Here is a 144,179-nt window from a genome sequence, read left to right as displayed (position 1 = left end):
GACTCGACCCAAGACCCATCGGGTTGGCAGCATGTGTTCCTCCTTTAACAGGACCATTTGACCCACACTCCGATTGTTGCTCGAGTCCTTCTTCCATTTGTGTCGTAACTGCAAAGAATGTAAATATTCCGCCGACCAACGTTTCCAAAATGCTGCTGTGGTCAATTGTATCTGAAGCAGATTGGCATGGACATTAGTGTTATATTTAACCTCCATTGGAAGAGCGAGTAAGGATCTGCCAATTAAGAAATGTCCAGGTGTGAGGGGTAAAAGGTCTAGTGGATCCGAAGACAAGGGACTAAGAGGACGGGAATTCATGCAAGCTTCTATTTGAGTCAATACCGTACAAAATGATTCGAAATTTAAGGTGGTGGCCTTTAACACCTTGTTTAAATGAATCTTCATGGATTTAACCGCTGCTTCCCACAGCCCTCCCATGTGAGGCGCCCTTGGCGGGTTAAACTTCCAACGAATCCCTTCGGAGGCTACATACCGTAGTAGCTTCTCCTCATGAGGACGTTCGTAAATTAATTTTACTAAATTAACGAGTTCACGACTTGCACCGACAAAATTAGTAGCATTGTCGGAATATATCGTATTGGGCCTGCCACGTCTGGCTACGAATCTTCTTAAACAATTTAAGAAATTTGAACTCGTTAAGTCTCCGACAAGTTCCAAGTGAACTGCCTTACTGGAAAAACACACAAAGACACAAACGTAACCCTCAATTATCTTAGAATTCTTATTGCAACCACTCTTCACAGGAAAAGGTCCTGCGAAGTCTATCCCCACATGACTGAAAGGAAAATTCGCAGTGGTACGTTCAAGCGGGAGCAATCCCATTAATCTATTGTGTGACAGTGGTTTATTTCTGAAACAAATGACACATGAACGCACCACTCCTTTGACAGTATTATGTCCGGCCAATGGCCAATAGGTCTGCCGCAATAACGACAGTAAGGCTTGAGTACCCAAGTGAATATATTTCAAGTGCGCATCTCGGACAATCATGTGTGTAAGTTTATGCTTATTTGACAAGATAATGGGTGACGTTGATAGAGTTGTTCCCAGAGGAAGTCTACTTCCAACACAAATTAAATTCTCATGGAATAGAGGGGACAATTTAGCTAATTTACTGCTACTGGGAATTGGATGTCCCTTGCTCAGCAAACGATATTCCAATGGAAATGATTCCATTTGCGATAACCTTATCAAATTATTTAAAGCATCTTTTAATTCGAAAGCGGACGGTTCGTTATTTTCTTTAACGTTTAATTGTTTATTCCTTAGTGGCCGACGAACATATGATAAAACTCGAAGGAGTCTTGGAAGATGAGAATATTTATCTATCTAATTATTTTCCCTCACAAGGGTAGCGTTAGTGACTACCCTTCTCTCTGGAAGATCTATTGTGATCTCAGGAGGTCTTCGAGGCCATCGTGATTCATCTAATTTCAACCAACTAGGGCCGTCCCACCATAACGAATTATGATTTAATTGTACATTTTTATTTTTCTCTGCTATTTGAATCTGTCGGTACATCTGCTTAATATCCGCAGTAATCACGTATTTATGGAGTCGAAAGTTGAGTAGTAAACTTAACAAATCTGATTGGACACTAGGTCCCACCATCAAAATATTATTTAGTGAGATATTGGACGTTGTCTTTGCGGACGCATCAAAAACTACACGATATTTAGTGGTAAGGCTAGACTCCTTAACTACGACGTGATGAGGTGAATAACAATGAACCTCATGTGCCTCCGGAGGTTCACACTCTGACATATGTCCTGAATTTATATACTCTTCTAAAACTTTATTGTATTCCATTTTTAAATTATTATTGGCTAAAAAACGTCTTTCCAAAGTTTTGTGTCTTTTCTCCGCAATGTGCAATGAACTTCCTAATACTACCGGGGAATTTTTATATGGTAAAGCTACACAAAATCTACCGTTTTTATCTCGTGATGTGTGTGCTTGGAAATGTTCCTCACATCTTTTCTCCTCAAGAGATTGATGTTTTACCATAGGAACCTGGTCTATCATCCAAAAGTTTTGAATGTGACTGTCTAATTGACTTAAGCCTATGTGGCTCTTCCCTGGAGCATTATTTACTTCGGGATATGGACCAACTATTGTCCATCCGAATTCGGTATCCTTTAAGATAGGCATACCTTTTCCTAACTGGATGGTTCCTGCTTTCATAGCATGAACGCAAATCTCGGCGCCGAGCAATAAATCGATTGGCGTCGGTTTATTCCAAAGGGGATCTGATAACTTGATTCCCGCTGGTATTGAAATTAACTGTTGATCCAGTTTCACAGTTGGAATTTCGCCAGTAATTTCTGGTAATACCAAACACAACACTTTGGTTGAGTAATTAGTGGTTGAAGACCTTATGGTCACCTTGGTGATGTGACGAATGCTACTTTCTTGATTAGCGATACCTACAATTTTTTGAGAGATTTTCTCTAACTTGAAGTTATTCTTCTTAGCGAAAGATGTGGTAACATAGTTGACTTGTGAGCCGGAATCTAATAATGTGCGACCCTTAACGACCGTTCCATTGGACGTTATAATGTCTACTTGTACCGTGGGTAAAATTATCTCCCTTTGAGAGAAATAAGTAGAATGAGCATTAATTGACTTCCTTCCCGTATTATTTGAACTAAATGTATCGTCCTGATGCAACAAAGTATGATGGTTTTGTTTGCACCTTAAGCAATTATAGTTAGACTTGCAATTTGTTATCTTATGCGATGAATTTAAACATTTAAAACACATGTTATTAGATTTAACGAATTCATTTCTTTCCATACTGGATTTTGCTTTGAATTTATCACATTTGCCTATGAAATGATTATTCCGACAAAATGCACATGCGTTTACCTTACTTGATGGGTTTTTATTCGCGACATGAGTTCTCCTGATTCGTTGACGGTTATGAGGGAATTCTTTCACCGTAATTACCGATGCAGTAGATTGTAATACGTTACATCTATTCTGCAGAAACGTTTCTAACTTCTCGTACGGTGGCATTTCTCTGTCAACCAGAGATGTTTCCCAGTCCTTTAATAAACTAAATGGTAATTTCCTTAGAACTAAACATGTTACCCATGGATCTAAAATTTCTCTCGCGTAACCCAACGATTCAATGTTTTTAATACACACTGTTACCTGATTCAATAGATTTCTCAATTCGATATGTGATTCTCTTGTGATTAATTTTAAGTCACAAAGTGAGTTAATCCTAGTTTTGAGATTAAGTCTTGGTAAATTATATTGCTTGTCTAAAATACTCCAAGCTATTTCGTAATTGTCTGAGCTAATATCTAAACCTGATACAGCTGCCAAAGCGGGACCGCGTAATGATTGATGCAAATATAGTAATTTCGTGACATTCGAATATTCCGTTTTGTTTCCTATTATATTCTTAAAAGCTTGTTGAAACGATTGCCATTCAGATGGATCTCCCTGAAATGTGGGAATGGTTAACGTCGGTAACTTATCTCTAGCAAATTTAATTGTTGCTTGCTCTACCTTCAGTTTACAATCTTGAATGGATTGTCTCTCTAATGCTGCTTTAAGATTTTGAATTGTCATTGTGATTATGTAGAACTCTTCGTCTATTTGATCCGCCTGCTCTATATCTGTGATGTTGTCTAAATACTCATAATGGAGTTTTTGGAGATAGTCGTATGCTTTTTCAATAAATTGATACTGTCCTTCATTTATTTCGGAGATTCTGTCTATTTTCTCCTGTAGTCTTTTAAACGCGCCCGAATACCTTAATTCTATTGACGTCATTGTAACTTCTACTTTATTTTCTTTCGCTAATGTTTTTATCGATTGAGTCTGACTTCGAGTCTGATGTATTCTAGAGCTTGACCTGTCTCTAATAGGTTCTACGTCCCTAGTTGGATTTCGACCTTTATGCGACTGGGAAGTCGAAGCTTCTATTTCCTCGTTTTCAGCACTTGACATTTGTTTCAGAAAGTTGCACTATTTCGTCTCATAAATACAGTTATTCTCTACTATAGCTGTCAATTGAACTATTCGTAGAGATAAGGTAATAATATTCAATGATTCACCGTGAATCTTAATATTCTACTTTAACTATTATCACCAGAATCTATCCAACATATTTTGGAAGAAATAACAACCCTAAATTGGTGGGTGCTTGATTTAAACCACTTTGGGGCTACAAGTCTTGTGATTTATTTTAAATCACCACTGTTTCATCACACATTATGAAACAAAGAGATCTACCGATGTATGAATATGCCGGTATGTACTTGATTTAATCCACTTTGGGGCTACAAGTGTAATTCCACATTTATCGTGGAAGGGGGGGGGGGGGGGAGGGTGTTTCTACACACATTAAGAAACAAAGATCTACCGATATGAATATACCGGTATGTACTTGGTTTAAGCCACTTTGGGGCTACAAGTATAATTCCACATTTATCGTGGAAGGGGGGGGGGGGAGGGTGTTTCTACACACATTAAGAAACAAAGATCTACCGATATGAATATACCGGTATGTACTTGGTTTAAGCCACTTTGGGGCTACAAGTATAATTCCACATTTATTGTGGAGGGGGGAGGGGGGAGAAAGTTTCTACACACATTAAGAAACAAAGAGATCTGCCGGTATATGAATATACCGGTATGTACTTGGTTTAAGCCACTTTGGGGCTACAAGTATAATTCGCCACGTGCTTTGCTAATTTTACACTACATCTGATTTTACACTTTTAATACGAAATTCGATGCGACCGATGAAACATTCCTTCGTAGCGCGATATTATTTTATACAATCGCGTTAATTAATTGTTATACTTTAAAACATATTTTAAAAACTGACCTACCCACATGATTGCCTTTTGAACAGATTGCCTGAGATTGAATACATTCACTTACTTGAATATCCTTTACGATGTTTATGTGATCGTTCCGATAATTTTGGATTACCTCTGTGTCCCATGCGTCTTTGTAGGTTATGTTTTTATTTATATATTTTCTGCGTCAATCACGCGGTCATGTACCTCTGTACATCAATCAATATATTGCTGAAATAGAAGCAAACATGTTATTAGTATTGGAAAGGTATGGATAGTAACAAAGGAACGATACCGATTTCTTAATTGACATCCATTTTTTCTCGACCACGTTTTTTCCTATTGGTTTGTCCGTTTGGTGTTGTGGCCTAGGTTACTGGTGTCCGGTTCGAAGTGACCATCATGGAAAAGACTTCGATAATGGTTTGATGTAGTTTATTGAAATGTAAAATTTGCACGTGGTGGTTCAGCGGAGCGTACGGAACACAAGTTGTCCGAACGCCGTCTGCTCGCTGACTCTGTCGACCGTCGCGTATTTCCGCTTGGGCCGACACTAATGCCAACTCGTCAATAATGCCAATCGACAATCAGTTAATAAGACTGTTTGCCACACGTCATTACAAAAGTCGGAACACTTACCTAACCATCACCGAAAAAAAAGAGTTCGACATTGCCAAAATATCCACAAAACGTGCTAACCTCACAAAACCTTACCCAACCTAACCTAATTATCACCGAAATTAAAGAATTCGACATTGCCAAAATATCCACAAAACGTGCTAACCTCGCCAAACCTAACCCAACCTAACCTTACCATCACCGAAATCAAAGTATTCGACATTGCCAAAATATCCCCAAAACATGCTAACCTCACAAAACCTAACCCAACCTAACCTAACCATCACCGACATCAATAAATTCGACATTGCCAAAATATCCACAAAACGTGCTAACCTCACAAAACCTTACCCAACCTAACCTAACCATCACCGAAATCAAAGAATTCGACATTGCCAAAATATCCACAAAACATGCTAACCTCACAAAACCTAACCCAACCTAACCTAACCATCACCGACATCAATGAATTCGACATTGCAAAAATATACACGAAACGTGCTTACGTCACCAAACCTAACCCAACCTAACCTAACCATCACCGAAATCGAAGAATTCGACATTGCCAATATATCCACAAAACGTGCTTACCTCACAAAACCTAACCAACCTAACCTAACTATCACCGAAATCAACGAATTGGACATTGCAAAAATATACACAAATCGTGCTAGCTACACGAAACCTAACCCAACCTAACCTAACCCAACCTAACCTAACCATCACCGAAAGCAATGAATTCGACATTACAAAAATATACACAAAACGTGCTAACCTCACTAAACCTAACCCACCTAACCTAACCATCACCGAAATCAAAGAATTAGACATTGCAAAAATATACACAAAACGTGTTAACCTCATTGAACCTAACCCAACTTAACCTAACCATCACCGAAATCAAAGAATTCGACATTGCCAAAATATCCATAAAAGTGCGAACCTCATCAAACCTAACCCAACCTAACCTAACCATCACCGAAATGAAAAAATTCGACATTGCCAAAATATCCACAAAACATGCTAACCTCACAAAACCTAACCCAACCTAACCTAACCATCACCGACATCAATGAGTTCGACATTGCAAAAATGAACACGAAACGTGCTTACCTCACCAAACCTAACCCAACCTAACCTAACCATCACCGAAATCAAAGAATTCGACATTGCCAAAATATTTACAAAACGTGCTAACCGCACAAAACCTAACCCAACCTTACCTAACTATCACCGAAATCAACGAATTGGACATTGCAAAAATATTCACAAATCGTGCTAGCTTCACGAAACCTAACTTAACCTAACCGAACCCAACCTAACCTAACCATCACTGAAAGCAATGAATTCGACATTACAAGAATATACACAAAACGTGCTTACCTCACTTAACCTATCACAACTTAACCTAACCATCACCGAAATCAATGAATTCGACATTGCAAAAATATCCACAAAACGTGCTAACCGCACAAAACCTAACCCAACCTAACCTTACCATCACCGAAATTAAAGAATTCGACATTGCCAAAATATCCACAAAACGTGCTAACCTCGCCAAACCTAACCCAACCTAACCTTACCATCACCGAAATCAAAGTATTCGACATTGCCAAAATATCCCCAAAACATGCTAACCTCACAAAACCATACCCAACCTAACCTAACCATCACCGAAATCAAAGAATTCGACATTGCCAAAATATCCACAACACATGCTAACCTCACAAAACCTAACCCAACCTAACCTAACCATCACCGACATCAATGAATTCGACATTGCAAAAATATACACGAAACGTGCTTACGTCACAAAACCTAACCCAACCTAACCTAACCATCACCGACATCAATAAATTCGACATTGCCAAAATATCCACAAAACGTGCTAACCTCACAAAACCTTACCCAACCTAACCTAACCATCACCGAAATCAAAGAATTCGACATTGCCAAAATATCCACAAAACATGCTAACCTCACAAAACCTAACCCAACCTAACCTAACCATCAGCGACATCAATGAATTCGACATTGCAAAAATATACACGAAACGTGCTTACGTCACCAAACCTAACCCAACCTAACCTAACCATCACCGAAATCAAAGAATTCGACATTGCCAATATATCCACAAAACGTGCTTACCTCACAAAACCTAACCCAACCTAACCTAACTATCACCGAAATCAACGAATTGGACATTGCAAAAATATACACAAATCGTGCTAGCTACACGAAACCTAACCCAACCTAACCTAACCCAACCTAACCTAACCATCACCGAAAGCAATGAATTCGACATTACAAAAATATACACAAAACGTGCTAACCTCACTAAACCTAACCCACCTAACCTAACCATCACCGAAATCAAAGAATTAGACATTGCAAAAATATACACAAAACGTGCTAACCTCATTGAACCTAACCCAACTTAACCTAACCATCACCGAAATCAAAGAATTCGACATTGCCAAAATATCCATAAAAGTGCGAACCTCATCAAACCTAACCCAACCTAACCAAACCATCACCGAAATGAAAAAATTCGACATTGCCAAAATATTTACAAAACGTGCTAACCGCACAAAACCTAACCCAACCTTACCTAACTATCACCGAAATCAACGAATTGGACATTGCAAAAATATTCACAAATCGTGCTAGCTTCACGAAACCTAACTAAACCTAACCGAACCCAACCTAACCTAACCATCACTGAAAGCAATGAATTCGACATTACAAGAATATACACAAAACGTGCTTACCTCACTAAACCTATCACAACTTAACCTAACCATCACCGAAATCAATGAATTCGACATTGCAAAAATATCCACAAAACGTGCTAACCGCACAAAACCTAACCCAACCTAACCTAACTATCACCGAAATCAACGAATTGGACATTGCAAAAATATACACAAATCGTGCTAGCTTCACGAAACCTAACCCAACCTAACCTAACCCAACCTAACTAAACCATCACCGAAAGCAATGAATTCGACATTACAAAAATATACACAAAACGTGCTAACCTCACTAAACCTAACCCACCTAACCTAACTATCACCGAAATCAATGAATTCGACATTGCAAAAATATACACAAAACGTGCTTACCTCACCAAACCTAGCCCAACCTAACCTAACCATCACCGAAATCAAAGAATTCGACATTGCCAAAATATCCACAAAAGAGCTAACCTCACCAAACCTAACCCAACCTAACCTTACTATCACCGAAATAAAAGAATTGGACATTGCAAAAATATACACAAAACGTGCTTACCTCACAAAACCTAACCCAACCTAACCTAACATTCACCGAAATCAAAGAATTCGACATTGCCAAAATATCCACAAAACATGCTAACCTCACAAAACCTAACCCAACCTAACCTAACCATCACCGACATCAATGAATTCGACATTGCAAAAATATACACAAAACGTGCTTACCTCACCTAACCTAACCCAACCTAACCTAACCATCACCGAAAGCAATGAATTCGACATTACAAAAATATACACAAAACGTGCTAACCTCACTAAACCTAACCCACCTAACATAACCATCACCGTAATCAAAGAATTAGACATTGCAAAAATATACACAAAACGTGCTAACCTCACTGAACCTAACCCAACTTAACCTAACCATCACCGAAATCAAAGAATTCGACATTGCCAAAATATCCACAAAAGTGCGAACCTCATCAAACCTAACCCAACCTAACCGTACCATCACCGAAATGAAAAAATTCGACATTGCCAAAATATCCACAAAACATGCTAACCTCACAAAACCTAACCCAACCTAACCTAACCATCACCGACATCAATGAGTTCGACATTGCAAAAATGAACACGAAACGTGCTTACCTCACCAAACCTAACCCAACCTTACCTACCCATCACCGAAATCAAAGAATTCGACATTGCCAAAATATCCACAAAACGTGCTAACCTCACAAAACCTAACCCAACCTAACCTAACTATCACCGAAATCAACGAATTGGACATTGCAAAAATATACACAAATCGTGCTATCTTCACGAAACCTAACTTAACCTAACCGAACCCAACCTAACCTAACCATCACCGAAAGCAATGAATTCGAAATTACAAAAATGTACACAAAACGTGCTAACCTCACAAAACCTAACCCACCTAACCTAACCATCACCGAAATCAAAGAATTCGACATTGCCAAAATATCCACAAAACATGCTTACCTCACAAAACCTAACCCAACCTAACCTAACCATCACCGAAACCAACGAATTGGACATTGCAAAAATATACACAAATCGTGCTAGCTTCACGAAACCTAAACCAACCTAACCTAACCATCACCGAAAGCAATGAATTCGACATTCTAAAAATATACACAAAACGTGCTAACCTCACTAAACCTAACCCAACTTAACCTAACCATCACCGAAATCAAAGAATTCGACATTGCCAAAATATCCACAAAAGTGCTAACCACACCAAACCTAACCCAACCTAACCTTACCATCACCGAAATTAAAGAATTCGACATTGCAGAAACATTCAAAAAACGTGCTTAACTCACCAAACCTAACCCATCTAACCTAACTATCACCGAAATCAAAGAATTCGACATTGCCAAAATATCCACAAAACGTGCTAGCTTCACGAAACCTAATCCAACCTAACCTTACCATCACCGAAATCAATGAATTCGACATTGCAAAAATATACAAAAAACGTGCTTACCTCACCAAACCTAACCCAACCTAACCTAACCATCACCAAAATCAAAGAATTCGACATTGCCAAAATATCCCTAAGACAAGCTAACCTCACAAAACCTAACCTAACCTAACCTATTTATCACCGAAATCAACGAATTGGACATTGCAAAAATATACACAAATCGTGCTAGCTTCATGAAACCTAACCCAACCTAACCTAACCATCACCGAAAGCAATGAATTCGACATTACAAAAATATACACAAAACGTGCTTACCTCACTAAACCTATCCCAACTTAACCTAACCATCACCGAAATCAAAGAATTCGACATTGCCAAAATATCCACAAAAGAGCTAACCTCACCACACCTAACCCAACCTAACCTTACCATTACCGAAATCAAACAATTATACATTGCAAAAATATACACAAAACGTGCTTACTTCACGAAACCTAACCTAACCTAACCTAACCATCACCGAAATGAAAGAATTGGTCATTGCAAAAAGATACACAAATCGTGCTAGCTTCAAGAAACCTAACCCAACCTAAACTAACCATCACCGAAATCAATGAATTCGACATTGCAAAAATATACACAAAACGTGCTTACTTAACCAAACCTAACCCAACCTAACCTTACCATCACCGAAATCAAAGAATTCGACATTGCCAAAATATCCACAAAAGTGCTAACCACACCAAACCTAACCCAACCTTACCTTACCATCACCGAAATAAATGAATTCGACATTGCAGAAACATACAAAAATCGTGCTTACCTCACCAAACCTAAACCACCTTACCTAACCATCACCAAAATCAAAGAATTCGACATTGCCAAAATATCCACAAAACGTGCTAGCTTCACGAAATCTACCCCAACCTAACCTTACCATCACCGAAATCAATGAATTCGACATTGCAAAAATATACACAAAACGTTCTTACCTCACCAAACCTAACCCAACCTAACCTAACCATCACCGAAATTAAAGAATTCGACATTGCCAAAATATCCCCAAAACATGCTAACCTCCCAAAACCTAACCCAACCTAACCTAACCGTCACCGAAATCAATGAATTCGACATTGCAAAAATATACACAAAACGTGCTTCCTTCCCCAAACCTAACCCAACCTACCCTAACCATCACCGAAATCAAAGAAATCGACATTGCCAAAATATCCACAAAACGTGCTAACCTCACAAAACCTAACCCAACCTAACCTAACCATCACCGAAATCAATGAATTCGACATTGCAAAAATATACACAAAACGTGCTTACCTCACCAAACCTAACCCAACCTAACCTAACCATATCCGAAATCAAAGAATTCGACATTGCCAAAATATCCCCAAAACATGCTTACCTCACAAAACCTAACCCAACCTAACCTTACCATCACCGACATCAATGAATTCGACATTGCAAAATTATACACAAAACGTGCTTAACTCACCAAACCTAACCCAACCTTACCCAACCATCACCAAAAAAAAAGAGTTCGACATTGCCAAAATATCCACAAAACGTGCTAACCTCACAAAACCTTACCCAACCTAACCTAACCATCACCGAAATTAAAGAATTCGACATTGCCAAAATATCCACAAAGCGTGCTAACGTCGCCAAACCTAACCCAACCTAACCTTACCATCACCAAAATCAAAGTATTCGACATTGCCAAGATATCCCCAAAACATGCTAACCTCAAAAAACCTAACCCAACCTAACCTAACCATCACCAACATCAATAAATTCGACATTGCAAAAATATACACAAAACGTGCTTACTTCACGAAACCTAACCTTACCTAACCTTACCATCACCGAAATGAAAGAATTGGTCATTGCAAAAAGATACACAAATCGTGCTAGCTTCACGAAACCTAACTCAACCTAAACTAACTATCACCGAAATCAATGAATTCGACATTGCAAAAATATACACAAAACGTGCTTACCTCACCAAACCTAACCCAACCTAACCTAACCATCACCGAAATCAAAGAATTCGACATTGCCAAAATATCCCCAACACATGCAAACCTCCCAAAACCTAACCCAACCTAAACTAACCATCACCGAAATCAATGAATTCGACATTGCAAAAATATCCACAAAACGTGCTAACCTCGCCAAACCTAACCCAACCTAACCTTACCATCACCGAAATCAAAGTATTCGACATTGCCAAAATATCCCCAAAACATGCTAACCTCACAAAACCTAACCCAACCTAACCTAACCATCACCGACATCAATAAATTCGACATTGCCAAAATATCCACAAAACGTGCTAACCTCACAAAACCTTACCCAACCTAACCTAACCATCACCGAAATGAAAGAATTGGTCATTGCAAAAAGATACACAAATCGTGCTAGCTTCACGAAACCTAACTCAACCTAAACTAACCATCACCGAAATCAATGAATTCGACATTGCAAAAATATACACAAAACGTGCTTACTTCACGAAACCTAACCTAACCTAACCTTACCATCACCGAAATGAAAGAATTGGTCATTGCAAAAAGATACACAAATCGTGCTAGCTTCACGAAACCTAACTCAACCTAAACTAACCATCACCGAAATCAATGAATTCGACATTGCAAAAATATACACAAAACGTGCTTACCTCACCAAACCTAACCCAACCTAACCTAACTATCACCGAAATCAACGAATTGGACATTGCAAAAATATACACTAACCGTGCTAGCTTCATGAAACCTAACCCAACCTAACCTAACCATCACCGAAAGCAATGAATTCGACATTACAAAAATATACACAAAACGTGCTTACCTCACTAAACCTATCCCAACTTAACCTAACCATCACCGAAATCAAAGAATTCGACATTGCCAAAATATCCACGAAAGAGCTAACCTCACCAAACCAAACCCAACCTAACCTTACCATCACCGAAATCAAAGAATTATACATTGCAAAAATATACACAAAACGTGCTTACTTCACGAAACCTAACCTAACCTAACCTAACCATCACCGAAATGAAAGAATTGGTCATTGCAAAAAGATACACAAATCGTGCTATCTTCACGAAACCTAACCCAACCTAAACTAACCATCACCGAAATCAATGAATTCGACATTGTAAAAATAAACACAAAACGTGCTTACCTAACCAAACCTAACCCAACCTAACCTAACCATCACCGAAATCAAAGAATTCGACATTGCCAAAATATCCACAAAAGTGCTAACCACACCAAACCTAACCCAACCTAACCTAACCATCACCGAAATCAAAGAATTCGACATTGCCAAAATATCCCCAAAACATGATAACCTCCCAAAACCTAACCCAACCTAACCTAACCATCACCGACATCAATGAATTCGACATTGCAGAAATATACACAAAACGTGCTTCCCTCCCCAAACCTAACCCAACCTACCCTAACAACGAATTGGACATTGCAAAAATATACAAAAATCGTGCTTGCTTCACGAAACCTAACCCAACCTAACCTAACCATCACCGAAAGCAAAGAATTCGACAATACAAAAACATACAAAAAACAAGCTTACCTCACCAAACCTAACCCACCTAACCTAACCATCACCGAAATCAAAGAATTCGACATTGCCAAAATATCCAAAAAAGTGCGAACCTCATCAAACCTAACCCAACCTAACCTAACCATCACCGAAATCAAAGAATTCGACATTGCTAAAATATCCACAAAACGTGCTAACCTCACAAAACCTAACCCAACCTAACCTAACTATCACCGAAATCAACGAATTGGACAATGCAAAAATATACACAAATCGTGCTAGCTTCACGAAACCTAACCCAACCTAACCTAACCCAACCTAACTAAACCATCACCGAAAGCAATGAATTTGACATTACAAAAATATACACAAAACGTGCTAACCTCACTAAACCTAACCCACCTAACCTAACCATCACCGAAATCAAAGAATTCGACATTGCCAAAATATCCACAAAACATGCTAACCTCACAAAACCTAACCCAACCTAACCTAACCATCACCGAAATCAACGAATTGGACATTGCAAAAATATACACAAATCGTGCTAGCTTCACGAAACCTAACCCAACCTAACCTTACCATCACCGAAAGCAATGAATTCGACATTACAAAAATATACACAAAACGTGCTAACCTCACTAAACCTTACCCAACTTAACCTAACCATCACCGAAATCAAAGAATTCGACATTGCCAAAATATCCACAAAAGTGCTAACCACACCAAACCTAACCCAACCTTACCTTACCATCACCGAAATAAATGAATTCGACATTGCAGAAACATACAAAAATCGTGCTTACCTCACCAAACCTAACCCACCTTACCTAACCATCACCAAAATCAAAGAATTCGACATTGCCAAAATATCCACAAAACGTGCTAGCTTCACGAAATCTACCCCAACCTAACCTTACCATCACCGAAATCAATGAATTCGACATTGCAAAAATATACACAAAACGTTCTTACCTCACCAAACCTAACCCAACCTAACCTAACCATCACCGAAATCAAAGAATTCGACATTGCCAAAATATCCCCAAAACATGCTAACCTCCCAAAACCTAACCCAACCTAACCTAACCATCACCGACATCAATGAATTCGACATTGCAAAAATATACACAAAACGTGCTTCCCTCCCCAAACCTAACCCAACCTACCCTAACCATCACCGAAATCAAAGAAATCGACATTGCCAAAATATCCTCAAAACGTGCTAACCTCACAAAACCTAACCCAACCTAACCTAACTATCACCGAAATCAACGAATTGGACATTGCAAAAATATACACAAATCGTGCTAGCTTCATGAAACCTAACCCAACCTAACCTAACCATCACCGAAAGCAATGAATTCGACATTACAAAAATATACACAAAACGTGCTTACCTCACCAAACCTAACCCAACCTAACCTTACCATCACCGAAATCAAAGAATTCGACATTGCCAAAATATCCACAAAAGAGCTAACCTCACCAAACCTAATACAACCTAACCTTACCATCACCGAAATCAAAGAATTATACATTGCAAAAATATACACAAAACGTGCTTACTTCACGAAACCTAACCTAACCTAACCTAACCATCACCGAAATGAAAGAATTGGTCATTGCAAAAAGATACACAAATCGTGCTAGCTTCACGAAACCTAACTCAACCTAAACTAACCATCACCGAAATCAATGAATTCGACATTGCAAAAATATACACAAAACGTGCTTACCTCACCAAACCTAACCCAACCTAACCTAACCATCACCGAAATCAAATAATTCGACATTGCCAAAATATCCCCAAAACATGCAAACCTCCCAAAACCTAACCCAACCTAAACTTACCATCACCAAAATCAATGAATTCGACATTGCAAAAATATCCACAAAACGTGCTAACCTCACAAAACCTAACCCAACCTAACCTAACTATCACCGAAATCAACGAATTGGACATTGCAAAAATATACACAAACCGTGCTAGCTTCATGAAACCTAACCCAACCTAACCTAACCATCACCGAAAGCAAAGAATTCGACAATACAAAAACATACAAAAAACGTGCTTACCTCACCAAACCTAACCCACCTAACCTAACCATCACCGAAATCAAAGAATTCGACATTGCCAAAATATCCACAAAAGTGCGAACCTCATCAAACCTAACCCAACCTAACCTTACCATCACCGAAATCAAAGAATTCGACATTGCCAAAATATCCACAAAACGTGCTAACCTCACAAAACCTAACCCAACCTAACCTTACCATCACCGAAAGCAATGAATTCGACATTACAAAAATATACACAAAACGTGCTAACCTCACTAAACCTTACCCAACTTAACCTAACCATCACCGAAATCAAAGAATTCGACATTGCCAAAATATCCACAAAAGTGCTAACCACACCAAACCTAACCCAACCTTACCTTACCATCACCGAAATAAATGAATTCGACATTGCAGAAACATACAAAAATCGTGCTTACCTCACCAAACCTAACCCACCTTACCTAACCATCACCGAAATCAAAGAATTCGACATTGCCAAAATATCCACAAAACGTGCTAGCTTCACGAAATCTACCCCAACCTAACCTTACCATCACCGAAATCAATGAATTCGACATTGCAAAAATATACACAAAACGTTCTTACCTTACCAAACCTAACCCAACCTAACCTAACCATCACCGAAATCAAAGAATTCGACATTGCCAAAATATCCCCAAAACATGCTAACCTCCCAAAACCTAACCCAACCTAACCTTACCATCACCGACATCAATGAATTCGACATTGCAAAAATATACACAAAATGTGCTTCCCTCCCCAAACCTAACCCAACCTACCCTAACCATCACCGAAATCAAAGAAATCGACATTGCCAAAATATCCTCAAAACGTGCTAACCTCACAAAACCTAACCCAACCTTACCTAACTATCACCGAAATCAACGAATTGGACATTGCAAAAATATACACAAATCGTGCTAGCTTAATGAAACCTAACCCAACCTAACCTAACCATCACCGAAAGCAATGAATTCGACATTACAAAAATATACACAAAACGTGCTTACCTCACTAAACCTATCACAACTTAACCTAACCATCACCGAAATTAAAGAATTCGACATTGCCAAAATATCCACAAAACGTGCTAACCTCACAAAACCTAACCCAACCTAACCTTACCATCACCGAAATCAATGAATTCGACATTGCAAAAATATCCACAAAACGTGCTAACCTCACAAAACCTAACCCAACCTAACCTAAATATCACCGAAATCAACGAATTGGACATTGCAAAAATATACACAAACCGTGCTAGCTTCATGAAACCTAACCCAACCTAACCTAACCATCACCGAAAGCAATGAATTCGACATTACAAAAATATACACAAAACGTGCTTACCTCACTAAACCTATCCCAACTTAACCTAACCATCACCGAAATCAAAGAATTCGACATTGCCAAAATATCCACGAAAGAGCTAACCTCACCAAACCAAACCCAACCTAACCTTACCATCACCGAAATCAAAGAATTATACATTGCAAAAATATACACAAAACGTGCTTACTTCACGAAACCTAACCTAACCTAACCTAACCATCACCGAAATGAAAGAATTGGTCATTGCAAAAAGATACACAAATCGTGCTATCTTCACGAAACCTAACCCAACCTAAACTAACCATCACCGAAATCAATGAATTCGACATTGCAAAAATAAACACAAAACGTGCTTACCTAACCAAACCTAACCCAACCTAACCTTACCATCACCGAAATCAAAGAATTCGACATTGCCAAAATATCCACAAAAGTGCTAACCACACCAAACCTAACCCAACCTAACCTAACCATCACCGAAATCAAAGAATTCGACATTGCCAAAATATCCCCAAAACATGCTAACCTCCCAAAACCTAACCCAACCTAACCTAACCATCACCGACATCAATGAATTCGACATTGCAGAAATATACACAAAACGTGCTTCCCTCCCCAAACCTAACCCAACCTACCCTAACAACGAATTGGACATTGCAAAAATATACACAAATCGTGCTAGCTTCACGAAACCTAACCCAACCTAACCTAACCATCACCGAAAGCAAAGAATTCGACAATACAAAAACATACAAAAAACGTGCTTACCTCACCAAACCTAACCCAACTAACCTAACCATCACCGAAATCAAAGAATTCGACATTGCCAAAATATCCACAAAAGTGCGAACCTCATCAAACCTAACCCAACCTAACCTAACCATCACCGAAATCAAAGAATTCGACATTGCCAAAATATCCACAAAACGTGCTAACCTCACAAAACCTAACCCAACCTAACCTAACTATCACCGAAATCAACGAATTGGACATTGCAAAAATATACACAAATCGTGCTAGCTTCACGAAACCTAACCCAACCTAACCTAACCAAACCTAACTAAACCATCACCGAAAGCAATGAATTTGACATTACAAAAATATACACAAAACGTGCTAACCTCACTAAACCTAACCCACCTAACCTAACCAACACCGAAATCAATGAATTCGACATTGCAAAAATATACACAAAACGTGCTTACCTCACCAAACCTAACCCAACCTAACCTAACCATCACCGAAATCAAAGAATTCGACATTGCCAAAATATTCACAAAAGAGCTAACCTCAACAAACCTAACCCAACCTAACCTTACCATCACCGAAATAAAAGAATTGGACATTGCAAAAATATACACAAATCGTGCTAGCTTCACGAAACCTAACCCAACCTAACCTTACCATCACCGAAAGCAATGAATTCGACATTACAAAAATATACACAAAACGTGCTAACCTCACTAAACCTTACCCAACTTAAACTAACCATCACCGAAATCAAAGAATTCGACATTGCCAAAATATCCACAAAAGTGCTAACCACACCAAACCTAACCCAACCTAACCTAACCATCACCGAAATAAATAAATTCGACATTACAAAAACATACAAAAAACGTGCTTACCTCACCAAACCTAACCCACCTAACCTAACCGTCACCGAAATCAAAAAATTCGACATTGCCTAAATATTCACAAAACGTGCTAACCTCGCCAAACCTAACCCGACCTAACCTAGTCATCACCGAAATGAAAGAATTGGACATTGCAAAAATATACACAAAACGTGCTAACCTCACTGAACCTAACCCTACTTAACCTAACCATCACCGAAATCAAAGAATTCAACATTGCCAAAATATCCACAAAACGTGCTCACCTCACCAAACCTAACCTAACCTAACCTTTCCATCACCGAAATGAAAGAATAGGACATTGCAAAAATATAGACAAATCGTGCTAGTTTCACGAAACAAAACCCAACCTAACCTTACCATCAACGAAATGAAAGAATTGGACATTGCAAAAATATACACAAAACGTGCTTACCTCACTGGACCTAACCCAACTTAACCTAACCATCACCGAAATCAAAGAATTCGACAATGCCAAAATATCCACAAAACGTGCTTACCTCACCAAACCTAACCCAACCTAACCTAACTATCACCGAAATCAACGAATTGGACATTGCAAAAATATACACAAATCGTGCTAGCTTCACGAAACCTATCCCAAACTAACCTAACCATCACCGAAATCAATGAATTCAAAATTGCAAAAATATCCACAAAACGTGCTTACCTCACCAAACCTTACCCAACCTAACCTAACCATCACCGACATCAATGAATTTGACATTGCAAAAATATACACAAAACGTGCTTCCCTCCCCAAACCTAACCCAACCTACCTTAACCATCACCGAAATCAAAGAAATCGACATTGCCAAAATATCCACAAAACGTGCTAACCTCACAAAACCTAATCCAACCTAACCTAACTATCACCGAAATCAACGAATTGGACATTGCAAAAACATACACAAATCGTGCTAGCTTCATGAAAGCTAACTCAACCTAACCTAACCATCACCAAAAGCAATGAATTCGACATTACAAAAATATACACAAAACGTGCTTACCTCACTAAACCTATCACAACTTAACCTAACCATCACCGAAATTAAAGAATTCGACATTGCCAAAATATCCACAAAACGTGCTAACCTCACAAAACCTAACCCAACCTAACCTTACCATCACCGAAATCAAAGAATTCGACATTGCCAAAATATCCACAAAAGAGCTAACCTCACCAAACCTAATACAACCTAACCCTACCATCACCGAAATCAAAGAATTAAAAATTGCAAAAATATACACAAAACGTGCTTACTTCACGAAACCTTACCTAACCTAACCTAACCATCACCGAAATGAAAGAATTGGTCATTGCAAAAAGATACACAAATCGTGCTAGCTTCACGAAACCGAACTCAACCTAAACTAACTATCACCGAAATCAATGAATTCGACATTGCAAAAATATACACAAAACGTGCTTACCTCACCAAACCTAACCCAACCTAACCTAACCATCACCGAAATCAAAGAATTCGACATTGCCAAAATATCCCCAAAACATGCAAACCTCCCAAAACCTAACCCAACCTAAACTTACCATCACCGAAATCAATGAATTCGACATTGCAAAAATATCCACAAAACGTGCTAACCTCACAAAACCTAACCCAACCTAACCTAAATATCACCGAAATCAACGAATTGGACATTGCAAAAATTTACACAAACCGTGCTAGCTTCATGAAACCTAACCCAACCTAACCTAACCATCACCGAAAGCAATGAATTCGACATTACAAAAATATACACAAAACGTGCTTACCTCACTAAACCTATCCCAACTTAACCTAACCATCACCGAAATCAAAGAATTCGACATTGCCAAAATATCCACGAAAGAGCTAACCTCACCAAACCAAACCCAACCTAACCTTACCATCACCGAAATCAAAGAATTATACATTGCAAAAATATACACAAAACGTGCTTACTTCACGAAACCTAACCTAACCTAACCTAACCATCACCGAAATGAAAGAATTGGTCATTGCAAAAAGATACACAAATCGTGCTATCTTCACGAAACCTAACCCAACCTAAACTAACCATCACCGAAATCAATGAATTCGACATTGCAAAAATAAACACAAAACGTGCTTACCTAACCAAACCTAACCCAACCTAACCTTACCATCACCGAAATCAAAGAATTCGACATTGCCAAAATATCCACAAAAGTGCTAACCACACCAAACCTAACCCAACCTAACCTAACCATCACCGAAATCAAAGAATTCGACATTGCCAAAATATCCCCAAAACATGCTAACCTCCCAAAACCTAACCCAACCTAACCTAACCATCACCGACATCAATGAATTCGACATTGCAGAAATATACACAAAACGTGCTTCCCTCCCCAAACCTAACCCAACCTACCCTAACAACGAATTGGACATTGCAAAAATATACACAAATCGTGCTAGCTTCACGAAACCTAACCCAACCTAACCTAACCATCACCGAAAGCAAAGAATTCGACAATACAAAAACATACAAAAAACGTGCTTACCTCACCAAACCTAACCCACCTAACCTAACCATCACCGAAATCAAAGAATTCGACATTGCCAAAATATCCACAAAAGTGCAAACCTCATCAAACCTAACCCAACCTAACCTAACCATCACCGAAATCAAAGAATTCGACATTGCCAAAATATCCACAAAACGTGCTAACCTCACAAAACCTAACCCAACCTAACCTAACTATCACCGAAATCTACGAATTGGACATTGCAAAAATATACACAAATCGTGCTAGCTTCACGAAACCTTACCCAACCTAACCTAACCAAACCTAACTAAACCATCACCGAAAGCAATGAATTTGACATTACAAAAATATACACAAAACGTGCTAACCTCACTAAACCTAACCCACCTAACCTAACCAACACCGAAATCAATGAATTCGACATTGCAAAAATATACACAAAACGTGCTTACCTCACCAAACCTAACCCAACCTAACCTAACCATCACCGAAATCAAAGAATTCGACATTGCCAAAATATTCACAAAAGAGCTAACCTCAACAAACTTAACCCAACCTAACCTTACCATCACCGAAATAAAAGAATTGGACATTGCAAAAATATACACAAATCGTGCTAGCTTCACGAAACCTAACCCAAGCTAACCTTACCATCACCGAAAGCAATGAATTCGACATTACAAAAATATACACAAAACGTGCTAACCTCACTAAACCTTACCCAACTTAAACTAACCATCACCGAAATCAAAGAATTCGACATTGCCAAAATATCCACAAAAGTGCTAACCACACCAAACCTAACCCAACCTAACCTTACCATCACCGAAATAAATAAATTCGACATTACAAAAACATACAAAAAACGTGCTTACCTCACCAAACCTAACCCACCTAACCTAACCGTCACCGAAATCAAAAAATTCGACATTGCCTAAATATTCACAAAACGTGCTAACCTCGCCAAACCTAACCCGACCTAACCTAGTCATCACCGAAATGAAAGAATTGGACATTGCAAAAATATACACAAAACGTGCTAACCTCACTGAACCTAACCCTACTTAACCTAACCATCACCGAAATCAAAGAATTCAACATTGCCAAAATATCCACAAAACGTGCTCACCTCACCAAACCTAACCTAACCTAACCTTTCCATCACCGAAATGAAAGAATAGGACATTGCAAAAATATAGACAAATCGTGCTAGTTTCACGAAACAAAACCCAACCTAACCTAACCATCAACGAAATGAAAGAATTGGACATTGCAAAAATATACACAAAACGTGCTTACCTCACTGGACCTAACCCAACTTAACCTAACCATCACCGAAATCAAAGAATTCGACAATGCCAAAATATCCACAAAACGTGCTTACCTCACCAAACCTAACCCAACCTAACCTAACTATCACCGAAATCAACGAATTGGACATTGCAAAAATATACACAAATCGTGCTAGCTTCACGAAACCTATCCCAAACTAACCTAACCATCACCGAAATCAATGAATTCAAAATTGCAAAAATATCCACAAAACGTGCTAACCTCACCAAACCTTACCCAACCTAACCTAACCATCACCGACATCAATGAATTTGACATTGCAAAAATATACACAAAACGTGCTTCCCTCCCCAAACCTAACCCAACCTACCTTAACCATCACCGAAATCAAAGAAATCGACATTGCCAAAATATCCACAAAACGTGCTAACCTCACAAAACCTAATCCAACCTAACCTAACTATCACCGAAATCAACGAATTGGACATTGCAAAAACATACACAAATCGTGCTAGCTTCATGAAAGCTAACTCAACCTAACCTAACCATCACCAAAAGCAATGAATTCGACATTACAAAAATATACACAAAACGTGCTTACCTCCCTTAACCTATCCCAACTTAACCTTACCATCACCGAAATCAAAGAATTCGACATTGCCAAAATATCCACAAAACGTGCTAACCTCACAAAACCTAACCCAACCTAACCTAACCATCACCGAAATCAACGAATTGGACATTGCAAAAATATACACAAATCGTGCTAGCCTCATGAAACCTAACCCAACCTAACCTAACCATCACCGAAAGCAATGAATTCGACATTACAAAAATATACACAAAACGTGCTTACCTCACTAAACCTATCCCAACTTAACCTAACCATCACCGAAATCAAAGAATTCGACATTGCCAAAATATCCACAAAAGAGCTTACCTCACCACACCTAACCCAACCTAACCTTACCATCACCGAAATCAAAGAATTATACATTGCAAAAATATACACAAAACGTGCTTACTTCACGAAACCTAACCTAACCTAACCTAACCATCACCGAAATGAAAGAATTGGTCATTGCAAAAAGATACACAAATCGTGCTAGCTTCAAGAAACCTAACCCAACCTAAACTAACCATCACCGAAATCAATGAATTCGACATTGCAAAAATATACACAAAACGTGCTTACCTCACCAAACCTAACCCAACCTAACCTTACCATCACCGAAATCAAAGAATTCGACATTGCCAAAATATCCACAAAAGTGCTAACCACACCAAACCTAACCCAACCTTACCTTACCATCACCGAAATAAATGAATTCGACATTGCAGAAACATACAAAAATCGTGCTTACCTCACCAAACCTAAACCACCTTACCTAACCATCACCAAAATCAAAGAATTCGACATTGCCAAAATATCCACAAAACGTGCTAGCTTCACGAAATCTACCCCAACCTAACCTTACCATCACCGAAATCAATGAATTCGACATTGCAAAAATATACACAAAACGTTCTTACCTCACCAAACCTAACCCAACCTAACCTAACCATCACCGAAATCAAAGAATTCGACATTGCCAAAATATCCCCAAAACATGCTAACCTCCCAAAACCTAACCCAACCTAACCTAACCGTCACCGACATCAATGAATTCGACATTGCAAAAATATACACAAAACGTGCTTCCTTCCCCAAACCTAACCCAACCTACCCTAACCATCACCGAAATCAAAGAAATCGACATTGCCAAAATATCCACAAAACGTGCTAACCTCACAAAACCTAACCCAACCTAACCTAACCATCACCGAAATCAACGAATTGGACATTGCAAAAATATACACAAATCGTGCTAGCTTCACGAAACCTAACCCAACCTAACCTAACCATCACCGAAAGCAATGAATTCGACATTACAAAAATATACACAAAACGTGCTTACCTCACTAAACCTATCCCAACTTAACCTAACCATCACCGAAATCAAAGAATTCGACATTGCCAAAATATCCACAAAAGAGCTAACCTCACCAAACCTAACCCAACCTAACCTTACCATCACCGAAATCAAAGAATTCGACATTGCCAAAATATCCACAAAAGTGCTTACCACACCAAACCTAACCCAACCTTACCTTACCATCACCGAAATAAATGAATTCGACATTGCAGAAACATACAAAAAACGTGCTTACCACACCAATCCTAACCCACCTAACCTAACCATCACCGAAATCAAAGAATTCGACATTGCCAAAATATCCACAAAACCTGCTACCCTCACCAAACCTAACCCAACGTAAACTAACCATCACCGAAATAAAAAAATTCGACATTGCCAAACTATCCACAAAACGTGCTCACCTCACCAAACCTTACTCAACCTCACCTAACCATCACCGAAATGAAAGAATTGGACATTGCAAAAATATACACAAATCGTGCTAGCTTCACGAAACCTATCCCAACCTAACCTAACCATCACCGAAATCAATGAATTCAAAATTGCAAAAATATCCACAAAACGTGCTAACCTCACCAAACCTTACCCAACCTAACCTAACCATCACCGAAAGCAATGAATTCGACATTACAAAAATATACACAAAACGTGCTTACCGCACTAAACCTTTCCCAACTTAACCTAACCATCACCGAAATCAAAGAATTCGACATTGCCAAAATATCCCCAAAACATGCTAACCTCCCAAAACCTAACCCAACCTAACCTAACCATCACCGACATCAATGAATTCGACATTGCAAAAATATACACAAAACGTGCTTCCCTCCCCAAACCTAACCCAACCTACCCTAACCATCACCGAAATCAAAGAAATCGACATTGCCAAAATATCCACAAAACGTGCTTACCTCACAAAACCTAACCCAACCTAACCTAACTATCACCGAAATCAACGAATTGGACATTTCAAAAATATACACAAATCGTGCTAGCTTCATGAAACCTAACCCAACCTAACCTAACCATCACCGAAAGCAATGAATTCGACATTACAAAAATATACACAAAACGTGCTTACCTCACTAAACCTATCCCAACTTAACCTAACCATCACCGAAATCAAAGAATTCGACATTGCCAAAATATCCACAAAAGTGCTAACCACACCAAACCTAACCCAACCTAACCTAACCATCACCGAAATAAATAAATTCGACATTACAAAAACATACAAAAAACGTGCTTACCTCACCAAACCTAACCCACCTAACCTAACCGTCACCGAAATCAAAAAATTCGACATTGCCTAAATATTCACAAAACGTGCTAACCTCGCCAAACCTAACCCGACCTAACCTAGTCATCACCGAAATGAAAGAATTGGACATTGCAAAAATATACACAAAACGTGCTAACCTCACTGAACCTAACCCTACTTAACCTAACCATCACCGAAATCAAAGAATTCAACATTGCCAAAATATCCACAAAACGTGCTCACCTCACCAAACCTAACCTAACCTAACCTTTCCATCACCGAAATGAAAGAATAGGACATTGCAAAAATATAGACAAATCGTGCTAGTTTCACGAAACAAAACCCAACCTAACCTTACCATCAACGAAATGAAAGAATTGGACATTGCAAAAATATACACAAAACGTGCTTACCTCACTGGACCTAACCCAACTTAACCTAACCATCACCGAAATCAAAGAATTCGACAATGCCAAAATATCCACAAAACGTGCTTACCTCACCAAACCTAACCCAACCTAACCTAACTATCACCGAAATCAACGAATTGGACATTGCAAAAATATACACAAATCGTGCTAGCTTCACGAAACCTATCCCAAACTAACCTAACCATCACCGAAATCAATGAATTCAAAATTGCAAAAATATCCACAAAACGTGCTAACCTCACCAAACCTTACCCAACCTAACCTAACCATCACCGACATCAATGAATTTGACATTGCAAAAATATACACAAAACGTGCTTCCCTCCCCAAACCTAACCCAACCTACCTTAACCATCACCGAAATCAAAGAAATCGACATTGCCAAAATATCCACAAAACGTGCTAACCTCACAAAACCTAATCCAACCTAACCTAACTATCACCGAAATCAACGAATTGGACATTGCAAAAACATACACAAATCGTGCTAGCTTCATGAAAGCTAACTCAACCTAACCTAACCATCACCAAAAGCAATGAATTCGACATTACAAAAATATACACAAAACGTGCTTACCTCACTAAACCTATCACAACTTAACCTAACCATCACCGAAATTAAAGAATTCGACATTGCCAAAATATCCACAAAACGTGCTAACCTCACAAAACCTAACCCAACCTAACCTTACCATCACCGAAATCAAAGAATTCGACATTGCCAAAATATCCACAAAAGAGCTAACCTCACCAAACCTAATACAACCTAACCCTACCATCACCGAAATCAAAGAATTAAAAATTGCAAAAATATACACAAAACGTGCTTACTTCACGAAACCTTACCTAACCTAACCTAACCATCACCGAAATGAAAGAATTGGTCATTGCAAAAAGATACACAAATCGTGCTAGCTTCACGAAACCGAACTCAACCTAAACTAACTATCACCGAAATCAATGAATTCGACATTGCAAAAATATACACAAAACGTGCTTACCTCACCAAACCTAACCCAACCTAACCTAACCATCACCGAAATCAAAGAATTCGACATTGCCAAAATATCCCCAAAACATGCAAACCTCCCAAAACCTAACCCAACCTAAACTTACCATCACCGAAATCAATGAATTCGACATTGCAAAAATATCCACAAAACGTGCTAACCTCACAAAACCTAACCCAACCTAACCTAAATATCACCGAAATCAACGAATTGGACATTGCAAAAATTTACACAAACCGTGCTAGCTTCATGAAACCTAACCCAACCTAACCTAACCATCACCGAAAGCAATGAATTCGACATTACAAAAATATACACAAAACGTGCTTACCTCACTAAACCTATCCCAACTTAACCTAACCATCACCGAAATCAAAGAATTCGACATTGCCAAAATATCCACGAAAGAGCTAACCTCACCAAACCAAACCCAACCTAACCTTACCATCACCGAAATCAAAGAATTATACATTGCAAAAATATACACAAAACGTGCTTACTTCACGAAACCTAACCTAACCTAACCTAACCATCACCGAAATGAAAGAATTGGTCATTGCAAAAAGATACACAAATCGTGCTATCTTCACGAAACCTAACCCAACCTAAACTAACCATCACCGAAATCAATGAATTCGACATTGCAAAAATAAACACAAAACGTGCTTACCTAACCAAACCTAACCCAACCTAACCTTACCATCACCGAAATCAAAGAATTCGACATTGCCAAAATATCCACAAAAGTGCTAACCACACCAAACCTAACCCAACCTAACCTAACCATCACCGAAATCAAAGAATTCGACATTGCCAAAATATCCCCAAAACATGCTAACCTCCCAAAACCTAACCCAACCTAACCTAACCATCACCGACATCAATGAATTCGACATTGCAGAAATATACACAAAACGTGCTTCCCTCCCCAAACCTAACCCAACCTACCCTAACAACGAATTGGACATTGCAAAAATATACACAAATCGTGCTAGCTTCACGAAACCTAACCCAACCTAACCTAACCATCACCGAAAGCAAAGAATTCGACAATACAAAAACATACAAAAAACGTGCTTACCTCACCAAACCTAACCCACCTAACCTAACCATCACCGAAATCAAAGAATTCGACATTGCCAAAATATCCACAAAAGTGCAAACCTCATCAAACCTAACCCAACCTAACCTAACCATCACCGAAATCAAAGAATTCGACATTGCCAAAATATCCACAAAACGTGCTAACCTCACAAAACCTAACCCAACCTAACCTAACTATCACCGAAATCTACGAATTGGACATTGCAAAAATATACACAAATCGTGCTAGCTTCACGAAACCTTACCCAACCTAACCTAACCAAACCTAACTAAACCATCACCGAAAGCAATGAATTTGACATTACAAAAATATACACAAAACGTGCTAACCTCACTAAACCTAACCCACCTAACCTAACCAACACCGAAATCAATGAATTCGACATTGCAAAAATATACACAAAACGTGCTTACCTCACCAAACCTAACCCAACCTAACCTAACCATCACCGAAATCAAAGAATTCGACATTGCCAAAATATTCACAAAAGAGCTAACCTCAACAAACTTAACCCAACCTAACCTTACCATCACCGAAATAAAAGAATTGGACATTGCAAAAATATACACAAATCGTGCTAGCTTCACGAAACCTAACCCAAGCTAACCTTACCATCACCGAAAGCAATGAATTCGACATTACAAAAATATACACAAAACGTGCTAACCTCACTAAACCTTACCCAACTTAAACTAACCATCACCGAAATCAAAGAATTCGACATTGCCAAAATATCCACAAAAGTGCTAACCACACCAAACCTAACCCAACCTAACCTTACCATCACCGAAATAAATAAATTCGACATTACAAAAACATACAAAAAACGTGCTTACCTCACCAAACCTAACCCACCTAACCTAACCGTCACCGAAATCAAAAAATTCGACATTGCCTAAATATTCACAAAACGTGCTAACCTCGCCAAACCTAACCCGACCTAACCTAGTCATCACCGAAATGAAAGAATTGGACATTGCAAAAATATACACAAAACGTGCTAACCTCACTGAACCTAACCCTACTTAACCTAACCATCACCGAAATCAAAGAATTCAACATTGCCAAAATATCCACAAAACGTGCTCACCTCACCAAACCTAACCTAACCTAACCTTTCCATCACCGAAATGAAAGAATAGGACATTGCAAAAATATAGACAAATCGTGCTAGTTTCACGAAACAAAACCCAACCTAACCTAACCATCAACGAAATGAAAGAATTGGACATTGCAAAAATATACACAAAACGTGCTTACCTCACTGGACCTAACCCAACTTAACCTAACCATCACCGAAATCAAAGAATTCGACAATGCCAAAATATCCACAAAACGTGCTTACCTCACCAAACCTAACCCAACCTAACCTAACTATCACCGAAATCAACGAATTGGACATTGCAAAAATATACACAAATCGTGCTAGCTTCACGAAACCTATCCCAAACTAACCTAACCATCACCGAAATCAATGAATTCAAAATTGCAAAAATATCCACAAAACGTGCTAACCTCACCAAACCTTACCCAACCTAACCTAACCATCACCGACATCAATGAATTTGACATTGCAAAAATATACACAAAACGTGCTTCCCTCCCCAAACCTAACCCAACCTACCTTAACCATCACCGAAATCAAAGAAATCGACATTGCCAAAATATCCACAAAACGTGCTAACCTCACAAAACCTAATCCAACCTAACCTAACTATCACCGAAATCAACGAATTGGACATTGCAAAAACATACACAAATCGTGCTAGCTTCATGAAAGCTAACTCAACCTAACCTAACCATCACCAAAAGCAATGAATTCGACATTACAAAAATATACACAAAACGTGCTTACCTCCCTTAACCTATCCCAACTTAACCTTACCATCACCGAAATCAAAGAATTCGACATTGCCAAAATATCCACAAAACGTGCTAACCTCACAAAACCTAACCCAACCTAACCTAACCATCACCGAAATCAACGAATTGGACATTGCAAAAATATACACAAATCGTGCTAGCCTCATGAAACCTAACCCAACCTAACCTAACCATCACCGAAAGCAATGAATTCGACATTACAAAAATATACACAAAACGTGCTTACCTCACTAAACCTATCCCAACTTAACCTAACCATCACCGAAATCAAAGAATTCGACATTGCCAAAATATCCACAAAAGAGCTTACCTCACCACACCTAACCCAACCTAACCTTACCATCACCGAAATCAAAGAATTATACATTGCAAAAATATACACAAAACGTGCTTACTTCACGAAACCTAACCTAACCTAACCTAACCATCACCGAAATGAAAGAATTGGTCATTGCAAAAAGATACACAAATCGTGCTAGCTTCAAGAAACCTAACCCAACCTAAACTAACCATCACCGAAATCAATGAATTCGACATTGCAAAAATATACACAAAACGTGCTTACCTCACCAAACCTAACCCAACCTAACCTTACCATCACCGAAATCAAAGAATTCGACATTGCCAAAATATCCACAAAAGTGCTAACCACACCAAACCTAACCCAACCTTACCTTACCATCACCGAAATAAATGAATTCGACATTGCAGAAACATACAAAAATCGTGCTTACCTCACCAAACCTAAACCACCTTACCTAACCATCACCAAAATCAAAGAATTCGACATTGCCAAAATATCCACAAAACGTGCTAGCTTCACGAAATCTACCCCAACCTAACCTTACCATCACCGAAATCAATGAATTCGACATTGCAAAAATATACACAAAACGTTCTTACCTCACCAAACCTAACCCAACCTAACCTAACCATCACCGAAATCAAAGAATTCGACATTGCCAAAATATCCCCAAAACATGCTAACCTCCCAAAACCTAACCCAACCTAACCTAACCGTCACCGACATCAATGAATTCGACATTGCAAAAATATACACAAAACGTGCTTCCTTCCCCAAACCTAACCCAACCTACCCTAACCATCACCGAAATCAAAGAAATCGACATTGCCAAAATATCCACAAAACGTGCTAACCTCACAAAACCTAACCCAACCTAACCTAACCATCACCGAAATCAACGAATTGGACATTGCAAAAATATACACAAATCGTGCTAGCTTCACGAAACCTAACCCAACCTAACCTAACCATCACCGAAAGCAATGAATTCGACATTACAAAAATATACACAAAACGTGCTTACCTCACTAAACCTATCCCAACTTAACCTAACCATCACCGAAATCAAAGAATTCGACATTGCCAAAATATCCACAAAAGAGCTAACCTCACCAAACCTAACCCAACCTAACCTTACCATCACCGAAATCAAAGAATTCGACATTGCCAAAATATCCACAAAAGTGCTTACCACACCAAACCTAACCCAACCTTACCTTACCATCACCGAAATAAATGAATTCGACATTGCAGAAACATACAAAAAACGTGCTTACCACACCAATCCTAACCCACCTAACCTAACCATCACCGAAATCAAAGAATTCGACATTGCCAAAATATCCACAAAACCTGCTACCCTCACCAAACCTAACCCAACGTAAACTAACCATCACCGAAATAAAAAAATTCGACATTGCCAAACTATCCACAAAACGTGCTCACCTCACCAAACCTTACTCAACCTCACCTAACCATCACCGAAATGAAAGAATTGGACATTGCAAAAATATACACAAATCGTGCTAGCTTCACGAAACCTATCCCAACCTAACCTAACCATCACCGAAATCAATGAATTCAAAATTGCAAAAATATCCACAAAACGTGCTAACCTCACCAAACCTTACCCAACCTAACCTAACCATCACCGAAAGCAATGAATTCGACATTACAAAAATATACACAAAACGTGCTTACCGCACTAAACCTTTCCCAACTTAACCTAACCATCACCGAAATCAAAGAATTCGACATTGCCAAAATATCCCCAAAACATGCTAACCTCCCAAAACCTAACCCAACCTAACCTAACCATCACCGACATCAATGAATTCGACATTGCAAAAATATACACAAAACGTGCTTCCCTCCCCAAACCTAACCCAACCTACCCTAACCATCACCGAAATCAAAGAAATCGACATTGCCAAAATATCCACAAAACGTGCTTACCTCACAAAACCTAACCCAACCTAACCTAACTATCACCGAAATCAACGAATTGGACATTTCAAAAATATACACAAATCGTGCTAGCTTCATGAAACCTAACCCAACCTAACCTAACCATCACCGAAAGCAATGAATTCGACATTACAAAAATATACACAAAACGTGCTTACCTCACTAAACCTATCCCAACTTAACCTAACCATCACCGAAATCAAAGAATTCGACATTGCCAAAATATCCACAAAACGTGCTAACCTCACAAAACCATACCCAACCTAACCTAACTATCACCGAAATCAACGAATTGGACATTGCAAAAATATACACAAATCGTGCTAGCTTCACGAAACCTAACCCAACCTCAACTAACCATCACCGAAATCAATGAATTCGACATTGCAAAAATATACACAAAACGTGCTTTCCTCCCAAACCTAACCCAACCTAACCTAACCATCACCGAAATCAAAGAATTCTACATTGCGAAAATATCCCCAAAACATGCTAACCTCCCAAAACCTAACCCAACCTAACCTAACCATCACCGACATCAATGAATTCGACATTGCAAAAATATACACAAAACGTGCTTCCCTCCCCAAACCTAACCCAACCTACCTTAACCATCACCGAAATCAAAGAAATCGACATTGCCAAAATATCCACAAAACGTGCTTACCTCACAAAACCTAAACCAACCTAACCTAACTATCACCGAAATCAACAAATTGGACATTGCAAAAACATACACAAATCGTGCTAGCTTCATGAAACCTAACTCAACCTAACCTAACCATCACCAAAAGCAATGAATTCGACATTACAAAAATATACACAAAACGTGCTTACCTCACTTTTCCTATCCCAACTTAACCTAACCATCACCGAAATCAAAGAATTCGACATTGCCAAAATATCCACAAAAGAGCTAACCTCACCAAACCTAACCCAACCTAACCTTACCATCACCGAAATCAAAGAATTCAACATTGCCAAAATATCCACAAAAGTGCTTACCACACCAAACCTAACCCAACCTTACCTTACCATCACCGAAATAAATGAATTCGACATTGCAAAAACATACAAAAATCGTGCTTACCTCACCAAACCTAACCCACCTTACCTAACCATCACCAAAATCAAAGAATTCGACATTGCCAAAATATCCACAAAACGTGCTAGCTTCACGAAACCTAACCCAACCTAACCTAACCATCACCGACATCAATGAATTGGACATTGCAAAAATATACACAAATCGTGCTAGCTTCACGAAACCTAACCCAACCAAACCTAACCCAACCTAACTAAACCATCACCGAAAGCAATGAATTCGACATTACAAAAATATACACAAAACGTGCTAACCTCACTAAACCTAACCCAACTTAACCTAACCATCACCGAAATCAAAGAATTCAAACTTGCTAAAATATCCACAAAAGTGCTAACCACACCAAACCTAACCCAAGCTAACCTTACCATCACCAAAATAAATGAATTCGACATTGCAGAAACATACAAAAAACGTGCTTACCACACCAATCCTAACCCACCTAACCTAACTATCACCGAAATCAAAGAATTCGACATTGCCAAAATATCCACAAAACCTGCTACCCTCACCAAACCTAACCCAACGTAAACTAACCATCACCGAAATAAAAAAATTCGACATTGCCAAACTATCCACAAAACGTGCTCACCTCACCAAACCTTACTCAACCTCACCTAACCATCACCGAAATGAAAGAATTGGACATTGCAAAAATATACACAAATCGTGCTAGCTTCAAGAAACCGAACCCAACCTAACCTAACCATCACCGAAAGCAATGAATTCGACATTACAAAAATGTACACAAAACGTGCTTACCTCACTTAACCTAACCCACCTAACCTAACCATCACCGAAATCAAAGAATTTGACATTGCCAAAATATCCACAAAACATGCTAACCTCACAAAACCTAACCCAACCTAACCTAACCATCACCGAAATCAACGAATTGGACATTGCAAAAATATACACAAATCGTGCTAGCTTCACGAAACCTAAACCAACCTAACCTAACCATCACCGAAAGCAATGAATTCGACATTCTAAAAATATACACAAAACGTGCTAACCTCACTAAACCTAACCCAACTTAACCTAACCATCACCGAAATCAAAGAATTCGACATTGCCAAAATATCCACAAAAGTGCTAACCACACCAAACCTAACCCAACCTCACCTTACCATCACCGAAATTAAAGAACTCGACATTGCAGAAACATTCAAAAAACGTGCTTAACTCACCAAACCTAACCTATCTAACCTAACTATCACCGAAATCAAAGAATTCGACATTGCCAAAATATCCACAAAACGTGCTAGCTTCACGAAACCTAATCCAACCTAATCTTACCATCACCGAAATCAATGAATTCGACATTGCAAAAATATACAAAAAACGTGCTTACCTCACCAAACCTAACCCAACCTAACCTAACCATCACCAAAATCAAAGAATTCGACATTGCCAAAATATCCCTAAGACAAGCTAACCTCACAAAACCTAACCTAACCTAACCTATTTATCACCGAAATCAACGAATTGGACATTGCAAAAATATACACAAATCGTGCTAGCTTCATGAAACCTAACCCAACCTAACCTAACCATCACCGAAAGCAATGAATTCGACATTACAAAAATATACACAAAACGTGCTTACCTCACTAAACCTATCCCAACTTAACCTAACCATCACCGAAATCAAAGAATTCGACATTGCCAAAATATCCACAAAACGTGCTAACCTCACAAAACCTAACCCAACCTAACCTAACTATCACCGAAATCAACGAATTGGACATTGCAAAAATATACACAAATCGTGCTAGCTTCACGAAACCTAACCCAACCTAACCTAACCCAACCTAACTAAACCATCACCGAAAGCAATGAATTTGACATTACAAAAATATACACAAAACGAGCTAACCTCACTAAACCTAACCCACCTAACCTAACCATCACCGAAATCAAAGAATTCGACATTGCCAAAATATCCACAAAACATGCTAACCTCACAAAACCTAACCCAACCTAACCTAACCATCACCGAAATCAACGAATTGGACATTGCAAAAATATACACAAATCGTGCTAGCTTCACGAAACCTAACCCAACCTAACCTTACCATCACCGAAATCAAAGAATTCGACATTGCCAAAATATCCACAAAAGTGCTAACCACACCAAACCTAACCCAACCTTACCTTACCATCACCGAAATAAATGAATTCGACATTGCAGAAACATACAAAAATCGTGCTTACCTCACCAAACCTAACCCACCTTACCTAACCATCACCAAAATCAAAGAATTCGACATTGCCAAAATATCCACAAAACGTGCTAGCTTCACGAAATCTACCCCAACCTAACCTTACCATCACCGAAATCAATGAATTCGACATTGCAAAAATATACACAAAACGTTCTTACCTTACCAAACCTAACCCAACCTAACCTAACCATCACCGAAATCAAAGAATTCGACATTGCCAAAATATCCCCAAAACTTGCTAACCTCCCAAAACCTAACCCAACCTAACCTAACCATCACCGACATCAATGAATTCGACATTGCAAAAATATACACAAAACGTGCTTCCCTCCCCAAACCTAACCCAACCTACCCTAACCATCACCGAAATCAAAGAAATCGACATTGCCAAAATATCCTCAAAACGTGCTAACCTCACAAAACCTAACCCAACCTAACCTAACTATCACCGAAATCAACGAATTGGACATTGCAAAAATATACACAAATTGTGCTAGCTTCATGAAACCTAACCCAACCTAACCTAACCATCACCGAAAGCAATGAATTCGACATTACAAAAATATACACAAAACGTGCTTACCTCACTAAACCTATCACAACTTAACCTAACCATCACCGTAATTAAAGAATTCGACATTGCCAAAATATCCACAAAACGTGCTAACCTCACAAAACCTAACCCAACCTAACCTAACCATCACCAAAATCAATGAATTCGACATTGCAAAAATATACACAAAACGTGCTTACCTCACCAAACCTAACCCAACCTAACCTTACCATCACCGAAATCAAAGAATTCGACATTGCCAAAATATCCACAAAAGAGCTAACCTCACAAAACCTAATACAACCTAACCTTACCATCACCGAAATCAAAGAATTATACATTGCAAAAATATACACAAAACGTGCTTACTTCACGAAACCTAACCTAACCTAACCTAACCATCACCGAAATGAAAGAATTGGTCATTGCAAAAAGATACACAAATCGTGCTAGCTTCACGAAACCTAACTCAACCTAAACTAACCATCACCGAAATCAATGAATTCGACATTGCAAAAATATACACAAAACGTGCTTACCTCACCAAACCTAACCCAACCTAACCTAACCATCACCGAAATCAAAGAATTCGACATTGCCAAAATATCCCCAAAACATGCAAACCTCCCAAAACCTAACCCAACCTAAACTAACCATCACCGAAATCAATGAATTCGACATTGCTTAAATATCCACAAAACGTGCTAACCTCACAAAACCTAACCCAACCTAACCTAACTATCACCGAAATCAACGAATTGGACATTGCAAAAATATACACAAACCGTGCTAGCTTCATGAAACCTAACCCAACCTAACCTAACCATCACCGAAAGCAATGAATTCGACATTACAAAAATATTCACAAAACGTGCTTACCTCACTAAACCTATCCCAACTTAACCTAACCATCACCGAAATCAAAGAATTCGACATTGCCAAAATATCCACGAAAGAGCTAACCTCACCAAACCAAACCCAACCTAACCTTACCATCACCGAAATCAAAGAATTATACATTGCAAAAATATACACAAAACGTGCTTACTTCACGAAACCTAACCTAACCTAACCTAACCATCACCGAAATGAAAGAATTGGTCATTGCAAAAAGATACACAAATCGTGCTATCTTCACGAAACCTAACCCAACCTAAACTAACCATCACCGAAATCAATGAATTCGACATTGCAAAAATAAACACAAAACGTGCTTACCTAACCAAACCTAACCCAACCTAACCTTACCATCACCGAAATCAAAGAATTCGACATTGCCAAAATATCCACAAAAGTGCTAACCACACCAAACCTAACCCAACCTAACCTAACCATCACCGAAATCAAAGAATTCGACATTGCCAAAATATCCCCAAAACATGCTAACCTCCCAAAACCTAACCCAACCTAACCTAACCATCACCGACATCAATGAATTCGACATTGCAGAAATATACACAAAACGTGCTTCCCTCCCCAAACCTAACCCAACCTACCCTAACAACGAATTGGACATTGCAAAAATATACACAAATCGTGCTAGCTTCACGAAACCTAACCCAACCTAACCTAACCATCACCGAAAGCAAAGAATTCGACAATACAAAAACATACAAAAAACGTGCTTACCTCACCAAACCTAACCCACCTAACCTAACCATCACCGAAATCAAAGAATTCGACATTGCCAAAATATCCACAAAAGTGCGAACCTCATCAAACCTAACCCAACCTAACCTAACCATCACCGAAATCAAAGAATTCGACATTGCCAAAATATCCACAAAACGTGCTAACCTCACAAAACCTAACCCAACCTAACCTAACTATCACCGAAATCAACGAATTGGACATTGCAAAAATATACACAAATCGTGCTAGCTTCACGAAACCTAACCCAACCTAACCTAACCAAACCTAACTAAACCATCACCGAAAGCAATGAATTCGACATTACAAAAATATACACAAAACGTGCTTACCGCACTAAACCTTTCCCAACTTAACCTAACCATCACCGAAATCAAAGAATTCGACATTGCCAAAATATCCCCAAAACATGCTAACCTCCCAAAACCTAACCCAACCTAACCTAACCATCACCGACATCAATGAATTCGACATTGCAAAAATATACACAAAACGTGCTTCCCTCCCCAAACCTAACCCAACCTACCCTAACCATCACCGAAATCAAAGAAATCGACATTGCCAAAATATCCACAAAACGTGCTTACCTCACAAAACCTAACCCAACCTAACCTAACTATCACCGAAATCAACGAATTGGACATTTCAAAAATATACACAAATCGTGCTAGCTTCATGAAACCTAACCCAACCTAACCTAACCATCACCGAAAGCAATGAATTCGACATTACAAAAATATACACAAAACGTGCTTACCTCACTAAACCTATCCCAACTTAACCTAACCATCACCGAAATCAAAGAATTCGACATTGCCAAAATATCCACAAAACGTGCTAACCTCACAAAACCATACCCAACCTAACCTAACTATCACCGAAATCAACGAATTGGACATTGCAAAAATATACACAAATCGTGCTAGCTTCACGAAACCTAACCCAACCTCAACTAACCATCACCGAAATCAATGAATTCGACATTGCAAAAATATACACAAAACGTGCTTACCTCCCAAACCTAACCCAACCTAACCTAACCATCACCGAAATCAAAGAATTCTACATTGCGAAAATATCCCCAAAACATGCTAACCTCCCAAAACCTAACCCAACCTAACCTAACCATCACCGACATCAATGAATTCGACATTGCAAAAATATACACAAAACGTGCTTCCCTCCCCAAACCTAACCCAACCTACCTTAACCATCACCGAAATCAAAGAAATCGACATTGCCAAAATATCCACAAAACGTGCTTACCTCACAAAACCTAAACAAACCTAACCTTACTATCACCGAAATCAACAAATTGGACATTGCAAAAACATACACAAATCGTGCTAGCTTCATGAAACCTAACTCAACCTAACCTAACCATCACCAAAAGCAATGAATTCGACATTACAAAAATATACACAAAACGTGCTTACCTCACTATTCCTATCCCAACTTAACCTAACCATCACCGAAATCAAAGAATTCGACATTGCCAAAATATCCACAAAACATGCTAACCTCACAAAACCTAACCCACCCTAACCTAACCATCACCGAAATCAACGAATTGGACATTGCAAAAATATACACAAATCGTGCTAGCTTCACGAAACCTAAACCAACCTAACCTAACCATCACCGAAAGCAATGAATTCGACATTCTAAAAATATACACAAAACGTGCTAACCTCACTAAACCTAACCCAACTTAACCTAACCATCACCGAAATCAAAGAATTCGACATTGCCAAAATATCCACAAAAGTGCTAACCACACCAAACCTAACCCAACCTAACCTTACCATCACCGAAATTAAAGAACTCGACATTGCAGAAACATTCAAAAAACGTGCTTAACTCACCAAACCTAACCTATCTAACCTAACTATCACCGAAATCAAAGAATTCGACATTGCCAAAATATCCACAAAACGTGCTAGCTTCACGAAACCTAATCCAACCTAATCTTACCATCACCGAAATCAATGAATTCGACATTGCAAAAATATACAAAAAACGTGCTTACCTCACCAAACCTAACCCAACCTAACCTAACCATCACCAAAATCAAAGAATTCGACATTGCCAAAATATCCCTAAGACAAGCTAACCTCACAAAACCTAACCTAACCTAACCTATTTATCACCGAAATCAACGAATTGGACATTGCAAAAATATACACAAATCGTGCTAGCTTCACGAAACCTATCCCAACCTAACCTTACCATCACCGAAATCAATGAATTCAAAATTGCAAAAATATCCACAAAACGTGCTAACCTCACCAAACCTTACCCAACCTAACCTAACCATCACCGAAATCAATGAATTCGACATTGCAAAAATATACACAAAACGTGCTTACCTCACCAAACCTAACCCAACCTAACCTAACCATCACCGAAATCAAAGAATTCGACATTGCCAAAATATCTCCAAAACATGCTAACCTCCCAAAACCTAACCCAACCTAACCTTACCATCACCGACATCAATGAATTCGACATTGCAAAAATATACACAAAACGTGCTTCCCTCCCCAAACCTAACCCAACCTACCCTAACCATCACCGAAATCAAAGAAATCGACATTGCCAAAATATCCACAAAACGTGCTTACCTCACAAAACCTAACCCAACCAAACCTAACTATCACCGAAATCAACGAATTGGACATTTCAAAAATATACACAAATCGTGCTAGCTTCATGAAACCTAACCCAACCTAACCTAACCATCACCGAAAGCAATGAATTCGACATTACAAAAATATACACAAAACGTGCTTACCTCACTAAACCTATCCCAACTTAACCTAACCATCACCGAAATCAAAGAATTCGACATTGCCAAAATATCCACAAAACGTGCTAACCTCACAAAACCATACCCAACCTAACCTAACTATCACCGAAATCAACGAATTGGACATTTCAAAAATATACACAAATCGTGCTAGCTTCACGAAACCTAACCCAACCTCAACTAACCATCACCGAAATCAATGAATTCGACATTGCAAAAATATACACAAAACGTGCTTACCTCCCCAAACCTAACCAAACCTAACCTAACCATCACCGAAATCAAAGAATTCGACATTGCCAAAATATCCACAAAAGTGCTTACCACACCAAACCTAACCCAACCTTACCTTACCATCACCGAAATAAATGAATTCGACATTGCAAAAATATACACAAAACGTGCTTACCTCACCAAACCTAACCCAACCTAACCTAACCATCACCGAAATCAAAGAATTCTACATTGCCAAAATATCCCCAAAACATGCTAACCTCCCAAAACCTAACCCAACCTAACCTAACCATCACCGACATCAATGAATTGGACATTGCAAAAATATACACAAATCGTGCTAGCTTCACGAAACCTAACCCAACCAAACCTAACCCAACCTAACTAAACCATCACCGAAAGCAATGTATTCGACATTACAAAAATATACACAAAACGTGCTAACCTCACTAAACCTAACCCAACTTAACCTAACCATCACCGAAATCAAAGAATTCGAACTTGCTAAAATATCCACAAAAGTGCTAACCACACCAAACCTAACCCAAGCTAACCTTACCATCACCAAAATAAATGAATTCGACATTGCAGAAACATACAAAAAACGTGCTTACCACACCAATCCTAACCCACCTAACCTAACTATCACCGAAATCAAAGAATTCGACATTGCCAAAATATCCACAAAACCTGCTACCCTCACCAAACCTAACCCAACGTAAACTAACCATCACCGAAATAAAAAAATTCGACATTGCCAAACTATCCACAAAACGTGCTCACCTCACCAAACCTTACTCAACCTCACCTAACCATCACCGAAATGAAAGAATTGGACATTGCAAAAATATACACAAATCGTGCTAGCTTCACGAAACCTATCCCAACCTAACCTAACCATCACCGAAATCAATGAATTCAAAATTGCAAAAATATCCACAAAACGTGCTAACCTCACCAAACCTTACCCAACCTAACCTAACCATCACCGAAATCAATGAATTCGACATTGCAAAAATATACACAAAACGTGCTTACCTCACCAAACCTAACCCAACCTAACCTAACCATCACCGAAATCAAAGAATTCGACATTGCCAAAATATCCACAAAAGTGCTAACCACACCAAACCTAACCCAACCTAACCTTACCATCACCGAAATTAAAGAACTCGACATTGCAGAAACATTCAAAAAACGTGCTTAACTCACCAAACCTAACCTATCTAACCTAACTATCACCGAAATCAAAGAATTCGACATTGCCAAAATATCCACAAAACGTGCTAGCTTCACGAAACCTAATCCAACCTAATCTTACCATCACCGAAATCAATGAATTCGACATTGCAAAAATATACAAAAAACGTGCTTACCTCACCAAACCTAACCCAACCTAACCTAACCATCACCAAAATCAAAGAATTCGACATTGCCAAAATATCCCTAAGACAAGCTAACCTCACAAAACCTAACCTAACCTAACCTATTTATCACCGAAATCAATGAATTGGACATTGCAAAAATATACACAAATCGTGCTAGCTTCATGAAACCTAACCCAACCTAACCTCACCATCACCGAAATAAATAAATTCGACATTGCAAAAACATACAAAAAACGTGCTTACCTCACCAAACCTAACCCACCTAACCTAACCGTCACCGAAATCAAAAAATTCGACATTGCCTAAATATTCACAAAACGTGCTAACCTCGCCAAACCTAACCCGACCTAACCTAGTCATCACCGAAATGAAAGAATTTGACATTGCAAAAATATACACAAAACGTGCTAACCTCACTGAACCTAACCCTACTAAACCTAACCATCACCGAAATCAAAGAATTCAACATTGCCAAAATATCCACAAAACGTGCTCACCTCACCAAACCTAACCTAACCTAACCTTTCCATCACCGAAATGAAAGAATAGGACATTGCAAAAATATAGACAAATCGTGCTAGTTTCACGAAACAAAACCCAACCTAACCTAACCATCAACGAAATGAAAGAATTGGACATTGCAAAAATATACACAAAACGTGCTTACCTCACTGGACCTAACCCAACTTAACCTAACCATCACCGAAATCAAAGAATTCGACAATGCCAAAATATCCACAAAACGTGCTTACCTCACCAAACCTAACCCAACCTAACCTAACTATCACCGAAATCAACGAATTGGACATTGCAAAAATATACACAAATCGTGCTAGCTTCACGAAACCTATCCCAACCTAACCTAACCATCACCGAAATCAATGAATTCAAAATTGCAAAAATATCAACAAAACGTGCTAACCTCACCAAACCTTACCCAACCTAACCTAACCATCACCGACATCAATGAATTTGACATTGCAAAAATATACACAAAACGTGCTTCCCTCCCCAAACCTAACCCAACCTACCTTAACCATCACCGAAATCAAAGAAATCGACATTGCCAAAATATCCACAAAACGTGCTAACCTCACAAAACCTAATCCAACCTAACCTAACTATCACCGAAATCAACGAATTGGACATTGCAAAAACATACACAAATCGTGCTAGCTTCATGAAAGCTAACTCAACCTAACCTAACCATCACCAAAAGCAATGAATTCGACATTACAAAAATATACACAAAACGTGCTTACCTCACTAAACCTATCCCAACTTAACCTTACCATCACCGAAATCAAAGAATTCGACATTGCCAAAATATCCACAAAACGTGCTAACCTCACAAAACCTAACCCAACCTAACCTAACTATCACCGAAATCAACGAATTGGACATTGCAAAAATATACACAAATCGTGCTAGCTTCACGAAACCTAACCCAACCTAACCTAACCATCACCGAAAGCAATGAATTCGACATTACAAAAATATACACAAAACGTGCTTACCTCACTAAACCTATCCCAACTTAACCTAACCATCACCGAAATCAAAGAATTCGACATTGCCAAAATATCCACAAAAGAGCTAACCTCACCAAACCTAACCCAACCTAACCTTTCCATCACCGAAATCAAAGAATTCGACATTGCCAAAATATCCACAAAAGAGCTAACCTCACCAAACCTAACCCAACCTAACCTTACCATCACCGAAATCAAAGAATTCGACATTGCCAAAATATCCACAAAAGTGCTTACCACACCAAACCTAACCCAACCTTACCTTACCATCACCGAAATAAATGAATTCGACATTGCAGAAACATACAAAAAACGTGCTTACCACACCAATCCTAACCCACCTAACCTAACCATCACCGAAATCAAAGAATTCGACATTGCCAAAATATCCACAAAACCTGCTACCCTCACCAAACCTAACCCAACGTAAACTAACCATCACCGAAATAAAAAAATTCGACATTGCCAAACTATCCACAAAACGTGCTCACCTCACCAAACCTTACTCAACCTCACCTAACCATCACCGAAATGAAAGAATTGGACATTGCAAAAATATACACAAATCGTGCTAGCTTCACGAAACCTATCCCAACCTAACCTTACCATCACCGAAATCAATGAATTCAAAATTGCAAAAATATCCACAAAACGTGCTAACCTCACCAAACCTTACCCAACCTAACCTAACCATCACCGAAATCAATGAATTCGACATTGCAAAAATATACACAAAACGTGCTTACCTCACCAAACCTAACCCAACCTAACCTAACCATCACCGAAATCAAAGAATTCGACATTGCCAAAATATCTCCAAAACATGCTAACCTCCCAAAACCTAACCCAACCTAACCTTACCATCACCGACATCAATGAATTCGACATTGCAAAAATATACACAAAACGTGCTTCCCTCCCCAAACCTAACCCAACCTACCCTAACCATCACCGAAATCAAAGAAATCGACATTGCCAAAATATCCACAAAACGTGCTAACCTCACAAAACCTAACCCAACCTAACCTAACTATCACCGAAATCAACGAATTGGACATTTCAAAAATATACACAAATCGTGCTAGCTTCATGAAACCTAACCCAACCTAACCTAACCATCACCGAAAGCAATGAATTCGACATTACAAAAATATACACAAAACGTGCTTACCTCACTAAACCTATCCCAACTTAACCTAACCATCACCGAAATCAAAGAATTCGACATTGCCAAAATATCCACAAAACGTGCTAACCTCACAAAACCATACCTAACCTAACCTAACTATCACCGAAATCAACGAATTGGACATTTCAAAAATATACACAAATCGTGCTAGCTTCACGAAACCTAACCCAACCTCAACTAACCATCACCGAAATCAATGAATTCGACATTGCAAAAATATACACAAAACGTGCTTACCTCCCCAAACCTAACCAAACCTAACCTAACCATCACCGAAATCAAAGAATTCGACATTGCCAAAATATCCACAAAAGTGCTTACCACACCAAACCTAACCCAACCTTACCTTACCATCACCGAAATAAATGAATTCGACATTGCAAAAATATACACAAAACGTGCTTACCTCACCAAACCTAACCCAACCTAACCTAACCATCACCGAAATCAAAGAATTCTACATTGCCAAAATATCCCCAAAACATGCTAACCTCCCAAAACCTAACCCAACCTAACCTAACCATCACCGACATCAATGAATTGGACATTGCAAAAATATACACAAATCGTGCTAGCTTCACGAAACCTAACCCAACCAAACCTAACCCAACCTAACTAAACCATCACCGAAAGCAATGTATTCGACATTACAAAAATATACACAAAACGTGCTAACCTCACTAAACCTAACCCAACTTAACCTAACCATCACCGAAATCAAAGAATTCGAACTTGCTAAAATATCCACAAAAGTGCTAACCACACCAAACCTAACCCAAGCTAACCTTACCATCACCAAAATAAATGAATTCGACATTGCAGAAACATACAAAAAACGTGCTTACCACACCAATCCTAACCCACCTAACCTAACTATCACCGAAATCAAAGAATTCGACATTGCCAAAATATCCACAAAACCTGCTACCCTCACCAAACCTAACCCAACGTAAACTAACCATCACCGAAATAAAAAAATTCGACATTGCCAAACTATCCACAAAACGTGCTCACCTCACCAAACCTTACTCAACCTCACCTAACCATCACCGAAATGAAAGAATTGGACATTGCAAAAATATACACAAATCGTGCTAGCTTCACGAAACCTATCCCAACCTAACCTAACCATCACCGAAATCAATGAATTCAAAATTGCAAAAATATCCACAAAACGTGCTAACCTCACCAAACCTTACCCAACCTAACCTAACCATCACCGAAATCAATGAATTCGACATTGCAAAAATATACACAAAACGTGCTAACCTCACCAAACCTAACCCAACCTAACCTTACCATCACCGAAATTAAAGAACTCGACATTGCAGAAACATTCAAAAAACGTGCTTAACTCACCAAACCTAACCTATCTAACCTAACTATCACCGAAATCAAAGAATTCGACATTGCCAAAATATCCACAAAACGTGCTAGCTTCACGAAACCTAATCCAACCTAATCTTACCATCACCGAAATCAATGAATTCGACATTGCAAAAATATACAAAAAACGTGCTTACCTCACCAAACCTAACCCAACCTAACCTAACCATCACCAAAATCAAAGAATTCGACATTGCCAAAATATCCCTAAGACAAGCTAACCTCACAAAACCTAACCTAACCTAACCTATTTATCACCGAAATCAATGAATTGGACATTGCAAAAATATACACAAATCGTGCTAGCTTCATGAAACCTAACCCAACCTAACCTAACCATCACCGAAAGCAATGAATTCGACATTACAAAAATATACACAAAACGTGCTTACCTCACTAAACCTATCCCAACTTAACCTAACCATCACCGAAATCAAAGAATTCGACATTGCCAAAATATCCACAAAACGTGCTAACCTCACAAAACCTAACCCAACCTAACCTAACTATCACCGAAATCAACGAATTGGACATTGCAAAAATATACACAAATCGTGCTAGCTTCACGAAACCTAACCCAACCTAACCTAACCCAACCTAACTAAACCATCACCGAAAGCAATGAATTTGACATTACAAAAATATACACAAAACGAGCTAACCTCACTAAACCTAACCCACCTAACCTAACCATCACCGAAATCAAAGAATTCGACATTGCCAAAATATCCACAAAACATGCTAACCTCACAAAACCTAACCCAACCTAACCTAACCATCACCGAAATCAACGAATTGGACATTGCAAAAATATACACAAATCGTGCTAGCTTCACGAAACCTAACCCAACCTAACCTTACCATCACCGAAATCAAAGAATTCGACATTGCCAAAATATCCACAAAAGTGCTAACCACACCAAACCTAACCCAACCTTACCTTACCATCACCGAAATAAATGAATTCGACATTGCAGAAACATACAAAAATCGTGCTTACCTCACCAAACCTAACCCACCTTACCTAACCATCACCAAAATCAAAGAATTCGACATTGCCAAAATATCCACAAAACGTGCTAGCTTCACGAAATCTACCCCAACCTAACCTTACCATCACCGAAATCAATGAATTCGACATTGCAAAAATATACACAAAACGTTCTTACCTTACCAAACCTAACCCAACCTAACCTAACCATCACCGAAATCAAAGAATTCGACATTGCCAAAATATCCCCAAAACATGCTAACCTCCCAAAACCTAACCCAACCTAACCTAACCATCACCGACATCAATGAATTCGACATTGCAAAAATATACACAAAACGTGCTTCCCTCCCCAAACCTAACCCAACCTACCCTAACCATCACCGAAATCAAAGAAATCGACATTGCCAAAATATCCTCAAAACGTGCTAACCTCACAAAACCTAACCCAACCTAACCTAACTATCACCGAAATCAACGAATTGGACATTGCAAAAATATACACAAATCGTGCTAGCTTCATGAAACCTAACCCAACCTAACCTAACCATCACCGAAAGCAATGAATTCGACATTACAAAAATATACACAAAACGTGCTTACCTCACTAAACCTATCACAACTTAACCTAACCATCACCGAAATTAAAGAATTCGACATTGCCAAAATATCCACAAAACGTGCTAACCTCACAAAACCTAACCCAACCTAACCTAACCATCACCAAAATCAATGAATTCGACATTGCAAAAATATACACAAAACGTGCTTACCTCACCAAACCTAACCCAACCTAACCTTACCATCACCGAAATCAAAGAATTCGACATTGCCAAAATATCCACAAAAGAGCTAACCTCACAAAACCTAATACAACCTAACCTTACCATCACCGAAATCAAAGAATTATACATTGCAAAAATATACACAAAACGTGCTTACTTCACGAAACCTAACCAAACCTAACCTAACCATCACCGAAATGAAAGAATTGGTCATTGCAAAAAGATACACAAATCGTGCTAGCTTCACGAAACCTAACTCAACCTAAACTAACCATCACCGAAATCAATGAATTCGACATTGCAAAAATATACACAAAACGTGCTTACCTCACCAAACCTAACCCAACCTAACCTAACCATCACCGAAATCAAAGAATTCGACATTGCCAAAATATCCCCAAAACATGCAAACCTCCCAAAACCTAACCCAACCTAAACTAACCATCACCGAAATCAATGAATTCGACATTGCTTCAATATCCACAAAACGTGCTAACCTCACAAAACCTAACCCAACCTAACCTAACTATCACCGAAATCAACGAATTGGACATTGCAAAAATATACACAAACCGTGCTAGCTTCATGAAACCTAACCCAACCTAACCTAACCATCACCGAAAGCAATGAATTCGACATTACAAAAATATTCACAAAACGTGCTTACCTCACTAAACCTATCCCAACTTAACCTAACCATCACCGAAATCAAAGAATTCGACATTGCCAAAATATCCACGAAAGAGCTAACCTCACCAAACCAAACCCAACCTAACCTTACCATCACCGAAATCAAAGAATTATACATTGCAAAAATATACACAAAACGTGCTTACTTCACGAAACCTAACCTAACCTAACCTAACCATCACCGAAATGAAAGAATTGGTCATTGCAAAAAGATACACAAATCGTGCTATCTTCACGAAACCTAACCCAACCTAAACTAACCATCACCGAAATCAATGAATTCGACATTGCAAAAATAAACACAAAACGTGCTTACCTAACCAAACCTAACCCAACCTAACCTTACCATCACCGAAATCAAAGAATTCGACATTGCCAAAATATCCACAAAAGTGCTAACCACACCAAACCTAACCCAACCTAACCTAACCATCACCGAAATCAAAGAATTCGACATTGCCAAAATATCCCCAAAACATGCTAACCTCCCAAAACCTAACCCAACCTAACCTAACCATCACCGACATCAATGAATTCGACATTGCAGAAATATACACAAAACGTGCTTCCCTCCCCAAACCTAACCCAACCTACCCTAACAACGAATTGGACATTGCAAAAATATACACAAATCGTGCTAGCTTCACGAAACCTAACCCAACCTAACCTAACCATCACCGAAAGCAAAGAATTCGACAATACAAAAACATACAAAAAACGTGCTTACCTCACCAAACCTAACCCACCTAACCTAACCATCACCGAAATCAAAGAATTCGACATTGCCAAAATATCCACAAAAGTGCGAACCTCATCAAACCTAACCCAACCTAACCTAACCATCACCGAAATCAAAGAATTCGACATTGCCAAAATATCCACAAAACGTGCTAACCTCACAAAACCTAACCCAACCTAACCTAACTATCACCGAAATCAACGAATTGGACATTGCAAAAATATACACAAATCGTGCTAGCTTCACGAAACCTAACCCAACCTAACCTAACCAAACCTAACTAAACCATCACCGAAAGCAATGAATTTGACATTACAAAAATATACACAAAACGTGCTAACCTCACTAAACCTAACCCACCTAACCTAACCATCTCCGAAATCAAAGAATTCGACATTGCCAAAATATCCACAAAACATGCTAACCTCACAAAACCTAACCCAACCTAACCTAACCATCACCGAAATCAACGAATTGGACATTGCAAATATATACACAAATCGTGCTAGCTTCACGAAACCTAATCCAACCTAACCTAACCAACACCGAAATCAATGAATTCGACATTGCAAAAATATACACAAAACGTGCTTACCTCACCAAACCTAACCCAACCTAACCTAACCATCACCGAAATCAAAGAATTCGACATTGCCAAAATATTCACAATAGAGCTAACCTCAACAAACCTAACCCAACCTAACCTTACCATCACCGAAATAAAAGAATTGGACATTGCAAAAATATACACAAATCGTGCTAGCTTCACGAAACCTAACCCAACCTAACCTTACCATCACCGAAAGCAATGAATTCGACATTACAAAAATATACACAAAACGTGCTAACCTCACTAAACCTTACCCAACTTAACCTAACCATCACCGAAATCAAAGAATTCGACATTGCCAAAATATCCACAAAAGTGCTATGCACACCAAACCTAACCCAACCTAACCTAACCATCACCGAAATAAATAAATTCGACATTGCAAAAACATACAAAAAACGTGCTTACCTCACCAAACCTAACCCACCTAACCTAACCGTCACCGAAATCAAAAAATTCGACATTGCCTAAATATTCACAAAACGTGCTAACCTCGCCAAACCTAACCCGACCTAACCTAGTCATCACCGAAATGAAAGAATTTGACATTGCAAAAATATACACAAAACGTGCTAACCTCACTGAACCTAACCCTACTAAACCTAACCATCACCGAAATCAAAGAATTCAACATTGCCAAAATATCCACAAAACGTGCTCACCTCACCAAACCTAACCTAACCTAACCTTTCCATCACCGAAATGAAAGAATAGGACATTGCAAAAATATAGACAAATCGTGCTAGTTTCACGAAACAAAACCCAACCTAACCTAACCATCAACGAAATGAAAGAATTGGACATTGCAAAAATATACACAAAACGTGCTTACCTCACTGGACCTAACCCAACTTAACCTAACCATCACCGAAATCAAAGAATTCGACAATGCCAAAATATCCACAAAACGTGCTTACCTCACCAAACCTAACCCAACCTAACCTAACTATCACCGAAATCAACGAATTGGACATTGCAAAAATATACACAAATCGTGCTAGCTTCACGAAACCTATCCCAACCTAACCTAACCATCACCGAAATCAATGAATTCAAAATTGCAAAAATATCCACAAAACGTGCTAACCTCACCAAACCTTACCCAACCTAACCTAACCATCACCGACATCTATGAATTTGACATTGCAAAAATATACACAAAACGTGCTTCCCTCCCCAAACCTAACCCAACCTACCTTAACCATCACCGAAATCAAAGAAATCGACATTGCCAAAATATCCACAAAACGTGCTAACCTCACAAAACCTAATCCAACCTAACCTAACTATCACCGAAATCAACGAATTGGACATTGCAAAAACATACACAAATCGTGCTAGCTTCATGAAAGCTAACTCAACCTAACCTAACCATCACCAAAAGCAATGAATTCGACATTACAAAAATATACACAAAACGTGCTTACCTCACTAAACCTATCCCAACTTAACCTTACCATCACCGAAATCAAAGAATTCGACATTGCCAAAATATCCACAAAACGTGCTAACCTCACAAAACCTAACCCAACCTAACCTAACTATCACCGAAATCAACGAATTGGACATTGCAAAAATATACACAAATCGTGCTAGCTTCACGAAACCTAACCCAACCTAACCTAACCATCACCGAAAGCAATGAATTCGACATTACAAAAATATACACAAAACGTGCTTACCTCACTAAACCTATCCCAACTTAACCTAACCATCACCGAAATCAAAGAATTCGACATTGCCAAAATATCCACAAAAGAGCTAACCTCACCAAACCTAACCCAACCTAACCTTTCCATCACCGAAATCAAAGAATTCGACATTGCCAAAATATCCACAAAAGTGCTTACCACACAAAACCTAACCCAACCTTACCTTACCATCACCGAAATAAATGAATTCGACATTGCAGAAACATACAAAAATCGTGCTTACCTCACCAAACCTAACCCACCTTACCTAACCATCACCAAAATCAAAGAATTCGACATTGCCAAAATTTCCACAAAACGTGCTTACCTCACAAAACCTAACCCAACCTAACCTAACTATCACCGAAATCAACGAATTGGACATTGCAAAAATATTCACAAATCGTGCTAGCTTCACGAAACCTAACCCAACCTAACCTAACCATCACCGAAAGCAATGAATTCGACATTACAAAAATATACACAAAACGTGCTTACCTCACTAAACCTATCCCAACTTAACCTAACCATCACCGAAATCAAAGAATTCGACATTGCCAAAATATCCACAAAAGAGCTAACCTCACCAAACCTAACCCAACCTAACCTTACCATCACCGAAATCAAAGAATTCGACATTGCCAAAATATCCAAAAAAGTGCTTACCACACCAAACCTAACCCAACCTTACCTTACCATCACCGAAATAAATGAATTCGACATTGCAGAAACATACAAAAAACGTGCTTACCACACCAATCCTAACCCACCTAACCTAACCATCACCGAAATCAAAGAATTCGACATTGCCAAAATATCCACAAAACCTGCTACCCTCACCAAACCTAACCCAACGTAAACTAACCATCACCGAAATAAAAAAATTCGACATTGCCAAACTATCCACAAAACGTGCTCACCTCACCAAACCTTACTCAACCTCACCTAACCATCACCGAAATGAAAGAATTGGACATTGCAAAAATATACACAAATCGTGCTAGCTTCACGAAACCTATCCCAACCTAACCTTACCATCACCGAAATCAATGAATTCAAAATTGCAAAAATATCCACAAAACGTGCTAACCTCACCAAACCTTACCCAACCTAACCTAACCATCACCGAAATCAATGAATTCGACATTGCAAAAATATACACAAAACGTGCTTACCTCACCAAACCTAACCCAACCTAACCTAACCATCACCGAAATCAAAGAATTCGACATTGCCAAAATATCTCCAAAACATGCTAACCTCCCAAAACCTAACCCAACCTAACCTTACCATCACCGACATCAATGAATTCGACATTGCAAAAATATACACAAAACGTGCTTCCCTCCCCAAACCTAACCCAACCTACCCTAACCATCACCGAAATCAAAGAAATCGACATTGCCAAAATATCCACAAAACGTGCTAACCTCACAAAACCTAACCCAACCTAACCTAACTATCACCGAAATCAACGAATTGGACATTTCAAAAATATACACAAATCGTGCTAGCTTCATGAAACCTAACCCAACCTAACCTAACCATCACCGAAAGCAATGAATTCGACATTACAAAAATATACACAAAACGTGCTTACCTCACTAAACCTATCCCAACTTAACCTAACCATCACCGAAATCAAAGAATTCGACATTGCAAAAATATCCACAAAACGTGCTAACCTCACAAAACCATACCCAACCTAACCTAACTATCACCGAAATCAACGAATTGGACATTTCAAAAATATACACAAATCGTGCTAGCTTCACGAAACCTAACCCAACCTCAACTAACCATCACCGAAATCAATGAATTCGACATTGCAAAAATATACACAAAACGTGCTTACCTCCCCAAACCTAACCAAACCTAACCTAACCATCACCGAAATCAAAGAATTCGACATTGCCAAAATATCCACAAAAGTGCTTACCACACCAAACCTAACCCAACCTTACCTTACCATCACCGAAATAAATGAATTCGACATTGCAAAAATATACACAAAACGTGCTTACCTCACCAAACCTAACCCAACCTAACCTAACCATCACCGAAATCAAAGAATTCTACATTGCCAAAATATCCCCAAAACATGCTAACCTCCCAAAACCTAACCCAACCTAACCTAACCATCACCGACATCAATGAATTGGACATTGCAAAAATATACACAAATCGTGCTAGCTTCACGAAACCTAACCCAACCAAACCTAACCCAACCTAACTAAACCATCACCGAAAGCAATGTATTCGACATTACAAAAATATACACAAAACGTGCTAACCTCACTAAACCTAACCCAACTTAACCTAACCATCACCGAAATCAAAGAATTCGAACTTGCTAAAATATCCACAAAAGTGCTAACCACACCAAACCTAACCCAAGCTAACCTTACCATCACCAAAATAAATGAATTCGACATTGCAGAAACATACAAAAAACGTGCTTACCACACCAATCCTAACCCACCTAACCTAACTATCACCGAAATCAAAGAATTCGACATTGCCAAAATATCCACAAAACCTGCTACCCTCACCAAACCTAACCCAACGTAAACTAACCATCACCGAAATAAAAAAATTCGACATTGCCAAACTATCCACAAAACGTGCTCACCTCACCAAACCTTACTCAACCTCACCTAACCATCACCGAAATGAAAGAATTGGACATTGCAAAAATATACACAAATCGTGCTAGCTTCACGAAACCTATCCCAACCTAACCTAACCATCACCGAAATCAATGAATTCAAAATTGCAAAAATATCCACAAAACGTGCTAACCTCACCAAACCTTACCCAACCTAACCTAACCATCACCGAAATCAATGAATTCGACATTGCAAAAATATACACAAAACGTGCTTACCTCACCAAACCTAACCCAACCTAACCTAACCATCACCGAAATCAAAGAATTCGACATTGCCAAAATATCCCCAAAACATGCTTACCTCCCAAAACCTAACCCAACCTAACCTAACCATCACCGACATCAATGAATTCGACATTGCAAAAATATACACAAAACGTGCTTCCCTCCCCAAACCTAACCCAACCTACCCTTACCATCACCGAAATCAAAGAAATCGACATTGCCAAAATATCCACAAAACGTGCTAACCTCACAAAACCTAACCCAACCTAACCTAACTATCACCGAAATCAACGAATTAGACATTGCAAAAATATACACAAATCGTGCTAGCTTCATGAAACCTAACCCAACCTAACCTAACCATCACCGAAAGCAATGAATTCGACATTACAAAAATATACACAAAACGTGCTTACCTCACTAAACCTATCCCAACTTAACCTAACCATCACCGAAATCAAAGAATTCGACATTGCCAAAATATCCACAAAAGTGCTTACCACACCAAACCTAACCCAACCTTACCTTACCATCACCGAAATAAATGAATTCGACATTGCAAAAATATACACAAAACGTGCTTACCTCACCAAACCTAACCCAACCTAACCTAACCATCACCGAAATCAAAGAATTCTACATTGCCAAAATATCCCCAAAACATGCTAACCTCCCAAAACCTAACCCAACCTAACCTAACCATCACCGACATCAATGAATTCGACATTGCAAAAATATACACAAAACGTGCTTCCCTCCCCAAACCTAACCCAACCTACCTTAACCATTACCAAAATCAAAGAAATCGACATTGCCAAAATATCCACAAAACGTGCTAACCTCACAAAACCTAACCCAACCTAACCTAACTATCACCGAAATCAACGAATTGGACATTGCAAAAACATACACAAATCGTGCTAGCTTCATGAAACCTAACTCAACCTAACCTAACCATCACCAAAAGCAATGAATTCGACTTTACAAAAATATACACAAAACGTGCTTACCTCACTAAACCTATCCCAACTTAACCTTACCATCACCGAAATCAAAGAATTCGACATTGCCAAAATATCCACAAAACGTGCTTACCTCACAAAACCTAACCCAACCTAACCTAACTATCACCGAAATCAACGAATTGGACATTGCAAAAATATACACAAATCGTGCTTACCTCACTAAACCTATCCCAACTTAACCTAACCATCACCGAAATCAAAGAATTCGACATTGCCAAAATATCCACAAAAGTGCTTACCACACCAAACCTAACCCAACCTTACCTTACCATCACCGAAATAAATGAATTCGACATTGCAAAAATATACACAAAACGTGCTTACCTCACCAAACCTAACCCAACCTAACCTAACCATCACCGAAATCAAAGAATTCTACATTGCCAAAATATCCCCAAAACATGCTAACCTCCCAAAACCTAACCCAACCTAACCTAACCATCACCGACATCAATGAATTCGACATTGCAAAAATATACACAAAACGTGCTTCCCTCCCCAAACCTAACCCAACCTACCTTAACCATTACCGAAATCAAAGAAATCGACATTGCCAAAATATCCACAAAACGTGCTTACCTCACAAAACCTAACCCAACCTAACCTAACTATCACCGAAATCAACGAATTGGACATTTCAAAAATATACACAAATCGTGCTAGCTTCATGAAACCTAACCCAACCTAACCTAACCATCACCGAAAGCAATGAATTCGACATTACAAAAATATACACAAAACGTGCTTACCTCACTAAACCTATCCCAACTTAACCTAACCATCACCGAAATCAAAGAATTCGACATTGCCAAAATATCCACAAAACGTGCTAACCTCACAAAACCATACCCAACCTAACCTAACTATCACCGAAATCAACGAATTGGACATTTCAAAAATATACACAAATCGTGCTAGCTTCACGAAACCTAACCCAACCTAACCTAACCATCACCGAAAGCAATGAATTCGACATTACAAAAATATACACAAAACGTGCTTACCTCACTAATCCTATCCCAACTTAACCTAACCATCACCGAAATCAAAGAATTCGACATTGCCAAAATATCCACAAAACCTGCTACCCTCACCAAACCTAACCCAACGTAAACTAACCATCACCGAAATAAAAAAATTCGACATTGCCAAACTATCCACAAAACGTGCTCACCTCACCAAACCTTACTCAACCTCACCTAACCATCACCGAAATGAAAGAATTGGACATTGCAAAAATATACACAAATCGTGCTAGCTTCACGAAACCTATCCCAACCTAACCTAACCATCACCGAAATCAATGAATTCAAAATTGCAAAAATATCCACAAAACGTGCTAACCTCACCAAACCTTACCCAACCTAACCTAACCATCACCGAAATCAATGAATTCGACATTGCAAAAATATACACAAAACGTGCTTACCTCACCAAACCTAACCCAACCTAACCTAACCATCACCGAAATCAAAGAATTCGACATTGCCAAAATATCCCCAAAACATGCTTACCTCCCAAAACCTAACCCAACCTAACCTAACCATCACCGACATCAATGAATTCGACATTGCAAAAATATACACAAAACGTGCTTCCCTCCCCAAACCTAACCCAACCTACCCTTACCATCACCAAAATCAAAGAAATCGACATTGCCAAAATATCCACAAAACGTGCTAACCTCACAAAACCTAAACCAACCTAACCTAACTATCACCGAAATCAACGAATTGGACATTGCAAAAATATACACAAATCGTGCTAGCTTCATGAAACCTAACCCAACCTAACCTAACCATCACCGAAAGCAATGAATTCGACATTTTAAAAATATACACAAAACGTGCTTACCTCACTAAACCTATCCCAACTTAACCTAACCATCACCGAAATCAAAGAATTCGACATTGCCAAAATATCCACAAAAGTGCTTACCACACCAAACCTAACCCAACCTTACCTTACCATCACCGAAATAAATGAATTCGACATTGCAAAAATATACACAAAACGTGCTTACCTCACCAAACCTAACCCAACCTAACCTAACCATCACCGAAATCAAAGAATTCTACATTGCCAAAATATCCCCAAAACATGCTAACCTCCCAAAACCTAACCCAACCTAACCTAACCATCACCGACATCAATGAATTCGACATTGCAAAAATATACACAAAACGTGCTTCCCTCCCCAAACCTAACCCAACCTACCTTAACCATCACCTAAATCAAAGAAATCGACATTGCCAAAATATCCACAAAACGTGCTAACCTCACAAAACCTAACCCAACCTAACCTAACTATCACCGAAATCAACGAATTGGACATTGCAAAAACATACACAAATCGTGCTAGCTTCATGAAACCTAACTCAACCTAACCTAACCATCACCAAAAGCAATGAATTCGACATTACAAAAATATACACAAAACGTGCTTACCTCACTAAACCTATCCCAACTTAACCTTACCATCACCGAAATCAAAGAATTCGACATTGCCAAAATATCCACAAAAGAGCTAACCTCACCAAACCTAACCCAACCTAACCTTACCATCACCGAAATCAAAGAATTATACATTGCAAAAATATACACAAAACGTGCTTACTTCACGAAACCTAACCTAACCTAACCTAACCATCACCGAAATGAAAGAATTGGTCATTGCAAAAAGATACACAAATCGTGCTAGCTTCACGAAACCTAACCCAACCTAAACTAACCATCACCGAAATCAATGAATTCGACATTGCAAAAATATACACAAAACGTGCTTCCCTCCCCAAACCTAACCCAACCTACCCTAACCATCACCGAAATCAAAGAAATCGACATTGCCAAAATATCCACAAAACGTGCTCACCTCACAAAACCTAACCCAACCTAACCTAACTATCACCGAAATCAACGAATTGGACATTGCAAAAACATACACAAATCGTGCTAGCTTCATGAAACCTAACTCAACCTAACCTAACCATCACCAAAAGCAATGAATTCGACATTACAAAAATATACACAAAACATGCTTACCTCCCAAAACCTAACCCAACCTAACCTAACCATCACCGACATCAATGAATTCGACATTGCAAAAATATACACAAAACGTGCTTCCCTCCCCAAACCTAACCCAACCTACCCTAACCATCACCGAAATCAAAGAAATCGACATTGCCAAAATATCCACAAAACGTGCTAACCTCAGAAAACCTAACCCAACCTAACCTAACTATCACCGAAATCAACGAATTGGACATTGCAAAAATATACACAAATCGTGCTAGCTTCATGAAACCTAACCCAACCTAACCTTACCATCACCGAAAGCAATGAATTTGACATTACAAAAATATACACAAAACGTGCTTACCTCACTAAACCTATCCCAACTTAACCTAACCATCACCGAAATCAAAGAATTCGACATTGCCAAAATATCCACAAAAGTGCTTACCACACCAAACCTAACCCAACCTTACCTTACCATCACCGAAATAAATGAATTCGACATTGCAAAAATATACACAAAACGTGCTTACCTCACCAAACCTAACCCAACCTAACCTAACCATCACCGAAATCAAAGAATTCTACATTGCCAAAATATCCCCAAAACATGCTAACCTCCCAAAACCTAACCCAACCTAACCTAACCATCAACGACATCAATGAATTCGACATTGCAAAAATATACACAAAACGTGCTTCCCTCCCCAAACCTAACCCAACCTACCTTAACCATCACCTAAATCAAAGAAATCGACATTGCCAAAATATCCACAAAACGTGCTAACCTCACAAAACCTAACCCAACCTAACCTAACTATCACCGAAATCAACGAATTGGACATTGCAAAAATATACACAAATCGTGCTAGCTTCACGAAACCTAACCCAACCTAACCTAACCATCACCGAAAGCAATGAATTCGACATTACAAAAATATACACAAAACGTGCTTACCTCACTAAACCTATCCCAACTTAACCTAACCATCACCGAAATCAAAGAATTCGACATTGCCAAAATATCCACAAAAGAGCTAACCTCACCAAACCTAACCCAACCTAACCTTACCATCACCGAAATCAAAGAATTATACATTGCAAAAATATACACAAAACGTGCTTACTTCACGAAACCTAACCTAACCTAACCTAACCATCACCGAAATGAAAGAATTGGTCATTGCAAAAAGATACACAAATCGTGCTAGCTTCACGAAACCTAACCCAACCTAAACTAACCATCACCGAAATCAATGAATTCGACATTGCAAAAATATACACAAGACGTGCTTCCCTCCCCAAACCTAACCCAACCTACCCTAACCATCACCGAAATCAAAGAAATCGACATTGCCAAAATATCCACAAAACGTGCTAACCTCACAAAACCTAACCCAACCTAACCTAACTTTCACCGAAATCAACGAATTGGACATTGCAAAAACATACACAAATCGTGCTAGCTTCATGAAACCTAACTCAACCTAACCTAACCATCACCAAAAGCAATGAATTCGACATTACAAAAATATACACAAAACGTGCTTACCTCACTAAACCTATCCCAACTTAACCTTACCATCACCGAAATCAAAGAATTCGACATTGCCAAAATATCCACAAAACGTGCTAACCTCACAAAACCTAACCCAACCTAACCTAACTATCACCGAAATCAACGAATTGGACATTGCAAAAATATACACAAATCGTGCTTACCTCACTAAACCTATCCCAACTTAACCTAACCATCACCGAAATCAAAGAATTCGACATTGCCAAAATATCCACAAAAGTGCTTACCACACCAAACCTAACCCAACCTTACCTTACCATCACCGAAATAAATGAATTCGACATTGCAAAAATATACACAAAACGTGCTTACCTCACCAAACCTAACCCAACCTAACCTAACCATCACCGAAATCAAAGAATTCTACATTGCCAAAATATCCCCAAAACATGCTAACCTCCCAAAACCTAACCCAACCTAACCTAACCATCACCGACATCAATGAATTCGACATTGCAAAAATATACACAAAACGTGCTTCCCTCCCCAAACCTAACCCAACCTACCTTAACCATTACCGAAATCAAAGAAATCGACATTGCCAAAATATCCACAAAACGTGCTAACCTCACAAAACCTAACCCAACCTAACCTAACTATCACCGAAATCAACGAATTGGACATTGCAAAAACATACACAAATCGTGCTAGCTTCATGAAACCTAACTCAACCTAACCTAACCATCACCAAAAGCAATGAATTCGACTTTACAAAAATATACACAAAACGTGCTTACCTCACTAAACCTATCCCAACTTAACCTTACCATCACCGAAATCAAAGAATTCGACATTGCCAAAATATCCACAAAACGTGCTAACCTCACAAAACCTAACCCAACCTAACCTAACTATCACCGAAATCAACGAATTGGACATTGCAAAAATATACACAAATCGTGCTTACCTCACTAAACCTATCCCAACTTAACCTAACCATCACCGAAATCAAAGAATTCGACATTGCCAAAATATCCACAAAAGTGCTTACCACACCAAACCTAACCCAACCTTACCTTACCATCACCGAAATAAATGAATTCGACATTGCAAAAATATACACAAAACGTGCTTACCTCACCAAACCTAACCCAACCTAACCTAACCATCACCGAAATCAAAGAATTCTACATTGCCAAAATATCCCCAAAACATGCTAACCTCCCAAAACCTAACCCAACCTAACCTAACCATCACCGACATCAATGAATTCGACATTGCAAAAATATACACAAAACGTGCTTCCCTCCCCAAACCTAACCCAACCTACCTTAACCATTACCGAAATCAAAGAAATCGACATTGCCAAAATATCCACAAAACGTGCTAACCTCACAAAACCTAACCCAACCTAACCTAACTATCACCGAAATCAACGAATTGGACATTGCAAAAACATACACAAATCGTGCTAGCTTCATGAAACCTAACTCAACCTAACCTAACCATCACCAAAAGCAATGAATTCGACTTTACAAAAATATACACAAAACGTGCTTACCTCACTAAACCTATCCCAACTTAACCTTACCATCACCGAAATCAAAGTATTCGACATTGCCAAAATATCCACAAAACGTGCTAACCTCACAAAACCTAACCCAACCTAACCTAACTATCACCGAAATCAACGAATTGGACATTGCAAAAATATACACAAATCGTGCTAGCTTCACGAAACCTAACCCAACCTAACCTAACCATCACCGAAAGCAATGAATTCGACATTACAAAAATATACACAAAACGTGCTTACCTCACTAATCCTATCCCAACTTAACCTAACCATCATCGAAATCAAAGAATTCGACATTGCCAAAATATCCACAAAAGAGCTAACCTCACCAAACCTAACCCAACCTAACCTTACCATCACCGAAATCAAAGAATTATACATTGCAAAAATATACACAAAACGTGCTTACTTCACGAAACCTAACCTAACCTAACCTAACCATCACCGAAATGAAAGAATTGGTCATTGCAAAAAGATACACAAATCGTGCTTCCCTCCCCAAACCTAACCCAACCTACCCTAACCATCACCGAAATCAAAGAAATCGACATTGCCAAAATATCCACAAAACGTGCTTACCTCACAAAACCTAACCCAACCTAACCTAACTATCACCGAAATCAACGAATTGGACATTGCAAAAACATACACAAATCGTGCTAGCTTCATGAAACCTAACTCAACCTTACCTAACCATCACCAAAAGCAATGAATTCGACATTACAAAAATATACACAAAACGTGCTTACCTCACTAAACCTATCCCAACTTAACCTTACCATCACCGAAATCAAAGAATTCGACATTGCCAAAATATCCACAAAACGTGCTAACCTCACAAAACCTAACCCAACCTAACCTAACTATCACCGAAATCAACGAATTGGACATTGCAAAAATATACACAAATCGTGCTAGCTTCACGAAACCTAACCCAACCTAACCTAACCATCACCGAAAGCAATGAATTCGACATTACAAAAATATACACAAAACGTGCTTACCTCACTAAACCTATCCCAACTTAACCTAACCATCACCGAAATCAAAGAATTCGACATTGCCAAAATATCCACAAAAGAGCTAACCTCACCAAACCTAACCCAACCTAACCTTACCATCACCGAAATCAAAGAATTATACATTGCAAAAATATACACAAAACGTGCTTACTTCACGAAACCTAACCTAACCTAACCTAACCATCACCGAAATGAAAGAATTGGTCATTGCAAAAAGATACACAAATCGTGCTAGCTTCACGAAACCTAACCCAACCTAAACTAACCATCACCGAAATCAATGAATTCGACATTGCAAAAATATACACAAGACGTGCTTCCCTCCCCAAACCTAACCCAACCTACCCTAACCATCACCGAAATCAAAGAAATCGACATTGCCAAAATATCCACAAAACGTGCTAACCTCACAAAACCTAACCCAACCTAACCTAACTTTCACCGAAATCAACGAATTGGACATTGCAAAAACATACACAAATCGTGCTAGCTTCATGAAACCTAACTCAACCTAACCTAACCATCACCAAAAGCAATGAATTCGACATTACAAAAATATACACAAAACGTGCTTACCTCACTAAACCTATCCCAACTTAACCTTACCATCACCGAAATCAAAGAATTCGACATTGCCAAAATATCCACAAAACGTGCTAACCTCACAAAACCTAACCCAACCTAACCTAACTATCACCGAAATCAACGAATTGGACATTGCAAAAATATACACAAATCGTGCTTACCTCACTAAACCTATCCCAACTTAACCTAACCATCACCGAAATCAAAGAATTCGACATTGCCAAAATATCCACAAAAGTGCTTACCACACCAAACCTAACCCAACCTTACCTTACCATCACCGAAATAAATGAATTCGACATTGCAAAAATATACACAAAACGTGCTTACCTCACCAAACCTAACCCAACCTAACCTAACCATCACCGAAATCAAAGATTTCTACATTGCCAAAATATCCCCAAAACATGCTAACCTCCCAAAACCTAACCCAACCTAACCTAACCATCACCGACATCAATGAATTCGACATTGCAAAAATATACACAAAACGTGCTTCCCTCCCCAAACCTAACCCAACCTACCTTAACCATTACCGAAATCAAAGAAATCGACATTGCCAAAATATCCACAAAACGTGCTAACCTCACAAAACCTAACCCAACCTAACCTAACTATCACCGAAATCAACGAATTGGACATTGCAAAAACATACACAAATCGTGCTAGCTTCATGAAACCTAACTCAACCTAACCTAACCATCACCAAAAGCAATGAATTCGACTTTACAAAAATATACACAAAACGTGCTTACCTCACTAAACCTATCCCAACTTAACCTTACCATCACCGAAATCAAAGAATTCGACATTGCCAAAATATCCACAAAACGTGCTAACCTCACAAAACCTAACCCAACCTAACCTAACTATCACCGAAATCAACGAATTGGACATTGCAAAAATATACACAAATCGTGCTTACCTCACTAAACCTATCCCAACTTAACCTAACCATCACCGAAATCAAAGAATTCGACATTGCCAAAATATCCACAAAAGTGCTTACCACACCAAACCTAACCCAACCTTACCTTACCATCACCGAAATAAATGAATTCGACATTGCAAAAATATACACAAAACGTGCTTACCTCACCAAACCTAACCCAACCTAACCTAACCATCACCGAAATCAAAGAATTCTACATTGCCAAAATATCCCCAAAACATGCTAACCTCCCAAAACCTAACCCAACCTAACCTAACCATCACCGACATCAATGAATTCGACATTGCAAAAATATACACAAAACGTGCTTCCCTCCCCAAACCTAACCCAACCTACCTTAACCATTACCGAAATCAAAGAAATCGACATTGCCAAAATATCCACAAAACGTGCTAACCTCACAAAACCTAACCCAACCTAACCTAACTATCACCGAAATCAACGAATTGGACATTGCAAAAACATACACAAATCGTGCTAGCTTCATGAAACCTAACTCAACCTAACCTAACCATCACCAAAAGCAATGAATTCGACTTTACAAAAATATACACAAAACGTGCTTACCTCACTAAACCTATCCCAACTTAACCTTACCATCACCGAAATCAAAGTATTCGACATTGCCAAAATATCCACAAAACGTGCTAACCTCACAAAACCTAACCCAACCTAACCTAACTATCACCGAAATCAACGAATTGGACATTGCAAAAATATACACAAATCGTGCTAGCTTCACGAAACCTAACCCAACCTAACCTAACCATCACCGAAAGCAATGAATTCGACATTACAAAAATATACACAAAACGTGCTTACCTCACTAATCCTATCCCAACTTAACCTAACCATCACCGAAATCAAAGAATTCGACATTGCCAAAATATCCACAAAAGAGCTAACCTCACCAAACCTAACCCAACCTAACCTTACCATCACCGAAATCAAAGAATTATACATTGCAAAAATATACACAAAACGTGCTTACTTCACGAAACCTAACCTAACCTAACCTAACCATCACCGAAATGAAAGAATTGGTCATTGCAAAAAGATACACAAATCGTGCTTCCCTCCCCAAACCTAACCCAACCTACCCTAACCATCACCGAAATCAAAGAAATCGACATTGCCAAAATATCCACAAAACGTGCTTACCTCACAAAACCTAACCCAACCTAACCTAACTATCACCGAAATCAACGAATTGGACATTGCAAAAACATACACAAATCGTGCTAGCTTCATGAAACCTAACTCAACCTTACCTAACCATCACCAAAAGCAATGAATTCGACATTACAAAAATATACACAAAACGTGCTTACCTCACTAAACCTATCCCAACTTAACCTTACCATCACCGAAATCAAAGAATTCGACATTGCCAAAATATCCACAAAACGTGCTAACCTCACAAAACCTAACCCAACCTAACCTAACTATCACCGAAATCAACGAATTGGACATTGCAAAAATATACACAAATCGTGCTTACCTCACTAAACCTATCCCAACTTAACCTAACCATCACCGAAATCAAAGAATTCGACATTGCCAAAATATCCACAAAAGAGCTAACCTCACCAAACCTAACCCAACCTAACCTTACCATCACCGAAATCAAAGAATTATACATTGCAAAAATATACACAAAACTTGCTTACTTCACGAAACCTAACCTAACCTAACCTAACCATCACCGAAATGAAAGAATTGGTCATTGCAAAAAGATACACAAATCGTGCTAGCTTTACGAAACCTAACCCAACCTAAACTAACCATCACCGAAATCAATGAATTCGACATTGCAAAAATATACACAAAACGTGCTTACCTCACCAAACCTAACCCAACCTAACCTAACCATCACTCAAATAAAAGAATTGGACATTGCAAAAATATACACAAAACGTGCTTACCTCACTAAACCTTACCCAACTTAACCTAAACATCACCGAAATCAAAGAATTCGACATTGCCAAAATATCCAAAAAACGTGCTTACCTCACCAAACCTAACCTAACCTAACCTTACTGGAAGAACTTTTGTTACGTCCGACGACCTCCCACAGTTTGAGACACCTTGGAGCGTGCAAACTATGGGAGGAAAGGGTCGGACAATTGTTATAAATAAGCGTGCGCGCCAATTAATAAACACTTCGGTCACGACTTCGGTCACTTCGGTCATTTCGCAAATCAGTCACGGTCAAGGCCGCGACTTTCGCGTCCCCCCCCCCCCTTGTCACCCGCTCCTCGTACTCCTTCCTCCCCTCACCCCCCCCCCTTGGTGTCGCCACCCCTTCGCGTGTTTGTGTCTTCGCCCCAGCCATCTTCGGCTTTACTTGTGCTCGCCCGCCACCATATTTTTGTGTGTTATTCTGTGACAATAAACGACGAGTACAAATTCCGCAACATCTTTTACTTGTCTACCCTTCTACGTCACGAGCTATCGATCTTGGATGATCTTTCACCCGTTATAAGAAAGCGGAAACCAGCAACCTACCTACCATACAGTCCACTTCAACTCATCCACCCCAGCTTCGAACAACCCTACGACCAACCCCTGTACAGTCATCACGAACGGGTATATGATTGTCCATGTTGGCCCTTCGGAAGCCGGATCTTCATCCAGTACATCGACGGCTGTCTACTTGGTGAACATCAACAGCTGGATTTAATCTGGTTCAATACGACGTGGATCTACCTGTGCACGTGGTCCAGTACAATCCAGAGCCAAGGACGACGTAGAAGAAATTTCAAGAATACACGTGGTCGAGCCGAACTGGAAATTGCAGCAGCAGAGACGAGAGGAGCAGGGTGAAAAGGCCAGTCTATTGATTTCCATATATCTTTTCTCCCTTTTCCTTTTCAGATAAGCGTAGATCTATTTTTAAATTAATGTATTTTCAAGCGCAATTAGCGATCTACGCAACTGCGAATTTTGTTGCAATTCGGTCGGAAGAAAAAATCGCGTGCATAAAATTGTTACAATAAACTCATCAGCGAGCGAGTCAGCGGAGGTACATACATACCTACCACACGAAACTTTCGATTCAATAATTAAAAATAAAATAATCACTCATGAATCAATCGTCAGCTCTCTGGGATTGATGCGCTTCACCACGGATTAAAATTCACGACGCGCAAATTTATATAAAACGCGGTCGCATTTTTCCTCTGTTTTTTAATTATTGCATACAATGAATTTCGTGTTCATCCCAAAAGGGACACCCGGCGGTCCCCAATAATGATCGACCTTTGTTAAATTAATTTATGTTACCTAATGTGTAACAATTCGTGCTGATGCACGTGGTCGACATTTGTTTTCTTTTCAAATTTCCGTACTGATCATGCCACTGCAAGTGGTCGGAATGCACCCCCTCTAGTAGAGATTATTAACGTGCCCACTAAAATGGTTAGTGATTGTTACCAAACAAGGTAGCAATAGATTCTCACCGGGCACAAGGAAATAAATTATCTTCTGTTCGTGCTAATGCACGTGGACGACATTTGTTTTCCTCATCGAATTTCCGTACGGTTCATGCCACTACAAGTGGTCGGAATTCACCCCCTCTAGTAATCCACGCTTACGAGCGTGGTAGAGATTATCAACGTGCCCACTAAAATGGTTAGTGATTGTTACCAAACAAGGTAGCAATAGATTCTCACCGGGCACAAGGAATAAATTATCTTCTGTTCGTGCTAATGCACGTGGTCGACATTTGTTTTCCTCATCGAATTTCCGTACTGTTCATGCCACTACAAGTGGTCGGAATTCACCCCCTCTAGTAATCCACGCTTGTGAGCGTGGTAGAGATTATTGTCGTGCCCACTAAAATGGTTAGTGATTGTTACCTAAAAAAGTAGCAATAGGTTTTTCACCGGGCACAAGGAAATAAGTTTTCCCTGTTCTACTGTTTATTAATGTCGAAGTTTTGCTGAAAATTCACGTGGAACAATTGTATTAATTACACGTCATCAGCATTTCCTCTTTCACTTGCTTGCGTCCAGCTTTATGCCGCAACGAAGTGGGAACATACTGTCACATCAATTTCTCTGTTTTTTATCTGCCCCTATAAATTTACCCGTAGTAGGTAACGGCTCATCGACTTTGACGCATTAAAGGTTGCGCAAAGCAGAGCAAAGGGCCTCGAAGTTGGAAGATGTGAAAGAATCATCTATCTATACTCGAAGGACCCTCCACACTCGTGCCGTTGAGTCGAGAAGACGCAAGAAGCGGCTGTCTCGACTGAAAGGGCGAGAAAATGTCACCTCGGAAGTGACACATAACCTGACCTCGGATAATTGTAGGAATAAAAAATACTCATACGCATTCCCACTGGAATCGTTGAAAATCGACCACAGTCGACAGATTAAAAGTGATTAAAAATATTATATTGAGTCCCACTGTTTGGCAATCGTTACACGCCCAATGTAAACAAACAACAGTAGCAACAACGCCATCAGCGGATCGTCACTGATCCCCAATCTTTTAAATAAGATATTTTAATTAATAATAATATCACGTTCGATGTAAACCAACGACGCGGTATACCTTTTGTTCACGGCACTACAAGTAATAAACTCTTTGTGCAACGTGTACCTTAATCAACAATCAATTCGTTCAATTAATTCATTGGATGAATATTTATTACATGCATACATGTACATAAACAACACTCGCACAGTCTATTCGATTTAATCACAAGCCACAACCGGACTGAACATTTCAAACTCAAGATGCCAATCCACGAGCTGCAAGATAAAATGCAGACCCTTTCTATCATAGACAATGCACCACCGATGGTCGGACCTACACCCGCCAAGGATATTAAGCAGTTTCAGAATTTAAAGGCTGTGATTAAAGTCTTTAAGGATTATGACGAGTTATTACAAGCTCCCGGCAGCCGCACTCAAATCGAACTCCGATTCAACGTGGTGAAATCGGCGTTCAATAACTACATTGAAGAAAGCGCGCAAAGGGAACAAGACGCCAACAATGATGACGGCGAACTCAATTCCGTCATCGAAGAACGCTACCAGCTGATCAATCAATATGGCGAATTGAAAGACAGCATGGAGGCCCTCACCATTGAAAAGGCCACTGAACGAGTAAGCTGGAATCGGCAAACGGAGAACAGAAGCGACTTTATCAAACTTCCGCCGATCACCCTGCCAACGTTCGATGGATCCAATGATGAGTGGAAGAGCTTCCAAACAGCATTTTCCCGAGTAGTGGCTGAAAACAACGCCTACAATCACTGGGAAAAGTTTTTGTTGCTGAAAGCACAATTACGTGGAACGGCCAAGAAGTTAATCGATGGACTCGAAGCATCGGCGAACAGTTTCCTGGAAGCATGGACTCTGTTGACGGACCGATACGATCACCCTCGCCTGAACCACAACAACCAGGTCTACACACTCCTGGATCTCGTCCCAATTACAAGGGAAAATCATAAAGACCTGAGAACTCTGCTGGATAAGGTGACTGCGTCAATCCAAGCACTGAAATGGAATTTACAACCGGAAGGCGAATGGAATGGCTTTCTAATCTGCATGTTATTAAGGAAGCTCCCACAACGAATCCAACTGGATTGGGAAATGTCGTTATCCGACAAATCAATTCCCCGCTACGAAACATTCGAGCGGTTCCTTAACAACAGATGCAACGCTCTACGAGCAACTGCAACCTCAGACGCAGTAAATACAAAAAGAATCAAATCTCACGTGGCCATAGCTGAAGAAGTCACGGCAGAAGAAATTCCACCACAACTGACACCACGATGTCACATTTGCTCGGCAGGACACTTTGTAAACAAATGCCCAAAATATACCGAACAAACTATTAAACAGCGATGTGAACTCATAAAGAAGTTCAACCTCTGTTACAATTGCCTGTCATCACGACATGCAAAGGAGCAATGCACGTCAAAGTATCGATGCTCAATTTGTAAGAGAAAACACCATCGAAGCATTCACGAGCCAAGAGCGCAAGGAAAACAAACCATCAGCACGATAGCACAAAACGACGTGCCAACAGAACCTCTCCTAACTACAGCTCAAGTAAGCTTACGATCCAACGCAGGATACATTACCTGCAGAGCCCTGCTCGATTCAGGCTCTCAAGCTAATTATATAACGACGAGACTTGCAAAAAGGTTAAATCTAACGTACGGAAAAGTCGATTGCGTGATCACTGGAATAGCAAATCAGCCAAGTCAGGTGACCAAGACACTGAAAACATCAGTAACCTCGTTATGCTCACCATTCTCCGAAGATATCGAGTGTCTCATTCTAAAGGACATTACCGGGGTACTACCAGGACACACGATAAGAAACAACGAAATTTACATACCTAAGCACATCAAACTGGCGGACCAAGAGTGGAATAAATCCAATCCCGTGGATCTGCTATTAGGAGCGGAAGTTTTTTGGAAAATCCTCAAATCTTCATGCATCATTCTCAACGAAAATATAAAGCTTCATGAAACTCAACTAGGATGGATAGTCACAGGCACCATTCCTACACAAACTGGAAATACACCGGAACACCATTTCTCCGGGGTCAACTTAAACGAACAAGTGCAGTCATTGTGGCAACTCGACGAAGTTCCTGCGCGGCCACATCGTTCACCGGAAGAAACAAAATGTGAGGAACATTTTTTGGAAAATGTAACTAAGCTGGAATCGGGAAAATTTTGCGTATCACTGCCATTCAAAATGAATCCAGCCATCTTGGGCGCATCAGTCTCCATAGCTGAAAAACGATTCCAGTACTTAGAAAGAAAACTCGATAAAAATCCCAAACTGAGGGAAGAATATTCGAGAGTCATAAATGAGTACCACACTCTAGGACATATGGACGAATGCCAACCTCCAAGTCCAAATCAGCTACATTGTTATCTTCCTCATCATGCAGTTATGAAGGAATCTAGCCTCACAACAAAATGCCGAGTGGTCTTCGACGCCTCGGCCAAAACGTCAACCAATAAATCATTAAATGATATATTAATGATCGGTCCGACTGTTCAATCGGACTTATTTATTTATTTATTTATTTATTTGGAAAATTTACAGTTTATTAAGTTACATAGATTGATAGTAAAAAAAATATAATTATGTTAAGTAAACCATTAATAATTTTCACATATAGGTAAAAAAAAGAAAAGCTCAAACATTTAAAATAAGAAACAAAAATGATAATAGAGTAAGATAGTTAAAGAAAACAAAAAAAGAAAAAAAATAGAAATAACAGTATAATAAAAATATCAAAGTAATAAGAATAATAATATGATAAAAATTATGAAATAATAAAAAAAATATAATATATAACAAAAAACAAAAAGACAAAATAAATACATCAAAATAAAAATTCATAATCACAATCGTAAATTTTCATTAAAATTAATCATCGAAAAACAAATTTGCAATAATTACTCTAGCTTGTATAGCATTAATATTAAATAAGTCAAACATAGAAATTGTTAAGATTAGTGTGTTGACGGTGGAGCTTGCACGCCAGATGAATGAGCTTCTTCCATAATTAGAAAAAGTATTAGGTATGTAAAGGAGCTCATTACATCTAGTCATTCTATTTGGTACACGCAATGATAGTCTGCTCAATAATTGAGGACAGTCGATCGAGCCGTTAAGGATGTTCAAAATTGTTGAGATGTCAGCTATCTCCCTTCTTTTGACAAGAGGAAGTATATGCTGACACCTACAAGCATCTTCATAGGAAGTATAGGTTAATCCAAAACGGCTACTGACGTACCTCAAGAATCTCTTCTGAATGCGCTCCAATCTGTCTCTTGCACCAGAGTATTCTGGGTTCCAAACTTGGGATGCAAACTCAACAATACTTCTTACGTATGCACAATATAGTATTTTGTATGATTTTATAGAAGTAAAGCATTTGGAGGACCGGATGACGAACCCGAGGGCCTTCGACGCTCGAGCTACAACATTGTCAATATGTTTACTAAAGGATAGATCAGAGTTTAAAAAGACTCCCAAATCCCTAATTTCCGATACCCTTGTGAGTCTATGTCCGTTGATTGAATGAGGAAAGTCAACTGGACATAGTTTTCTGGTGAAGGTTATGCAGGAGCATTTTGCTACATTAATTTCCAACTTATTTATGCTGCAATAAGCCTCTAGCCTGAACAAATCATCTTGTAGGGCCAAAGTATCATTTCGGTTGTCTATTCTCTTGAAAATCTTCATATCATCAGCAAATAATAGTACATTTGAATTCTGAAAACATTTTTCAATATCGAAGATGAAAATATTGAATAATAGAGGTCCCAAGAGGGAGCCTTGTGGAACACCAGAAGGAATATTCATCCATTTCGATATAAATCCATTTAATGAGACAGCCTGTGATCGACGTGTAATGTATGAGGTGAACCATCTATAGAGATCACCATGAATACCGATCTGTAAAAGTTTTTCAAGGAGAATATCGTGATCAATCCTGTCAAATGCCTTACTATAATCTGTATATATAGTATCAACCTGAGACCGATCGTTCATGGCATTAGTAACGAAATCATTAAATAGTAGTAAATTTGTTGTAACTGAGCGTCCTTTCTGAAAACCATGTTGTTGCATACTAAGAGATTGCGAGATAGCTGGAAAAAGTTGGTCGTACACTAATTTTTCTAATATCTTAGCAAATATACATAGCTTTGATATAGGCCTGTAATTGGAAATTTCGTTTTTTTTTTCCTTTCTTATGTACAGGAGATATGAATGCTGATTTCCAGATACAAGGTACAAGGACCTCACTAATAGATCTTTTATAAATAATGGTTAGTGGTAAAGTTAGGCTTTCAGCACATTTTGAGATAAAAATTGGAGAAATTAAATCTGGGCCTGCTGATTTATGAATATCAGTTGATTTCAAAATATTTAATACTTTTTCACTTCGAATTTCAATTGATCCAATTTCAGAGGAAGATGTGACAGAACAGACGTTGGTTGGTAAGGGATAAGAGGAAGTCGATTGATTAGAGACCGGTTTAAGGAACGTCGAGTAAAAGAAGGAAGAAAACAAATTACAAATGTCCACCCCCGTATCAGCAGTAATGTCACCATGATACAGAATATGAGGTAGGACGTTGTTTTTGTTCCTTGATTTAATGTAGGACCAGAATGCTTTGGGATTCAAGGAAATGTCGTTTTCTACTATAGTCATATAATTTTTGAAACATTCTTTCTCTAAAGTTTTTGCCCGATTGCGTAATAGTACAAAGGTATGATGGTCATCCAGGTTGTTATAATTTTTGAATTTCTTAAAAAATTTGTACTTTTCCTTCAGGACTTTTTTTAGGGGTGCAGTATACCAAGCGGGAAATTTTCTACTTTGAACATGTTTCTGTGGGATATATTTATCCCTTAAATTATATATAAGATTATAAAATGAATTTACAGCATCATCAAGAGAAACAGTATGTAAATAAGACCAAGAAACAGAGTTTAATTCATTTTGAATCTCGTTATAGTTACCAAGATCAAAAAGGAATCTAGTATAAGGTTTAGATCTAAGTGATCGATAAAAAGTTAGATCAGCAGTAATTAACAGAGATTTATGATAAGGATCCTCAGGAACGAGAGGATCTAAACAGGCATCTACTACCAAATGTTCATTTGATAAAACTAGATCAAGAATACGGCCGAATAAGTTAAGTACTCCATTATATTGTTTAAAATTACAAAAATGTAATGCATCAATAAGAGTCATTTCGGTGCTTCTTAACGAATTGATAGGTATAAGTCCTCCTCTGGAGATATCCTGGGACCATTGGATGTTACTTAGATTGAAATCTCCAACGATTAAAAATCTATCATCCGGGTAGTTAGTTGAAATAGTAGACATGTTTTCAAGAAAATTAGTAAGTTGAGTATTAAAAGAATTACCTATGTTCTCAGAACATAAATACAATACACATATATGAAATTTGAGAAGGTTGCGATGATTAGTGGTGCTGCGTAAAGTGAGAGATATCCAGATATCCTCCGCAGAAGAGTGCCACTCTGGACGTGAAACAACTCCAAGTTCACGCTTAGTTGCCACAAGGCAACCACCACCACGTTTTTGGTTTAAGCTAACATAATTACGATCTCTTCGCCACACTATATATCTTTCATCAAAGAGTTCCTGATCACTTATAGTGTCCATCAACCAAGTTTCAGTAAGCAAAATAATATCATAATTGGACATGTTTATATTTCGTAAAAAAATATCAGTTTTTGTACGGAGACCACGTACATTTTGATAATATAAATTAATAGAATCCATTAAGTGGTCTCAGAAAAATAATAAAAAGGTACGCACACATATATATATGTGCATATACAAATGCATATAAACACATACACACATATGTACATACAATTATACACGAAAATACACATGTCAATATGTATGCAAACATAAAAATGAAACGTATTAATAGAGTAGGAAAATAAAGCACATGGAAATAAGGAACATGGAAAGTACACAGAATAAAATATAGCAATGTAATAAAAATAAGATAAATTGTAAAACGTAAATAGAATTGGCAATTGATGAGTACGTAGTGATAGACGTGTAGATATCTAGAAGCATAAATATCAGCAGTTATGTGTATATGAATATAAATATACACATACATACTTGCATCCATAGAAGCGATACGGAATTACCGAGCAAACCATCACTCGTGATACCAATTGAGTTAAAATAAAATTAATAAAGCGAATTATATAGTTTTTTGGCAAGTATTTGTTCATAATATAATAATAAACAATGATTTAGATGACAATTGACGATAGAATTGAAAATAAAGTGCGTTTAGAAATATAAGAAAGAACCAATAATTAATAATGAAAACAAAAACCATAATATATGGGCAGAATTGATAGAGTGCGTAAAGATAGACGTATAAGCCTACATGCGTAGGTAAGCATAGACATATGTATACAAATGAACATGCATCAATAATTATAAACAAAGATATAGAACTATTGTTCAAATAATAATCATTGATGGTAGTAAATGAATCTGAACATATATTAACAAAGTGAAATATGGAATTAACCAGTTTATATTCTTTAACAATAATATTAATATTAAGACAATAATCAATAATAGAAGTGAAACTATAGTTATAAATAGAGCAAAAAGTATGGAAGAAATTACAGTAAAAAATGTAATTGCATGTACAAATATATGTAATTATAAATGAAGATATAGAATCAATTATCAAACAACAATTATTGATGATAGCAATTGAATTGAAATAAGTATTAGTAAAATAAAATATGGAATTAGTTAGTGTATATTCTTTGATAATAATATTTATATTCAAATAATTATTATTAATAAAAGTGAAAATATAGTAAAAAATATGGTGGAAAATACAGTAAAAAATAAAGTAAGAAATGTAGATATAAAATATAGAGAAGAGAATAACAGGATCGGTAAATATAATTATCACATAAAAGAGAAGGTAAGAAAAATATAAATAAAAAATTAGAATTGATTGCTTATTCATTGAAAAAATATTTATATAATCTTTTTTAGGTCGTCCAAAGTCTTTATGTGTAGAATCTTTGAAGTGGAGTTTTTTCTTAAAAGTATGTTTGAATTTCTTACCCAGACGTATTGAAACCCCTTATCTTTAGCATAGGATTTTGTTTTGGTCAAAAGTTGTTTATTGGCAATGGTTAATTGATCATTTATGTAGATTTTGGTATTATCAACACCAACACCTATATCATTAACTGTGAGATTCTTGTGTTTACGGGTAGTCGCAACAAAGTCTTCTTTAATATATCTATTGATGAAGCTCACTACAAGTAGTTTATCCGAAGTGCGGGTGGGAACTCTTGTGATATAATTAATTTCTGATTTTGGATTATTACAATTTACAGTTTTGGAGATCGAGTCAAAAATATTAAAGACGTTTTCATTATTTTTACAAGGGATTCCTTTTATTTCAACATTGTTGAGCCTTAATCTCTGTTCATTGCTTGCGATTTTATTTTGTAATACATCAACAATATTCTTAAGTGACTCGATGTCTTTCACTTTATCCTCTACTGCACTTATCCTACTTTCGGCCTCAATAATCTTTGAACTGTTAAATTCACATGTTGCTTTGAGGTCGCTAATATCAGTTTTTATCGTTTTTATGTCCTCTGCAAGCGACGGCAGGCATGATATGTTACGTTTGATATCAAGGATCTCCTTAAGTAGTGTACCCAATGACGGCGAAGGTGACTCGGTCAAAGACTGAGGACTTTGTGGATTACGGCATCGTGGACACTTCCATGTAGCCCTTTTAGTAGCTCCCAATTTATTGTAGCCGCCTTCAGTAATTTTGGCACAATTAAAATCGTAATTCCTCTTACAATTAGCACATTGAACACCATTAGAAAATTGCGTTTCACAAGATGCACAACACTGCATGATTGCCAAATTGAATTGAACTAAAGGTTGACAATCTATGAAATTCACTCTGCGAACGAGAATGTATGGACTACCCACTTGAAACTTGAATTTATATTTTTTGAAATTATTATGAGTATATTGAGTATATTTTATAAGTACGAATTAAAAATAGCACAACAGGAACAAACTTTGTTGACAGATTTTTTTATTTATTTTTTTTTTTTTTTTAAGACTGTTTAGGAACTTTAATTAAATATTATTTATGGAAGAGCTAATAACGGTGCGAATGCGTCATCGATCGACAACGAACGACGGCGAATTATTTTCAATTCTTCTAAATTTTCGCTCTCATCGATATGTCATGACAGCGGACATAGAAAAAATGTATCGCCAATTCGTCATTTCGCAAAAGGATCGGGATTTCCAACGAATCCTGTGGCGGAATAATGCAAATGAGGCACTAAAACATTTTACTCTGAACACCGTCACCTTCGGAACAGCATCTGCCCCCTTTCTAGCAACAAGATGCCTAATTAAATTGGCCGATGATAATCAAGAAAATCATCCCGAAGCGTGCGACGTGATTCGGAAGAATTTCTACGTGGATGATCTTCTCACAGGAGCGGACTCCATCGAAAAATGCAAGAGCATTAAAGAACAAGTAACTTCAATATTGAAAAGCTCCGGTCTGTCACTGTCGAAGTGGGCATCGAACAACGAAGACATCGCTCCGCAACCTGAACAGGAGCAGATGGCCGACTTTAACTTTTCAGAATCATCACACAAGACATTAGGACTATTCTGGAAACCCAGATCTGATGTTTTCTATTTTCAATTTCAATTGAAGCCAAAATTCAGTCCGTTCACGAAACGGCAATTCTTGTCGGAAATTAGCCAAATTTTCGACCCTTTAGGACTGCTCACCCCACTCTTGATAACACACAATCCTCATGCAAAAAATCTGGAAGCAACCATTAGCATGGGATGACCCTATTCCGGTCAACATACAAACAGAGTGGCATCAGCATATCAACAAATTGAATGACACCGTTCCCTATGAAATTCCGCGTTGCACCGTGATCTACAATTCAGTGGATCATCAACTACACGGATTTTGCGACGCCTCCGAGCAAGCATACGTAGCATGTATCTATCTTAGATCCACAAACAAATTGGGACAAGTGAAGTGTCAACTACTATGTTCACGGTCCAGAGTCGCGCCTCTCAAACACGTGACAATTCCAAGGTTGGAATTGTGCGCGGCACTTTTACTAACCAAGCTAATGAAATATGTAAAGGATAATCTGAACGTGAAAATATCAGAAGTAGTACATTGGACCGATTCTACAATCGCGCTCCACTGGATCAAGGGCGATTCATACCGATGGACCACATTTGTGGCCAATCGAGTATCCGCCATTCAAGATCATTCAGTGCCAGCAAATTGGCACCACGTCGGGACAGCTGAAAATCCCGCCGATTTAACATCTCGGGGAATGGATCCAGACCAATTAGTAACTCATAAATTATGGTGGAACGGGCCGGAATGGTTAAGATCGAAACGATCAACATGGCCCCACCAAACTTACCAGGAGCCAGAGAATGTACCCGAAATCAAGCTGAAACTACTGACTAACTTCACCACGAGTACGATCAATCCGTGGTTCAGAAAATGGTCAAATCTATCTAAGCTGATGCGCATAATAGCATACGTCAAACGACCTTGGCGAAACAAAAACCTGCCGTGTAAAGAAACCGGCATCCCCTCCGCGTCGGAATTAAACGACCCTGAAAACTCTGCTGATTGTAGCCCAACGAGAACATTTCGCAACAGAAGTGGCACAACTCACAAAAAATCGTCCAATCCCCAAATCGAGCAAAATACTTAAACTAAGTCCATACATGGAAGATGGACTAATTCGTGTGGGAGGGCGCATCCAAAACAGCGAGCTGGCAGTCGAGACAATCCACCCTATTATCTTGCCGTCCAATCATCCACTGACGCGTCTAATAATAAAGAATTATCATCTCAGACACCTGCATCTGGGAACCCAGTCGCTGCTCAATATATTAAGATTGAGATATTGGCCGATAGCGGGTAAATCAACGGTCAAAGGAGTCTTGCGCGAATGTATGGTATGTTTTCGCGCAAACCCATTGATTCGACAACGAATGATGGGAAATTTGCCTACTGAGCGAGTCATAGCATCCCCGCCTTTTACAAACACTGGACTAGACTTCGCAGGACCACTGGCAATTAAAAGTGGCACTTCAAGGGGTTCCAAAATAATTAAATGCTATGCAGCCATCTTTATCTGCATGGCCACAAAAGCAATCCACCTTGAAGTAGTCGGTGATCTATCTACCAACAGCTTCCTTAATTGTCTCAAAAGATTCATCGCACGTCGCGGACGGCCGAGTATCATATTTTCTGACAATGCAACAAATTTCGTAGGAGCTGATAGAATCATTCGCCAAAGCATAAGTAGTGTTTTCACCACCTCGCGATCATCCGAAGTCCTGCAGTATGTAGCATCCGAGGGAATCGAGTGGAGTTTTATCCCTCCTCGGACCCCGCATATGGGGGGACTCTGGGAATCGGCGGTGAAACAAATGAAAACACACTTAAGAAAAATCTTACAAGCAGTGCCACTCACTTTCGAAGCACTTGCAACCGTCATAACACAGATCGAAGCTTGCCTGAACTCCCGACCTCTAACACCTCTCTCCAACGACCCTATAGATTTCCTTCCCTTAACTCCAGGTCATTTCCTAATCGGTAGACCCCTGCTCGCCCTGCCCAATGTTAAACATGTTTCATCCTCTAATGATTCTTCACATTTGCTGCAGATACAAAGACTAACGACCTCATTCTGGGCGCGTTGGTCCGCAGACTATCTCCAAACGTTGCAAGAACGAGCAAAATGGAGGGACGACAAGGGAGCAAACCTGGAAGCAGGCCAATTGGTGCTGCTACGAGAGGAGTGCCTACAACCAACACGTTGGGTACTAGGACGAGTGACCCAGACGTTTCCCGGTCCTGATCAACGAGTACGAGTCGTGAACGTTCGGACCAGCCGCGGAGTGGTCCGTAGATCAGCTCACGCGCTGGCCCCTTTACCCTCCAGCACAACTTCATCACCGCAGGAGGAGCAAGGAAGAGTCCCAAATCAAAATCAAGCTTCGTTCCCTTCTTAATAAAAGAGTGTTAGTGAAAACATTTGTGACAGTTCGGTTGTCAACAAACAATGGCGGCCATCAGCCGTCAACAACACCTAACCCCAAAAACGGTCCGTTTATTTGAACTTTGGCTAGCTGTCACTTGTTTGTTTATAAACAATGTCAACAAGGCAGCACACCTGTCAAAATTAAATTCTTAACCTTAAATTAAAATATTTATAGGTAATTTAAACTAAGCCTTTTTGATAGAATATCTAACAATTAGATTTAAGTTTAAAAGGGTTGCATCACCAACTGTTAGGTGATCAACATATTAAATTTGCTTACTCAAATGTTAATTAACATGATTCAATTGAAATCAACTAATAAATGTTAATTTGTATAGCGACACATGACTCTTGGAGTGTCTGCTTTCAAACATGACCAATTCGGTCATTTCAACAAATGCAATGCGTATTCATGTTCGCAATACAGCCACTGTTGGCTCTCAGACGCATTGCCTAATCGCTATAGTCGATTCATTCTATAAATTCATCTCAAAATTAATTATTATCAAACAGTATGATACACGCTAGCTCATTAGAGGCAGGCAACATGCAGTAACAACTTATCGTGTAACAAGCCATGCAACTTGCACTCTCAACAATTGTGAACTAAATTAGCTTGTAATTTTATTCATGGTTGAATCAATGTACTGTGTACATCCAGATTCATTTCAAATCATACTTCCTTTTAGCGATTGCATGTAATTCCATGTTGAACTATGTAATAGCTTATAATAATTAACTTAGCGATAATCCAGGGCGGCAATTTCCTATTCCTTAACCAATGACACAACATCAATGGTAACAAGGTCAAGTTGGTGGATCAATGAAAATCACAGTTGTAAGAACATCAACTTGAACCAGTTAACTATCTAAAGCAAGAATTCAACCATCACTCCTGGAGAATAAAAATCAAATTCTTCCAGCTTAGTACTACAAGTGAAAAATACTTTTCACGCCCGGGAGTATGGAAGAACTTTTGTTACGTTCGACGACCTCCCACAGTTTGAGACACCTTGGAGCGTGAAAACTATGGGAGGAAAGGGTCGGACAATTGTTATAAATAAGCGTGCGCGCCAATTAATAAACACTTCGGTCACGACTTCGGTCACTTCGGTCATTTCGCACATCAGTCACGGTCAAGGCCGCGACGTTCGCGTCCCCCCCCCCCTTGTCACCCGCTCCTCGTACTCCTTCCCCCCCTCACACCCCCCCCCTCTTGGTGTCGCCACCCCTTCGCGTGTTTGTGTCTTCGCCCCAGCCATCTTCGGCTTTACTTGTGCTCGCCCGCCACCATATTTTTGTGTGTTATTGTGACAATAAACGACGAGTACAAATTCCGCAACATCTTTTACTTGTCTACCCTTCTACGTCACGAGCTGTCGATCTTGGATGATCTTTCACCCGTTATAAGAAAGCGGAAACCAGCAACCTATCGAAATCTACAGTCCACATCAACTCATCCACCCCAGCTACGAACAACCCCACGACCAACCCCTGTACAGTCATCACGAACGGGAATATGATTGTCCACTTACCATCACCGAAATGAAAGAATTGGACATTGCAAAAATATACACAAATCGTGCTAGCTTCACGAAACCTAACCCAACCTAACCTAACCATCACCGAAACCAATGAATTCGACATTGCCAAAATATCCAAAAAACGTGCTAACCTCACCAAACCTAACCTAACCTAACCATACCATCACTGAAATGAAAGAATTGGACATTGCAAAAATATACACAAATCTTGCTAGCTTCACGAAACCTAACCCAACCTTACCTAACCATCACCGAAATCAATGAATTCGACATTGCAAAAATATACACAAAACGTGCTTACCTCACCAAACCTTACCCAACCTAACCTAACCATCACCGAAATCAAAGAATTCGACATTGCCAAAATATCCGCAAAAGTGCTAACCACACCAAACCTAACCCAACCTAACCTTACCATCACTGAAATCAAAGAATTCGACATTGCCAAAATATCCAAAAAACGTGCTAACCTCACCAAACCTAACCTAACCTAACCTAACCATCACTGAAATGAAAGAATTGGACATTGCAAAAATATACACAAATCGTACAAGCTTCACGAAACCTAGCCCAACCTTACCTAACCATCACCGAAATCAATGAATTCGACATTGCAAAAATATACACAAAACGTGCTTACCTCACCAAACCTAACCCAACATAACCTAAACATCACCGAAATCAAAGAATTCGACATTGCCAAAATATCCACAAAAGTGCTAACCTCACCAAACCTAACCCAAACTTACCTAACCATCACCGAAATGAAAGAATTCGACATTGCCAAAATATCAACAAAACGTGCTAACCTCACAAAACCTAACCCAACCTAACCTAACTATCACCGAAATTAACGAATTGGACATTGCAAAAATATACACAAATCGTGCTAGCTTCATGAAACCTAACCCAACCTAACCTTACCATCACCGAAAGCAATGAATTCGACATTACAAAAACATAAAAAAACGTGCTTACCTCACCAAACCTAACCCACCTAACTTAAGCATCACCGAAATCAATGAATTCGACATTGCCAAAATATCCACAAAACGAGCTACACTCACCAAACCTAACCCAACATAAACTAACCATCACCGAAATCAAAAAATTCGATATTGCCAAACTATCCACAAAACGTGCTAACCTCACCAAACCTAACCCAACCAAACCTAACCATCACCGAAATGAAAGAATTGGACATTGCAAAAATATACACAAATCGTGCTAGCTTCACAAAACCTAACCCAACCTAACCTAACCATCACCGAAATCAATTAATTCGACATTGCAAAAATATACACATAACGTGCTTACCTCACCAAACCTAACCCAACCTAACCTTACCATCACCGAAATCAAAAAAATCGACATTGCCAAAATATCCACAAAACGTGCTAACCTCACAAAACCTAACCCAACCTAACCTAACCATCACCGAAATCAATGAATTCGACATTGCCAAAATATCCACAAAACGAGCTACCCTCACCAAACCTTACCCAACGTAAACTAACCATCACCGAAATCAAAAAATTCGACATTGCCAAACTATCCACAAAACGTGCTCACCTCACCAAACCTAACCCAACCTAACCTAACCATCACCGAAATGAAAGAATTGGACATTGCAAAAATATACACAAATCGTGCTAGCTTCACGAAACCTAACCCAACCTAACCTAACCATCACCGAAATCAATGAATTCGACATTGCAAAAATATACACAAAACGTAATTACCTCACCAAACCTACCCCAACTTAACCTAACCATCACCGAAATCAATGAATTCGACATTGCAAAAATATACACAAAACGTGCTTACCTCACCAAACCTAACCCAACCAAACCTAACCATCACCGAAATCAAAGAAATCGACATTGCCAAAATATCCACAAAACGTGCTAGCCTCACAAAACCTAACCCAACCTAACCTAACTATCACCGAAATCAAAGAATTCAAAATTGCCAAAATATCCACAAAACGTGCTAACCTAACCCAACCTAACCTAACCATCACCGAAATCAAATAATTAGACATTGCAAAGATATACACAAAACGTGCCAACTAAACGAAACCTACCCAACCCAACCATACCATCACCGAAATGAAAGAATTTGTCATTGCAAAAATATACAAAAATCGTGCTAGCTTCACGAAACCTAACCCAACCTAACCTAACTATCACCGAAATCAATGAATTCGAAAATGCAAAAATATACACAAAACGTGCTTACCTCACCAAACCTAACCCAACCTAACCTAACCATCACCGAAATCAATGAATTCGACATTGCAAAAATATTCACAAAACGTGCTTACCTCACCAAACCTAACCCAACCTAACCTAACCATCACCTTAATCAAAGAATTAGACAATGCAAAAATATACACAAAACTTGCTTACCTCACCAAACCTAACCCAACCTCACCTAACCATCACCGAAATCAAAGAATTCGACATTGCCAAAATATCCACAAAACGTGCTTACCTCACTAAACCTAGCCCAACCTAACCTAACTATCACCGAAATGAAAGAATTGGACATTGCAAAAATATACACAAATCGTGCTAGCTTCACAAAACCTAACCCAACCTAACCTAACCATCACCGAAATCAATTAATTCGACATTGCAAAAATATACACATAACGTGCTTACCTCACCAAACCTAACCCAACCTAACCCAACCTAACCTTACCATCACCGAAATCAAAAAAATCGACATTGCCAAAATATCCACAAAACGTGCTAACCTCACAAAACCTAACCCAACCTAACCTAACCATCACCGAAATCAATGAATTCGACATTGCCAAAATATCCACAAAACGAGCTACCCTCACCAAACCTTACCCAACGTAAACTAACCATCACCGAAATCAAAAAATTCGACATTGCCAAACTATCCACAAAACGTGCTCACCTCACCAAACCTAACCCAACCTAACCTAACCATCACCGAAATGAAAGAATTGGACATTGCAAAAATATACACAAATCGTGCTAGCTTCACGAAACCTAACCCAACCTAACCTAACCATCACCGAAATCAATGAATTCGACATTGCAAAAATATACACAAAACGTAATTACCTCACCAAACCTACCCCAACTTAACCTAACCATCACCGAAATCAATGAATTCGACATTGCAAAAATATACACAAAACGTGCTTACCTCACCAAACCTAACCCAACCAAACCTAACCATCACCGAAATCAAAGAAATCGACATTGCCAAAATATCCACAAAACGTGCTAGCCTCACAAAACCTAACCTTACCTAACCTAACCTAACCTAACCTAACCTAACCTAACCTAACCTAACCTAACCTAACCTTTTTTTTTTTTTTTTTCCGGCGGGGGGAAATCTTCTAGAAGACACCACCGACGTGTTTTATTCCGGTGGTAGTGTGGGATTTTTACCCACTAAAACCCCCCTCCTCTTCAGCTACCACCCGGCTACTAATTAAGTATTGCTCAAGGGTGGCTGCCAGAATAGCCATCTAGGCTCTCGTCATTTTACAAAGTCCGACTTTTTTTCTCTCGATCGCGTTCTGCCTCTTCTTTCTCCCGCATGATGCATACTGCAAACGTAGTGCATGCTGTCCACGCCTCTGCACTCTCAAGCATAGCAGGAATCATGTTAGTCGTCGCTAATGAGTTAACACCGAGTTCATTTTTTAGATTGGTTCTATGTGCGTTCCATGCTGGACAATCGAATGCAGTGTGTTCAGCATCGTCGTTTTCTGCACTGCAGTGATGACATCCTGGTGTTCATCCCGGGAAAATTTTGACGTCATCGTCAGAAGAAATATGGACAATGATATAAGCGAACAAATACCCATCTTTACTGATGAGGAACTAAACATGGCTGCCAGACGACTACAGACTAACAAAGCCCCAGGACCGGACTGCGTCCCAAACGCAATCATCAGACGGGTCGCTGACTCAGATCCTGCACTACTACTTGCAGTCTACAACTCTTGTCTGACAGAAGGGACGTTTCCTTCTTCTTGGAAGAGACAAAGATTGGTACTTATTCCGAAGGGAAACAAGGTCCAGAATAGCCCATCTGCATACAGGCCGCTTTGCATGCTGGACGGACTCGGCAAGCTTTTAGAGAGACTGATTCTCCAGCGGCTACAGAAGTACCTTGAGGATCCTACGAAGGGACTTTCGCCACACCAGTTTGGCTTCCGCCCGGGGCGCTCGACAATTGAGGCAATACAACAGGTCATTGACACTGTTAAGAAAGCATGGGAGGGAAGTGTCAAAGCAAGCGGGCATGTCGTGATGATTGCACTTGATATTAAGAATGCATTCAACTCAGCAAAATGGAACCTGATCCTTGAAGCGCTCCAAAGAATTGAGACACCAGCATACTTGGAGCGGATAATCAAAAGTTATCTTTCGGACAGACAGCTGGAATACAACTGTAATGGCATTCAACGACAGCGAACGATCACGGCAGGCGTTCCACAGGGCTCGGTACTTGGACCTGCACTGTGGAATGTCATGTATGATGGTCTTATACGTGTTCCATTTCGCCCAGAGGCGAAGATAATCGCCTTCGCCGATGATGTAGCATTGCTAGTTGCGGCGAAATCTGTAGAACTCTTGCGAGCTATTTGTGAAGACTCGATCGGAAAGATAAGGAGATGGCTGTCGGACGCTGGATTGGAATTAGCAGTTCAAAAGACTGAGGCCGTGTTCTTCACCAGACGAAGGAAGTTAATACCGCCGCAACTCTTCATCGACGGGCATGAGGTGAAATATAATAGATCGATCCGATACCTGGGAGTATGGATCGATGACAAACTTCGCTTCACTGTACATACAGAAAAGGTGGCAGCAAAAGCAGCAGGAGTTGCCGAAGACTTGGCCAGGTTGATTCCCAACATAGGAGGACCCAAAACAAACAGAAGAAAACTTTATAATGAAGTAGTCCACTCGGTTCTGTTGTACGGCGCTCCGATATGGGCGGATGCAATGATAACGGAAAAGGCGAGACTCAACATAGCAAGAGTTCAGCGAAGAAGTGCGCTAAGAGTTGCTGCTGCATATCGCACGGTATCCGAAGCAGCCATCCTCGCAATAACAGCCATACCACCCATCGATCTGCTCGCAGAAGAGCGGAAAGCGGTCTACAGAGGGGAGCAAAAAAATGACTCAAAAGAAAGAACTATGTCTTTGTGGCAGACTCGATGGGATGCGTCAACTAAGGGTCGGTGGACGCATCGACTCATCAGAGACCTGAGGGTTTGGAGCCGGAGAAAACATGGTGAACTGTGCTTTCACCTAACTCAGATTTTAACAGGACATGGCTGCTTCGGAAGCTATCTGCACAAGATAGGAAAAAGAGCAACCTAACCTAACCTAACCTAACCCAACCTAACCTAACCATCACCGAAATCAAATAATTAGACATTGCAAAGATATACACAAAACGTGCCAACTAAACGAAACCTACCCAACCCAACCATACCATCACCGAAATGAAAGAATTTGTCATTGCAAAAATATACAAAAATCGTGCTAGCTTCACGAAACCTAACCCAACCTAACCTAACTATCACCGAAATCAATGAATTCGAAAATGCAAAAATATACACAAAACGTGCTTACCTCACCAAACCTAACCCAACCTAACCTAACCATCACCAAAATCAAAGAATTCGACATTCCCAAAATATCCACAAAACGTGCTAACCTCACCAAACCTAACCCAACCTAACCTAACCATCACCGAAATCAATGAATTCGACATTGCAAAAATATTCACAAAACGTGCTTACCTCACCAAACCTAACCCAACCTAACCTAACCATCACCGAAATCAAAGAATTAGACAATGCAAAAATATACACAAAACTTGCTTACCTCACCAAACCTAACCCAACCTCACCTAACCATCACCGAAATCAAAGAATTCGACATTGCCAAAATATCCACAAAACGTGCTTACCTCACTAAACCTAACCCAACCTAACCTTACCCAGCAGCAATTATTTTATTAGTTACCCAAAAGTAACATACATAAAAAATAAACGTAGCATTCATAGATCCGTAGTATCTCATTAATCATTAAATTCATAATATTTTCTAAATTCACACTATTCCTTAGTTTAGAGGGGCGAGTGCTTCCCTATGGCCCCCCCAAATTACGTCCCTGAAAAAAATGCATAATATTTTCAATTAATGTTAATCGAAAATCGGTATTTTGGGGAGGGGGCCCCTATCCTATATATCTATTTACATGGATGTGTCTAAATTAGGAATAGATTTTATATTCGGAAACTGTTTAAAATTGTGTATTTAAATCTTACTATATCATCGAAGTATAATCAAATGTTATTTTGAAAGTATGACGTAAATTTAAATCGCTGGTTGATGATGAATCGTCCTATCAAAATTGTTTTAAGCAATTATGTTTATATTTTTCACGAAAATTTGTTTATTCCCATTTTTTTTTCAGTAGTTAGTTGTTACATTGGTATTGGTATATACATAATATTGACGTTGGAAATGGGCCCGGCAAAAGGGCCCACGCAAATGTTGAAACTTACATTTCGAGCCTAATAAAAAAAGTTAACCGATCCTTGGGCTGTTAAAGCAGGTATTAGTTGTTTGTGTATATCGTAATAAATTTGTTTTGATGAAATACCCAAACTTTAGGTCCCAAAGTCGCAATATCCTATAAATAGTTAAAAAGTTATTTAATTTTACTGAGGGCCCATATTTTCTAACAGATAGTGGGGCCCACATGCCATCGGGCATGTTCGCTTGTATGGCCAGTCCGCCACTGATTATATTCAACTGTTCTACATATGTTCCAATTTCTACCGCAGAACTATTTTGTATTTAATGATGGTGTACGCATGTGGAAACTTTTTATTAGCGATAACGGCTATACCACCATTGGGAATTCTTGGCAGGTAAGAAAATTTGTAATATTAATTCAAGATCGATCGACATTTTCTGACTTGTTGTAAAAGTCGGACATTTTAGAGGAATTTACAATTTTGGGGTTGATCTTGGTGTCATTCGGCACAGGTGGGATAAAACCATGCGTGTCTGCCTTTGGTGGAGATCAGTTTAAGCTGCCTGAGCAGAAAAAACAGCTGACAACGTTCTTCAGCATGTTTTATATTATGATGGTCCTCAGTGCTCTGGTTTCCAAAACTGTTTCTCCATTGCTTCGATCTGAAATACACTGCTTCGGAGACAAAGACTGTTATTCGGTGGCATTCGGGGCTTCGGGAATATTGATTTTGTCATCAATAGGTGATATAATCACATTGATTGTATATTGTGTAATATATTTAATACTCAATATTTAGAATTGATTGTTTTAACATTCATATTTTAACGTTTTCAGTGATATTTATCTGTGTCAAAAAAATGTACGTCATAAATATACCAAAGAGTAATATCGTTTTAGATGTTATGAAATGCATTATGGTAAGCCATTTATTTATATTTTTGTGTATGTTAATTTGATTTTACAAAAAGAAGTATGAATTGATTCTTTTAATTTAATAATAATGAGAAAAAAATCGAAACATGACTAAGGTAATACATATATTATAGTATATCAAGTGAAAACTGTGGTGTCTAGACTAAATATGTGGTTGTATATGTGGATATGAGGCCGTATTTTGGATTTGATTTTTTAGGCAGGAAGCTGTTGAACAGTTTCTATGGAAACACGTTTGCGTTTGAAAGAAGTTTATCTATTGGTTCAAAATAAAAGTATGTTTTGACCGTTTCCCGTATACAAGTATTATTTTATGTACTACGAAGAAGCTAGTTGCTCGACTTCGGAGGAGTGGGCTGGCTGAACTCCAGAGGCTCTGTGTCCGTCTGGGGCTGGTGCGCTGGTTTATATACATATTATACTTTAGTTCTGTTTATCGTCCATCTGAAGGTCGCGCGATGGGGTCAGTGTCTAAGGGTGGATTGTTGTGCAGCTGCGTGATGTTATTCTTGTATGATCACTTAACGCGTATCTAGAGATCATTTTCTTTGCAGCTGTGCGATTCGGGTTTTCCTCGAGGTGCAGGGTCGTATGTCTAGCGGTCATACTCTGGAGGTCGTTTTCAGTGCAACTGTGTGATGATATTATTGCTCGGGTATTCTCCAACCCCTTGTCTTCTCGCTCGCTTGTTGGAAGTAAGCTAGAGTATAATTCGATTGTGTGAAATCCGCATGAAGCCAATTACTCTCTTATGATCGAAAAAGTGCAAAAAGCATTTCTTCATTTTCTATATAAGAAAGAGTATGGGTACTACCTATATCCCTACCCTACTCCTTTCCTTTTGGGCATGCTTGGGTATAATTCCCTTGAACTTCTCATTAATTCTTTTCGTTCTCCAGCTACTGCGTGGTAATACGTCATACCTGTTGTTGCTGGAACAGTTGGGACTTTATGTACCTAATAACTATGTGCGTGGTAGACATCATAATTTCTCCTCCATCATAAGTACCTCCTACTCACACTGTTCTTTTTCGAATGGCTCCTATTCCAAGAGCTATTCGATTTCTCAATGAAATCGTTGCTGCTGTGCCTGAATGCGATATTTTCCACCTAAGTTAGCGTAGATTATCGGATATTATTTTAACATATTTATCTGGTAACCTACGCTCATCATTATTCTCTTAATTTGAATGTGATGTATGTGTGGAATCTTAATCTACTCTCTTTCATTTGGGCCTCGCAGGGATGTTTTGTATTTTTAGCTTGTTCTAATTTATCGGAACAGGCTGCAGGTGCAAGACATTCCCTTATTTGTATTTTTACTTATTTTAATTTTAATTATTACTATAAAGTTTTTTATGATTGTGTTAGATGCTGTATTATTTTTTACTTTTCTTTTTTTTGTAATTTGTTGCTTTTGCTTTTTGTTCTATTATTTTTTTTTTTTGTTTTTTGTTTTCTCCCTCTCTTATTTTATTAGGCCATTGTGGCGCATTACCTCGGTTATGGAAAGAGACTAAAAAAAGTTGAATGGCTAAATGGCATTAGCTTAAAATATCTATAATTTTACTTTCAGATGGCTGTGAGAAATAAATTTAATTCAAAGAACAAAGAAAAAAAGAATCATTGGTTGGATTATGCAAAGGACACTTACGACGATTTTCTCATAAATGAAACCAAACAAGTTTTAAGAATATTCATTCTCTTCATGCCACTTACGGTTTATTGGTCCCTTATAGATCAATTGGTAAATTAAACAACTTTTTTAACATACAAGTACTATGTGAGATATGATGGTAATTAATCTGATCTATGTACACTAGTTGACTAATTGGATTTTAAAGTTGAAAAACATCAATAGAAGCCTTATGTACCCCCAAAGATGGTCTTATACACTACTAATATCCAACACTTTACTGCATTTCTCGTCTATAGATTGTAAATGTTCAATTTGAGAATCTTGCGGGAAAGATCTGCCCTTGGGAGTATAACTTTTGATTCGTTTGGATTTCAGGGTTCACGCTGGACGCTTCAAGCGACGAAAATGGACGGTAATATTGGATTGTTTAGGGTTAAACCAGATCAAATGCAAGTCATGTCGCCTTGTTTAGCGATAATGTTTGTGGCGTTGTTCAAAAAGGTGATTTCAATCTCATAATGATTAAATTACATGTGATATATGTAGCAGTGAACTGAAATAAATTTTTACTGCAAACAGAGATTGACTGTTATAATTTTAGGGACTGTATCCATGTCTATCCAAATTTGGTGTTGATTTCAAACCACTCCACAAATTGGTTGTTGGAAGCTTACTTGGTGGCGTTGCTTTCATATGTTCGGGCTTTGTGGAAATACATTTAGAGGTAATGAACACATCCATATCATTAGGTTGAAAGCGAAAGTATAATAGATCTACCAAGGTTGTATGCATCCTGATAGGTTAAAATTATAGGGGATGAACGAATGAGACGACTGGCATGTTGATGCACGTGCTTTTATTATGGAAGCCAGAGACGGAGTGGCGTAGCGACTCTGAACACGGGCAAGTTTGGTCCCAACTCGCAGGAAGGTGACCGAACTCGACCATGTCATATAGCATGTCAAAGTTAATGTAATTGAATTTTCAGAAAACTTATCCCATTCTGCCATCAACGGAATTTGGTCAATTGAGAATATTCAACGGATACGGTTGTGACTTGGAGTACAGTAATCGTTGGACTAACGAGAGCTTCAAAATAGCTCCCCTGGATTTTTATGTGAACAAATTTATCAGTGTAGAAGGAAATCGAAGCTTGATGTACGACAAGACCATACGTTGCCAAAACTCGACGACAAATTCAACAGAACAAATAACTATAGAAGAAAAAAAGCCGTATCGTATCTCCATGGCGACTTTGAAGAAGATCAACCGACAAGATATGAAGACAATGTTGCAAAATCTAGATCGGGAAATCCTCACATAAGGCATGAATGCAATTGAGATTCCGTAAGCTAGAGATATCACGTACATTCTAATTGTTTTCCTTTTCAGGATTTTGGCAAATGTAGACAAATCTGATTTGAATATATCCTTGTATAATATACGGAGACAGCAATTGGAGGTGGTGACTAATTCAACGGTGACAAAATTGTTTGAAGTTTTCTCAGGACGGTACGATCTATATGTCAATTCGCAACACGTACCATTGGAGTCCGATTTAAAGATAGGCGGAGTTTATACTCTGATGATTCGAAAGGCAAATTATAGTTTTGTAAGTCTGTGCTTTTAAATCTATACTTTAAAATATCATTTTGAAATGATTGTTTAATACAGAATACAATGCTTTTGACAGAATGCTAGTTTAATAACAGTAACAGAACCAAATTCAGTGTCTGTGCTTTGGTTGGGACCACAGCTTATGATTATTGCTGCTTCAGAGGTACGTATAGTGTATTTTTATTGGTTGTGGCTATTTGCAGGTACTATATCTGCAAATTATTGGCTATTTGCAGGTACGATATCTGCGAATTATTGGCTATTTGCAGGTACTATATCTGCGACAGGCGCAAAGCCTTCTGCGCATGCACGTGAACTTATAATCCGATTATAATTTCTTACATTTAATGTATGCTAGACTTGCTTAATCTATCGTTCATTATACATGAGGCAAATAAATTTCGCACGTTATTATAATAGATTTATATCATTTAGCTAGTTCGCGGCTTGAACTTGTATGTAGGTATTATACGTTTTATATGATAATAATTTTCTAACAATTAATAATATTAACTAATTTGGATTATATTTTTTACTCTACGTCACTTTACGAGTTCGAACTAAATTTTAAGAGGTTTAAAACAAAATTTTAACAGTAAACACGCTGACAGTGACAGTTCACGCGCATGCGCGGAAGGCTTTGCGCCTGTCGCAGATATAGTACCTGCAAATAGCCAATAATTCGCAGATATAGTACCTGCAAATAGCCAATAATTCCCAGATATAGTACCTGCAAATAGCCAATAATCCGCAGATATAGTACCTGCAAATAGCCACAACCATTTTTATTACTCAGGATATTGCCCGAGATTTGAACGATTGCAAATTATTCTACAGGTATTCGTGTGTGTGGCCGGGTGGGAGTTTGCATTCACAGAAGCCCCAGAAAGCATGAAATCTGTAATACAAGCGTATTGGTATGTGGTTGAAGCTCTAGGGAATGTATTAATTATTTTAGTGACAAGGTTCGGATCCAGTTATCGTCAAGTATGTGCCTAAAAACAAATACTAATTAGAATATAACACACATTCGTGGATAATAATATTTGTTATATGTGATTTGTGATATTTCAGGTGACACAATTCTTCTTCTTCGCCATATTAGTATTTTTAGCGACCATATTGTTATATATCCTAATGAAACGGCACGAAAAGCTTAAAGACGATGATGCTAAATACAACGATGGTCCAATTAATTATGAATTAGTAATGCAAAATGACAATCCACAGAACCAATTATGATTGTATTATAAAAAAACATATGTGGCAGGTTTAATTTAAGCATGGGTGAAAGAATTTTTATGGAAATATTGATGGTACTTTAGTATGGTAGATGAGAAATCAGCAGATATTTTGCCAGTTTCATTAAAAAAAGCAACATACTTAGCATTTTATTGACAATGTCACGAATCAGATATAAAACTTAACCCTTTGCCCGCGGCAATAAATATAACAAGAACAAGCCCTGTACGCGGCACCTTTTTCGCGAATTTGACAATCGAGTTTTCGACCTTAAATACAGATTTTAAAATTCACTCAAGTAACCAGATATGTTAATTAACACATAAAGTATTATTTTAAACAATAAAATACTTAATATATCTCGTAGTTTTGGATTAATTGTCAAATAATCATTCTTCATAATTGTATGAAGACGTGACGTCACATAGACGAGGTTTCAGTATGGTTCCACAAAAAACTAATTTTTGACTGGTATATATACATTTTGAGCAAATTGAATAGATGGCATTCAACTCAGTAATATATTCAACCAATTTTGAACCTTAAAACAGTTGAAATAGGCGCATATAAGCCTCAAAATCCCGTGCAAAGTTCAGAAATTCTATGGAAGACAGCCGCACTACAGACTTGTCGCCCAAAGCTTCCATAGAAGACAGCCGCGGGCAAACGGTTATATGAGAGTTTGATGGGGAACAATATGATAATGAATAAAATTGAAACAATTAAAAAACGTATTATATTGTATTATAAAAAAATTACAATTATGAATATAATTGCAAAAAATACACAAAATAAATTAGTGGTTTTAATATGAAAAATTTAACGTTTATGTATTGATTTCATCCAGTTTTTACTTTTTTAACAATTTTTCCATTGACAATTGCGGGACACTTCTTCCAACTCTTAGTCTCCTCTTTAACGACCCCTCCCTTCTTTTTAACGGTCGTGTGAACGGTGACCTCCTCGTCGGTGCAATATTCGACTTCGAACCGCTTTCTATGTTTGCGCTTCAGACCCAACTTGGGCGGAGTCTCCATACACGAATCCTCAAATATATCCACGCTGCAGTCCAAATCTTTCGGAGTGGTCGGAGTGGCGGCGACTCGCCGAGGCCTGAGCGATATCGTCGTATTAAAACTGACGTTTGAAACATCACCTATATCAGAGTTGGATGTGTTTGTGACGTTTCCATTCTCTACTTTAACCTTTTTGCTGCTAGTTTTAACCGTCTTCTTTGTGACCGTCTTCACGGGCGCCTCCTCTAAGGCACTTTTGGGTAAAAGCTTCTTCTTTCTAGTAGTTTTGACCACTTGCGTTTCGAGAACGGCTTCGTTCTCCAAATCGGACAGATCCTTGGTTTCAAACTTTGCCTTGCCAGATTTCTCAGGAGTGAAGTCTAAAATACCCGTGTTCGAAAAGCCTAAAGTCTTGATACCCGATTCGAATATCGTTCGGCATGCTTTGTAGTCGGGCTCATCGTTATATTCCATTTTGCTCACGTAATTCAAATACGATGTAATTGCGTCTGAATTGTAACGAATTTTACAATAATTAAAATGTTTTTCAATGAAATACGAATCGCTAAAAATATTAAAAAAATACTTACGAGGTGGAGCTGATTTTGTGAATGTTTTTTTTAAAAAGCCAGGTATATCAGACATATATTTTTCTTTCTGCGCGTGAACCTCTTTAGGATGTCGAAGATCTGTCTCCCATGGCAACGAGCCAGTCAACCATTGTACCAAATTGTATGCTAAAATTTCCATATCACCTCTTCTTGTGGGAACTGTAAAAATAATTACATTACATTGTTCATTATATAACAATACTTAATAATGGACTATACATTAAATAATTTATCGCTCGAATAAGTACGTTCAGATAAAAAAAATATATACAAACATATATTCACATTGAAAACCAATCCTTGTAAACAAAAGTAGTGAAATATAAAACTGGCCCAATAAAAGCATGATAGCTCAAGATAAAAATATCCCACTTCCGGTTTATAAAATTTAGTGATTTTTTTATTATTTTCATCACATTGATACAAGAATAATACTTGCAATTTTTTCGTGAAGAGCACGCATCTTTAAGGGGTCGAAAAAAATAGTGGAAGAAAAATCGAACAAGAGTAAACTGCCACTTCCGGTTGAGGGATGCTTACCAAATTTTAAACATAACTTGGTATTAAGCTTAAACTTCTAGATATGAAATTTCAGTTCAATAAACCAAAAGGTTTCTGAGAAAAACATAAAAAAACCTCGATTCTCTAGAGTAAAAGTACTACTTCCGGTTCAGATAAAAATATTTAAAATATATAAGGTTATAAAGATTATTATTTCTATCATACGTAAATAAATTTCAGTCCGATTCAGTTAGTGGTTTGGGAGATAATTGAATTCAAAAACTTCAAAAAAAAAGAGGACACCTATAAGGGGAGGTACCATTTCTGGTAAACTTAAAAATTTGAAAAAAATTTACATCGTATCTATAAGAATTTCAGTAACCGATACTAAGTTTCAGCTCGATAGGACTAACAGTGTTCAAAAAATCCCCAAAATACACACACATTTTATCTAGATCATGAAAACGTGATCAGTGATCGATTCTGAATTCGAATCAGTCAAAATCTCGAGTTTGAATTTTCGCATGATCACAAAACTTCATCCATTTTTACCACGTCCAAAGATAAAAGTAAAAATATACATATATTTTTGACTTTAAAAATTCGCTAGAAAATTAATTATAAGTATTTTAAAACAATAAAAAACCACAATCAATAGAAAAAAATCTGACTATTGATTCCAATACTTACTTTTGGCACAGCAATACTATGTAGATTTTGAGATAAAGACTGCATAAGCCAAAAATTAACTTAAACGCTCACATCTCATAAACGAGAAGAAACCAACAAAATCACTGTCATATTCGAATTCAATGGGCCAAATTTAGTAAAAATTGATTAGTCTCCGTCCAGTAAGCAAAAAATGTGATTTTTTATTGCTCAGTCTACGAATACTTATAAAACAATACTACAAAACATAAAATTACCTCCATTATGAGCATCCCTACTCGTATATTCTATGGTGCCGTTGTGAGCCTTTTTAGGATCAAATTTATAATCTTTGACCGTGTAATGCGAAGCGAGACCAAAGTCGACCAAGTACGTCTGATTTTCCACGCCTTTCTTCAAACCGAACAGTATATTTCCACCTTTGAGATCGGCGTGAACGTACGTCCTACTGTGAATGTACTCGTAGGCGTTCAGCTAAAATAACAAAACATAAACATATAAAAACAAACAACGGCAACGGTGGCCATACTTTGAGTCGGATTCCGAGATAATAACCATTTGTATGGCGATTCTGAAGACAGTGTGCGTAGGAAATTGCCGTCCACATTCTAAAAATTTGTGCCACAAGTCTTTGCCGTAGCGTTCCATAACGACAAAACGATATTTCGTATTGTTATACTCGTGAGAGCCCGATCCGATGTAGACGGGAATGCCCAGGTATTTTAATTTGTGCGCTTTCGTGAATTCTTCAACTGAAACAGAAAAAATAAATTTATTTATGTATATATCGGCAAGTGCGTAAATACAAACGTATTGCTTCAGAAATGTTTATACAGTTGGAATTCATTGATCCATACGTAAATTTTAGCATGTGTGAAATACATATTTACATTGGAGTCGGGTCAACGATCTACATATACATAATATTGAATACATAATGAATAAAATTCTAGTAGTAGGATAATAGTTGTAGAAAAAAAAAATACTCACTGTCTTCTTTTTTCGAATTTCGCATGTAAAAATGCATTTCTACAAATAGCGGGCCGTTTCCGTGAGGTTCCTGAAAACAATAACGAAGAATTTAATTCACAATAGCATTTCAATATACGATTGGAAGACGGAAAAATAAACAGATGTCGATTCGTTAGCATTAGTGTTAAAGGGTAGACATTTTTACTAGTTTATCTAAATGTATAATCATTTAAAACTGATTCAACTTGAATAAGTGTGCTTTAGAAGTATACAAGTTGCATATACATAGGTACGCAAAAGTTGTAATCTGTCATATATAAAAAAATTAATGAGATGTGATGATATCACATTAATAGTGGGGGGGGGGGGAGGCACGACTTACGAGAGTACATTTCATATTTTATTATATACATATATACCAGGAAGGCCCACCAGGTAAACCCCAATGCGCCTTTCTGGCCAATTACAAACAATGCAGCATTTTTATCACATAAGTCACTGAAAACTCGCAATCAACGAGACATTATGAATTCTATTGTACATTAATCATACTCTTTTGTGGCAACATAGTAGGTAGGACGTAGCCAATTCAATCGAGGAACCGTTTCAACGATGAAATCAGAAAAATTGGCAAACTCTGATGGGAAACGATCGACCTGGAGTCACAAATATCCAAGTCTGACCAGCAGCATTACAGATATACTCGGAATAAATTCTTTTCAATCGAGGTCAAATCACAGGAACCGTTTCAACAATGAAATCAGAAAAATTGGCAAACTCTGGAAGGAAACGATCGACCTGGAGTCACAAATATCCAAGTCTGACCAGCAGCATTACAGATATACTCGGAATAAATTCTTTTCAATCGAGGTCAAATCACGGGATCGAACCCGGCGCCTGTTGGTGCTAGGCAAAAGCCCAAGCGCCGAGCCATGCTGCTGGCTATTAGTTGGTAACGAGTGAACATTTACACAAGTAGCTTTATTAACTCGAAGCTTTCTCTCTGCTTGCATTAGGTGCCATATTTATACACACTCTAGTTCAAATTAAAGACAATCATTACTAAGGATATCATAATAGTCTTGTGAAAAAATGTTCATCCTTTGGTCTATGTTTATATCAGTAGCGGCTCGTAAAAGCTCATAGTGGGGGAGGGGGGGGGGCGGCAGAGATTAATCAGGATGTAGTAGTTCGTTAACCAAACCGGTGATCGAATAAAAACAAAAATAGCATGCATATGTACTATACTGGGAGGTCTGCAGCCCTTCAGTCCATATGGACGAGCCGCTACTGGTTTATATACTAAAGAAATTGTATTTACAAAAGAGATTAAGAGGGCTGTACACCCGAAACCTTAATTTTGTTGCCGTTCTTTTCTTCGATATATACATATATATTGAGTGAATGCGACAGTTGCGCTTTGACCAGATAATAAGTATTTTAAATCGACAAAATCGAGGTTTCGTATTCTCCAATTTTCTCCTCCGAAACTGGACCAATTTTTAAAAAAAATTTCATCATCGGTATTAGAAAGATATTTTCTATGCAACTGAGCGCGTATTTTTTTTAAAATCGACCGTTAAATAAGCACGCTGAACTCTTTTCGTGGGTGTAAAAAAGAGTCGATTCTATATATGTTTGGCGGCTCCTAGCTCCTATAAAAAATAACTAATCAAAAAAATAAAAGCACAGATGCATGCCAATGGTGGATATCCACAGCATATTAAAAAATAATTTCTCTAGTGCCATAATTGAGGAAGGGAGAAGTTTAATACGTTTGTATGGACAAGGCACTGGTGTCCAGCCCTCTTGAGGTTTCTTTCTGGAGAAGAAAAACGGCTGAAAAAAGTTCGTGGATAGTCGGTTCCGGTTTTGTAAATTCTATTTCATAAGACTCGATCCAGTTTGATTCAAGCTTCCGCGTCCTATTTTGGATTGAACCTTTTCAAGATCAGAAGCAAACTCATGATGAACTTTTGTCAGCCATTTGAAATCTAGGCCTTATTGGAACTCTCTGTGTGGAATTTTCCACCTTATGGTGAGATGTCGGTTTGATATTTTCAATGTTCTCAATTTACTATAAGGACCTCTGAAGATTCTTTAAACTCTGCATACATGCATATATGGTGGTTCTGCTGATACAGAATTAGGTGGCAAAGACCACACACCAATAAAGTCGGTCATAAACTGATGGAGGAAAAAGCTGGACAAGGCCATTCACTGCTTATGGACTGTTACTACAACAGTATTCCATTGACGGAATCATTGTTGAAAAAAAAAGACTTACGTTAATAATCGGATAGCGGTTGTTGGTAAAGAGTACGGAGAATACGATAAACTCTGTAAAGAACTGAGGGAATTTCCTGAGCGCTACTTCCAATATTTCCGAATGAACAAAGAGCAATTCAACACCCTACACTCTTTGATACAAAATAAAATACGGAAAGAAAATACGAATTATAGAAAAAGTATATCAACGAGACAACGCTTAGCTGCGACTTTAAGGTTAGATTTTAAATTTACATCCTTTTTCAATTTTTATTTACTTATTACTGTCGTTCTCAAAGCTTTTGGAGAGTTCAATAAATAAACAAAGTGCCATAAAATTACATTTATTTTACAAACTAGTCAGACCATATTATTGCAAAGGATATTTTTATATATCTTGCACAGGAACATAACATTATTAAAAGACATCATAACATTATTTGAAGACAACATAACATAAAAGTATTATCGCAAAGGATATTATCTATATATCTTGCATAGGAACATAACATTATTAAAAGACATCATAACATTATTTGAAGACAATATAACATAAGAGTATTATTGCAACCGTCACTATCAACGAAATGCACGAAAGAACACTCCGATAATTCAAGCAACAAGTACCCTATAGAGAAATGAAAAATAAAGAAATCAAACAAAAAATAAATTATAAATCACAATCTGATTCTGTCTTTAAGTAGGGAGAGTTGGGCTCTTGATCGTGGGTCATGTACGGAAAGGAAGGCGAAGAATGTGAATCATTCGGTGACGGTTCTCCATATTCCATTTCAAAAAGTACGTGTTGCAGCTTAATCCGAGCTTCAGAATTTTTTTTGTGGGATAATCGTTTCAACGATGGCATTAAACTTAGTAAAAAGTTTTGATCGGAATCCTGCTCATTGGACAATACATCCAACAGCCTATTTTCAGTTGAAGTCCTTCGGTTCCTGCGACGATTCCGTGCGACTGGCTGTCGTCTTGTGACCGGGTGTTGTGTTGTGGTTGGGTATTGTGTAGTGACTGGGTGTTGTTGTGTTATGACTGGCGGTCCTACGGGATCCATTATGGACTCTTGCAGCTCTACTGGGATATCAACGATATCTACGAGGCTTTCGTAGTTCCCCGTACATTCCCTGAATTCCACGTGTGGAATCAGGAATTCCATTTGGCTGTAAAAGGGCCAAGATTTTTTTTTTCCTCCAGCTGATCCACTGGGACATGTTTTTTGTACACGATAATTCTTAATGAATCCATCCCGTAGGGATCTCCATCTTTTTTTTAACCCATTAACATCTGAAAACAAAAAGAAAAAATTATTGGATAAAGTACTATTTATGTATATGTATGTATGTAGGTAACTAAAAAAAAGTTAAAATTATTGTTTTATTAATAGCACTGTTCATGACTATCATAATAGCACAGTCACTGAGATATGACTTTTCTTATAGATCTATGCCCAGTGAACACGAATCTGGTAATAAAAAGTGTTGATTGGCTCGAGATTTGGAGATATATGTGTTTTTTAAATCGCGCGATTTTTCTATATCTTGGTGTTGTTCGGTCGATTTCTCAAAATCTGCTAATTTTCTGTTCAAAATGAATATTGGAATCTAAAGTCGGGTATTTTATCTTTCATTTGTAGTACTTTTCAGCTTTCAAATCTCTCTAAGTAGTCGTCCAGTTCAAATCAAAAGTCAAAATTACGTATTTTCACTTGGGATTTTTTCCCACTGTTAATACTATATTATATTGAGTATTTTCTATTGAAACATGTTTATTAGGATAGTGTTCTGGCCACACTATTTTTTGATTTCGTTTAAAAGGGTTAATTGGATGTGTGGTGAATTTTAAACCGGTAAAATTGTGACCAAAAACTTCGTATTAGTAGAGCACAAATTTGTGTTGTGTGCGCTGCATCATTGTACGCTGTAATGTGCGTCATTGTATACAACGATATAGCGGTCACAAACTTTTTTCAATGTGTTTTTAAATAATTTTGTAATGAAATAATTAGAAGGATTTGAATTTAATAATATATTTATTAAATACGAATATGTATAGCGTAAAAATAAATATCAGTACATTTTAAGCACCCGAATAAAAATAAAAATAGACATGGAAAATAAAAACAAAAATCAAAATTAAATTAAATATGAAGATAATGAACATTTCAAAGAATTATTATAATTATTTCATTACAAAATTATTTAAAAACACATTGAAAAAAGTTTGTGACCGCTATATCGTTGTATACAATGACGCACATTACAGCGTACAATGATGCAGCGCACACAACACAAATTTGTGCTCTACTAATACGAAGTTTTTGGTCACAATTTTACCGGTTTAAAATTCACCACACATCCAATTAACCCTTTTAAACGAAATCAAAAAATAGTGTGGCCAGAACACTATCCTAATAAACATGTTTCAATAGAAAATACTCAATATAATATAGTATTAACAGTGGGAAAAAATCCCAAGTGAAAATACGTAATTTTGACTTTTGATTTGAACTGGACGACTACTTAGAGAGATTTGAAAGCTGAAAAGTACTACAAATGAAAGATAAAATACCCGACTTTAGATTCCAATATTCATTTTGAACAGAAAATTAGCAGATTTTGAGAAATCGACCGAACAACACCAAGATATAGAAAAATCGCGCGATTTAAAAAACACATATATCTCCAAATCTCGAGCCAATCAACACTTTTTATTACCAGATTCGTGTTCACTGGGCATAGATCTATAAGAAAAGTTATATCCCGTCTCTGAAACATTTTAAAAGTCGTCATTTGTCGAACAGTGTAGTTGGTTTGTACTTTTCAGAACATTGGCTACCGGTAATTCGTTTAGATCCGTTGCCTTTAATTTTCAGCTGGGAGATACGAAAGACACGTGCAATGTCATACAAGAAATCGTGATGCCAAAATACCTTCCAAAAATTACAAAAGAACATTGGGAAAAAACCACCGATGATTTTATGCACAAATGGCAAATGCCCAACTGTGTGGGGCGCTCTTGATGGGAAGCATATAATAACTTTTGCCCCCGAAAATTCAGGATCTCTCTATTACAATTATAAGAAGAGTTTTTCCATAGTTTTAATGGCTTTGGTAGATGCTAATTATAAGTATTTAATGATAGATGTTGGTGCATATGGAAGTAATAGTGATGGAGGAATATTTTTAACCATTTGCCCGTAATTAGTAATGCAAAATGACAATCCACAGAACCAATTATGATTGTATTATAAAAAAACATATGTAGGAGGCTTGATTTAAGCATGGATGAAAGAATTTTTATGGAAATATTGATGGTACTTTAATATGGTAGATGAGAAATCAGCAGATTTTTTGCCAGTTTTATTTAAAAAGCAACATACTTGGCATTTTATTGACAATGTCACGAATCAGATATAAAAATTAAACCTTTGCACGCGGCAATAAATATAACAAGAACAAGCCTTGTAAGCGGCACCTTTTTCGCGAATTTGGCAATCGAGTTTTCGACCTTAAATACAGATTTTAATATTCACTCAAGTAACCAGATATGCTAATTAACACATAAAGTATTATTATAAACAATAAAATACATAATATATCTCGGTAGTTTAGGATTAATTGTCAAATAATCATTCTTCATAATTGTATGAAGACGTGACGTCACATAGACGAGGTTTCAGTATGGTTCCACAAAAAACCAATTTTGACTGGTATATATTCATTTTAAGCAAATTAAATAGATGGCATTCAACTGTCAGTAATATATTCAACCAATTTTGAACCTTAAAACAGTTGAAATAGGCGCATATAAGCCTCAAAATCCCGTGCAAAGTTCAGAAATTCTATTGAAGACAGCCGCGCTACAGACTTGTCGCCCAAAGCTTCCATAGAAGACGGCCGCGGGCAAACGCTTAAACTATCTGTACTAACGAGCTATTTTGGTTTTATATACTGTATATACTGTTTGCTTATATTAAACAAATAAATAATTTCTATTTTATTTACCACAATCGAGAATGGTGGCCACCTCTATCCACAACTCTTCCCTTTTGGTCGCTTTTTTATATGAATTTAAGCTCTTGTCATACAGAGGGGGTCTCTTCTGAACCTAAAAAAGCCATTACAAACAAAGTGAAACGATCCCAACGAAGTCATCACAACTGCGTCATTCAAATTACTTTAAATATTATAAAATAGAGGTGAACAGATATGAAAATAGTACGGTAGAGTAGTTAAGTAAACATACCTCAGCAATTACGAGTTCTTCGTTCATTTCAACAGCTTCACAGTATACTTGTACGCACGAATACGTTGACGTACGTCAAGTTGACGTATTCGTAAAAAAAGCGAGCGAGACAGATGTATAGAGAGTGTGTAAAGAGAGAAAGAGAGAAATGAAAGGCGCAGTGCGCATGCGCAAACGATACGTTCAGACGCGGGAACGACATGACAGTTGCATACGATCTGACAGATGCGTGTTCCGAGTGTTGTATATGCACATAGATATTATGATATACTGACGATTTTGACGACGTGCGATTCAGAGGTGGCGGTGGAGTTAGATTTGGGGGAGTTGGAGTTGGAGGTGGGGGTGAAGGGGGCGGCCGCGTAGATCTCGCCGAAGCCTCCCTTGGCGATGGGGGCGCCCAGCCGCCACTTGGCGCCCCCCACGGCCGCCAGCTGCAGCCCCTTCGGCAGCCTCTCGGGCATTTGGTAGCCGCGAGCCCCCTTCCCCGCGCCGGCGCCTCCGCCCCCCTTCGCAGCGGCCTGTCGCGGCATTTCTACTGAGATTTCGCACTCTTCGCCGCTCCGCGCGCTCGCAATGCTTTCAAATAAAACACCGACATTCGACGGTTCAAACACTTTCGCTCGCCGGCCATTACCATTGCCGCACTCGCTGTCATGTCAAATCCTCCACCACATGGCTCAAAATAAAAATAAAACTATTTATGCTAATTTTTTCATTACCTAGGCACCAATCAAGACGCTCCAGAGAATTTTAAGAAGGTCATTGTTAATTTTTTTTTTTTACATACGTATATAGGTCTGTTCATACCTATCCAGCACGACCCGTATCCTGCAAGTGTCATGCAAGTGCAGACAGTATTCTTTGGTACATTCTATATGGACGCGCATGAATGCGTAAATGCGCATGCGCCAAATGCACCAACTACTTTAGGCCTCTTACTATTTTTATTAATAGCCTTCAAGTCCTGTCCAATTCGGTTCGGTTGCCCACAAAGCGTCCGCCCAAAAGTCACTAAAATCTGTATAATGGAACATCTGGCAGTTGAATTGTCCATCATACTAATGATAACTATAATACTAAGAAGAACTCGAGTGTCAATATTCCGTATTCGCGATTTTCATGGCAAAAATTGTCTTTTGGGCGATCGCAATGTACGTAATAATCCAATTACCATCCAATTCAACACATTTTTTGTTTATTAAATTATTAAATTAAATTATTCTCATCAGTCAATGATGAGAGACAAACCTCTCTTCTTCAAACTGATATTGACGCCGTCCTGAAGTTCAGTTCTATTTTAGGTCTAGAATATAATTTTAATAAATGTGCAATTATGAGTTATGGACGTGCACATTCGCTCTATTGTCACGAATATTCTATTGGGTCCGTCATGTTGAAATTTGTTGAATTTATGATTGATTTGGCTATAACTTTTTGATCCTCACAACTAACATCAAAAACGTCGCTGACATTTTCTTTCGTAGACTCGGTTTTGTCTTGAGGTTATTCTTGTCTTATCGCTTGCTTTTTAACTCGCTTGTGAGAAGCAAGTTCGAGTATAATGCGATTGTGTGGAATCCACATAATGCAAATTACTTTCTAGTTATTGAAAAGGTGCTATCAGATGGATCCCATTCCAAGAGCTATCCGACTTCTTAGTGAAATCATTACTGCCATGCCAAAATGTGATATTTTTCACCTCAGTGAGCGTAGGTTATCGGAAATTATCCTACACTTATCATTATTTTTATAATTTATGTGACGTATGTGTGGAATTTTAATTTCCTCTCTTCCTCGTGGGGGTGTGTTGTATTTACGGCTGATTCTTATATATCAGTGCTGGCTGTAGATCCAAAACTATGTATTCCCTACTATGTATTCTGTTATTTGATATTTTTTTACTGTGTATTTTTTTTCCTGATATTCATTTTTATGCAATATTTTTTCTTTTGTTTATTTTTATCATATTTTTCTGCCTTTGCTCTTTTCTTTTCATTCTATGTATTATTATATTTTTATACTGGCCGTATATACTTGTGTTAGGTTGGATATTGGAGGGAAATGGTGCGAGTTCGAGTGTCAAATGTTGACAGGTGATATTCGTGGGTCGGAAGTGTGATCGTCTCGAAATCGAGGAATCGGAAGGCGAGAGGTGACGATGGCGAGCGCCGCCGCTTCTACGGCCAGTCTCAGCGTCCAGGAGGAGGACGTCGACGATTGTGGACCTCAATTGCTATCCAAACTTGAAGTGAATTCACGACATTGAACAACTTCTGACGGTACATGTCGTCGTAAAACTAAACGTTGTATGTTACAGGGAAACGGGATTACTTCGGGAGACGTGAAGAAACTGGAAGAATGCGGATATCACACGGTCGAGTCCATTGCCTTCGCACCCAAAAAACACCTGTTGACCATCAAAGGCATATCGGAAGCGAAAGCTGACAAAATCATAGCCGAAGCGACCAAACTCGTACCTATGGGATTCACCACGGCCACCGAATTTCATCAAAAGAGGTTCCATGCATACTCTCAATAGAATTCAATATCAATTTTTATCCAATGAACTTACATCGACGTCGAAACTTTCCCACTTCAAACGTGACGAAGTATTCAACTTATTTACACACTACCTTACAATGTAGACAAGTTCATACTTGTACAAAACGTAACACAAACGTCTAAAAATGTACTATTGATAAATAAGACGAGCGGTAAGAAAATAAAAAAAAACATTTGGTCAGGTCTAACCTTTGAGGAAAGTAATTTGGGGGGTTATTTTTGACGTGTATTTAATTGATCAGTAATTTATTCAGAATTTAATTTCATCCTATTCAGATGAAATAAAACTTTAATAAAAAATATTACATACAATGTGTTTGGATGAATATTACGGTGTGTGGACCATGAGGAGAGTGGGAATGGACAGTAGCGGGGCGACGCGCTATCATCCAATTGTCAAAAATTATAATTTCACTGATAGAAAATCCTTTTTGATGAGTATTTAAATAAAATACTGACCAAAAAGGATTTATTTACTGATAAAAAAATAATTATTTACTGAACAAAAAGAATAATTTACTGATTGTTCATTATATTCTACTGACTATTTAGAATAAGTTACTGATCAAGTTTATAATTAATTACTGATAAATTTTTAATTTATTTACTGACCACTTTTGATATTATAAACCAACCAAATAATTTGTTGCCGTTATTTTTTATGTAACTATTAATCTAATAAATTTGCAGCGGAAATAAAAAAAAGCTATGTATGCTGATCTTTTCTAAGTAAGACAAATCTGCCGTACGTTTATTTAAAAATGATCATTTTAGGTCTGAAATAATACAACTGACAACTGGGTCAAAGGAATTGGATCGACTGCTCGGTGGCGGCATCGAAACCGGCTCAATAACTGAAATATTCGGAGAGTTTCGAACGGGAAAAACTCAACTATGCCACACTTTAGCCGTAACTTGCCAAGTAAGTGTGACTATGACACATGACACACGATCATACACCATATTGAGACAATGTTACGCTTTCAGCTGCCAATCGAACAAAGCGGAGGAGAGGGAAAGTGCTTGTATATAGACACCGAAGGTACATTCCGTCCGGAGCGGCTGCTAGCCGTAGCCACGCGTTACGGAATGTCCGGAACTGCCGTCCTCGACAACGTAGCATACGCCCGTGCATACAACACGGACCACCAGACGAATTTATTAATAAAAGCCTCCGCTATGATGGCTGAATCTAGGTATATCTATAAATGTGCCATTATGAGTTATGGACGTGCGAATTCGCTCTATTGTCACGGATATTCCATTGGATCCGTATTGTTGAAGCGTGTGTGGAATCTATAGTCGACTTGGGTATCACTTTTGATCCTCAATTCACCTTTCACAAACACATCAAGACAGTCGCTGACGTTTCCTTTCGTCGACTTGGATTTGTCTTGAGATATGCTAGGTTATTCTCCGACCCCTTGTCTTCTCGCTTGCTTTTCAACTCGCTTGTTAGAAGTAAGCTAGAGTATAATGCGATTGTGTGGAATCCGCACGAAGCAAACTACTCTCTTATTATCGAAAAAGTGCAAAAAGCATTTCTTCGTTTTCTATATAAGAAAGAGTATGGGTATTACCCATATCTCTATCCCACTCCTTTCCTTTTGGGCATGCTTGGGTATAATTCTCTTGAACTTCGGAGAAACTTCTCGTTAATTCGTTTCGTTCTACAGCTACTGCGTGGTAATACGTCATGCCCGTTGTTGCTGGAACAGTTGTGTGTGATAGATATCATCATTTAATGGTTGTACCTCCTGCTCGCACAGTTCTTTTTCGAATGGCTCCTATACCAAGAGCTGTTCGACTTCTCAATGAAATCGTTGCTGCCGTCCCTGATTGCGATATTTTCCACCTCGGTGAGCGTAGATTATCGGATATTATTTTAACATATTTATCTGGTAACCTGCGCTCATCATTACTTTCTTAATTTGAATGTGATGTGAGTGGAATCTTAATCTACTCTCTTCCATTTTGGGCCTCGCTTTGATTTTATTTTACTTTTTCTTTTTCTTTCTCCTTATGTACTATTTTAATTCTGTTCAATGTAAACAAAGAATGGGATTTATGGATTTTATTTTAGATTTTTACACTTTTGTTCATTTTTTTTTCTGATGTATTATTTTCTTTTGTTACTTTTTTTTATTTTATTTTACCATGTTTTCTGCTTTTGCTTTTTTCCTTTATTTTATATTTGTATTTTGTTTTATCTTTATCAAATGTAGGCCATTGTGGCGCATTAGGTTCTTCCTGTAATGCCACAATGGTCCAAAACTATGAAATAAATAAATAGTAGCCATCAGTATTAGCTTCAAATACTCGGAAACGAACTGAACTGCATTTAATTTCTCACGCAACAGATACGCCCTATTGATAGTCGACAGTGCGATGGCTCTATACCGAACGGACTATTCAGGTCGCGGAGAATTAGCACCGAGACAGAACCACTTGGGTCGCTTCTTGCGCATGCTTTTAAGATTGGCCGACGAGGTATGCCGATTCGAACAGTTCTCACGTATCCTTGTACATATATCAGTTACACAATTCTATCGTTTCAGTTCGGAGTTGCCGTGGTGATCACGAATCAGGTCGTTGCTCAGGTGGAAGGCGCCGGAGTGTTCACAGCCGATCCTAAAAAGCCAATCGGAGGACACATCTTGGCGCACGCGTCCACGACTCGTCTCTACCTGCGCAAAGGCAGAGGCGATACTCGGATCTGTAAGATTTACGATAGTCCGTGTCTGCCGGAATCGGAGGCCATGTTCTCGATAGCTGCCGAAGGCATCACCGATGCAAAGGAATAAATGATCTATGTTTTATTTGTATATAATTATGATGTAAGGACTCGTTTTGCACGGGGTTTGCAAAACAGGATTAATTGTGATGACTTGTTTAAAAAAAAAAAAAGAAAAAATCCAAAGACCTCGATTTTTATTAGATATCAATGCATTGTAGGTGGATTCAGATTATGTTACATTATTTTCTAGCTTTCGACATATCATTTATAAATATATATATATATTTTTTAATCATCACAACCCTAATACACACTCGGTTAGAGAAATTTTTGGAATAATTCCGATCATATTTAAAGCTTGAACGTACACTGATATTATTTGCAATAATTTAAATTTGAGTATTTAGTTATTTTAACTTTATTAACAATACATACTTCATCATAAAATACATTTCTCATCTTTTCCACTAACAATAGTAAGAGAAAATTTAAACGATAAAAAAAGAAACATTTAAAAAAAATGAATAAAACTTATAATGCATAGATAACTAATTATTTATTTAAAAAAAGTGATTAATTGATTTTATTTATTAATTAAAACATACTAAAATGTCAACTACAATAAATAGCTTTAATATTAAATTGATTTTGTTTTACTAAATAAATAGCTCATATGATTCACTGAATTTTTTAATAACGGCAATATAACAAAAAAATATAGAAACCATCAATCATATACGATTGACATTCACTACATATACATAAACATCAATTAATTGAAATTAAAAAGAAATTGCAACTACATAATAAACAAAAAAGAAAAAAACAGCCACTACTTTTGATTTCAATGTAAAAAGTGTATAATACAACAATGTTTAATTAAAAGCGACTAACGCTATAGATTTACCATTATATATAGAAAAACAACAGTTAACAACGGAAGTAACCATTCCTTTTTCTGATAATAATTTATCTCTGAAAACCAGACTCAAATATGATATGATAAATGAATAAACTCCATTCGAGTCCAATATACGTACATATGTCCGTCAAACGTGTGTACGTATATTGGAATTAAAACTGTTTATAGGCCATCATGTCGAAAATATGTAAAGAACTGATCGAATTAACAACCCCGTAAGTTTTCTACATATAATGGTATATCTACGCAAAGGAATACTACAGCAAGCCTCTTCCACCCGTGAAAATCTTTCAACATTGATCATATCAACTAGATAATGTCATTAGAATAAAAAGCAAATCGTTTTTGAACAAGTATACAATACAACTAAAGAAAATTTAAGTGTCTACATTTAAGTAAAGTGTAATTGTATTGGAATTGGTACGCATTGACTCGGAATTCTGGCAAGTCAATGCTTTGCACCGTTTCGACCATTGAGTCAAACCGCATTTCAATACGTTGCAAAACGTCTCTTAATTGGGCGGAAAGGGTTAAAAAGCGACATTCTAAATACAGTCAAATTCGGAAGAACGTGCACAATCTGTCCTTCGGCAAATCCTCCACCAAAACCGATACCCAAATATGAATAACTCCCATCGAAGAACAACATCCGGCAATTCTCCAAATTTGACATCATCATCATCATCATCACATGATAGCACATGCAAAATAAACAGCAATAAAAACATAATTCTGTACAACATATAAAGCTTACGCTGTCAGCGACGAAATGTACAGGATATAAAAATATCATTTTCAAATTGACGGTATTTAATGCACTTTTCTCGTAAATTCTTATTCTTTTTTGTTATTACTTTTCCTTTCCTTATAATTTTACTATTGATTAATAATACGCTGAAGTGTTGCATTACAGCGACGGTTGGGGATGAAACGTCGGATTGACGACGCTCGCGTACGAAGATTCGGCGAGGATGTCCAATCTGTCGTGCTCCATTTTTATCATCTGTCTCAGGTCGTCCTGAAAGTGCACGAGTCACAAGATTAATTCAATATCAAATGCTGTGAAATGTGCGTATGCCATATAGATATAGAATACATAGATAGGCCCTGACGCTCTAAACCGAACACCCTGTTGGTGCATGCACACACAAAAAAAAGTACAGTGCATGCACACTCTCTCTCAGTAGCTAGTTAGCTTCTAAGTAGGAAGGTCGATTGACATTTTTCGAAAATGCCAACGTGTTAAATACAATTACTCAAGAAAACATAAAAAGGCGGATGGCATCACATATCATAAGAAAGAATTAATATATATAATGTCCTCAATTATAGTAGTATTTTAACATTAATGAAATATCGGCGCGATGTATGTATGTAGTGTTCTATGTACTGATGACAACCTCTGCCACAGGTGTCACTAAATGCACGCCTATATCTTGTTGGCACTGAAGGAAATTCAGAAATCGACATTAAGTTCAAAACTACAAACAATGTACTAAATATTAAAGTGTCAGCTTTAAAACTGATCCTTGTGGAAGTTACTAATGTTTAAATATTGTAATAGTTAATGATGGTTTTATTATAGCAACATACATTTGTAGTTTAATATAGTGTGTATATCTAAATAATTTTTTCTTAATATGGTTTTATTAGTTTGGTTTAGTTGCACGCGGGGTGTCCAATAAAATAGTTATAAAAAAAATAAAACTTCAGTGCATGTACATACATATGTATGTACATAAACTGGTTGCTGACCACTGCGTTTTTTTGCGTTCCTTTCTTTTTTTTCACCACTTCCCCGCTAGTTAAACCAACGAAATGTGTATGCAATGGCATATCTAGGTTATTCTACATCTATGGCGTATGCATATTATGACTTACGCCCCAGCCGAGTTTTTCGGCTATCGCCAGCACTTGATCGTCACAGTTACCGAGGAACGCCACGTCTCTTATGTTGTCCGGCGATTCGCACTGCAGGCCTCCGATCAGACGGAACAACGACTCCAAGCCGGGAAGTTCGGTCAAGTTGGCCAAGAGACTCGCTCTACCTTCGCAGCCGACCAGCTCGCGATTTATCAACAGACGGGGACACCAAGCGGGCACTCTGGATACAGAAATAAAATCGAGAATAAATTTCGTTCGTACGTACATAATAAACAGCGTCGGATATGAAGACCAACCTGTCGACGAGTGATGCGAACGGTTGCACTTCCAAAGACGAGCCCATGATTATGAGCAGGTCGCAGTCATCGAAGTCTTTTTGCGAACAGTCGTGAAACCTCTCGGGGAGTTTTTCTCGAAACAGGACGATATCCGGTTTGATAACGCCGCCGTCGCATTCGATATTATCACAAATGGGTATTTCGTCCGAATGCTCGGCAAAATCTACAGACAGTGAAATAAAATTCACATACAAATACAACACAAACATATTTAAAAAAAAAAAACAAATATATTTGTTAAAATTGTGTACAGAAATATGTATACGTGAGAGGATATTAAGACCTAATGGATGTCGGATGTAGACAATAGATACCCCGGATTAGGCTAACTGAACCCGTACGTGTTCAGACAATGGACACGCTGTGCAACTTATTATATTAATAGGAGGTACACACGGTAGATCAGGTATTCTGGAGTGAACAGCGGTTCAGTGTGAATCGTTTTATAAATGCTGAAAAGCGACTTTGGTCTTTCATTTGGATCCTGAACCCGGGTGACAATGTTCAAAAGTCGAAAATATTCGTTTATAATGCATATATATGAAAAACGGTTAGTATGTATGTATATATATCAGTGGCGTGCGGTAAAAGTCTCTCTCCCCCCGTCGCACATCCTCACTTAATTTGCGCGAGCAGGATACAACAGGAACAGGCTTTTCCTCCCGTATCCTGCGCGCGCACATTAAACAAGGCTGTATGACAAAAAAGAGAGATAATTTCACCGCATGCCACTGATATATACTATATATATGTAGTGTTGGAATTGAACGAAAGGCTGATGTATGGGCTATGGCTGAAAAGAGTATGTTACGACCGATTGTAGGGAGGGGATGGAAAGTGGCAGAGGGCGCGAAAGCGACCGCTATTTTACAGTTAGTAGAAGTTAACCTTCCACTGGGGGGCGGTTGGTCGCTAAACCACCGCGTGGTGTCGTTTTAATAAACAACATGACTGAAAACGCACGTGTTTGATCTTCATCTCCACCGCCATATTCCCACCGTGGTCCTGAACAGCGTCATCTGTTCAGGAATCCCACCCACATATACATAATACCGTTTACCATGCACCCTTTTTTTTTATCTTTCGACTTAAGATCATTCGATTTTCTATCTTTGCCTTACGATATTTGCTTTTTCACTTTCGGTCCCGTGAGGTAGACCCCCTGAACCCACCCCTACGCAACAATATACATATATACACAAAAAATTACAAACTATTAGGCATAAGTTTGATTGTTCTCAAACGTTTGCCTCATCATGTTTTTATTTTTTTAATGTTTTCAATATTATCGGAAACAGGAATTATAGCAACGTTGCAATGTGGCTTCCATAGGATTTCCCTTTTAAATACTCGGCGTTTTGACATCTTAAAAGTTTTTGATATTTGAAGACAGCTTTTGTCAATAGCTCGTGTATGAACAAACTGGTTTGGTGATTATTGCCCACAAAGCGCTCGCCCCAGTCACTGTAACTCTATAACGGAACATCTGGCAGCCGAAAAGTCCATCATACTAACGATAACTATCATACTAACGAGAGCTCGAGTGCCAAATATTCCGTATTCGCGATTTTCATGGCAAAAATTGTCTTTTGGGCGATTGCAATGTGACTAATAATCCAATTATCGAACAAACTAGTATGTTCATAAACGAACCGGAGTGAAAACTAGGACTATCAATAAAACCAAGCCACTCAATGCAAGGTATCGGCTTGGTTTGAAAAAAAATATCGAAAATCCTATATACATATATATAATCTCCCCCCCCCCCCTCCCCCTACAAAGCGATTTATTACAACATGAAACTCATCTATAATGTTATAGAGGGGACAATTGTACTAACATCTTTTCCAATCTATGTTATTTTCCTTTCTGCATTTTACACAGTGAGACGTGTGGAAAGATCCGTGAGCCTCGACTAATTTTTCATCAGGTAAACCGGCGATTCGTTCCAATGTGTCTATATTTTGTGTATAATGACGCAGAAGAAATCCTGAAAAGGCAATAAAAATAAAAATTAAACCACTATATTTATTATATGTAAATGATGCAAGTCGATAGAATCAAACGATTTTTCAACCTTTATCGTTGAGTAGCTTGATGAAATAGTGCGACGGCGTAGGTTTGTATGAGTCCTTATATAGATCTTTAGCTATTGCAAAAAACGGCTTGGGGTTTTCCATGAAGAATTGGTAATCGAATATCGCCTGCGGATCGGGTAAGTTGAATTTGCCCAAATTGTGATAGAGGCCCGATTCCGGACTGCGAAAATCTGGTATTCCGGCAGCTGCACACGAAAATAACGTCGTACAATTTACGTACATAATAATTAAGAGTGCCGATAAAAGAGGGACGTACATGTGGATATGCCGGCGCCGACCATGGTGATGATATTTTTGCAGTTTCCGCTTTGGATATATCTGACGACACTGTCGATGGAGGTGTCGTCGAGTATTTTCCGAGGAGGTTGGTGATGCGCTTCGGTTTCGAAGAATTTCAATTTATCGGCGAAGAAGTCGCGGAATCGCTCCATGATTTTACGCTCTTCAGTGCCGGAAATATCGTGATTTGGTGGTTCTGAAATAAATCAATATGTTTATCAATCTTTTGGCCGTCGAAACAAGGATATAAGTCTGAGACTATTAAAACGAGTCCTCGATGATATCACAAATATGGAAAGGATGAGAACTTTTCATATAAGCCAGCAGCATAGCTCGGTCGTTGAGCTTCTGCTTAGCGTCGAGAGGCGCCGGGTTCAACCCCAGGACCGGGCCTCGAGTGAAAATGAATTTTTCAGAGTATGCTGTTGGTCAGACCTGGATTTGTGACTTCAGGTTGATCGTTTCCTATCAGAGTTTGCCAATTTTCTCTGATTTCATTGTTGAAACGGTTCCCGGAAAAAATTGGTTAAAATCCTTTCTATACAATATGTCTCACCTATTAATTTGTGATTGATTAATGTGCAATAAATAAGTTTGTGTACAATTTGATAGATGTCTCATTGATTTGCGAGTTTTTCAGTGACTTATATAAAAATGCTGCATTGTAATTGGCCAGGAAGGCGCATTGGGGTTTACCTGTAAGGCCTTCCTGGTATATAGGTAAAGAATAAATAAATATAAGTTGATAAAAATTATGATTATTAGCATGAGAAATCAAAATCCAAGTTCAGATCTGAAAATATCATCAGGGGATAAATCGTAAATATGTAGGTATTTGCTATATTTTAAAATCAAATCAAAAATCCCTATGTTGTCGACCGCTGTGAATGTTATACATTTGTAAGCAAGTTATCTCGTCGGTAAAAGGTTTTCTATGTTAATAAAAATGAGTACATATTACAATAAAATCGACGACCTGTCTAGCAATATTGGATATAGTTCATTTATAAGTCGATGAACAAAACAATCTGTCGATTGACATAAAAAATAGTTGAAAAGTTTGAAATATAATTAAAAGTGATTATTATGTATTAGCAACCATCACATAACCTAAAAAGTATAGGTGGGAAAAAAGTGTGCCGACACAACAAAGGCTGACGGTTGACAGTTGTGAGAAACGTCAAAACAGAGGTGTGAGATCGGAGCGGGGGCGAGGGGCGAGGAGTGAATGAGTGAGGGGTGAGGAGTGATGAGTGAGGAGTGAGGAGTGAGGAGTGAGGAGTGAGGAGTGACGGAGACGAGACGAGGATACAAACTGACCGGAACCGCCCGGAGTCGACATTCTGATCCTTCACCCGCCTACTCGTCCACTCGCCTGTCGGCCACTGACGGCTGTGCCCCCACTACCACCAAACACCTCTTTACACGGCCATGGCCTACACACCTTTGAAAACTTCATTTGGCTTTTTCAACTGTGCATTTATTATTTAAATTTTGTTTTATACCGTGTCATTTTTAGTCTGTCCCGATCGAACCTGACTCGAATCGTTCGAATTTTTTACCCTATCGTCGAGTTTACCAGGGAGTACTGAATCTTGACTCGATATAAATATTTCAATTTTCGTTTTGTATTTTCTCTTAGTGCTTTTCTCGCGAGCTACTTTCCACGCAGAGCAATTTAGGACGCGGAAAGGTGTGTTGACTAGTGTACCGGCCTATGGAAACTCGGTTGAGTTTTTAAGAGGATCTATATTCAGTACTAGTGAAAGACCCGATGAAAATTTCATCGGCTATATTATAAGTAAAAACTACCTACATATTGTTACGTACACCACCGAGTAAGTGTGTGGGAATCTCGTCACCATCATCAAGACATATACTGCGACGCAGAATACATTCCTAAAACCTTCTAGAAAGCTCCACCCCTACCAGTAGAGCGGAAACAAACCGGTCGAAGCACACCTGCAGCCATTAAACTAAACTCAAGCGGAACGGTGCCAAAACCTTCGAGAAAGCTCCACCCCCGCCACTCGAGCGGAAACAAACCAGTCGAAGCACACCTGCAGCCATTAAACTACATCGAGCGGAACGGTGCCAATCGTTCCAGAAAAGTCCCCATCGACAAAAACACATTCCTCGCATACGCATCAACAACAGCCAGCAACCAGAAACACTATAAAAGGAGGTACAACCCAAACAACGCCAGTCGACCCACAGCAGCAAGCGTCGACACACAGCAGCAGACCAGAGACCTTCTGAACATAGCCGAACGCCGAGCCAGCAACACACTGCCGCATCCAGAGACCTTCTGAACATAGCCGAATGAACGAGCCAGCAACACACTGCCGCATCCAGAGACCTTCTGAACACAGCCGAACGCCGAGCCAGCAACACACTGCCGCATCCAGAGACCTTCTGAACATAGCCGAATGAACGAGCCAGCAACACACTGCCGCATCCAGAGACCTTCTGAACACAGCCGAACGCCGAGCCAGCAACACACTGCTGCATCCAGAGACCTTCTGAACATAGCCGAATGCCGAGCCAGCGACACTCTACCATATCCAGAGACCGCTGAACGACATACTTTTGCCCACATATTCTAATACCTTTGTACAACATTAGGCAAACAATAAAACTTTATTAAAACAAGCACAACAGTGTTTCGTTAGGCTGGGATACGGTCAACACATCTTACCCCGCCTACAAGTGCAATCGGATTAGGCTGAGTAGCATCCCAGAGACTGTGTGACCGTTATAATTGGTTTCAAGGACTATCTTATGGGGCAGGTAGTCGGTGGTCACCAGTTATAGGACGGGTGAAAGGCTTCGACCGTTTCCCGGCCTATGGAAATTCAGTTGAGTTTGAAAGAGGATCGTTTATTTTCGTTCAATTGGTTATTGTATGTACGAAGAGGTTTCTTCGGAGATGTGATCTAGCTGAACTCTAGAGGCTCACTCTGCTGTTTGGAGTTGCTGCGTTGCTTTATATACATTTTGGGTTGGAGCGAGTCGTGTGCATATCCTTTGTTCTCCGGGCACCGTTGATGCAAGCGATGACCTAGTTTCGGGCACGTGTACTTGTGATACGTGTTGAGTGCATTTTCGTTTGTTCCTGGTACTCGCGCTGACCTAGTTACGCTGCGAGCGTGGTTTTATGGGTTCATGCGCCTGGACGTAGTTCGTGGTTTTATGGGTTCAGTGTGTTCTTCCTTTGTTCTTCGGGCACGGTCACAGGGATCGTTGCCCTTGAGTTTATGCGTGTTTGCACAGGATCGATGATGAGATCATTGTTCGTCTGAGTTGTACTATATGCCTACAATCTCTAGACTAAGTGCATGTAGGCTAAACAATGACCACCGAATTGGCCGCTATTGGTCCCTTCTCAGAAGTGACCGATACCGTGGGACTGATTGTTGTGGGAATACATATCCGGGTACATGCCTAAACAATAGGAAAGTAGCCGGACGTCGAAGATGCCCTGAGCGACCGGTTCGTTATAAGGCGGTATTTAGGCGATATCAAGACATTTTGGACGGAGCACTGCCAGTGTGTGTTTCTCCTTAATCACCAATAAATGCTGTGAACCGACTTTGGACCTTTTATTTGGATCCTCCACCCATCTCTACGCAAAAATATAAAAAATATAAAACAGCAATAGAAATATTAATTTATTAATTTAATCAATTTTCAGTAGATGGCACCAAATGCTCGTGGCACTGTTATCCAAGAGGAAATATTGACAGTAAACAATATTTATACAGGTATTTTCTTGATTCTACCACACAAACCTTACATTATGTAAGGTTTAATGTACATATGTATGTAAGTTACATACAAACATACATTAAACCTTAAAAAAGACTCTTTCAAAATTATGCTTTCTAATATATATATATTAGAAACAAGTTTATTATAAGTATAGTATATTAGCGGGGAAATGGGCTAGATACCCGCTAGCTCCAACTGGTCAAAATATACTGCAACTGAAAATACACGTCGACTGTATATAAAAAAAATCTGATGTTTAAGCACAAGTACAAATTTTATCGAAGCAACGTAACGCTAATGAATTGCTCGACTTCTTTGAAGTATCTGAATAAACTGAGTGGTATTTACGTTGAAAGTACGTCGATTGAAATTTATATTATGTAAGCATGATTTGTGAATTAATATCTATCAGACCTCTTCCTACATAGCTAAATTTTATTTTATATACAGGACCGACACATTTCCTTTATTTTTTTATTTATTTAATAACTTAATATACCATAACCCATGCGATGATATTTTATCATGGCACAACCAGTGCCGGCGTTACACCTTATGGCGCAATTTTATCTAAGCGCCCCTAAAAAATTGTGACATATCATTTTGTGACATTGTAGACCGGAGATAAGTTTCAATTTAAAATATCAATTTAAGTTTCGCCTTTAGCACTCAAATCTAAAATTTTTTAGGGTCTTTGGCGCCCTAATTTTAAATTTTAAAGCGCCTTCGGTGCATGGAGTGGCGCCCCAACATACTCGTCGCCCTCGGGCGCCGCCCGACCCAGCCCCCCCCCTAAAACCGGCACTGGGCACAAAACTAGTTTATCAGTAGAAGCACTGATTTACCGCTCCATTTTTGATCCATTTCCTTGTTTACCTGTGAACCGATAACAGATTAAACTTATAAATGATAGCAATAGATTAATTTACCACAAGTTGACATATATTTATATACTTTTTATTCCATGTGGACAAATACAATTTTTTCTACATCTAATTTTTTAGCAAATTTAATAATAAAATTCAGTTAATTTATATATTATTATATATATTTATGTAATTTTAGAAAACAACATCGTATAGTTATGAATTTGGAACTTTCATTAAAAATTTTGTTTGAAATTAAATTAAACAATTCAAAGGTGCATGCGAAAAATTCCACTATTTAAATTTTACAATGAGCCCCTTTGGGTGGAATTTTTATATAAGGTGGAATCAGCTGGAACAATGATCTGCCTGATTTAAATGCATCGACATCTTCTATTTTAATCATCTGAAAAATAAATACTTAAATCAATTCAATTAAATTCAAAATCTAAATAAACAGTAATATGTAACAAGTAACGAACCACTGAAGGATCTTCCGGAACGGGAAGAAGCTTGGAATTTGAATTTTCTGTATCTGCAGTATTAATAACTTTGTCAGGGTGGCCAGAACCACCCACAGCCGAAGATATTACATGCACACTTAATTTTTGTCTATTAGGTGACAATATAGACAAGTTATCCTGTACCAAATGGAATTACATACATTAACTCTATATTTAAGATAGATTATTAACTGAATACTTATGTACATACCTTATAAAAATGATATAATTGATTTTTGGTAATTTCTCGCATTGCTTTTACTTCAACATTCACTCGGTCAAAATGGTATTGCTGGGCTAAAATTTCCGATCTTAATATATTCGAACGGGCCATCATATTTTTGGGTCGCTCAAGTATCTCAGCTATCAAAGAATTGCGGTGATTTTCGAAATCTTGATCACTCAATTTATAGATGTAGTCCTGAAAAACCAATATTTTAATCGAAGTACTATTTTTATACTGACATAAATTATTGAAAAAAAAATTCTACACACATCCATATGCTGAAGGAAAGCTTCTACTCTAGATTCTACATAACTTGGATGTCTGTCTGACTGCACCGAAATCCGTATACCTAGAACACCATTGCAATAACGAATTCCCCTGGATACAGTATATCCGAGTTGTTCCTAGAAATACACATATAATAAATTAAAAAAAAATGGTTGTGGCTATTTGCAGGTAATATATCTGCAAATTATTGGCTATTTGCAGGTACTATATCTGCGACATGCGCAAAGCCTTCTGCGCATGCGCGAGAACCGTCACTGTCAGCGTGTTTACGTTAAAATTTTGTTTGAAACCTGTTAAAATTTATTTTTAACTCGTAATGTGACGTAGAGTAAAAATTATAATCCAAATCAGTTAATATTATAAATTGTTAGAAAACCTATTGTGTATTGGTTACACTCACTTTAGTTCTCAATATATCGAAACAGGGTTCAGATATAATTTGTAGTAGCAATTCAATTAAAACATTCGAATATGTCGATTGTAAACCACATTGAAAGTAAAGTAACGCACACGAACTACAATGAATGGTGTGATCGATTTCCAATCTATAATGACTGCCCTTTTCCAATCGAATTTCTCTCATCAGTGTCATTTGTTGGGGCAGCAGAGGTATTACATTCTTGGGCATCCTAAAATTAATTAAAAAAAAGCCCATAAATATCATACATTATATATACACAGTAAATATAAAAATTGCTTACTTTTGCTCGACAATGGATGCGAGTTCCATGGTTTTTTTCTTTGATGCATTCCCGTGGACAAAACATTCAATGTATACCTTAGTTAAAAGGTTTTTAATGAAACCGTGCAAGTTATCTACAGTCATAGCTGAAATTAACATCAATAAAACTCAATCAAAAAATTATCATTTAATGAAAATTTCACTGAATACGCGAGTTCAAAGCATACTAATAACACTGAGCAACAAAAAAAAATTACCAGAGCGGAGACTAACCAATCTTTACTAAGTTTGACTCATTGAATATGATAATTATTTTTGTTGTTTGGGTCTCCTTTACGAGATATGAGGGTTTAAAAAAATGCACAATTTTTACAGTATTTTGGCTTTTGCGGTCTCTAATTCAAAATATAGTATTGCTGTGCTCAAAGTGAGTATAGGAATCAATAATCAGATGTTTTTTCTATTGATTGTGATTTTTATTGTTTTAAAATACTTATAATTAATTTTCTGGCGAATTTTAAAAGTCAAAAATATATATTTTTTTACGGATTTTTTCTCTGTGCTATTTTGCATTTGTTTGGTCAGTTTTTTATTTCACCACGTTCATAAGGATTGATTTTCTATCTCCATAGTACTAATTCGATCGGTAATTGATAAGAATGACTTTCGTTCAGTTTCCATGAGCGTACACCAGAAACGTTGGTGCAAGCGGGACGGCAAGCGAGAGTCCACCACTTACGCGCGTAAGTGGCGGACTTGCCATCTCGCTTGCACCAACGCTTATTATAATTTGTTTTTACCGTATTCCACATTCAAACGATCCTTTATACTCCAAGAAACACCTGAAAGTATCATATTCAAATGAAATATACTGTGTTCTTCGGGTTGTTCAGCTTCAAAATTTTTCAATATCCTCATATGAGTTTCTTTCAAGATGGCAAATCTTTCTGGATCAGGGCGGAAAGATGTAAGCTTATCCATGATATAATTGAGAAGAACATGTTGCTTCGAATCGTATCCGCTTAATTGAATCTGAAAATTGAGTTAATTTATCAAACGATTTCCACTTAAAACTATCATAAGCGTAATACAACAACACAAACCGAAAATCCATTTTCATTATCGCAGATATAATAGTTAATACCCGCCAGTCCAGCTGCATGCGTATGCTCATTTAGAGAATCTTCGAGTAACGATATGAATAATGAATTCAAACTGTAATTTAATGGATCGGAATTTGAAATCGGACTAAAAACATAAAAACATACAGAAAAAATATCACATTCAAGTTCTGTTGCACTGGGTCCAAATTCACAATTGGATTAAAATTATTTTAGAGTTAATGATATATAATACAAAATTATCATCCTTGGTACAAAATATAATTGACAATTCACCTGACAAATTCAAAGAACGTATTCATTTTTGGCAAAAAGTATTCATCATCCTGTTTGTACCAAACTCTCATCAATGGAGTGTCGTAAACGATCGTTGGATATTCCTTTGATTCGGGATCTGGTTCAATTACATCTAAACTATCCGGTAAGAACGCATTAACTGCTGGCAAATGCAAGCCTTCGTTCAATCCGCATTTATTCCACCGCTAAAAAATGACACATTAAAATATTTCAAATTTGACAAAGACTAACGTAACAGTCTAATTTTACACACATCGAGTTTTGCTTTTGATATCTTCTCCAGGTGATATTTGGTACCATACCATTGTTCACTTTCGTCACAAATTGATTCAAATATTTTACCAACAACCGTTATACGAATTCGCTCCGGTGTCAACATTGACAAAAACTCTTGAATGAGTTCCGGCTTCCATTCCGTTAAGTGAAAATGAGCACTCATAATTTCCTCCATTGGGTAATCCTTCACAAAATCATATGCAATATATTAAAAATAATGACTACTTGGAACTAAAATTTTACTTATATAAAGGCAACCTGAATATAGTCTACATGTCGAGTAACAAAATTTTTAGGTTCTTTTTTATCTTGAAACTTGAATTTTGTCAAATAAATATTTGCTGTCTCTTCAAAGATCCACTTTTGAATACCTTCTTTGTTTAACAAATTTATATACTGCAAAATAACCAAATTCATTGTACACCAAAGTCTTCTAATGAATTGAAAGTAATTATAAACAATGGAATCCTTACTTGGAATACCAGCTCGACAATATCATCAATATGATTGATACCATTTTCTGTTAAATCAACATAAATGTTATAAATAGCAAATCCTCTGCCCCCACAATACGAATAGCTAGATAAGCTATTACACCAACCTTTAGCTTTCAACAGAGACAATAAACTGCCGGGGCCTTCATGGCCAATTAAATGACTGATATAATCCGTCGGCTGAAATAATATATTTAACATAAAATTATTCTAACATAAAAAATATTATAATTCCAATGTGCCAATTTGACTATATAATACATGCTCACATCACTTTTGTAGTGTATTCTAGTATCAGGAATAGGAAAATCTATGAACAAATATCTCACATCCTTGACAGGAACGGTATTTATTTGTAATCCTTGATAGTCTTCACTGTACGGATGCTGAGGCCAAGATGGTATCTTAGTATCTTTGTCCTCTATTTCAGAAAACTTCTCAATCACCATCTTCTCAAGATCGTCCAATGACTCTAAAATAAAAGCCCAGTTGAAATATATGCAAATATATGTAGGTTGGTATGAATGAGAATATTTTAAGTTGGTAGGACTGTGGCTGTCACTCGCTGGTCAAGCCCGAAGCGAAGACATTAAACGAGTTGCGTAAAGACTTTGACTTTGAATATCCTCCCGCACACATTCATGGATCCCATATATATGTATACATAAATGAACACATTAATTACGAAACTAACCTTTTCCGAAGATGACTAAATTCATAAGATTTGCAGAATACCATTTTGAATGAAACATGAGAAGTTCTTGACGTACATCAATATCCATTTCCTTCGGTGTCGTTTCTAATGTATCTCTATTTCCTATTGTAACAAAGAATTAGATGTGTTCCTTATATTAACTATTCAGCAATTTGATTACATAGAAAATCCACATGCCTGTTCCGAATTTATGAAAGGGATGATTAGGATCGACTAGGGATTTATTTAATTGATCCAAACGCCAGTTATCTTTGCATACATTCTTGTTATGTTCAGAATTTACAGCTTGCAATTCCCGATCAGTAGCGCTGATTGTGAACAGTGGCGAAATGAAAAATTGGGCAAACCTGAAATGAAAACATTATTATCATTTAAATATATGTATTTCCATATTGAAATTTTCAAATAAGTATATATGTATATATATATATATATATATATATATATATATATATATATATATATATATATATATATATATATATACTTTAATTACATGTCTAAGGCTGATGCAAAATGTTCAGGAATAACGTCGAAATAATACATGGTACGGTCACTAGAAGTACATGCATTTGAGCTACCACCATTTTCGGACAAAAATTTATCATAGATATTTTCCTATAGCAATAAAATGTTATTTACATTGAAGCCATTTTTGATATTGTGAAAGAATTCAAATTTAAATTGTACCAGAGGATATTTTTTAGTTCCTAAAAAAAGCATGTGTTCACAAAAGTGTGCCAAACCCGGTACACTGTCCGGATCACTAAAATGACCTGCAAAAATCACATATTTTAAATTAATCGCATATACATATAATAATTTGTTAAATACAAGTTAGAACATATTAAATATGCAGACCAACGTTAATATTTAAAGCGGCTGCAGATTTGTCAGTAGTCGGATCGCTGACGAGTAATACTTTTAGTCGATTCTTCAACTCTATGCCTCTGAAGTAAAATGTTTATACTCTAATCAATATAACTTTAACTTTTTACTATAAATGGCTTACCTATACTGCCGATTGTCTTCGGAAGACTTTATAATACTATCACATCTGTAAATTATATCTTTTCCAACGTCTATGTGTGCGATCTGGTTTCGTTCGACCGACATTGTTGCGATGTAAAAATTTAAAAATTATTGGTCTTATTTTAAAATTTGGTAAATATATACGTAGTATTATCTATGTACATGGTGGGCAAAAAATCACTTTCCGATTGATAAAATTAATAACTTTTTTATTGGTGAAAATTTATTTTGTTTCTTTTTTTTATTTCACAAATGAAGCTTGGAAAATTACAATTTGGAACTTGTCACCCTATTTTTGGAAAATGGCCACTATCATAATCATCATATCATATCATAAACAGTCAATAATTGCCACTCAACTTGCGCACTGGCTATTTTATGGAGTTTGCAATGCACCATGCCTAGAGACCCGTATTTTGGGCACTTTGCTATTAATGCTTAATTGATGCTAAAATTCGGAATAGATGCTAAATTCGTAAAATATGCGAATAGATGCTAAAAGAACAAACAAAAATGAAATTTGCATAAAATTTATAAAATTAATAGTGTAACGCGACGTTTTCCCAAGTGTCCCTTCAGTTGGTAGCGGTAGTAACCTTTAGGTTGGCACCAGTTACTTTACCGCGCCAAACACCCTACCCGTCTCGAGAAGGGTCGAGACGCGGTCTCTCCATCTCCAGCCACCGACCGGGACGGACCTCCCTCCAGCATCTCCGCCGAGCGTCTTCAGAGACGCCCAGAGATCGCCATCTTGTGTCCACACGAGGCAGTACGGAGTTTGTCTCCTGCCTCCCCCTCCCGCTGCTGTGACGCGACCACAGGGCCAGCTTCCGGAGGAGCTGTTATCAACGCAGACGACTTGCCGTCAGGAACCTCCCCGACTATATACATTTATATAACTATCCCAAGGTTAGTCCACGTTCCTACATAACACGACTCTTGGAAGAATAACGACGTATAACGCCCTCTGCATAAAGACGCGCGAAATACCGTTCATTACAATAGACAATTTAGAAGGGTCTTCCTATCCCTTTGCCCATTTGTTATGTGAAGAAATTGAGGGGATAAAACAGAGCTTGCAGTTTAGCATAGACGGTGTTTTTCCTGTCGAAACTAAGCAACTGCTTTTGTCTACTACTGTAAATAAAAGAAGACAGTTGTAGTTGTGTATCCAAAAGGCTGCTCAAAAAAGCGTCTTAAAACTAGACTCGCACTGAAGACTAAACGAGACAAATCTATTCCTCCGAACATTGAGTAAACTATTCAATCCATCTGTGGCAGGTTCAAAATCTAATATTAATGTTAAAGAAACAGTTTTGTTTTTTAGAAACCTGCCATTGTTTAATGTATTAACAGAGGCGAAATGTTTGGAAGGATATCAGCACTTTTTAGACAATTAGTAGAGAATATAAAAAGTGAATCCACGCCGGATATATTGCTATTATTGATGGCAACAAAAATTAAATATGAAGAGTTTGGTTGTGCCGCTCTAAAATATATTTGTTTGACCCGTCAATAGTGTGGATGCTGAAAGGTATTTCAGTAAATACAATATAATTGTAACCGATCATCGCACGAATCTCAAAAAAGAATCTGTAGAAATATGCTCCATGTTAAGTTTTAATCAATTTTAATTGGTATTATATTTTTTTATTCATATTTTTTGTCTTTGTAGTTTTATATTCATGTTTTTTTTATTGTAATTTTAATTTCAAAATATTTTTGAATTTTTCTATTATTTTTTAATGGTTGTGTTGTCTTTAAATTGTATATAAGTATATAAATTTTATTAAAATTTATCGAAATTTTTTATTATTTAAAATTAAACTCTTCATAAAAATAGATGCTAAATTGAACATTTTTAATGCGCTAAAACGCAAAATGAAAATGCTAAAATTGACAAAAATACATGACCAAAATACGGGTCTCTAACCATGCCATTCGAATGTTGTCTTTCAGCTCTTGTAAAGTCTGTGGTTTGTTGATATAGACCTTATGTCCTTCAGATAGCCCCACAATGCTAGCACTAGGATTCAGAAAATGGTCAAGGGGGGCCATCAAATTGAAAATATAATTCATAAAAAAATATCTTGTCAAAAACCTTGAGCCATAAATTTTACGGACCTATTTTTTGTATAGATACATTTTTAAAAGTTAAAATGAATATTAAGAAAAATTAAAATACATGTATCTATAAATATATATATGAAATTAAATTAGTCCAAGGACGGGGGGGAGGGGGGCATGGCACCCCGCTATGAATGCTAGCCACCAGAAATGGTGTATTGTCCCATATTGTAATGCCCCAAGCTAATTTGTGAAACAAATAAAAAACTCAATCGGAAAGGGGCATTATGCTCATCCTGTATAGACATATATAATATAATATATCTATGTATGTACAAAAACCGTCTGAAAAGACTATCTTGTGATAAATATTATATTGCTGATTTACTGGTAAATAATTGATATCAATTTAAATCAAAAGAGAAGTTTGATAAAAAGTTGTCAGATAGTATTTTTTTCGATTCGTAATCTAATTTACAAAAATTATGAATTGAGAATTGAAATCATTATCTTATACACATCATATAGACGTACATATTTAGATTCGTATGAATTGATACGGAATTTTCTTTATCAATTGAAAAAATATTGCATCCAAAAACTGACTTTATCTACATATTTATGAAATATATAAAAATATCACGAAAAAACTCTACTTGTGACATGTACTTTTTTGATTTTCAACAAAAGATAGCATGTACATATAATATAAGCCTCTTGCATTCAAAATGTATCAAAAATATGTATCTTTACATGATATGGTAGCATTATCTTAATTTCTTTCATTGAAATATGTTTGTATGTATGTACATATTTCAAATACATGTATGTAGGGTTGGAATGGAACGAAAGGCTGATGTATGGGCTATGGTTGAGAAAAAGTATGTTACGACTGATTGTGAGAAGGGGATGAAAAGGGGCAGAGATATAACGGTTAGTCGCAGTTGAACCTGTGCTCCGCGCGGTTGGTCGCTAAACCTCCGCACGTATCGTATTAATAAACAACATGACTGAAAACGCACGTGTTTGATCTTCACCTAAACCGCCACATCCCAACCGTGGTCCTGAACAGCGTCATCTGTCAGGAATCTCTACCACATACATTTCAAGATATTTATATTTTAGAATAAATTTACAGTATAAAAATGTAATTTTTAGAAATACATAGCCTAGGGACGTCCTTGTGCAAAGCAGGGGCTTTACCGTTCACTCCATAATTGTACATGAAATCAATAAACGTGTGTCAACATTTAAATCGACTTTCGTCGACTTGGATTTGTTTTGAGATATGCAAGATTATTCTCCAATCCTTTGTCTTCTCGCTTGCTTTTCAATTCGCTTGTGAGAAGTAAGCTAGAGTATAATGCGATTGTGTGGAATCCGCATGAAGCAAATTACTCTCTGATGATTGAGAAAGTGCAAAAAGCATTTCTTCGTTTCCTATATAGGAAAGAATATGGGTATTACCCATATCTCTACCCCACTCCTTTCCTTTTGGGCATGCTTGGGTATAATTCCCTTGAACTTCGGAGAAACTTCTCATTAATTAGTTTCGTTCTCCTGCTCTTACGTGGTAATACGTCATGCCCGTTGTTGCTGGAGCAGTTGGGGCTTTATGTCCCTAATCACTATGTGCGTGGTAGACATCATCATTTGCTGGCTGTACCTCCTGCCCGCACAGTCCTTTTTCGAATGGCTCCTATTCCAAGAGCTATCCGACTTCTTAATGAAATCGTTGCTGCCGAGACTGAATGTGATATTTTCCACCTTAGTGAGCGTAAATTGTCGGAAATTACTCTAACCCATTTATCTGGTAGTCTGCGCTCATCATTGTTTTCATGATTGATTGTGATTTATGAGTGAAATTTTGATTAACTCTCTTCCATTTGGGCCTTACAGGGATGTTTTGTATTTGTAGTTGTTTCTTACATATTTATTGAAACTGGCTGTAGGTGCAAGGCATTCCTTATGCTATATTTTATTTGATATTTTTACTTTATCTGTTATTATTAAATGCTATTTTTTATGTATGTATGGATGTATTTATGTTTATGTTTAATTGTTATTTTGTTTTTTTTCTTTTTTGTGTTATATTTTTTGACCATTGTGGCGCTTTAGGAATTCCTGTTATGCCACAATGGTCTGTTTAAAATAAATAAATATTTTCTCCAAGGTTGGTAGCCTCGAATCAATAAAAATAATAACTTGCTTTCAGCGAACAAAAAATTCCATTATAAGAAGGTACATATTATGTAGCAATAAATTCAAATTGCAAAGTTTGAAAGCAGTAGTTAACAGCAATAAACCAGAATTATTTTCGAAATATATTATAACAGTTAATTTCACCAATATTTTAGTTGTCTAAAGCGGACTCTTCACTCGCATCGTGTGCGGCCCCGAACACCGTGTGTGTGAGTCGAAATGTGAGTGTGTGCGTTTCGCGCGTTGATTTCGCGCGTTGTGGCGTTCCCCGTATTTTTTTTCCCGACGAAGGGACGCGTCACGACGATGAAGCGAAACGCACACACTCACATTTTGACTCATGGTGCGTACGCACCAAGCCAACGAACGGCCCACAGGCCAACTTTAAAAACAAGTAGCGTACAAAATATCGAAATAAAAATTAAATTTAAAAATTGAAATTAAATATCAAAATTAAAACTATTATTATTATATTAAAATTAAATTCAAGTATCAAAATAAAATTATAATCATTATATTAAAATTAAAATTAAATATTGAAAGTTAAAACAGAACATGCACAATTTAAATAAATTTTCGAGATTGACCTAAAATTAGATCATCAACAATCACATACAGGTAATCCTCGACTTTTGTTTGTCGAAGTTGTTTTGACTTACGAAGATACGCACTAAGATCGAAAAAAAATCAAAGAATTATTATTTTTACTTCCCCGTAATGCGCAGTTACTGAGAATATATCACGTATTAGTATGGGTGATCCAACGATTTTTGCTAACCCGGGGTGTTGTCGGTCACATCAAACGGATTTTTTTATTCTTCAATTGTTTCTCTCGTCGAAATAAATCAAGTAATTAAATCATTTCAGAGGTAAAATTTATCGGATAATGTGTGATTATTAATTTTATTTCGACGAAAGAAAAAAAACCCTTTGACAAATCACCGACATCCGACACCGCGTTTTTTTATGAATTGTTTTTTTTTTTATCGATCATCCAAGTGGAAATACAGTAACATCTCGTGACGACTTTAACAATATTTTTTTTCGCTCGTACGCAGAGAAATTATAATATTTCTCTGGTTTTAAATGCGCTATCGTCGTAATTAAAAACATTGTTGTAATTCAAAACATCAACGATGATCTAATTTTAGCTCAATCTCGCTCTTTAGCTTGATTTTGATATTTAATTTCAATTTTAAAATTTAATTTTTATTTCGATATTTTGTACGCTACTGCTGGTTAAAAAGTTGGCCCAAAATCGTCGTTGGCTTAGTCCGTAAGCACCATTACACACACGGTGAAAACGTGATTACTTCGTCACCAAGCTGTCGAATACCGGTTTGCGACGTTCCCCGTCATTCTGTGTGAAGTCCAGTGGAGTAGCCAGCATTTCGCAGAATGATGCAAACCATCACGGCCCACGCTCGATTTGAAACAATTTCACCGTACGCCACTGTTATATACTTGCGTATAAGCTAAGTAGGCGTGTCAATAACAAATCAGGCGTGGAGCCGCTCGACTGCGAAAACATTTCAGAAACGAAATCTTACTTTAAAGTTTAGACGAAACCACTTTGGTGTTGAATCGTATATATGAAAATGTTAGTAAATTACGAAATTCATACGAAGAAATAAAATCAGGAGCGAACAAACTGGCCAGGAAGTGGGGAGAAATTTTTGCATCAGGGCCCAAAATTTCTAGCTACGCCACTGGCGCTAAGGGGTTAGTAAAAAGTAGTAAAAATATGTCACCACACTCATTGAGTCGCGGCGCGATTTTCCCGGGCGAGTGACGAGCCCGCATAACAATGAGAAATAAATTAAAATAAAACACGGCATATTACATATATTTCTTTGTATTAATCCGATTAATCCCTTAATACATAAATACAATATTATACATTCATATAATAATAAAAAATCCCATATTACATAAAATTAATATTCAAAATCAATAAGACAACTTGCTTCAATGTTCAAACTCAAGTGCAAATCAAATCACACCGACACTCAAACTCACAGATCAACACTGTCTAAAATGTGCACTCCTTTCCGTGGGATGTTTGTGTAAGGCGAAATTAGCTGGAACAATGGTCTGTTTGATTTAAATGTGACGACATCGTCGATTTTAACCATCTAAAAAAAAGCCAACTCAGAATTCAATTTAATAGAAATATATACATGAAGTAAATAAGCGACAGCAAACCTTCAAAGGATCTTCCGGGACGGGGAGAAGTTCGGAGTTAGGATTTTCCGACTCGGCAGTATCTATAATCGTGTCTGGATGACCAGCACCACCCTCAGCCGAAGATATTATATGGACACCTAATTTTTGTCGGTTGGGTGACGATATTGATAGAATATTCTATATAGAATAAAAACAAAGCCATAGTTTACAATAAAATTGAGATACTTATGTGTATATATGTACACATGTATATTAACCGATGCGGTGCAAACGATCGACAAGCGCCAGACAGACTGAAACACAGATTAACGACACGTGTACCTTATGCGTGCGCACTGCTCGCACTTACACTAAGCGAAATCTACCCGAAGTACCGACATACCTACCCTGTATACGTTCTGTGCTTCAGATACTTTAGTTCCGAATTTTGCCTTATTAAACTCGCCAGAAAGATCCAACTCAATTTTAATAATTACCATTTTAATAATTGCATCTGTGCACATCGAAAGGTTACTCGTCATCTGATGTGCAATCTATCATTCGTGAAGTCGACAATTGCGTTTAAAGCAGCCATCCAGTTAATCTGTGGTTCAGTCTGTCTGGTGCTTGTTGATCGTTTGCACCAAACCCATATTAACATACCTTATAAAAGTCATACAATTGCTTTTTGGTAACTTCTTGCAATACTTTTACATCAACATTCACTCTATCAAAATGGTATTGCTGAGATAAAATCTCTGATATAAAAATGTAAGAACGATCCAGCATCTTTTTGGGACGTTCAAGTTTCTCCGCTATCAAAGAATCACGATGATTCTTGTATTCTTGATCACTCAACTTGTTGATATAATCCTGTAAAAACAATATTATGATTGCAGTACTGATGAAATATTTACACAAATTAGTGTAGTCGGGAAAAAATCTGCTACACACATCCATATACTGAAGAAAAGCTTCTATTCGAGATTCAACATAGTTCGGATGCTTATCTGACTGCACTAAAATCCGTATACCTTGAACACCGTTGCTACGACGAATCCCACTGAATACAGCATATCCAAGTTGTTCCTGTAAACAAAGCATATAATAAAATACAATCAAGTTTTATTTAAAAATATATATATATATATATATATATATATATATATATATATATATATATATATATATATATATATATATATATATATATATATATATATATATATATATATTCACACTTACTTTAGTCCTCAATACATTAAAACTGGGCTCGAATAGAACGTGTAGTAGTAAGTCAAGTAACACATTATCAATTGTCGTTTGCAAACCGCATTGGAAGTAAAGTAAAGTACACGAGCAACGATAAACGGTATGGTTGACTTCCAACCTGTAATGACTGCCTTCTTCCAACCGAATTTCCCTCATCAGCGTCAAGTGTTGAGGCAGCAAGGGTATTAAATTTTTCGACAGCCTAAAAGGAATAAAAGAAGACATCTTATAAATCATACAGATTTGCATCAAAACACATAATGCGAAATATATGGAATTGCATACTTTTGTTCAACAATTGATGCTATTTCTATAGTTTTTTTCTTTGAGGCATTTCCGTGAACCAAACATTCGACGTGAATCTTCCGTAGTAAATTATTGATGAAGTCATGCAAATTATCTATAGTTAGAGCTGAAATTAATATTAAAATTATTTAAGAAATTGTTAGAAATTATCATCAAATCTGAGTTTCAATTTTGAAACTAAACCATTGTACATATTATATATTTATTTATTTTATCTTTTATTTATCTATGTAAGGAAGGCCAAAGGGCCAGACCGCACCGCTCAACTCGCGAAAAACTTGGTTGACGCGACGCGTGCATAAAATAATAATACATGGTGCATCAGTGATCTTTATTGCTTCCCATTGAACAATTGAGTGAATATGTACAAGAAGCCGCCAGGCACAAAGAAATCCGAAGATTCAGAGAGCATAACACAAGAAAAATGTCTCGAAAATATAACAATGCTGATTTAATCAATATTTTATTAATATCTTCAGACCCGCGTATATCCATTGCACGTCCACTACCATTAAAACATAGATAAAGTAAAAATTTGTATGTGACCAACCCATGACTTTTTCTATGTATTTGAGGAATATAAGAAGGTCACAAAACAAAATTCGATATTGAACCGCACAGACACATTCACACATACCGGCAGCATTATGAAATACTAATAGCTATGACAGCATTTTCGTTACAAATTGAGCGCAAATGTATGGAAACTTGCACAAGACAAAAGTTCTACTTTCGGTTGTCAGATTTTATTCAATTTTTTTTTATCACTTAAAATCCCTATCAGTATTATACACAATAAATATCAAGAAGATTAAAATAATTTAAAAGGTCAAAATAAAATAATGAAATATTGTTTTTTAAAAAAAAATACTACTTCCAGGTTACTAATTTTGACCAAAATCTTATCAACTCTGAGTTAGTACATAAAGAATATAAATATAAATTTTCAGCTTGATACGTCCAAGGAAAGTAATTGTTTCCCATGGTTTTTGAAAACGCAGCACTGTACAATGTGTCGTTCTGAAGTTGCAAAATGACCGATCCCATACCCATTGTATGGGGTCACATTTCATCGGGCCGCACCCTGCAATATGTCGGTCTCTCGGGTAATAAAGTCCGACGACGGTTGATATCAATTGAAGCCGTTGGGTCTGGTAGCATGGATTTTATGACCTGAACGACCCTTAAAAATGTATAGTTTTGGATAGGACCCATGCCGGACCCATCAACAAGATGCGTGACTCCATACAAAAAAAAACACATAAACGCACGCCGATTCATGCAAATATGTAGTCGAACTATGTATATAGACGAACGTTGTACCAACGAGAATTGTATAATTAAATGGGTTCAACACCATACTGTGAGCAATCTATGACATGCCTCTATTGTATGAATGAACATTAGCTTGATAGCTAAAATATATATAAATAAATAAATAACAATCTAAATTAGCTTGATAGCTAAAATATATATAAATAAATAAATAACAATCTATGACATAATATCTCAATTAATTGCACAATATATGAGGTAATTGAACTGAAATTTGATTCAGATATCATTTATGGCACGTAATAAGTTTGTTAAATCTATCGAGTACAATAAACATTAATTTGAAATAACAACAATATAACAATGGAAATTGCCGGAGATCGAGGAAGAAGAGACGAAATACAATTAGTTAGAGAAAATTAAAAAAAAATGTGGTCTACAAATTATGTGGATAATGTAAATAACAGTGTCCTTGTGTATTTAATAATAGACAGCGGTTTTGGAGGACTTTCGACACGTGCAACACTTGCATAGAGTTGTAAGAAGATTTAAACAGCTGCTGCAATAAATCTTCTGAACAATGATTTCTAAACAGGTCCTGTACTGTATCGTCTTTACTCATTGTATCATATTGAAATAGTATTGAATATATATTATTTTAAATGAAAATGATGTGCCCGTGTCGTGTAAAATTAATATATGAAATAATAGAGATGTTAAACACCTTAATAAATTACAATAGATAATACTGAACGGTAAGTAAGACTTTTCGACTTGCTTACGACGATAATAAAGAATGAGTCCAACTTCTTCTACGTCCATCTTGAAAATTAGCGGAATCTTGGTCGCTTTTGCTCTCTATAGTGAGTTTACAAATTATCTGTATAATATAAATAATAGTATCCTTGTGTATTTAACAATAGACAATAGCTCTAATACATATATGTTTATTATTTTAAATGGACAGGGTGTGTGGCTGTGTCGTGTAAAATTAACAATTGAAATAATAGCGATGTTGAAAATCCTAATAAATTACAATAGATGCGTTAAATGCGTATTGTACGTATTGCGGCATTGTACGTCTGTATTGTATTTGGTCTCTATAGTGAAAAACTCTATAGTCAAAAAACTACTAGCACGTGCGGCCTTTTCAGGTCGTCCCCGAGTTGAAAGGAAGGCCGCTCGCACAGACTTTCCAGCAACAAAACTCGTCAACAAAGTTGTTCACGAGTTGAGCGGTGCGGCCCGCCCTTAATAGGTAGCGCCAATGCGCCTTCATGGCCAGAAGCATTGTACATTTGATACAAATATTATTAGTATTATATAAAGTACATAAATATGTATACATGTATATAAATTAATATCTACAGTCAAATTTGTAAATTTGCAGCATTTTAAACAATTCAGCGAAATTCAGTAAATATATATCAATTAACATCTACATAGACATTTATGGTCAAATTTGTAAATTTGCAGTATTTTATACAATTCAGCGATATTCAAAATTGCTGAAAACTCGTGATTTTGCGAGAAAATGTGTAAGGTTGCCAATTTGTTGGAACTATTTCAATGAAAATCACAAAAATTGGCAAACTCAGACGGGAACCGATCGTCTTGGAGTCACAAATCCAAGGTCTGGCCAGCAGAAACCAGTGACCATTCTGTTCAATGCATTATATGCTTGTAGGAATCTAGCACAATTTGTGCTATTACGAATCAAAACCAGTGATCTTATCATCGATCCTGTACAAAACATGCATAACTCAAGGGCAACGACCCCTTCGACCATTCCAGAAGAAAGAGTTCATCGCTCGATCGTAAAACGAACAAAACCCAACATTGATGTCATCAGTAGAGCCCGGATAGCAAAGGTGCCGTTTATTGTTCAAATGTTGTAAATGCATTGTTAAAGGTTTGCCGAACCTTTTTTACAAAGCATTTACAATAATTGAACCATAAGCGGCACCTTGGCTATCCGTCCTCTAGTCATCAGGCAACCGCGACACATCTCTGAAAAGTCATAAACACGTGGCAAGCGTTTACGCCTGGCGCTGACCCCATAGCTATAAACCACACGTGTACAGAGCACGCGCCTCGAAAATAGGTCAACACGTGTCTCTAACACACCTGGAAACAAAGGTGTGTGTCCTGGAAACAAAGACAAAGCATTTACACGCGGCACGCTCCAACCCAAAACGTATATAAAGTGACGCATCAGCTCCAAACGCCAGAGTGAACCTCTGGAGTTCAACCAGCTCACTTCTCCGAAGCTCAACCTCTTCGTACATACAATAACCATTGTAACAATTGAAAAAAAATAAACGATCCTCTTTCAAACTCAACTGGGTTTCCATAGGCCGAGAAACGGTCGAAACCTTTACTGGTTAAATATGTACATATAATATATAAAATCAACGCATGAAAAATTACCGTATTCAATGTTCAAACATTCTTTTTTACTCCAAGAAACTTCCGAGAGCATCATATCTAAATAAAAAAAACTATGGTGTCGGGGTTGCTTGGCTTCGAAATTATTTAATTCTCTTATATAATTTTCCTTTAGGATGGCGAACCTTTCAGGATTTGCACGAAAAGACGTGAGTTTATCCATAATACAATTAAGGAGAACATGCTGCTTAGAATTGTATCCGTATGTTTGAATCTGGAAAAAGAGTCTATTTACCAAAAGAGTAATTCAAAAATAATGCGTAATGCGTTATATAACAACACAAACCGAAAATCCATTTTCATTATCGTAGATATAATAGTTAATACCCGCCAGTCCAGCTGCATGCGTATGCTCATTTAGAGAATCTTCAAGTAACGATATGAATAATGAATTCAAACTGTAATTTAATGGATCGGAATTTGAAATCGGACTAAAAACATAAAAACATACAGAAAAAATATCACATTCAAGTTCTGTTGCACTGGGTCCAAATTCACAATTGGATTAAAATTATTTTAAAGTTAATGATATATAATACAAAATTATCTTCCTTGGTACAAAATATAATTGATAATTCACCTGACAAATTCAAAGAACGTATTCATTTTTGGCAAAAAGTATTCATCATCCTGTTTGTACCAAACTCTCATCAATGGAGTGTCGTAAACGATCGTTGGATATTCCTTTGATTCGGGATCTGGTTCAATTACATCTAAATTATCTGGCAAGAACGCATTAACTGCTGGCAAATGCAAGCCTTCGTTCAATCCGCATTTATTCCACCGCTAAAAAATGACACATTAAAATATTTCAAATTTGACAAAGACTAACGTAACAGTATAATTTTACACACATCGAGTTTTTCTTTTGATATCTTCTCCAGGTGATATTTGGTACCATACCATTGTTCACTTTGGTCACAAATTGATTCAAATATTTTACCAACAACCGTTATACGAATTCGCTCTGGTGTCAACATTGACAAAAACTCTTGAATGAGTTCCGGCTTCCATTCCGTTAAGTGAAAACGAGCACTCATAATTTCCTCCATTGGGTAATCCTTCACAAAATCATATGCAATATATTAAAAATAATGACTACTTGGAAATAAAATTTTACTAATAAAAAGGCAACCTGAATATAGTATACATGTCGAGTAACAAAATCTTTAGGTTCTTTTTTATCTTGAAACTTGAATTTTGTCAAATGAATATTTGCTATCTCTTCAAAGATCCACTTTTGAATACCTTCTTTGTTTAACAAATTTATATACTGCAAAATAACCAAACTCATTGTACACCAAAGTCAACTAATGAATTCAAAGTTATAAATAATGGAATCCTTACTTGGAATACCAGCTCGACAATATCATCAATATGATTGATACCATTTTCTGTTAAATCAACGTAAATTTTATAAATAGCAAATCCTCTGCCGCCACAATACGAATAGCTAGATAAGCTATTACACCAACCTTTAGCTTTCAACAGAGACAATAAACTGCCGGGGCCTTCATGGCCAATTAAATGACTGATATAATGCGTCGGCTGAAATAATATATTTAACATAAAATTATTTTAACTTAAAAAAATATTATAATTCCAATGTGCCAATTTGACTATATAATACATGCTCACATCACTTTTGTAGTGTATTCTAGTATCAGGAATAGGAAAATCTATGAACAAATATCTCACATCCTTTACAGGGACGGTATTTATTTGTAATCCTTGATAGTCTTCACTGTAAGGATGTTGGGGCCAAGATGGTATCTCAGTATCGTTGTCCTCTATTTCAGAAAACTTCTCAATCACCATCTCCTCAAGATCGTCCAATGACTCTAAAATATAAGCCCAGTTGAAGCATATGTAAATATGTATGTACACGAATAAATGCATTTATTACCAAACTAACCTTTTCCGAAGATAACTGAATTCATAAGATTTGCAGAATACCATTTTGAATGAAACTTGAGAAGCTCTTGACGTACGTCGATATCCATTTCCTTCGGTGTTGTTTCCAATGTATCTCTATTTCCTATTGTAATAGTGAATTAGATGTGTTGCTTATATTCACTATTTAGCAATTTGATTATATAGAAAATCCACATGCCTACTCCGAATTTATGAAAAGGATGATTAGGATCGATTGTAGATTTGTGCAATTGATCAAAGCGCCAAAAATCATCCCATAAATAACTTTCATGTTCGGCATTCACAGCTTGCAATTCTCGATCGGTAGCGCTGACTGTGAACAATGGCGAAATGAAAAATTGGGCAAATCTGAAATAAAAATATTATTATTACTGTAAGGTATATCTTCATTTTGATTTGATACTATTAAAAATTAGATTACAAGTCTAAAGCCGCTGCAAAGTGTTCTGGAAGGACGCCGAAAAAATATGTGGTAGCATCACTAGACGTCCATGCATTTGCATTACCACCGTTGTCTGATAAAAATTTCATATACATATTTTCCTACGACAATAAATTATCAATAACATATCACATCTATTGAGATATTGAAAAAAAAGTCAGATATAATCACCTCAGGATATTTTTTAGTTCCTAAAAATAGCATGTGTTCACAAAAGTGTGCCAAACCCGGTACGCTGTCCGGATCACTAAGATGACCTTCAAAAATCACATATTGTAAATTAATCACATGTCTATATGTAAAACAATATGCTAAATATATTTATTAGAATATATTAAATATACACACCAACGTTAACATTTAAAGCAGCTGCAGATTTGTCCGTAGTCGGATCGCTGACGAGTAACACTTTCAGACGATTCTTCAATTGTATGCCTCTGCATACAATACGAAATTTATAAAATAATTATAAATTAGTACATTACACTACGATGAGCCGACTAAATCTTACCTATACTCCCGTTTGTCTCCGGAAGATTTTATAATATTATCCCATCTGTAAATCACATCTTCTCCAACATCCCTTTCGACGACCCGCTCTTGTTCTACCGACATAGTTGCGGCTTACAAATGAATCAGTACTGAGCTTGTTGTATGTAATTTTTCATATATGTATATACACATATATCGATTGAAACCACTCTAAAATACATATACATACCTATTAAATTGTTTCGAATGTTTACAATCGATATACTGACATATATATGTACATTCATATCATATATATGTTTAGGTATACATTATAACGATTGAAAACTTTCAGGACGTGCGATAAAAATCATGAATACATTAGTGATCGATTGATTTGACTCGACGCTATTGGTTCAATGGATTTAACAACCCTTGACTACTTCCTTTGGGAGTACCTTATTGTGAATAGGGTTGCCAACTTTTTCTGAGACAATTCCGGGACAAATAGCTCAAAACTCAATTTTTATATATTTTTTGTATTCGTTCGGAACATATTTTATAGTTTTTACATGCGGAAAATATTACTTTAGAAAAAAAATTGTCATCATGTTCAGTCATCAAAATTTAGCTGGCTTTCACGCCTCGCTAAATTTGGTTCCTTTATTCGAATACAAAAAATATATACATAAGAGTAAAAGAGGTCTTATTTGCAATTCCGCCTTTATTAAAAGTAATTGCTTTTCGACTAATCTAAAAAAAAATCTATTTAAGACTCACAAGCAATTTAAAACATATATGAAAGTAATATTTTTACAAATTAATCACCAACTTACCCTAAAAATATAGTAAAGCTGCAGCAAAAGAAAAAATCACGGTGTTCTTAACGAAATAATAAAAAATCTTCGCAGAAACGCTCGTATATGCTTTACGTAATACGGGAGCAAACTCATTTCACTTTTATTTTTGAAGACATTTTGATGGATAATGTTGTAATATTTTTTGTTGGTGAATAGAGTAGTAAATAAGGATGAGCTTAAAAAAAAACTAGCCCAAAAGATCTTATTGTGAATTATTTATTACCGTTACAAATGGGCGCGAACGCGGTTCAATGGGGTGGCGTAATATTCTGTCCCGGGACTGTATGTACGTTCAACGGATTTATGTACACGATGTCAATTTCAATCAAAATAAATGTAATAGTTTCCTCAAAATTTCCGGGACAATTTAGCATTCATCCGGGATACGGGACAGTGATTCCAATTCCGGGACAATCCCTAATTGTGAAAGGAAAGGGTTTATTTAAATACGGCCATTCAAGCTCTAGGAGCTCCAGGAAAGGCGCAGACACACTTAATCGTTCGGCACGGTATGCTTAGGTAAACTCAAGCTGTGATGAGCGTATCTTCATGTCACTGCTAATTAGTACGATTTTATTATTAAGTTTCTTCGACATTTCTTAAAATATGAGAATTATCGTTATCATTCACTGTCAAACCTCTCAGTATAAAGATAAAATATTACCGAAAACACTCCAGGGGGTTGAATTATAGCCTATGTTGCCACAACATAGATCAGGCGTGCTGGCAGTTTTTTATACATGTGCGAAACTATCTAAAGCACTTGCCGTGTACTAGTATGTGTGTCTGCGCCTTAACACTATTTATAGAAGAAAAACGTGAAGCTATGCGATAAAAAATTTCCACACGCCACTAATATATGTGTATATACATATATTTGTATAAAATCTGTAGAATAGTCAGCATATTTTAAATATAAAATGCAGCGTATGTAAAATTTTCAGGCCATTTGCAACAAAGATATCTATTTAATTTATGCAATTCCGACTATAACTTGCAAACATATTATGAACAAATTCGATGTGATCAAACATATCGATAATTATTTATTTTTATTATGAATTTTACCAGAAAAAAATATAATGTAAGCTTTTAAATGCTATAAAAAAACCGTTTTTAATAGAAAAATTCGACTATTATACTTATTTATGTACATATGTGTATACAGTATATACATATGTATATACGGCATATACATATGTGCATATATAAAGAATATATGTTCATATTTATACAGGGGAAATAAGTCCCGTATATGCATACTTATTTGAAAAAAAAATAAGAAACCGTATACATACGATAAACTAGCAATCTATGCCACAATTGTAAGCCGACTGACGTGACTCGCCGCTATGATAACAAATATAGCTGGCATGTAATATATTGTATCAGACATGTAAAACGTCACATAACCTTGTGAACACCATATCACACTTTTTATTGGTAATTGGATTATTAGTCACATTGCAGTGGTCACAAAGACAATTTTTGCCATTAAAATCGCGAACACGCAATATTTGGCACTCAAGTTCTCGTTAGTATGATGGACTTTTCGGCTGCCAGATGTTCCGTTATAGAGATTTTAGTGATTTTGTGACCAGTAATCATCGAACCCTTTATATTATCGGCAAACGAACTACTAGTCATATGTGAACCAGTCACAGGACAACCGGTCGCTCTAGATCGGTCACACGTGATCACCCGTCACACTAAAACTGGTCACGAGAAAACTGGTCACACCCAAAAATTGGTCACGAGAAAACTGGTCACACCCAAAAATTCGGCCAATTTTCAATTTTTAGGTGTGACCAGTTTTTTCGTGACCAATTTTCAGGTGTGACCAGTTTTCTCGTGACCAGTTTTAGTGTGATGGGTGATCACGTGTAACCGATCTAGAGCGACCGGTTGTCCTGTGACCGGTTCACATTTGACTAGTAATCACCGAACCATATTATCATACATATGTATTATATAATAGCATTCCAAATTTATTTTAAAAATGCGTAAGTGCATTTTTAAAATAATTAAATCATGAAACGAAAGATTTTCTAGATATATTTTCTTAATATAATTTTTGAAACAGAAAATTTGATTATTTATTTGGTAAAGTTAAAAGTAATGTCGAGGATGATCTTTTACCAGTCTATTCTTTATTTTTTAAATATTTTAGAATGATGGTAACTCGGGTAAAATTACAATTATATTATCATATTATAGGGCGGGTGATAGGATTGGACAGTTTCCCGGCCTATGGAAACTCAGGTGAGTTTTAAAATGGATCTTTATTACTCGATTAATACAGGTATATTTGTATGTACAGTGAAGTAGGTAGGTGCTTCGCCGTAACGAGCCAGGTCGAGTTCCTGAAGCTCACTGGCATCTGGGGAAGATGCGCTGGTTTATACTCGTTAATTGTGCAGAGCTTCTGCTTACCGTCAAGAAGGTGCCGGGTTCTATCCCTGAATGAAAATGAATTTTTCAGAGTATGCTGTTGGTCAGACCTGGATTTGTGACTCCAGGTTGATCATTTCCTATCAGAGTTTGCCAATTTTCTCTGATTTCATTGTTGAAACGGTTCCCGGGAAAAAAATTGGCTAAAAATCCTTCCTATCTACTATGTCACCACTATTTGAAATTTGATTGATGTACAATAAAAATTTATGTACAATTCATAGATGTCTCGTTAATTTGCGAGTTTTTTTCAGTGTCTCGCAATTCAACGACTTATAATAAAAATGCTGCATTTGTATTTGTAATTGGCCAGGAAGGCGCATTGGGATTTACCTGTAAGGCCTTCCTGGTATATATGTAAAAAAAAAAAAAAGCGTAGTTAGGCTGGTGAGATCATGTTCTGGAAGATTCTAACGCGGTCGAGGTCTTCCTTTGTCTTCAGGTCGAGTATCGTAGTTGCATGATGACATCACGTCTGGATTTCGTTCGTTTTACGATCGAGTGATGAACTCTTTCTTCTGGAATAGTCAAAGGGGACGTTGCCCTCGAGTAACGAAGATAATTCCAGGCGGGATTAGTTCTGCATGTTTGTACAGGAGCGATGATGATGTCATCGTAAGACTTGTGTATTGTTGTGAAATATATGAGATCACTGGTTTTGCTACGGAATAGCACAAGTTGTGCTATATTCCTACAATATAATATATACAATATCGCTATTCCATCGGTGTGTGTGTATCTGTCTGTCTGTCTGAGATAACGCTCGTCGTACTATAATAGTCGCTTCGATTCGACATGTGTATGTACATACATCACAGCTAAACCACTGTCAAAACGTATATACAATACAAAACAAAAAAAAAACTTCTATATATACTGATCGCTACTAATGTTTTTGCTTGGCGGAGAATTTACCGCCATCTTTTTAAAATTTATTTAATTAATTCATTATTTATTCTACTGTTTTGTTTTATATTGTTTACATGTAGGTAG

General features: G+C 37.6%; 11 protein-coding genes across 11 annotated transcripts; 6 read left to right on the top strand and 5 right to left on the bottom strand.

Moving 5' to 3' along the window:
• Positions 1-69,446: 69,446 nt before the first annotated feature.
• Positions 69,447-77,385, top strand: LOC143918624 (uncharacterized). The gene is made up of 2 exons (XM_077440565.1): positions 69,447-71,732; positions 77,377-77,385. Exons 1-2 carry the CDS (start codon positions 69,447-69,449, stop codon positions 77,383-77,385), a joined length of 2,295 nt encoding a protein of 764 aa, XP_077296691.1.
• A 121-nt stretch (positions 77,386-77,506) lies between these two features.
• LOC143918623 (uncharacterized) lies at positions 77,507-81,703 on the top strand. Its single transcript, XM_077440564.1, has 3 exons — positions 77,507-78,122; positions 78,160-78,402; positions 78,496-81,703. The coding sequence occupies exons 1-3, from the start codon at positions 77,507-77,509 to the stop codon at positions 79,032-79,034; spliced, it is 1,398 nt and encodes a 465-aa protein (XP_077296690.1). The 3' UTR covers positions 79,035-81,703.
• LOC143918622 (uncharacterized) lies at positions 79,048-80,343 on the top strand. The gene has a single exon (XM_077440563.1). It carries the CDS (start codon positions 79,048-79,050, stop codon positions 80,341-80,343), a length of 1,296 nt encoding a protein of 431 aa, XP_077296689.1.
• LOC143918621 (solute carrier family 15 member 2-like) lies at positions 81,459-92,367 on the top strand. The gene is made up of 8 exons (XM_077440562.1): positions 81,459-81,868; positions 88,403-88,543; positions 88,677-89,211; positions 89,306-89,388; positions 90,981-91,151; positions 91,419-91,544; positions 91,645-91,767; positions 92,032-92,367. The coding sequence occupies exons 3-8, from the start codon at positions 89,067-89,069 to the stop codon at positions 92,365-92,367; spliced, it is 984 nt and encodes a 327-aa protein (XP_077296688.1). The 5' UTR covers positions 81,459-81,868; positions 88,403-88,543; positions 88,677-89,066.
• On the top strand, positions 92,066-94,715 carry LOC143919397 (peptide transporter family 1-like). Its single transcript, XM_077441705.1, has 5 exons — positions 92,066-92,368; positions 92,436-92,655; positions 92,737-92,823; positions 93,498-93,647; positions 93,735-94,715. Exons 2-5 carry the CDS (start codon positions 92,629-92,631, stop codon positions 93,900-93,902), a joined length of 432 nt encoding a protein of 143 aa, XP_077297831.1. The 5' UTR covers positions 92,066-92,368; positions 92,436-92,628; the 3' UTR covers positions 93,903-94,715.
• ball (nucleosomal histone kinase 1) lies at positions 94,620-104,848 on the bottom strand. Its single transcript, XM_077441703.1, has 6 exons — positions 104,472-104,848; positions 97,690-97,759; positions 97,255-97,451; positions 96,957-97,173; positions 95,509-95,688; positions 94,620-95,427 (listed from the first exon to the last, which is right to left on the bottom strand). The coding sequence occupies exons 1-6, from the start codon at positions 104,727-104,729 to the stop codon at positions 94,742-94,744; spliced, it is 1,608 nt and encodes a 535-aa protein (XP_077297829.1). The 5' UTR covers positions 104,730-104,848; the 3' UTR covers positions 94,620-94,741.
• Positions 100,272-104,249, bottom strand: LOC143919396 (uncharacterized). The gene is made up of 4 exons (XM_077441704.1): positions 104,197-104,249; positions 103,956-104,058; positions 100,656-101,235; positions 100,272-100,423 (listed from the first exon to the last, which is right to left on the bottom strand). The coding sequence occupies exons 1-4, from the start codon at positions 104,221-104,223 to the stop codon at positions 100,420-100,422; spliced, it is 714 nt and encodes a 237-aa protein (XP_077297830.1). The 5' UTR covers positions 104,224-104,249; the 3' UTR covers positions 100,272-100,419.
• Positions 104,849-106,225: 1,377 nt separating the features above from the next.
• spn-A (RAD51 recombinase homolog spn-A) lies at positions 106,226-110,178 on the top strand. Its single transcript, XM_077441702.1, has 6 exons — positions 106,226-106,447; positions 106,517-106,716; positions 107,536-107,683; positions 107,749-107,957; positions 109,122-109,251; positions 109,320-110,178. The coding sequence occupies exons 1-6, from the start codon at positions 106,358-106,360 to the stop codon at positions 109,563-109,565; spliced, it is 1,023 nt and encodes a 340-aa protein (XP_077297828.1). The 5' UTR covers positions 106,226-106,357; the 3' UTR covers positions 109,566-110,178.
• LOC143919393 (NAD-dependent protein deacetylase Sirt2-like) lies at positions 109,962-116,447 on the bottom strand. Its single transcript, XM_077441701.1, has 7 exons — positions 116,341-116,447; positions 114,998-115,216; positions 114,720-114,926; positions 114,483-114,632; positions 112,601-112,805; positions 112,302-112,524; positions 109,962-111,438 (listed from the first exon to the last, which is right to left on the bottom strand). Exons 1-7 carry the CDS (start codon positions 116,360-116,362, stop codon positions 111,328-111,330), a joined length of 1,137 nt encoding a protein of 378 aa, XP_077297827.1. The 5' UTR covers positions 116,363-116,447; the 3' UTR covers positions 109,962-111,327.
• Positions 116,448-119,825: 3,378 nt separating this feature from the next.
• Positions 119,826-125,375, bottom strand: LOC143918620 (insulin-degrading enzyme-like). The gene is made up of 19 exons (XM_077440561.1): positions 125,272-125,375; positions 125,121-125,209; positions 124,950-125,035; positions 124,756-124,877; positions 124,437-124,606; positions 124,239-124,361; positions 123,814-124,016; positions 123,524-123,724; positions 123,309-123,446; positions 123,028-123,234; positions 122,754-122,959; positions 122,460-122,604; positions 122,157-122,388; positions 121,376-121,502; positions 121,075-121,303; positions 120,656-120,790; positions 120,372-120,581; positions 120,140-120,298; positions 119,826-120,063 (listed from the first exon to the last, which is right to left on the bottom strand). The coding sequence occupies exons 1-19, from the start codon at positions 125,373-125,375 to the stop codon at positions 119,956-119,958; spliced, it is 2,994 nt and encodes a 997-aa protein (XP_077296687.1). The 3' UTR covers positions 119,826-119,955.
• A 6,025-nt stretch (positions 125,376-131,400) lies between these two features.
• Positions 131,401-142,125, bottom strand: LOC143919468 (insulin-degrading enzyme-like). The gene is made up of 20 exons (XM_077441802.1): positions 142,034-142,125; positions 139,916-140,106; positions 139,753-139,841; positions 139,576-139,661; positions 139,384-139,505; positions 139,141-139,310; positions 138,943-139,065; positions 138,666-138,868; positions 138,375-138,575; positions 138,163-138,300; positions 137,882-138,088; positions 137,608-137,813; positions 137,314-137,458; positions 137,010-137,241; positions 133,284-133,410; positions 132,972-133,200; positions 132,681-132,815; positions 132,390-132,599; positions 131,766-131,924; positions 131,401-131,695 (listed from the first exon to the last, which is right to left on the bottom strand). Exons 2-20 carry the CDS (start codon positions 140,017-140,019, stop codon positions 131,576-131,578), a joined length of 3,006 nt encoding a protein of 1,001 aa, XP_077297928.1. The 5' UTR covers positions 140,020-140,106; positions 142,034-142,125; the 3' UTR covers positions 131,401-131,575.
• Between the last annotated feature and the right edge of the window lie 2,054 nt (positions 142,126-144,179).

The sequence above is a fragment of the Arctopsyche grandis genome, chromosome 11 (genome assembly GCF_051622035.1).
Source record: "Arctopsyche grandis isolate Sample6627 chromosome 11, ASM5162203v2, whole genome shotgun sequence".
NCBI lineage: Eukaryota > Metazoa > Arthropoda > Insecta > Trichoptera > Hydropsychidae > Arctopsyche > Arctopsyche grandis.
Note: the sequence above shows the minus strand (reverse complement) of the source record. Positions and strands in the feature narration are given on the sequence as shown.

Bases quoted from the DNA above. Each gene is read 5' to 3' on its own strand.
- ball (XM_077441703.1), bottom strand. From the start codon at position 104,729: ATGCCGCGACAGGCCGCTGCGAAGGGGGGCGGAGGCGCCGGCGCGGGG. The intron at 97,760-104,471 runs GTCAGTATATCA...TATTGTTTTCAG, and splicing joins AATCGCACGTCGTCAAAATC to GAACCTCACGGAAACGGCCC. The intron at 95,689-96,956 runs GTAATTTTATGT...TTATTTTTACAG, and splicing joins TAGGGATGCTCATAATGGAG to TTCCCACAAGAAGAGGTGAT.
- LOC143919468 (XM_077441802.1), bottom strand. From the start codon at position 140,019: ATGTCGGTAGAACAAGAGCGGGTCGTCGAAAGGGATGTTGGAGAAGAT. The intron at 132,816-132,971 runs GTAAGTGTGAAT...CTTTGTTTACAG, and splicing joins TTAATGTATTGAGGACTAAA to GAACAACTTGGATATGCTGT. The intron at 131,696-131,765 runs GTTTGCTGTCGC...GCTTTTTTTTAG, and splicing joins TCCCGGAAGATCCTTTGAAG to ATGGTTAAAATCGACGATGT.
- spn-A (XM_077441702.1), top strand. From the start codon at position 106,358: ATGGCGAGCGCCGCCGCTTCTACGGCCAGTCTCAGCGTCCAGGAGGAG. The intron at 106,448-106,516 runs GTGAATTCACGA...TGTATGTTACAG, and splicing joins AATTGCTATCCAAACTTGAA to GGAAACGGGATTACTTCGGG. The intron at 106,717-107,535 runs GTTCCATGCATA...TGATCATTTTAG, and splicing joins ACCGAATTTCATCAAAAGAG to GTCTGAAATAATACAACTGA.
- LOC143918622 (XM_077440563.1), top strand. From the start codon at position 79,048: ATGGAAGATGGACTAATTCGTGTGGGAGGGCGCATCCAAAACAGCGAG.
- LOC143918624 (XM_077440565.1), top strand. From the start codon at position 69,447: ATGCCAATCCACGAGCTGCAAGATAAAATGCAGACCCTTTCTATCATA.
- LOC143919396 (XM_077441704.1), bottom strand. From the start codon at position 104,223: ATGAACGAAGAACTCGTAATTGCTGAG. The intron at 104,059-104,196 runs GTATGTTTACTT...TGGCTTTTTTAG, and splicing joins AAGAACTCGTAATTGCTGAG to GTTCAGAAGAGACCCCCTCT. The intron at 101,236-103,955 runs GTAAATAAAATA...TTTTGTTTTCAG, and splicing joins GGCCACCATTCTCGATTGTG to ATGTTAATGGGTTAAAAAAA.
- LOC143918623 (XM_077440564.1), top strand. From the start codon at position 77,507: ATGACAGCGGACATAGAAAAAATGTATCGCCAATTCGTCATTTCGCAA. The intron at 78,123-78,159 runs GCATGGGATGAC...ACATACAAACAG, and splicing joins AAATCTGGAAGCAACCATTA to AGTGGCATCAGCATATCAAC. The intron at 78,403-78,495 runs GCGCGGCACTTT...CCGATTCTACAA, and splicing joins AATTCCAAGGTTGGAATTGT to TCGCGCTCCACTGGATCAAG.
- LOC143919393 (XM_077441701.1), bottom strand. From the start codon at position 116,362: ATGTCGACTCCGGGCGGTTCCG. The intron at 112,806-114,482 runs GTTAGTACAATT...CACTGTCTGTAG, and splicing joins TAACATAGATTGGAAAAGAT to ATTTTGCCGAGCATTCGGAC. The intron at 111,439-112,301 runs GTAAGTCATAAT...GTGCACTTTCAG, and splicing joins CCGAAAAACTCGGCTGGGGC to GACGACCTGAGACAGATGAT.
- LOC143918621 (XM_077440562.1), top strand. From the start codon at position 89,067: ATGTTTTATATTATGATGGTCCTCAGTGCTCTGGTTTCCAAAACTGTT. The intron at 89,212-89,305 runs GTGATATAATCA...TAACGTTTTCAG, and splicing joins ATTGATTTTGTCATCAATAG to TGATATTTATCTGTGTCAAA. The intron at 89,389-90,980 runs GTAAGCCATTTA...TTTTACTTTCAG, and splicing joins ATGTTATGAAATGCATTATG to ATGGCTGTGAGAAATAAATT.
- LOC143918620 (XM_077440561.1), bottom strand. From the start codon at position 125,375: ATGTCGGTCGAACGAAACCAGATCGCACACATAGACGTTGGAAAAGAT. The intron at 125,036-125,120 runs GTCTGCATATTT...TGATTTTTGCAG, and splicing joins CGCTTTAAATATTAACGTTG to GTCATTTTAGTGATCCGGAC. The intron at 124,017-124,238 runs GTTAGTTTCGTA...CTTTTATTTTAG, and splicing joins TTTAGTCATCTTCGGAAAAG to AGTCATTGGACGATCTTGAG.
- LOC143919397 (XM_077441705.1), top strand. From the start codon at position 92,629: ATGATTCGAAAGGCAAATTATAGTTTT. The intron at 92,824-93,497 runs GTACGTATAGTG...ATTATTCTACAG, and splicing joins TGATTATTGCTGCTTCAGAG to GTATTCGTGTGTGTGGCCGG. The intron at 93,648-93,734 runs GTATGTGCCTAA...GTGATATTTCAG, and splicing joins TCGGATCCAGTTATCGTCAA to GTGACACAATTCTTCTTCTT.